Here is a 144,179-nt window from a genome sequence, read left to right as displayed (position 1 = left end):
GAAAAGGCCCCTTTAACATATTAGATTGTAAATATCAGTAAATTGATTGGTATTCCAAAGAAAAGTCGGACTTATATGTATAGATGAGTTTGTGTGAAACAACTAATTAAGGAGACCGTGGAAACGACTGATCTTTATAATGGGTGGCTCGATGTGGTAACAAACGGACGAGTTGTCTTTAATAAGGCGTTTGATCAATTTCCAATACATTTGTTTGTTTTATTGACGATACGATACGGCATTTAGATCAAATAAGATCGTGTTAAAACATCGCTCAGTTGTATACTCTTTTATGTTAAAAACTATGTTTTTGAGTTGTTTATATGTATTCCAATCAGATATTTACAGAGTGCAATTGCTGTATGAATATTTAAATCTTTTTCTTTTTAGTAAAATTATCGATGTTAATGAACAGTTTCTGTAAATAAACACTTAATCCGTAAATTGTATTCGTTCGTTAAACATTAAAAGTGAGCAGTCCTGTATTATATATTGAACGGGAGGGAGGGAGGGAAAATATCTGGATATTAATGATTAATTAAAGAACACTTCCATGAAACAAAATTATCTGATTTCGTTGCTTTTAGCGAACACATAACATTATGATCTAGGCCGTTTCTAATTTAAAACCCGTATGTTCCAAATGTCAAATAGCAATATATGTGTGCGTCTCTAGGATTATGTGCTAAACCCGTCGAATGCGATGGATCTTATTAAGTCATTCTCATATTGCGAGCGTAACTAGTGAGCAAATGAAAAACAAATGGGCCGTGCATTGTGAAAAGGCGGTTTAATGCATGTGCGTAAAGTGTCTTCCCAGATTAGCCTATGTAATCCGCACGGCCCAAATGTTTTCATATCTATGGAAACAATTGCATAACATAAATATTTATACATTTTACGTATACAATAAATGTTACATCACATGTTTGCCTGTGATTATTTAGAAATTAGCACAAGCCTTAAAATATATCTGGACCGTGCTCTGTGAAAAGAGAGTTTAGTGCATGTGCGCAAAGTGTCGTCGCAGAATAGCCTGCGCAATCCGCACAGGCTAATAATGATCGACATTTTCCGTTTTTATGGTATTTTTCGTTTACAGAAAGTCTCTTGTTTGCAAAAATCTAGTTCAGGCAGAAAGTGTCGTGCCAGATCTTTGCGGACTGCATACAATTTAGGCTTATCTGGACGACACTTTCCGTATATGCATTTAAACCCCTTTCACAGAGCACGGCTCATTTATAATATACACATTTACATGTCTGCTAACGTGGATGTAGCATAAGTGTACGTAAGGATAAACTTATATATGTATCATCAGTATATATGCCAGCTTGAAACAGCGTATTTAATAAATAATTTATTAATTACAGGAATACTATGTCCAACAATTAAACAAGAAATAAGTGGCATGCAAACATTGTTGTGTTAGTTTCATTTTACCGGAACCTTTAAATAGACGTAATCTGTAGCTCGAGTTTATATAAAAACTTTGAGTAAAAATACAATTAAATCGAAGTTATTTCCTTTAATGTCTGATTTAAGTTGAAGTGCGATTGTGCGAGTTTGTGTTTATTAACTCTTGTATCGTGTATTCGTAATTCTGGTATAAGTGTTTAAAGCTCACCGTTACTGTTTTAAACTGTTGCTATGGTGTGATCTCAGCGTTTATAAATGAGTCGCGTTCTGAGAAAACTGAGTTTCATGCATGTGCGTAAAGTGTCGTCCCAGATTAGCCTGTGCAGTCCGCACAGGCTAATCAGGGACGACACTTTCCGCCTTAACTGGATTTTCGTGTAGAAGAGACTTCCTTTAAACGAAAAATACCATAAAAGTGGTAAACATCGTCCCTGATAAGCCTGTGTGGACTGCACAGGCTAATCTGGGACGACAACTTACGCATATGCATTGTGCAGAGTTTTCTCCGAACGCGACTCAAATTATTATTTTATTATTGTTTTGTATGCGTTGTTCTGTATTGTATCGGCTATCGATCACTTTCCTTAATATTAGACTGCCAAAAGTTAGCAATAATTTATGACATGCTAATGTTTCTGGACTTTCATTCTGTCTATAAGTATCTTCTTTTAGAATGCAGTTTATTAATATTAGTAAATGTTTGTTACATAGATGTATTGACAAACAGTCAACGAGATTGTGGGTATTGTCGCATCGATGATCCCAACCTAATACAACTTAAAACTTTAATACATCGTTTAAGTTTACGCTTTTGATTTGAATTATGCTGTATTGCCTCTCATATGACTTTTGGTTAATTTGGCATTTGACCCGTTTTAAATGAGTCGCGTTCTGGAGAAAACTGGGCTCTACTCTGGATATTGTGTGTGCACCAGGATAAGTCGCATTTTTTAGGCTCTGGTTATAATTAAGATTTAAGTTAGTAAACGGTGAAATTATCGCAAGATACTTGTATGTGCGTGTGCGTCAGAACATGGACTATGCCCCTGTGATACGGGTTACGTAGAAACGTGAGTTATTTTGATGAAATTTGTGGATTTTAGTTCAAATTTCTACAGGTTTATTATGAACACTTATGATTGCATACACCTCAAACAAGTCAAGGTAACTATAAGCGAATTAGCAGTCACGATCTTCACGTTATTCACGATACTCAACATAGAACAGTGTATGTGTTCACAATTGGACAATTATCCCCCAGGATAAAAGGATTGACCGTTATCTGCTCAGTATACATAAACATCGTTTAAAAGTTAAAATCGGTAAGAACATAGTAAAATAACATTGTCATAGTGAACAATAGTGAACAATGGGAATCGACATCGTAACGTACAGAGTGCGCATTGGGTCGTTTGCGAACAAGGGGCATCGGCACATTTTCCACGGGACTGATATCGATTACCGCCCATGTGTCAATTCTTCGGATATAGCATATCGTGCACTTGCAGTGAGTCTGTTTGTCATGATGTATATGTGTTACCACCACTGTCTTGTTACTGCATCTCATAGTGCTGTGTCGCTACCTATGCCCAACAAGGACAACTGCGGCTTTCAACAAACGGCAATGCTACAGCATCGTATATGCCTACTTCAGGGCACGTCTATATATCAAGAGACGGAGTTCGTATCTTCACCGTGTGCGATCTCCGGTTTAGTGGCAAACTATGTTGCTAATATAGCACAGCGACTGTTGTTGCTCTCCTCTGACGTTGAACTTAACCCAGGGCCAAACGATCTCGATGTGAAGCTTGATAACCTTCTACAAGCCGTAGCAGCATCAGAGCGTAGAATGTTTTCAGAGATGAAACTGTCTGAAAATCGCCTAATGGACGAGTTCAACGCTATCCGCATTAACATAGCGTCCATACTAAGTGACGTCGATTTGTTAAAACACGAAAATTTGAAGATTGGCCAAGATCTCCATTCGCTTCATTCTAAACAGGCGGCCACAACAGACATTGTCGTCAGTAACGAATGTCGAGTAACAGATATTGAATCTACTTTAGAAGTCATGCAACTCGACATAGACGCCCTGCATGACGAGATCGGTAGTAAAGACGACACTATAGCAGCTCTCTCAAATGAAATAGAGGAACTCAAACGAAATCACATATCGAACAATATGCGGGTATTTGGCCTTAAGGTTGACGCGACAAATTATCAAGATCAGTTAAAATCCATTTTTATTAACAAAGTGTTGAAAGTTGCGAATCCCGGTATAAACTGGTCCGAAGATGATATTAAATACGTGAAAGTAATTTCATCAAACGATGCTACCAAGGAAAGCCTTTTGATAGTGACCTTTCGTTTTGATGACGACAAATTCCGGGTTTACGAGGGTCGTGCACTACTAAGGACCAGCTCGATCAGGGTTGGCGATGATCTGACCTTCAAACAACGTGAAACCTTGAGATCAATACATAAATTGGGTAAAACAGGCTACTTTTTCAAGGGAAAACTCCAAGTAAAAGACAAGCCTATAGAGCCCAACGATAGCCGAACCTTTAAAAGCCACACACAGCCCGCCGTCACCGATGTTCTACCTGGAACTGAACATGCCAATACCCCGATGGAAGCGCAGCAATAGGGATTAGGCCAACGCCTGTCTGGCACTAGAAACGCTCATATTTGCTGTTGGAACATTGACGGTGCTAAAACTAAACTAGAATTTAGTGACGTGGTGCAATATTTAGAATAATTTCAAATCTTTTGCTTATTAGAAACATGGGAGATTGACGATAGCCTTATGGTTAGCATTTTCCCAAACTATACATCATTCCATGTTAATGCTTTTCAATATGAAGTCAACGGTAGACCATTGGCTGGAGTCTCGGTGTTCGTCCATAACTCGTTGAAGGATTACATAAAACAAATAGCTTCCTCGTGCAAATTTTGTGTTTACCTATCTATCGATAAACGGGTGTTTGCAACACCTAGACCTATTTTAGCATGTTTTGCGTATCTTCCACCCTTAGGATCACCGAGTTATAGGGACGAGAACCTCCAGGGTATTAAATTGCTTGAACAATCATTATGTAGTCTAGATGTCGACTTTGGTAACTATCATTTACTTGTCATGGGTGACCTTAATGCACGGTCTGCGAACAAAAACGATTTTATAGATAACGATGAGATTGACAGTGTCCCTTTTTTGAGAGACCAGTCGGTCATTCTTTCCAGTTTCGGCGATAAACGGACATCATGTGACACAGTCTGCAATTCACAGGGTCGTTGCTTACTTACGTTTTGCAAAGAGTTCTCATTACTTATTGTTAACGGTAGATTAGGGGAGGACAAATGTATAGGCGACTATACGTACTTGGGTAGTAACGGCAAAAGTGTAATAGATTATTTGTTGTTATGCGAAGAGCTGTTTACATATATTAAGCATTTTTCAATCGGCGAACGAACCGAATATTGTCACCTGCCTCTTGAGTTTGGTTTTAATATTGCTATCGATTGTCAACAAGGTAAAACTCACAATCCAAAAACCTACACCAAATATGTTTTTAACAATTTTACATTGCCAAAACTGAAGGAGAATATTACAGCTGTATTTTAGTGCTGCGACTGTAAACAATGCTATATGTAAAATAAGGAATATGTCGGTTGATGTCAACGAGATGGTATGCTCGATTGCGAGTGCTATCAAACTCTGTTTACAATGCTGTGTTCATGAACGCAAGTCTGATGCTTCCCTTCACCGTGCCCCGTGGTTTAATCAGGTTTGTCGTAGCCTTAAGTCGGATAAGCTTAAAGCTCTTAGAAACTTTCGCATTACTGGATCAGATGTCGATTTCAACTTGTACATACAGTCCACTCTCGTTATCTCGACATCGGATATCTCGATATTCTCGATATGTCGAAGTAAGCGCAATGTCCCAACTTTTTTCCTTCTTTATCTAAATTAATAAACATCGCATATCTCGATTTTCGTTATGTCGAATAATTCGATATGTCGATATAAAATTTTGTCCCGAGTCCCGATTTTACATGTATTTACTGTGGTTTATCTCGAAGTGCGAATAACTGTCCCAATGTCGGCAAAAGGTGAGAAAATTTTTCTTTCATACTTCACCGTCCCGCTTCGCCTGGCTGCTTACGATACTGTGCGGGCGGTAGGAAATTGATCCGTTGATTGCATCAATGATCACACGTGTGTAATGTCGTTAGCCATTAACACTTGAGTAAGGCCTGTCACTTTAACTGTCACTTTAGCATCAATTAACTGCAATTATTACACAGCCTGCCGAAAGGCCAACATACAATTGTTTTTACAAACTAGATTCCAAAATGCATTGAGTTATATTTGTTGCGTATATAAAGCCCTCGTCTTGATTGGACGTCAATTGCATCATAACATTAAATAGCAACATTACCGGATGTTTACTCGACAGTTTAGAAAAATTATAACCGCATGTGTTCATGCAATTCTGTAATACTTAAAACGTCATTTTAAGAATTTAAATAGAAAAAATATTCGTGCCTCGTAAAAATGCGTTTATATCAGGTAGAGAGTATTATGCCACACGGTGACGGCTTTAGTTAGACCACTTAGAAGGTATTTAGATGTTAAAACAAGGTAAATTTTCGTCTCATTTTTCTTTAAACGTCTAATCGGATATCTCGAACTCTCGTTATCTCGATATTTTTTCTTGTTCCCGCCGACTTCGAGATAACGAGAGTGGACTGTAGATTCAAAACGTCGCTTTTAAGATGTTTGTGATCAAACTAAATATCAATTTTATAACAAAAAACTCGTTGACCTGGTATAAAGTGTTAATTGTCCGAGATCATTTTGGAAAAAAATGAAATCCTTAACCGGAAGACAAAACGCCATGGACACCGCGAATATTTCCGAAAGTGATTGGTACGAACACTTTGAATCCTTGTTTAGCGCGAACTTAGATAGCGTGGATATTCTTGTTAATCTTCCCAATGACGAGCTAAGCGAAGTCGAAGACGCTATATTCAATGATGAAATAACGGAAGAAGAAATATTAAATAGCGTAAAAAGCCTAAATGCGTCAAAAAGCGCCGGGCCAGATGGAATACCCCCTCAGTTTTTCATCCAGGCGCACGAAACCATTATGCCAGTAATGTTAGCGCTTTTTTTATCGAATATTTTCCACATGCGTATTCCCAGAGTGCTGGTGCTCCGCCATTATAATCCCAATCTACAAAAAAGGTGATATCAATTCGCCTTCTAATTATAGCGGAATTTCACTACTAGATATATTTGGCAAAATATTTACTAACATAGTAAATAGACTTTTGACTTTTTTTCGCAAATGTTTACTTAAAAATAGACGAGTCGCAAGCGGGCTTTTAGGGAGGGTTATTCAACTACCGACAACGCCTTTGTGCTTCAGACTTTGATTTATAAAACCTTATCGCAGAAGCGCCGGAAACTCTATGTAGCTTTTATTGACTTTAAAGCCGCGTTTGATTCTGTGGTGAGAGACAAGTTATGGGAAGTCTTGATTCAATCTAATGTCAACGGTAACTTACTAAAAGTGCTAAAAGGGATGTATAAATCCGTGAAAGCGCGCGTTCGCACCAGCACTGGATTAACGGAGCAATTTGAGAGTAACATCGGCTTAAAACAGAGTTGTTTGGCTTCGCCGAAATTGTTTACATTTTTCATAAACGAACTAATAACGTACCTAAAAAATAAAGGCACACATGGGATTCAGCTTAAACCGTGTGATATTGAAATTTTCAGCCTTATGTTCGCTGACGACGTCGCACTTCTGGCCGACACAGTAGTTGGCCTACAAAGACAACTGAACCTACTTTATGATTTTTGTACCGATTTTTATTTAGCTGTAAATATCAGTAAAACTAAAGTTGTAGTTTTTAAGAACGGCGGTCGCCTAGCAACAAATGAGAAATGGTACTATAACGGTAATTTGTTGCCCGTGGAACAGACATTCACTTATGTCAGTGTATCGTTTTCTTCGTCCTTGTCGCTCACTCATATGGCTGAAGCAAATTGTATTAAAGGTAAACGGGCAATAAACAGTATTCTATCATCTATGTCCAATTATGGCCAACTGCCAAATTCAATTTTCTTTAAACTATTTGACTCAAAAGTTGTGCCAATTTTACTATATGGGTGTGAATTGTGGGGTTTCAAAACCAGAGATTGTATAGAACAAGTACAACGTTATGCTTGTAAAAGATATGCATGCTTAAATGAAAAAACACCAAATTCTGTCACACTTGGCGATTGTGGTCGTTACCCGTTATTTATTAACGCGCAGATAAGGTGTTTAAAATTCTGGCTTAAAATACTAAAAATGCCTTACTCCAGATATGTACGAAAATGTTACGATTATTTGGTTGATACTAAGGTCCATCTAGCTTTGAATTGGGCAACAGAAATTAAACGTTTATTGCATGAAAATGGATTTGGATACGTTTAGAACAACGGTCATGTACCACACTTAAGCAATTTATTAAACGAATTTACGATACGGCTCAGAGACCAATACATCCAATCATGGAGAGAAACTATTAACCATTCACCAAAACTGAGTGTGTATAAACATATAAAGTCATCGTACAGTCATGAAAGGTACCTTGACATTCTATGTATAAGAGAATACAGGCATTGTTATTCACATTTTAGATCAGGTTACCATGAACTTGAAATAGAAAAGGGCCGGTATTCTAATATTCCAATACATGAAAGAATTTGTAAAGTTTGTAACTCAAAACAAGTTGAAACGGAATATCATTTTGTTTTTATCTGTCCAATGTTTAAGGATCTAAGGGCATGATTTTTTCATCGAAAATTTCTTTTAAATCCGAATGTAATGAAATTGCATATATTAATGTCAAGTCGAAATGAAACTTATATTAAGGATCTAGCATCGTATATTTACCTTGCATTTGTAAGACGTAAGGAGTTACTTACGTTGTAGGGTAGCTACTTATCCTTTACAACCTTTTTCAATATGTTAAACCTATACCATTTCATGGTTGATGATGTTATGTGCACACATGCTTTTGTATATATATTTATATATAATTATGTTCTATAACTGTGTCAGGGGCCGGCGGCCTGCATATCACAATAAACCTTTGTTGTTGTTGTTTGTTGTTGCATGTGCGTAAAGTGTCGTCCCAGATTAGCCCGTGAAGTCCGAACAGGCTAGCCAGGGACGACACTTTCCGCTTTAATTGGCCTTTGCTAAGAAGAGACTTCATTTAAGCGAAAAATGTCATAAAACCGGAAAGTGTCGTCCATGATTAGCCTGTGCGGATTGCACAGGCTAATCTTGGACGACATTTTACGCATATGCATTATGCCCAGTTTTCTTAGAACACGACTCAAATATATTCGGTTGATTAAAAAATGATCATACTAATAATGCGTCTGAAGTTTCATAATTGATATATTAAGTGCTGGGTGCCAACTTATCGACTGTTGGCAGGACATCTGTATCGGATGGAATGATTCGTTCTTGTCTTTGCCAGTGTACGTGAATACCTGTGGTCATCCGGAGGACTTTGTGGATAAAGACGGAATCATCACTCCAGAGGTCCATGCGGAGTCGATCGTTCACTCCAAGCTTCTGATGTCTTCTAAGTCGCACGAGTGTAGACGTTAAACACCCTGTCGATTCTTAGTCTACATCAATATGATGAGGATATTTGAAAACATCTTACCGATCATTGAATCAACTATTATAAAATTGACTCTATATACTAAGTACATTACAATGAAAAATTATTTTTAACAGAAATTTACTTAAAATTGACTAATTGATAGATGTAAAATCAAATTAATGTTTCTATGTTCCATATGGTTTTAAAATTTAGTTCTCTGGTATAAAGATAATACAGTAATATTTAGTTCTCTGACATTGAGATCAAACAGTAAAATATCAAAGAAAAACAGGCCAAAGTCTTATATTTTCTTATCTTATTAATTGTCTACATAATTGTGCTTTAAATCTTACCGCAGGCGTTATAGGATTTAAAAAAATTCCGGGGGACTGGGGGAAGGACCTCCCTTTTTATGTATCATATATATCCGGGCCTACAGCTAAAAAAATGCTAGCTACGCCCCTGCTATTTGTTTTATTTAATTACTGTTCATTCAGCGGGCTTGATGGATATTAATGGGACTAATAAAACTGAAATAAAGATAGAATGACATTATATTATTGGCATGTCCTTTTTACCGGATTGCAGCGATATACTTTTCTGTCATAATGTCTTTCTCAATTGGAGTAAATATATTAATCACGACATAATCTATTGCCATGGAAACGAATTCCAAAATTACAGTGTCGTCTTCAAATCCAGGAGTTTTTTCTACAAGCTAGTTACTATATTCGAGTATTTTTGGCTTCATGTAATAAATGGTAATTACTAAATAATTCTAATTGTCAACGAATCTACTTATACATTATTATTTTTTCAATTCGATGCAAGTCTACCAACAAGCTATTAACAACAACTACCGCTCTATCACATTCGTATATACAAAAAACTCAAAGCATGGTTAATTGACGATTATCAACGAAAGATCGGAAATGATTTACAAAAATAGTGATTGCCCTGCAATATTTTTCCTTTACAAATAATTGCGTGCTTGTCAGTCATATTACATTTTAACATCATCGAATATCTCGCTCAAGTTTTTAGATAGATTCGTTGCATTCTCAATAAAATATACAAATAAAATTCACCGTATTCATTACATGACATTATATTAAGCTTGATGAAATCGAATCAAACTTGCATCAAATCATGCACTGTATTAGTTTGATACAATAAATTGCAACAGTTTTATCACTTCAGTCAATCTTATTGCTGAAACACATGCAAAAGAGTAATCAAATAATCAAAGCGCTGAAGGCTTTGCATATGTTGGATATAGTGTAAAAAAGGGTACCTCAGTAACGAAATTGGTGTAAACCAAACTTTAGAGTTCAAACCAAAAGTGCGTTCGCCTTTTGGTCAACAACACAGTGCTTTAAAGTGGTGTTTAAATATTTTAAAGCAAAACGAACTTTTGTTTTGATTATTAGATCTGCATTTCGATTATCACACCATCACAAGTATCTTCATCGTCATCATAATCATCGTATATGTCATCATTCGACATTATTATCATCATCAAAATTCCCATCATCATTATTTCTCTCAACATCAGATTAATCCACCATTGTCATTTCCTGTCATAACCATCATCATCTTCACCGTAAGAAGTAACATCAACATAAAAACATGATGGTGATTACGCTAATTAGGACGATTAAATATTGTTTGCGAATCGTAGCACATAATAGCGGCGTTGGTTGTAGACAGTGGTACTTTTTTCGATGATGTATTTGATTTTCTTGCTACCAAATACTTTAAATTTAAAACTGAATATTGTCAAATTGTCAATATTATATTTACCTAGGTTCAAGCCATATAGCTCTATAGGGAAACTAACTAAATTGTATTTATTTCTTTAATTGTTTTTTAAGAAACCTTCAATTGGAATTTTTTGGCAGCAATTTGGAAATTTGTAGCTTTTTTTCCAATTGGGAACGTGCCTTTTTCCGGAACTTTATAAAGAAGGAAAACAATCGCTGAGCCGAAGTTGAGATGATGAAGATGTTAGCAGGTGATCATGAGTTACAAAACCATAATATAAGCGATAGTCTGAATAACACATATTACTTATTAAAGAAGCAAACGTAGTTGATAATATTAGTAAACAAGTGTTATATTCTTGTAAATCTCATACTACCAGGATACATGTAGTTTCAGACAAGTAATATTGACAAATATTCATCTCGTTTGATTCCATTTGTGGTCCGCTTTATCAATATATTATCAATATATTATTTAATCTTCTTTGATCAGACCGAACGTTTTGTCAGTCACACAATCATAAGCAAATTAGAGTTAATCAACAAAGCTGTAATGAGTCATATTTATTATGAACCAACATGAACTGGAAAAGGAATCTTAAACAAACGTCTCGGCATTCATTTGCAATTGAACATTCTGAGCGATAAAGGATTTGTTACGCTTAGATTGTAAACTGACCATATAATAAGCTTGGTTTGTATAAGTATTCCTTAAAATACACACCTATGTTGCAACATATGTACTTCCGAACAGTAAGAAGAATTTTACGAGATTCTTGTTTGTTACATACTTTACGTGATCTGATTAACTCTTTCACCAAATACATGCTATTAAGTGTCGCAAATACGCCACTAGCACTGTGCAACGTTTGCTTTGATGAACCTTCATATGGCCGTGCTCGGTCAAAAGGGGGTTTAATGCATGAGCGTAAAGTGGGTCCCCGCACAGGCTAATCGGGGACGCATTTTCCACTTTAATGGTATTTTTTGTTTACAGAAAGTCTTTTCTCAACAAAACTCTAGTTTAGGCGCAAAGTGTCGTCCGTGATTGGCATGTGCGGACTGGGATGACACTTTAAGCTTATTAATTAAACCCCCTTTTTATAGAGCACGGCTCATATGTAGCCACATATCAACCGAATATGAGCTGCTTCATGCGAAAGTTAGCATCTTGCCATATGTGGTCATCGCAGCTCTAAATCAGCCTGTGCAGGCGTACAGTTTGGGCCGGACCCTGTTCGCTATAGTCACGCAAGGGTTTGTGGTCTCTTGTCTGGTCCGGGGGAACTTACGAAAACTAGAGGTTAAATAAAAAGACGAAATGAAATGCAACCTTTGAGTATATGCTCATGTTATTTCTTTTACTTTGGATGGCTCTGAAATTAAGTGTGACGCGGGAAGTCAAACTATTGGGTGTCACCATAGACTTAAAAACAGGCTTAATTTAGATACTCATATTTCCAATATTTGTAGAAAAGCATCAAGACAAGTAAATGTGTTAAGAAGACTAGTGAACAAACTATGTAAATTAGAGAAGATAAACATATATTATTCTTTTATTTTATCAAATTTTAATTATTGTCCGTCAACATGGCATTTCTGTGGCAAAGTCAACACTCAAAAAATTAAGAAAATACAAGAGCGTGCACTTTGTTTCATCTACTCAGATTATACTTTAACCTATTGTGAACTATTATCCAAATCTAAATTACCATCTTTGAATGTACGTCGTTCAAGATCTATAGCTTTAGAATCTTTCAAAATAATAAATAAAGACACACCTTCATGCTTATATGACTTGTTAATTATTAAACAGACTTAATATTCTTTCAGATACTCCAATACTGCTGTTATACCTAAGGTAAGGACAACAAGATACGGCATCAGCTCTTTCCGCTTTAGCGCGGCCATGCTTTGGAATTCTCTACCGCAAAACTTCAGAGACCAATCTAACTACAATTGCTTCCAAAGTTTGGTCAGCGCATGGAGTGGAGAGAGTTGCGCTTATTCCTGCTGTTCCGCAGCTACACATCCTTATTTATTTAGTTGTAGTTGTGTGCATGTAGTTTTATTTGTACTGCTCTTCATTTATATTTGCTTGCATTCTCTTGTGTTCGTCTGCTTGCTTTGTTTTTATGTGTAGTTATCATCCCTTTTCCCTTCTCTATTACCCTAAGAGCGTGAGTCCCTTTTGCTTTTGCTTTAATTATGTTTTCCATAATGTGTGTGCATGTAATTGCTGCTTTTCATGTTTAAACTTTGAAATATATTCCAATTATGTCTTACACTTGCGAGTAGGTTGCTAATCAGTTCTTTCCAAATCTGATTTAGGGGATATGTGTTTTAAGCCATTTATTACTTGTCGCACTTTTGTGCTTATTTTCCTTTTTAAATTTCTTATGTATTCCATTTAATTGCAATTTTTAGAGAAAGGTCAAGATCAGACACTTCCACATATATTTTAATTTAACTTAGTATTTCTTCCAATTTTATTTGTGATGTTTGTAGTCTGCCAGTTCTTTTAATTTTTCCCTTGTATGCTTATATTTGTTTTTAAATACCTCAGGTCTTAACAGTCTATAGGATTGATTATGTATCATTTAATGCTGATGTTTGTTTTATATATGCATTTCATTTCTTGTTATAATTGTAAATGTCGGTTAATAGTTATTCATTGCTGATGTTTCTTTGTTACACATATACAGAAAATTTTATTTTATTTTATTTGATTTAAACTTAAATGTTAACACATGTTTGAAATGTAATTACTGTACCCATATTATCCAACTTAGCCATAAACGAATGTATATTTTTTGTTCTTGCGTTCGTGAAGGCTATGAGAACGCTTCGTCATCGTTGTCCCTAATTATGAGCAAAACTCGATACTCTTGCTTTATTTGCCTTATTAGGCCAAGCAAAGCGCCATAATATTGGGATGTGATAACATCGATAAGCAGAATAGGAACATCCAATACTGAACTAACAGCCAACGCTATTTTGGGATGACCCACGGTCGATCACATGGCCACGAGCGTAACTGTACTCAATCAGTTTGTACTGGATAGTTTGTACTGGAAATCATTAGTGCATGGTAAAGGAGCTAATAACAAGTTCGGAAAAGTTTCATCATTTATTTAGTTTTACATTTAAGTATGCCAGTATCGTATTTGGTGCTTTTTATTGATCCTTTATACACACTAATGATTCAGTAATGTTTAGATGTACGCAGCTTTAAACTATTATTTTAAATTATACAGTGGCAGCTTGGACGGAGCTAAATTATCGGGAAAAGGCTTTTGTCGCATTGTCATATTGTCAAGCGCACTGTTGATGGAGTTAATTCAACCCAGATTTAATAAATCTAGTGTAAACATACAATGTGCGTCATTGTTCCAAATACAATAATCGAGATATAAAACCAATCGTGATATAATTTCTCTAACATTGTTAACAATCGGTGGATATTTCTGTCAAATGAGTGCTTTCGCGTCCTCTATGTGTTTTGAATACTTAATTAATCCTAAACGTAGAATAAACACAGACTTCGATGAAATTTTCCTTGTCTTTAACACAGGAATATTGAGATTTGCGTGCGCATGTGATGCATGAAAACTCATAACGCAAGTGATTCAACACTAGTGCGTGTAAGTAAACGTTAACTTTTCTTTGATCATGATACATGTGTTCTTTGCGAGTAATTAGCGTCCGCCTTTTGTGGTTTGTCATTCTGACTGTTGTCACGTAATCAAATAGACATGGAAACGTATTTACAGGGCCCAAATATATCATAAAACACAAACGTTGAAATTTCTTGACCGTGTTGATGAATGATAATTTATAACAAGTAATTTAGTACGGACTTTGTTGACCTTGATACAAATATTGAATTTTTAATCAAGCAATACAAATAAATGAAAAATGTTCACATGTAAATGCGCTTTTTAAGTTCGTAGATGGCAATCGACACACGAAAATAATAATAGATGTTGTAGATGTGTCAAACTAGTTGAAGCAAGAAAACACTATTGCAAAACCGTTTCAAAAATAGATTGTCTATCTGTTCTAAGGGCAGACGAAACGAGTGTGCAGATATAAGCTTTGAATTATTAATGGCGCAATGAGAATCTCGCATATGCCTCACGGAACACATGCTTGTCTCGCGTGCCAACACTGGAAATGACAAACGGGACATTTCCAAAGCGGTCTACCAGAATGTGCTGTTCTGCATTAACTGTGATATACTGTAATGGTTGTCCTTAAATATAAAGCACAAATTATTACAAACAATTTTGATCAATTTGGAATGTTGTTTCTTGCTATATAATTTGAAATCATATAATTTGAACTATAGTTCGGTACCTTTCTTCAAGTCAAAAAGTGTTTGGACAACTCATGTACAATGGATAAATCCTCATCAAAACCGTCGTTCTTCTCATTCTCGCCGCTCAAGTCCAACTTGAAGAGTTCGTCGGCAAAGGCAAAGTCTCTCTGTTGGCAGAAATCCGTCAAGGAGGAGAATGCCAACTGGACGACAGTTGATCGCTCTGAGCTCACCCCCACACCGGAAGAGGCTCGGAGGTCCCGGATGTCGCGGCGGCGATGCTCGGTTCCCTGTGCCATGCCCCTGGCCGTGGATATGCAGTCCCGAAAGCCGTCATTGAAGTCAATACAAATTATGAAACTCGGCAGCAATGAGGTACCGTCGGTAAGTCATTTAAGACTCATCATCATTTGGGCCTCAAGCGCTAAACTTATTTAACATAAATGTCGTCCGAGTTAATTCACGCCTATGGCTATTTAATAAAATTAAACAAATGAGCGAGACAAAGTCGCGTGGGCTAATGGGAAAACGAGGACGTTTAATTTAAGTATAATAAGTTGAATTGCGGAAAATTTTAATTGGTGGCGTTTTACATTCGTTATAAAACTAACAACATCCACTGCGCCATAATTAATGTGTTTTCTGATCACTTATTGCGGATGTAAAAAGGGGTTTAATGCATGTGCGTAAACTGTTTTCCCAGATTAGACTGTGCCGTCCGCACAGGAACGACACTTTCCACCTAAACTTGACTATTTGCTAAGAAGAGACTTTCGTGAAACGAAAAATATCATGAAACCGGGAAGCGTCGTCCCTGATGGATAATCTTGGACGACTCTTTACGCACATGCATTAAACCCCCGTTTCACAGCTAACATGTTTTCTGATCATTTATTGCGGAGAAAATATATGTTGATTTGGGTCAAACAAATATATGACATTTGTTCATGACAGTGTAAGATCATTTGTTATTTCAAGAGTGATCATGGAAAAAAAAATTACAGTGGCGCAGCCACGAGTGAAAATATTATTTTTCTATGATCACGAGCTTACACTGACATGAACAAATTGCCTGTTTCTTTTATACCCCTTTTTCAAGAAAAGAATTAACAGCTGTTTCCCTTTCTCTGAAAAGTTACCATTTCTGCAGTGGTGTGCCTTAATACATTTCAATACACAAAATGACGTCATCGTACCAGCGAAATTCAGCGAAATTCTCCCGTTAACTCTTTTACAATGTAATTACACGGTGAAAAAAGCATTAAATAAAAAGAAAATGTGTTGGATTCGATAAAATATCGTTTATACTTCACTCATGATTATTAAAAGTATATATAAATCTTGAAGTTAATCTTGATATGATAATCTAAAAATAGAAAAAGTAGTTCCGAAAATTTGATTATTTTCACTGCTGTTATTTCACTGCAAAAAAGTCATATTTTATCATTAGATATGAAAGAAATACTATTCTATACGTCAATATACACAATACCTTAGCTTTAATATTGTTGAAATTAACTTTGGTTAGACAAAACAAATATAAGCGTTTCATTAAATGCCATTGCCTTTGCATTTATTTAAAATTAATTGAATCGATGATTGCATACTTATATCAAAATTATCTATGAGCTTTCCCGGTAACGCCACGCGAAATAGTCCTTACAATTTAATGCAAAGGAAAAGTTACAAAAAAAAATGAAACGTCTTAATTTAAATTTAAATAGCATTCCAAATGTTAAACGCGTGCGTACAACACATAAGGTTTTTTTCAAACTAAAATTATTATTATACCAAAGCAAAAGACCAAAATCAAAGATTCAATACAGCCATTTTTAACTTACAAAATGTGTACCCCATACGTAAAACATGATGCAGCATTCATCCTCGCCGATTGTGTGAATCGTAACCATTTTTCAACTGTTCTTTTGACACACGTTTTTTAATAACTGACATATAAAAGTCAAACATCCCCTGGCTTATGCCCTACTCGCCAACTGTTTTGTATGGATTGAAATAACTTTGTTTCATCTAGTTTTGTTTCGTTCAACGAATGAAAATCTATACGCGGCATACACGTTACATACGGTCATCGCCATCCTCAATTCGCCATTCCATTTTATAAGAGTCGACGATAGCAGGCAATTTAAAACTCTTGTATGACACTGTTTTAATCTGAACATTGTTCAACCAATATAAATATAATATAAATAAAGTCCTTTTAATACATTTGATGTATTAATATCCCCAATTCTCAATAATTCTGTAACAACCAATCTTGTAGGATTACACGGAGAACTAGGTAGAATCCCGATGCATAAACACAGACAGATTATTACGTTCCGATATTCGGTAAAACAATAATTTTAAATAAAAGCAGTATTCTAAAACAGGTTTATCTCCTACTGAAAAACGACGCCGACAACGGAATCAATTATATTAAAAATAATTGGTCGTCACAAATAACAAAAATGTTAGAACAATTATGGTTAGCAAAAATATGGATTAATCAAGAACGCATTACTATATCATTAGAAAGCAAAATTAAGTAGCATTAATCAATCTGGCTGACTTAGCACATGTTGTATGTTTAAAACCAGATTTGAATTTGAACCATAATTGCACATAATCAGACAAAATAAATATAGAATAGCACTTAGAAAATTCAGGCTATCATCGCATAATCTGGAAATTGAACAAGGACGTTACTATAATAAAAGAGAACAGAAAGAAAATGCAAAACATGTTGTACCAATTTAATAGACAACGAATATCATTTCATGCTAACATGCCTTTTATGATAACATCTAAGAAGAAAACACTCAAATCATATTATTGCAGATAACCGACATTAACCAAATTTAAAGCGCTCATGTCAACTAAAAATAAATATGAAATACTTCAAATTGCAAAATATACTTACGATGCAAGTGAACTAAGAGAAAAATCATAAGCATTTAACTTACGCACAAATATAATTATTATTGCTTCAAACGTCACGGAAAAGTGAATTACTAACTGACTAATTGTCTGTATATATGCCCATTATTCAACTTTTCTCATCGATAACATACACCATTTTATTTGTTAGTTGTGTATGTGAAATACTAGTTTTCTACTATGTAACTATGTTGATATGTATATGTACATATTTCGACTTTTTTATCGATAACATGCACCATTTTATTTATTGGTTGTGTATGTGAAATATTGGTTTTACTATGTTAATAGTAAAAATAGTTTTCTCATTATGAGCATGCGCTATTGCAATTTTGTAATATTTATATATTCTATATAGTTTTCTCATTATGCCAAAAAGCGATTTCGTTATATTATGTTCATGTATGCGAATATGTAAAGACCATCAAGCACTAACATTACATTCACAATCTTTGACCTGTTATACTAATATCTTTCTTCCTCCTTATTCAACTATCAATCACAGCAATCTTTACCTGAAGAATTACCATTCACTTTATCAAATTGTACGCTAGAAGCTTATTTGTAGCTCAATTGCCGAAATAAATGTTGTTGTTGTTTATTGTTGTATATTAAATTCTTGAACTGAATGAATGATGCAATCCAGCGACTGAATGTCAGCTGGCAAGCACGTGCATTCTGACGATTGGCTTTGCATGCAGTTAAAAGAATAAAAGCGCAGTCTTGGATTAATTACTAAAGTTTAATATTCATATACGGTAAATATATTTTAATGCAGTCATGTAATACACGTGTTGATTGAAAATTAATAACAGATGAATGCGAAGTTTATACAGTAAAACAATTTTAATAGTCTTAAATTCTTGACTTCATTTGACTTTTATTCGTTAATGAAAGGCAAAAAGTCCGCTATGTACATGAAGTATCAATCTAAATGCTGGTATGCATGTAAAGCATAAGTTTACACGACACCCAGAGTTTATTTTTATACAATCTTTAAGGTTGAGAATAAAATAAAATAAAACCAAAATGTAGTATTAATGATTATAGCTGAAACAATATTAATTTTCTGGAGCGGTCACTTGCGTGAGGATTATGCCTGACGCAAGTCGAAAACTGCAATCGATAAAATTGAATGCAAAAAGAATAAATACCCAACATAATGGAAAAGTTAGTAAATTTAATATTTTTATAATAGTGACATGCAAATTTCTGGTAATACATTTTATAAAAAAGCATTTAGGATATCTTAATAACGAAAACCACTGGTTTACGTCGGCTAGTGCTTATAACTGTCTATGCTACATGTATCGCATCATTCAATACATGGTTTATGTTATATTTAAGTTATTAGTTTACACACTAGAAGGGTGACTAAGAAAGGTTCTTATACAACCGTTACCGGCTATATTCGTTTTCATGTGAAATGTATTTATTGACAAGCCGATTATGCTGTGCGATTCAGAAGGCAAGATCCACATAATTGTTTAATTGTCTGCAAAAGTCTTTTTCACACAAAATAATTATTTACATAAAATTGTATTCAGGTTCGTGTTTATTTATCCGTTGTATTGCTTGTATCCATTTAAAGCAGGCACTCTGTTCGGTTAATATCCATCTAATGTTATGTGTTTTTCTTATTTCTGACGGTCTACTAGTTGGGACTTCCTTTTGGTGCATAAGTTTTGGTATAAGCATATTGTAAATTGCCTTTCAATCAGTAATTTATTTTAAACCGAAAATATGGTTATAAAAAATCTAGGTTAAAAAAAGACAAATATTGCACTAAATATTAGGCCTTATCCATCAGTATTCCGTGTTACAATTGATAACGATCTTATATCATATTGATTTCTTTTCATCAAAAATAATATATATGCGAACGAACGAGTGTCTTATCTTATTTATGAATTGATATCCATCAATTGTTTGGCTGCAAAACCAATTTGGTAAACAACACCTTTTAAATATATCTAGCAAGGTTAAAACAAGATTTCAAATTTTAAAAAACACAGCCGTTGCTTCTTGGGGAAAACTTTCAAAAAGAATTCCATTTTATTGCTGAATGTCGCATTTAACTATTGTTTGATATAAATGCCCTAAGGCGTTATGTAAAATACAAATATGTTTTCAGCAGAAAATATTAACGAACAGATTTACTTTTAAATAATGAATTAATTTGAGTGCACAAACGTCAAAAACTCATTCTCATGGTGCAGGATCACGTGACTTTTTGGGGTTCTTCTTTTTAACTTTAATAGATTTAACACGACGGTAAGCGGTGCTTTATTTCATATAACTTTTTTTAAAAAGTTTTCTTAGAATTTCAACTAGTGCGCAAAAGGCAGATTTTTATGCTGCTTATGGCAATGTGAAATACATCATAATTTCTTTTTTAATAAGCATGTGTTCTTGTAAAAAAAAATCATTTTACTGCATACATTGTATACGGTTAATGGCCGGTAAAGTTTCCCGCAACGTAAAACTTCGGCACCGATTTCAGACGTATTCAATGATTTATTCTTATACCTTAAGATATCGGCATAAACTGCAAGAAAAACTGTCTTTTATGCACTATATGTTTCTTCAAATATATTTCAATAACTTGAGCTATGTGCAAAAATAAAGTTCCTAACGGTGCGATTACATTCTGTCTAGCCCGTGTGTAAATCCCTGTAAACCCCGTTGATTTTGCACCCTGATTCATATACGGACGGATGTAGGAATAATAAGACACGAACATTTATATTAAATGTACACAAAACACACATACGCATGACGCTATCGTTCTTAACAATAAGCTCTTAATAATAAGCGCTTAGACAAAACTTAATAGAACATATATACGAATTATTCTTCTGTAAGTAATGCCGTCACGTTCTGGGCGGTTGTCATTCGTCAATGACGTCACTTTCCCCGGCCTTTACTATAGATCATTGTTATTATTAAACCTGTCATTTCGTTAACCCAGATGCGATTTACAGGACTAATCATATTCCACGTATCTGTTTTCATACGGAACACCCCGTCTCTCTCCTGTTAAATATTGGTATATCAGAGGTATAACACCTAGCATACCATCGCAAACACACAGCATACAATCACATACACACACCATACTATGCAAGCACACAGGTTTCTATTATAAGCACATCTCGTTTGATTTAAACGCACATCATTTCAATGAACCTCACAACATACCATTTCAAAAACAGCGTACCATCACGAACACCTAGCATACCATGACAAACACAAAGCATACAATGGCAAACACACAGCATATCATCACAAACACACAGCACAACATCACAAACACACATCCACCCATTACAAGCAAATATCATATGATTTAAACCCACATCATTTCAATGAAACCTCCGATATATCAATAGTCAACAGGAGACAGACGAGGTGTTCCATATTTTTATCTAATCCAGCTTAAGTTTGATTTCATTGTCTGGCACAGACAAGACATGTTGGTAACACGATTGCATGTTCATTTTAACACGATTTATCCGGAGTGAATGGATCGTTCGCATTAGAGAGTTTTAGTATAAGCCATTAACTTCCTTCTCAATTATGTCAAGCTTCATACAATGTCATAGTAATTGATTCATAATCATCGCAGCTTTTTACTCAGTTTGTAATTTTGATTTATATTGATTTATATCACGTGGTCTAATTAATCATATCTATGTTTGTTTTATGATGCATGTTTATTTGATAAAATACATATTGCTAAACTAAGCTTCGCGATTCATTATTCCAATTACCAATACAATACAGGGCCGAACGCAGGATTTTTTTTAACTAGGTGGGGGGTGGCCAACCAGTTAGTGTGCGTGAGGGGTCACCCACCCTCTTTTTTAACATTTGACAATTTTAAAGCTGAACTTTAATTCATAAAAAAACTTATTTTTAATCTAAATTTATGGAATATTACAAGTAAGTCAGCATCTATCTGAAGTCAATCTATCTGAAGTCTAAGCTTTACACATTGGCATGAAGTTCACACCACTGTTTAAATTTTTGATTTCAGAAATGTATTATATTTAATGTAGAAGGAAGGCGATAAGAAAACATTAAAACAGAAAACATAGCGCTAAAGTATAATACATTTATGTACATGCAGTTGTGTAGTGAAAATAACTATTGCAATATTTTCACTCGCAGTTTTTTTATGTTTTCGAGCCGACAATGACCAATCGAGCATTTTCAAGGCAGAATTTCATTTGTGTTTGTCTTTAGTAAAAGTAAATTCGAATAATATTCTTTAATTATTTTACAGATTATTGATCATGTTGCATTTGTTTAAAGCCTTCAAACTCGATATCTTCAACAGAAGAAAATGAACTGACAGAGGAACAGAGAAAAGGTAATTGAAACACTGAGCAAAGGTAACTAAAACTCATAAAATGTAACTGCAATTTGGAGAGAAGGGATCCAAAGATCAGAGAAATGATACCCTACAACACAGAAAAAAAGTAAAAGAAAATGAAACACTGTAACTATTATAATAAATCGTTAATGTCTATACTTTTTAACTTGTAAGACGATTTTGTTAAATATTAATACGAACACAAAACTGTTACATTTAAAATAAACACTGGAACTAGTTTTTACAAAGTATACAGCACCAGGTCAATTTGGCATGAAGCGATAGTTTTAAAAGCTAATGCTGGAAATTAATGCTTTTACTTTGTTCCGGATCATTTTATTGATAACTCATCACGTCTGTATTCAACACAATCTTATAGCAAGCCAAATGAAATACGGTATGATATCCCCACATTTAAACGGTTGATATCTTAAGACCAACTCAGCACAGCATATACGTATTTAAATACGATATTTTCACAAACAGAACACTATTGAGTTAGTGGTAAAGAAACTTATTTTTTAATGGAAATAAATATATTCTCGACCTATTTATCAGATATACACACATCTTAAATATTGAATTAATGTTATTTCTGTAGTGGTAACACACATGTTTAATAGCGTCCCTAAGGTCCTTAAATCATGTTGTTATTTACTCGTTTCATTTTTACATGCTTCAAGTGCCATATTGAATCTCGAACGATGCGATTGTTCTGCATTATCCATGAATTAGCTTTCACTCTGATCCTTAAAGTAGAATCCAGGAGTGAACACTAATTATTTTTAAAGGTTTAAAGGCTCTCCCCAGAGATACATTATTGTGTTTTTGAAAATTATTTCTCTCTTTTTCTTAAGCAACGTTTTTTCACCCTTTCTTGAGAGAACCATTCTGGCGAATAATAAACATAAATTTACAAAAAAAACATGAGTTTTTGTTTACGATGGCTAAATACCATGAAAGACGAACACACGTCCGACGAGGACAAAAACAATTTAAGGAATATTTAAAAACGAAATATTACATTTACTTACACAAAAAAACAATTAAGGTGTTTTTAATCTAAATTTGTTGTCTGGGGCTAACCTATTCATTTTAGTATTATGTTTTAAAAACGCGTATTTTACAGGCAGCTTTTCAGGTTGAAGATATTTTATTAAAGTATTTTTGTATACAATTATTCGGTCAAACTGTAAATCATTTTGAAAAAGTACAAAAACTTCTTTGTAGAAGATAAATGGTAAAATTAAATTACTTTAGCATACACCACATACCAAACCTGTAAATGAATGTAGTTAAGCCACATCACACTTGTGCTTACAGAACTCAGAAAGGCATTTGTGATGTTCGAAAAAGGAGGAAAAAATAAAATGGCTGCCAGAGACCTCGGGGCCTTGCTTCGGTGTCTGGGATGGAACCCTTCAGAGCGTGAACTTGAGGAGGCAAAACACGAGCTCGTCGTCAGCTGTAAGTTTTATCTTTTACAATCAATATAAAACAAAGACACCGATTACTCTGCCCACTGTTCACGTAAGATGGTGACTCGACAGCCGTTTAAAGCCAACCAAAATTGTAAGCACATATGCGCATTAGGAGCAATTAAATCATGCATCAATTGTGATAATAGCAGGTCTTTATCAGCATATGTGTTCTCTCTAAATATATACTATTTGGATCAATTTTAATAGAATGGTGATAGTATCGCTCTTACAATCGCACTTTAAACCAACGCATTGTTAAATGGTAGCTCGTGCGGCGTTCTTCTGATTCTAGCCCTCAAGTAGCATGTATGTTCATTAACTTTACAAATGCAATTAGATTACCAGTCTATTTTGCGTGAGTATTCATGTTCGCCATGCAAACAACAAATTATGGTCGAGTATCAGAATACTGTCTCACGCTTAAACTACAATAGGATTATCTTAACAAAAAAGGGTTGCATATTGTCAAACGGAAAAAAGCCATTTCAGCCGTCATCATTCAATGCCCATGGTCTCTACTAGGGTGTGGGTTAATTTGTGAATGCGTTTTCTCTACTAGGTTGTGGGTTTATTTGTGAATGCGTTGTCTCTACTAGGGTGTAGATTTATGTGTGAATGCGTTGTCTCTACTTGGTTGTGGGTTTATGTGTGAATGCTTCGTCTCTACTAGGGTGTGGGTTTATGTGTGAATGCGTTGTCTCTACTTGGGTGTGGGTTTATGTGTGAATGAGTTGTCTCTACTAGGGTGTGGGTTTATGTGTGAATGCGTTGTCTCTACTTGGGTCTGGGTTTTTGTATGAATGCGTTGTCTCTACTTGGGTGTGGGTTTATGTGTGAATGCGTTGTCTCTACTAGGGTGCGGGTTAATGTGTGAATGCGTTGTCTCTACTAGGGTGTGGGTTTATGTGTGAATGCGTTGTCTCTACTTGGGTGTGGGTTTATGTGTGAATGCGTTGTCTCTACTAGGGTGGGGGTTATGTGTGAATGCGTTGTCTCTACTAGGGTGTGGGTTTATCCGGAATGCGTTGTCTCTACTAGGTTGTGGGTTTATGTGTGAATGCGCGCTCTACTAGGGTGTGGGTCTTTGTGTGAATGCGTTGTCGGAGATATGTCTCTTGGCTACGGACTTGATTGCTTCCAGTTTTAGCATAAAATGAAACACAACACAACTAAACGTTAGTTTGATGCTACATCATTTCCGTTTTGTTGAATACTGGAATCATTCTGGCAATGCTTTTTCTTTTGTTTGCCTGCGACAACGAAATGATACACTGGCGATTTGAATTAACCAACAGACCGTCTGCATAATTCATACCAATTGTTTATTATTTCTCACAGAGGCCAGGGAATCGCCTTTATTACATTTTCGTTGTTCTTAATGTAATCTTTCAATAAAAACTTGATGAAAAAATCGACGAAATACTTCTAAAGATCATTAAGAACGGATTTGAGTTTGCCAGACAGAATTGGTTTATCTCTCTTTTGTTGAACTAAGTCCTCGGTTTTACAGGCGAACGGAATCTGATTTATTCGACAGGAAACAAACTTAACATGGTTCTACGAATTAAGATTAGGTAGGTAATAAAATATTTATTGTAAAGCAAATTGCTTTTGGCCGTTTTGGTGGAAATCTTGTCGCAATCCTGGACATATCTCACCTTGTGGAGACCTTATTCGGTTATTTCTATCTCAAGAACGCTGTACTTGTTCAATGAAAGGGCAACATAGTAGTTCACCAAGTTCTTTTCAACAGCTATTTCATGTCCTGAAATGACAACGAAAACATGTAGATTGGCAAAGTTCACATAATTTATGTTGTATATTCCAGGAATAGTTTTACTTTGAGAATACGTCAAACGACCAACAAGCACGGTATTTAAGGCAAACACATATTAGCCGTGCTGTGTAAAAAAATGTTTAATGCATGTACAGTCCGCACAGGCTAATCGGGCGACACTTCCCGCTTTTATGATTTTTTCTGTAAAAAGAAAGTTTTCAATTAATAATAATCCAGTTTAGGTTGGAAAGTGTCGTCTCTGATTAGCCTGTGCGGACTACACAGGCTTTTACAGAGCACGGCTCATATAATTGTTAAAATCGTGATTCAGGAGCATGTTGGCTCCATACATACAATATCAGGATTCTTGAAATGTTATATTTAATGTAGATCTAAATTAATATGGATATCACGTTAGTGATTTGACAGTAATAATATATATAAATGAAGTATAGTATATGTTTTTATGCGTATTATTTATTTGCATAATTTCAACAACAGAACAAAAAAAAATAAAATCAAGAAGGGTCGATCGGCCGGTATAATTGAAAGCATGCAATGTCAAAAGGGTTTGGAGCGAATTAGGCTCACAATTCTTACAAATGATTATATAAAAATGCACAGTGGAGAAATGCAAAAATACGTTTTCCTCCAGTCATCTCATAATTACAATTTTTTTGCCCTTGAGCATATCTCACAAGCTCTTTATTAGTCGTGCAATATATGATTTCAGCGCGTGGTTCTGTGACGTTCGCGGAGATTGAGCGCTACATGGCGCGGCGGGGAGGCATACTGTACGGCTGCCAGGATAAAGAGGATATCCAAGAGGCTTTCCAGGTAATCACGACCGGCTCGCATCGTGAGTTTAGACAGAATATTTGGAAAACATTCCCCCCCCCCCCAAAAAAAAAAAACACACGAAAATACTCATTACGAAGCCACACTCAGTCACGCTCATCCAAACGAAACTTGCTCATGGTTTGCTATTGGACGATAGTAATGTACGTCGTCTGCCCGCGTGTGTGTGTGTGCGTGACGTGCATCCTTCGGTCAATAGTTCTTCAAAGGACATCTTATTATCTTTCAACCTTTGGTCAGAATGTTCTTTGTTAAGTCATGTATGAATATTGTTTAAACGATTTCGGTTCGTGGAATAATAAGGTAAAAACGGGACTTTTACATTAAACTAAAACTTAGAAAATCTTCTGCTTTAAAATCACAGCTCCTAGAGGAGCTTTTTATATAAGAAGGGGTCTTAAGTATAACACAACTTAGCGACACTTTTTCAGGTGGGCGTTTTAGAATCACCAGGGTCCTTTATGTTGATATAATTAACTACCTGACAAACACGCACATGTGGCTTCTTGCTAGGGTTTTTCAACGATGTTTCCTCAGCCATGACAAGTGACAATCGATATGGTTATGACGTTGCTATCATTTACCACCAAAATGTATATCCGAAATTGCTTATGTCAATAACATATGACAATTTCTCATTTTCAACTGAGCTTTCACTCTTCTCTTATTAGTCGAACATAAACCACTGCCTAGGGGCCTCATTATAAGGTCTCCTGTTAACTACGCAACTGCAAACGCACTCAAGAAAAGCTGTCATGACTTAACATGCTTGCAGGTTCTGGACGGAGATGGGGACGGGAAGATCTCCATACGGGACTTCCGGTACTTTATGACCACCATGGGTGAAAAGATGACAGACGAGGAGGTAGAGGACATGCTTCAGTCCGTCTACAAGCGGAAACACACAAACTTCGACAGCATCGAGTTCCATGGTGAGAACTTCCGTTTCCATTTCATGCGCAATAACTTTGAATTCACAGATAGTAATGTGCTTAAAGGGACCTTTTCACAGATGTTGACAGATATCGAAGTTTGTTAATAAAATGCTATATTGATAAATGTAAACACTGGATCTTAAAAGCTCCAGTAAAATCAAGAACCACTGAATCCTAGGGTAAAAGTCTATCGCTTAGGCCACTCGGCCATCCGTGCTTATGCAATGAGTGATGAACTTTATACTTTATTTAAGCAATCCTCGTTGTATCACAAAATATAACGACAACATCAAAACTCTTCAAAATATTCAATCGTTTCGCGCTGCAACGCATTATAATTTTCAGTTTTTAAGTTCGTAAAAAGATATATATAATTGATATTTTAGAGCATGGTAAATGTTCAGTATTCCTGTTTCCTCACAAATATCATAACTGCAATGAAAATTTGCGAATGTGAAACACTTTTTTTTAAATTTTGTCAATTAACAAAAACGTGAAAAGGTCCCTTTAAAATCTGATAGCACCGCCCATATCACAGTTAATTGTAGATAGTGAGTGTAGTTGTAACCTATGTTGTAAGCACATCTTAAGATAATCTCAACTTAGACTTTATTTCACGTATGATACCGAATATGATCGGATAGGTTATTTTTCCTGAACTATGTCCATGTTTCAACTTACCATGTTCATGTTTCAACTTACCATGTCCATGTTTCAACTTACCATGTTCATGTTTCATTTACAGATATTATTGAAGGCCTGAACGAAACCACGTTAGAAGATCCTCAAAACGAAAAATTATTAAAAGAGAACGCGTCGAAATAACGATGATAGTTTTCGATAATATCACACTTTCCACAGAGCACCTTTGTTATAAAAAGCACAACCGAACAAATTGTGTGAGTTAAAAATATAGTTATATATTTTTCATCGAATCCGCTGTTTTCGTTTGTTCCCAATTATTCGTGCCATAAACGAAATATTTTATAACAACAACGAATGGTCATAATTCCATCTAGAATGTATTTTAATTTGTGATAAGACGGTTGAAATATTTGACGATTAATTTCGATCTCATGCGATAAACATGCGACTCCTATTTAAGATTCCATACATGCTACATGAATAGTGTCAGTAAGAAGGAGTGGGTCAATCGCACAACAAACGATAGCAAGAAGAACACATTATATGACGAACGTACTCAATCAGATGAAGCAGTGATCACGTGTATGCATCACTAAGGAATATTTAAGACCAATATACGTATCGATAACGATGACTCAAACTATAACAATGTCCGGTATTAAAAGGAAGATGCTTACATCGAATACTTTTTTCATCAACTGCAGTAAGCGAGTAACATTTGATACCTTAAAGTCCGTGCATATTGGGACATAGTGACAAATGGTAGAGGAATAGAAAAATATCTCGAAGAGAATACTGTGATCATGAAAATTTCTATGACCGAGAAAAGAATGGAATTCGTGAAACATATTTAGCAGACTATTTGCAGCGAAGCAAACGCAGTAAAATGAAATCGCTTTGTTCATTGTTGTGCTGTTGTTTCTTTGAATATCTGGAAGTGTTTGTTTCGATGTATTCGTTTCGATTAAGAAATAAGTTGCAAGGCCACCCTGATTGATGTGATTGGAATTGGAGGAAAAATTTGCAAGGAACGTCGTTACATGGCAACAAATAAATTGGAAAATGATAAGCACATGTTTTCGCATGCATGTATGTATCTTTAATATAGCATACACGATAAGTGTACACGATATGGCGTTCAGAAACGTGCACTTTGCTCAACAACTTCAACCAATAACTATCACTTACAGATTTAGTACCATCATTAGCAGTTACACCGTTAACCCATTGTTGACTCGCGTCGAGAAAAAAGGCCTTGCCAAACAGCGAAGACCCAGATGAGACGCCGCATGCAGGGTCAACGCTGTTTGCTTAAAGGAATTTCTGTAAGAAATATTCTAAAATATGAATAAATATAGTAGACATCCCTAATTTTGAAAATAAATTGCTTCAATTTAGAAGGATGGGAGAGTCCACTAGGCATGAATGGGTTAATGTCTTCCCTAGCTTTTGCAGCATTATTGACATCGAAGTCTTCATCTGTATCATTCGCATCTTCACCCTCACTGAGAGCAGTGGTCTAATGGTAGGACGCTGGCTGAGGGATCGAGAGGTCCCGGGTTCGAATCCCGCCCTTACCACTGGAATTTCCTTGAGCAAGAAATGTATACCACATCTGCTCCTCTCCACCCAGGCGTATAAATGGGTACCTGTGAGGAAAATAAGCCAATGTGCCGTGCGTCAAGATGTTAACGGACGACTTATGACCCAGTGATCAGGGGAAAATGTAAAGCGCCTTTGAAGGCACATCTCGAGTATGAAAAGGGCGCTATATAAATGTGGTATAAAAAATAAATAAACACTGCACACATCGTAAAATGTACATGCAATATTAGCATGACCAGTATTGTCATATTCACACATTCGTTTGCAAAAATGTCATTTCAGAATGTCATTATGACGGTAATCATCATTGTCAGCATAACAATCAGTGATAGGTTCAATATGACAACTCAGTAACTGGATTAGAAATTAATCTGAAAATGTAAAAAAATATTTTTGGGAAAGTGGAATCATTGTTTTTAAATAGTAAGTAAGATTCTTCACATATTGTTTAAATCATGATTGTTATCATTGGGGGTTGACGAATTTAGTGATCGTAAAACGATTCATATATAATGTCAAGGATTTGATTATTGTTGTTTTTTACAAAATGAAACTCCTTAAACTGAAAAAAAGCATGCAATGCTTGCCAAATATAACTACAATGTTTCTACAAAGGGGGAACTGTCTTAAATGAGAAATAAAATACATTAATGCATGCCAAGATGTTACTAGACATTACGATGAATTGTATCTACATTGAACTCGTTGTCAGGATATATTTTTGTTTTTTGTTAATTGGTTTGAACATTATTTATGATGAAACGTCAAGCACTTAAGTGTGCAAACTCTAACATTCCATTTACCCATATATATATGAGGATTTACAGAAAAGATGTTTGTCACCAGTCACGTATAATTTCTTGCGTTGTTGGGGGGACGTTTTATTCAAAGTTTGTATCAGATATCTTTATAAATTATTTACTAACATCGTTTATTGATTACTTTTATTTTTTGTTAAGTTTAAATTACGATAAAATATTTATTTTAATCAAAATAGTTGTAGTCATATTGCTTATTTACGATCCACTACAATTGAGTGTTCTTTCAATAAAAACACATACATAAATCTATTACTTTTATTCACAATAGGGTTTGTATCGCCATGGATAAAAATGTGCACTTGTGATTTTCATCCATACGTTTAATCTGTACAGTTTCATGTTATCCTTCTTTTGATGCTTTATTGCATTGCAGTAATGAGTCTCATACGGTAATATTTAGCGTACACATTTTTATTTCATTTTTATACCGACATTGACGGTATAACACGTTGTGGAATATACTTGCTTGTCTCCCACCTTGTTGAATATACCTACCGCGTGCACGGACTACTTTTTACTTTACCACTGAAAGATTTTTCATAAGAAATCTCTAGAGTCGAGAAAACTTTAGCTTCAAAATTATACGACCTTCAACTTTTAAATCTAGTCAAGGGACAGCTGATAGATGGCGTTATAAAATGACATACTTATTGCGTCATTTTCCAAAAATATGTGATGTCATCTTCCGGTGTACACCAAACTGGTATGCGATGTCTGGGAATAAAACATTGAAGACGCGATTTTATTCCGTGTACATTTATCCTATATGTAATTATAGTATGAAGTGCATATTCTATGGACTACTTACCTCGGATGGAACCGGTGAGACGAAGGATTAAGATCTACATATAGATCTAGCTTATTTGTGTTATTTATGTTCAGAATGTGCGAGCACATTTGGATGTGAAATTGTGTGTGTAGAACATATTGATGGGTGTGTATTTTGGTTCAGTAGTGTATTCGAATTGTTTTGCTTTTGGATTTAAGTAAACATAAGGGTATTTTCTTTGATGAATAAACTTTGTCTTTGTTATTTTATCAAAGAAAGTCTATTCAGTAAGAATAAACCGTTTGCAACGAGTGTTTCAAAAATTTATAGAATTATGACGGATTATGTTGTGTTGGGTCGCAAACTCCATGATGTGAAGGCTATATCTAGACGCCATCAAAATCTGCAGCGTCCATTAAACAATAAGGCGAGTATAGTTCTTTTGATTTTTGTGTTACGATTCGCATGCTGCGTAAAATTGAATCGAGGCATATGGTGATATTTTCTCTCGTTTTACAGTTTGTGTGTGAATTGTTTTAAGACGTTTTTGCGTACCAGAACGAATGCATTTATATCACTACGCATGGTTACATTCGTTAGATTTTTAGCGCTTTTAAGAATGAATTAAAAATATTGTTAAGGTTATTAGATATATTTATGTTAAATGGCACGTTGAAAAAAATCAAATGGGATAAATAGAATACTAGGATTAGCGTTGAATACAGAGAAGCTCGCGCTCCCGGCGTTCTTAGCCTCGCAACATAAACTTCTATGTATTCAAAGCTAACCTAGTATTCTCTATGTATCAGTTAATCCGTATTGTATCAGCATTGTGTTTAAGCAAAATAAGTACGCTTCAAGAAATCTATCGCACATAAAAAGGTGCCAAACAGTAGTAACTATAGCGACCGGCCTTATTAGTGTGCGCCGACCCTATTATTTGTTTGGTATTAAGAGGTTGAGATTTTTTTTTTGCTTAATTCGATCATATTGGCTTTGGCTAAATTAACAATTGATTGTTCGGTATCTTATGCTGCAGTCGATGATATTTGATGAATACACATTAAATTAACTTAAATGAACATAAGAAATATGTTAAGTATTGATTGCGTTTGGCAAATTAACCAAACAGGTTAAGCAAACCTTCCTTTCCTATTTTTTTTTGGGGGGGGGGATATTAATGGAACGTTTCTTGCGCAATATATATTAACAGAAGTACATATTTGAAGTTATAAACCAAGCTTTAAAAAAAAATGTTATTTTATGTAAACATTTTGATTATGTCATTGTTTATGATTTTGTTTTTGATAATGTGTAAATAGACTATTCAGATGTTATTTCACTTACTTTTTACATATTAAGTAGTTTTCAAATAAAATCATAAGCACATATGTATTGTTTTGCTTATACATACAACACACACCGTGCAGCATTCAGTAATGAGCGGCACGTGCTGTGTCAATGCAAATCTCTCATTTCGTAAATATATATCTTAAAAAAGACAATATAACACGAGCTATAGTTTGTATGATATTAAGTAAATACTCGCTTTTCTTTAAAGGTTAATTGAACATGATATATTTGAGAAAATAATTTCCGCAAAGATATGATACAGAGTATCAATTAGTTCGCTCAAATGTAGCTTCTTTTAATATTGTCCAAATTATTTAAAAAAAGTACTTTCATTTAAACATATTGCGATTGTAAACATTAACTGTAGATGTAATCAAGAAAAAGGACTTTTGCTTCGTCCTACAGGAAACAATTGTTGTCCTTTCAACGTTATTAATGATTTAATTAAACGTTAATGTTTTATTTTTTAATTTCACAACTCGTGAGTCCATTTTTATAGAAGATGAAAGTCTTTCAACACCACAACCCGGAGAACAAATATAAAGTTATATCGTTACTACGTAATTGATCAATACTTAATTGCACTGACTGTATACAATACATTCGATTTAATAAGTAAGTAAGTAAGTAAGTTGTTTATTATCGTGACATGTGCAATATAACAAAACATCATATAAATATATATACAAATATGCTTTGCAACCGACCCGATGGGACTATAAATCACCAAAACAGAATAGTAAGTAAGAATATTTCAAATTATGTACAATAGCACCACATACACTGGTGCATATGAATAATATATAACGAATATGAATATGAAAGAAAAATTGTGGACAGGATATATATATTGAATATTTAAATTATTGACAGGTTGGCCTTGATCGATGACTTTTTCTGAGATTGTTTTTTTTTATCACAAACTCGATGATGACATTGTTTTAAAAATACAATTAAGGCAGTCCCTTATTTTGTTTAAAAAAATACAATTAAGGCATTCTCTTATATCGTAGGATGTGACTATTATATACAGATCTTGACGTTTGTATATACTGTGTATTGGTATTGTCGATTTGACTAGCAATTACTTTCTCTTACTTTGGTTAAGGATAGATTCATCGATCATAATTTAGGCGCAAAGAAAAAAATATACACAAATTTGTGTAATGAAATTCTGCTCAAACTGTGGTAAACATCGGCTTACAGATCTAATAAGAAATTCAAGGCAATTCGGATCAATAATTGAACACGGGTAAATTTAAAATAAAATTTCCTGTACTTATATGCTTTCATACATTTTTATAAACCCAAATCGATATCAAACGTTATGTATTTTTTACTTGGCCTATGCGCCAACAAACTAAGCATTATTGTTTTAAATACTACAAATTCATTTTTATCTAGAAGATGACACTATTTATTTTACGTGGCTTAAAAATCTTATACTTTGAGATGTTGGATATATGTCTTATTGTGTTGTGTTACTATGTACATTGTTATGTCTAACGTTTGATTTAAATCTGTGAAATCAGTGTTTATTAACATTAATTTTCGCGTTTATTGTTCTGCACATTCATTTATCGATGTTTGTGTTCATGACGTTGTGCACACGTCAAACGTGAAATAAATTGTCTAGCTTAAGTGATAATTCGTGGATTATTTTATCCAAATATGCTTTTGAAAGGGAGAAATGCACTCAATCATAGTAATGAGAGACATTTGTTCCAAATGCAACACGTGAAATCGTTAATGTTAGTGATATGCAACACAACTTTGCTTTAGAAAATACATACAAAGTACATTGAGTGAATATTATAGTTACCAAATATAAACAATTCAATACACACCCAGTGAAACTTCGCCTGCATCAGCAGGAGAGAAATTATTTATTATATTCGAATTAAAATAGTTTAATTAATAGCAGCAAGGAAGCAATTGCCAAACAGTGAGAAAAATATACTAGGCGAGACATCCAGATGCACAACAAACACACGAACATGAATAAAACTGGCGGGACCGCGTTGGAACGGTCACTACAAAGTATAAGGGGTTTAAACCGGTTTTATAAGTTCCAAGCCACACGCTTAAGACCTCGCCTCAAATTAACATTCAACAGCAATTAAATAAAACACCTCAATTCAATGACAATTTAACTACTCAATAGTTGGGTAGCAAACTGAGCTACTGAGGACGATGAAATGAAACAAACATGAGTATCAACTTCATCTAGGCTTTGATGACAACAAGATTTAGAGACATAACATCATAACATAAACGTCCTTAGAGGCCAAGCAATGAAGTTTGGTATTATGTTTTAATCTTAAGCTACATAAAATGGTACACTTTAAAACGATAATCATGTTGTTTAAAGCAGTTAAACAGACGTGCATGAACACCTACATGCGTAAACAAAAGCCATATACATACAAATATTTCTTTCTGATGACTATAAGAATATATTGCCAACGTTTGTCACCGAATACAACTTAACTCTATGGGCATCCAATAAGATTAACCTGAATTTACCATTAACATTTTTCTCTGAAAACCCTGCATTAAAACAAGTTATATTTGTGTACAATTACATTCGTTTATCACCATAGTTTTGTCTTCAATCGGAGTCGTACAATTTCAACAATATCGTTCATTGGGTATAAGTCATTGATACCCGGGACAACTTCGAGTGAAGCTACACTACAACGACATCTCGAACGAGCACTCCTATAACATTGATATGAACGTACGCCTCTGTATTAAACATGTTCTTAAATAATTGGTGTTCTTAGTTTGTTTCCTGTGTTTCCATAAATAACTATGTCTCTTTATATTTTGTTAAACCAACGTCGTTTAAAACTTAAAAATATTCATATATTTCACGAACACAATAATTGAGAATACATTTACGTTCAGGTGTCGAACAGCTATTACTTATTTTGATGGTCCTGCGTATATGGGTATTTATTTTGTAGTTTTTGATATGCATACAATTTAACCGGTACACGTGCACAAAAACCGACCTCCATTGTCGTGAATATTTGGGAGCCGGCCCACGATATAAGCTTTTATCTGCCAAAAGGTGTGGATTGAAATACGTGTGCATGTATTTGTTGTCGTTGATGTTTGTAAATTATAAAACATGATTATAAAGAAGACGTGAACCTTGAAGCATCCAATGCTGAAGATGCTTTAAGTACCAATATAACTCTAACCAAAATGAAGAAGTATTTAAATGTGTATTTACTGTGCACTGCGACGAGCCGAGGTTGCCTATTTGTTTTACCAGTCGAACTTGCAGTTCTGTGCACTGCGACGAGCCGAGGTTGCCTATTTGTTATACCAGCCGAACTTGCAGTACTGTGCACTGCGACGAGCCGAGGTTGCCTATTTGTTATACCAGCCGAACATGCAGTACTGTGCACTGCGACGAGCCGAGGTTGCCTATTTGTTATACAAGCCGAACTTGCAGTACTGTGCACTGCGACGAGCCGAGGTTGCCTATTTGTTATACCAGCCGAACTTGCAGTACTGTGCACTGCGACGAGCCAAGGTTGCCTACTTGTTATTCCAGCCGAACTTGCAGTACTGTGCACTGCGACGAGCCGAGCTTGCCTATTTGTTATACCAGCCGAACTTGCAGTACTGTGCACTGTGACGAGCCGAGGTTGCCTATTTGTTATACCAGCCGAACTTGCAGTACTGTGCACTGCGACGAGCCGAGGTTGCCTATTTGTTATACCAGCCGAACTTGCAGTACTGTGCTATGCGACGAGCCGAGGTTGCCTATTTGTTATACCAGCCGAACTTGCAGTACTGTGCACTGCGACGAGCCGAGGTTGCCTATTTGTTATACCAGCCGAACTTGCAGTTATTCACACGATTAATCCAATAAACAAAATTAACTGTAGTCATATTGTTATTTTGTGTCCCGACATTATCAATGCTTGAATATTAAAATTAGATGACTCATGTTCATATTTAAATTCAAATGTCGCATAGCATTAGAAAAAATAAGGCGATCCATGACAAACATTTAACGATTTATTTTTCTAAATGAAAAGTATTGTGGTTTCACTGGTTTGTATTCAATTTTGTGAACGTAAATGGGATGTCGCTTTGTTATTGTCCATCAGGAAAACTTTCGTGTGTGTTTTCCATGTTCGCATGAACGCATATACAATTGCACTCAGTTCTAAAAACTCCTAACAGTAGTTTTAACAACGTATTCAGTGGCCACGTTTCGTTCTTTCGAAAGTCGTCAAAGGGACACACGGTGCAAAGCTCATTAGCGACGTTGGAGGTTTCTTCAAAGTGATATGCTTCTTTTCATTTACTGTAACGGCAATTTGATAACTTGGCTTGCATAAGAGATTACGGTAAAGTTTTACACCTGATTCACCTTTCCAATATTTAACAACTCACATTTTCGCCATTAATTGTTTATGGATAGTTTGTACAAAATAAGATATGATATGAAATACGCTATTAAGGTGATTTTTGTTTGAAGTAACCATGTTCAAACAGAGTGTAAGAAAATATTACTTATTGCGCGATGATCAAGTGATTGGTGTGAGCTCAAGCTATTTGCCGATTAAAGAACAGACATTTCATAGATTCGATTTCATTATCAGATTGACATTCCGTCTTTGTTAAATCAGCATTCGGTATTTACGTGTGTTTTGCACAAATATTGGATAAGAAAAGGTATAAACAACACTAGATTAAATGATAAAAAAATATTTTATCTGCGGTCAACGCTTTGGAATGGTAAGCTCAAAGCGTTTCACATTTAAACCAATTGACGGCTTGCATATCCTCACACTTAATGAAGAATTAATAACATAACACATATATGTAAATTAACATAACATCATCCTCTAAAAGCTACCATCCGCTTTAATTTTTATCCTTAAATGTCCCCCTGGAGTAGTCAGTAACGCAGAGATATAAGACAATAAGCTTAGCAACATTGTTAAAGCCACACACCATGCCTCTGACTTTGAAATGAAATACATGTTAATCAATACATATAGATGCAATTTGGAAGTGTGCAAAATTGCCATTAAATCTATAACCTAGTTAGCAAGTAATTTATTATTTTTCAAAGGGTACCGCTTTTAACACCGAAAGTAGGATTTCTAGACGTATACGTCCATTTCGACAAACGCGATTATTTTTAAGTTTTAAAGCGCAAAAAATACGGATTTCTACCTTGTAACCACCAGATATATTCTAAATGGCATAAATAAAATATGTTTCTTATTTATACTTAAATTTACTATGCCAAATAAGGTGTGTGGCTTTAACTGAAGGCAATATTTTTCTTTCGTAAAATTTTGTATAGAAAAAGTCAAAAGCAAATTATCGTCAATCAGTTGGCGTTTTTGCACAGTTGATAATAAAACAGACATAACCTTGCTATTAGCTAGCCGACATTTTGATTACTGTGTCAGCGTCGAACATAACCCTAATGTTCTGGTCACAAGTAAAAAAATTTTATATCGGCCACCATTGCTGATGTTGACCCGTTAAGTTCAAAGGCTTAGCTTTACTACATTACAAGACATAGCTTACCTGCAACAGATGACTAAGCTTAACTTCAAAACAATGCTAAAGTCTACTTCAATACAAGGCTTAGCTTTACTTCAACACAAGGCTAAGCTTAATCCAAGACTAGGCTTAGCTTAACCCCAACCCAACGCTTAATCTAACCTCAACAGTAGGCTTAGTTTAACCCTTACACTGGGCTTAGCTTATCCCTTAGCCAAGGTTTAGCTTTACCCCAACACTAGGCTTAGCTTAAGCTCAACACTTTGCTTAGCTTAACCTCAACACCGGGTTAAGCTTAACTTCAAGACAAGTCTTAGATTAGCTTCAACACAAGGCTTAGATTAGCTTCAACAAAAGGCTTAGCTTCACTTCAACACTAGGCTAAGCTATACGTAAAAACTAAACCAAGACTTAACTTCAACACTAAGATTAGGTTAATATCAACACTAGGCTTATATTAATTTCAACAATAGGCTTATCCTAACCTCAACACTAGGCTAAGCTTAATTTCAACAGAAAGCTTTGCTCAACTTCAAAACAAGGCGTATCTTAAGTTTAACACTAGGCTTAGCTTAACTTGAACATTAGGCTTACTAAAGTTTTAAATTTAGCTTAGATTGACTTCAACACTCGGCTAAAATTAACTTCATAACACAGCCGAATGTGTTCATTTGACACGGATCCGGTTTGCAGTCAATCGCAGATACCGAGTAATCATATCTGCCATTTTTAAGACATAATTGTCTTGGCATGAATTTCCGTATATGTCCATCATTTCATAAGACAGAGATTACTGATACAGGATAATATCGGGCTTGCATATGTCCATCTAGAAGATTGAGTAATCCTTTGTTATTTTATTTTTCCCATAGATTTGAAGCGACAAAGTTTCAAACGCAAGTCTGACATTTACACAGTTATTCAAACGCATTCGTGGTTATATCATTGATATAATCATAGACAATGTTATTCACATGCTTATCAATGTTAAGCATGTGAATAAATCATGTTCATTTCACATATCAGTCATTGTAATTTTTAATTTGAGCCGTGCTCTGTGACACGGGGGTTTAATGCATGTGTGCAAAGTGTCGTACCAGATATGCATAAGCAGTCGGAAGGTCCCTGGTTCAAATTCCGCTCAGGGCACTGGATTTTTCTGAGCAAAAAATTAATCCCACGCTTGCTCCTCTCCACCCAGGTGTATAAATGGGTACCTGTGAGGGAAATAAGCCAATGTGGCTGCCTTGTGCGCCATATGTGAACGGACGACTTTCAATCCCAGTGATCGGGGGTTAATGTCGAAGTCGGCTGAAGATGCATATCGAAGCACCTTTTTTAAGTATTAAAAATGATTTCGCGTTAACTGAGAATAAAAAACACATATAAAGATGTGGTTTTTTATCGTGTTTTTTTTATCACACTCCTTTTAGGTATTTGTGTAAGTATATTATCTTTGGTGTTTTCAAGTAAAGTTTAATTTCACAGACACGATAAATCGTTTGTAGTATACATTTTAAGAGTTATTTTCAATGATCTATAAACAACAAGTTCAATGATCGTGTACCCTTTACAACGTTAACATAAGTCCCTAACACATCTTTTTGAGTTTCTGTATCTGTTTGCATCTAGAACTAATTAACTTCCATCCTTTTAAGAGTGAGTTGAATAAACAATCGTTCAGAAGCAATTTAACATTGTTATATTTCGAACTAACCTATTGGCATCTAAAATGACAATAATTGTCAATGTGCATACAAGAAGATGATAACAGTAATAAATGTGATTGTTGAAAGGTAGAACAAGTTAATATTTTGTTGTTTCTGATCAAAAGTAAATTAGCAACTTTCTTAAATATCTCATTTAAACTCTTGCTACCCGTATACTACATTATGTTTGTGAAAAAAAACGCTTTGCAATTAATTGCTTTTCGGAATATTGTCTCTGTGTTTGACTATGTGCACGGCAATGACTACTCATTGACTTATGAGCCAAATCAATAGTAACCGCGGATCGTGACATTTTATATATATATTTATTGTGAAGAAAATAAGCGAGAACGCTTGACATTTCAAGACGCCTTCGTGAGGTTCGAGGCAGAAGCTTCACACACATCTGCTGTCTGTAGGACGAATGAAGTATGGCCTTATTAAGAAACAGAGTTAGCCCATTGTCATTGACGTACGTTGTGTCAATGACAGATATGGTCACCCATTTATGTCCGAGTGTAGTAAATTAATGGCATCACATACCACGAGGAAAAAAACCACTAAATACGTTTTACCATATTAGTAAATGACCCTCTACGGTGATGAAATGGTGATAAAATACTCGTGTCGTATTGCTTAATTTATTAGAAGTCGGGTCTTTAAAACCGCTTATATATTTTGAAATGTATATTTAAATAACCTACTAAATTCCAATTTACCAAGTATGCACTGAGTCTTAAATATGAAAATGTATGAGCCATGCTCTGTGAAAAGGGGGTATAATGCATGTGCGTAAAGTTTCGTCCCAGATTAGCCTGTGCATTCCGCAGTGGCTAATTTTGGAGAACAATTGCCGCCGAAGCTTGTTTTTTGCTAACAAGAGATTTTCTTGAAACGTAAAAAATATCATAAAAGCAGAAAGTGTTATCCCTGATTAGCCTGTGTGGACTACACAGGCTAATCTGGGACGACATTTCACGAACATACATTAAACCCCTTTTTCACAGAGCGCGGCTCATATAAGATATTATATTGTAATTGCAGTTGTATGAGATAAAAAAAAACGATCAAATTGATTATTTTTATGAACAGTAAATACTATGTTAATGCGCCTTAAACGTTTGCTTCCTTCTAATTTATTTCTTTGATAAAAATGTGGTGACTTCATTGTCATTTGTTCTCGATGTCGATTAATAAAGTACAAAGTAATTCCAGATGATAGAACGAATAACTACACATCTAACAAATAGAGAGTCGTAGCAAATATTTTTTCAATATCTAATTCAAGTTTGTATTACATGTTTTCAATGCTGTTTTACGGTTGTTGTTTTTTTGTTTTCTTCAGAAACGAACACTCATGGTTATACTTTAGACTTTAATAAAGCTTCATAAAATTGATTCGTTCTCTTTCATAATATACATCCACAAAGGTCATTGTGTTCAATTATATTAATACATTAATATTATTTCAGAGCTATGCAATACCTCTGTATTAGCGTAATGCCATGTGTTCCTTATGTTCTAAAATAGAATGCAGATATGAACAACAATTTTCTTATACGTGCTATTTGATGTTCCTTTCAACTTCTAATTCAACTAGAAGCTTTGGGGGCAATACATTGATTTGGATCGGTCATATTTGATATTTTTAACAAAATGAAAACACGCACTGAATTTTCATTAGCAAGTTAGTTGTCTGATCATGTATGGCCAATATGTACCATAGCCTATCATTAAATTGTTACCGAAACGAATCTAAATTAATGTTTTGTAATGTAATCCACTATATCTTTCTTACAGATAGTTGTAAAAAAACAAACTTCCTGAAAATAAAACTTGTTTGAGTTATCACAGCCTTTGCCCGGGTATGTATGCAATAATTTTTGAAGTAAAAATGAAATGTAAACGTTTTTTAAACACCAATATCATGTATCAAAAGTTTTTAATACCTTAACACACAGTCGTTCGTTAGGGGGTAAACTTAATTAGTTAAGTGAACATCTCTCTTACGAAAATAATCTGTATGTCTCTGCACATATAGACGCAGTGCCAGAATCAAGTATTGTACTTAATTAAGTATTCTAGAGAAAGATTAAAACATTAGGGACAATTGAATAACACAACATATGATTTAACCGTTAAAATAAAAATTGATATGTGCCTTTAAAAACATTCCCACGATAACGTTTAGTCAATTTATAATTTTACTTTTATTGACCGTAATAAACCGATTTTTTTGCTTAAAGGTCAATTAGTTCCAAAAAACATTAACCACTTATTAATATCAACAGAAATATCGATATCCTATATGTGTAACATATACGATGGAATTATAATCAAAGCTCTAAACTTGAAAACATAATGACCAGGTTTTTCTTATATCTTAAGTGCACGTTGTTTAAAACACATGTATAATCAGAATGTCAAAGCAGTTAACTGTGTGACCTTTGATTGCCTTGCATAATTCCTCTTTGTATTTGAGGTAAAATCGACGTAATTACCGCAATGTCATGTTTTAAGTTGCTGCATTTATTTGGTTCCGATAATTGTGCCAAACAATTCGGTTTTTTTTCGTACATACACATATCGATAAATTTTGGCATATTAATATAATCTCTTTTTTATAATGCTCATGCGTTAATGTCTCCCAACCCGTCATTTAAACATATTGTTTTCATATATTGCCTCCTATGAATGCCATAATGAATCCATGAACGATGTTATAGTTCTGCAATTATCTTTGAATTAGATTTCACTTCAATTCTCAAAATAGAATCTAGATGTGAATAATAATTATTTTAGATATGTTGACAGTACTCCCTAAGGGAACAAAGGTGTGCTTTTGGCAATTCTTTACTCTGGTTTTCTTAAGAAATGTTTCTTTCACCCTTTCTATGGAGAAACATGGACACTGAGCAGTTTGGATAGAATTCATGCAGATGTACACGCGCATCATAGAAATAAAATGTACAAAAACACACGTTTTTTACAGTGACTGCATACCATAGCTGACGAACAACGTCTGACGAGGACACAAAGCACACGTTACATAGATATTTTTAAAACTGAAAATTACTTTCGCCTAGCAAAACCACAATTAAGATGTGGTTTAAATATGAATGTGTTGTATGAAGTTAACTAACTCATTATAGTATTATGATTGCAATACAGATTAAGGTTAAATCTAAAAATAAGTTGTTGTTTTTTAACCCCGGTTAGTTACATCCTTCAGGACGATAATTTGACAGTTTACGTGTTAGGGGCACAAATTGAAATAAATAGCTGTTCTTACAATAATGCTTTCGACGCTCCAAACCAGTGAATGATCTGGAACACAAACCTACTAATAAGTTTGAAAAATGAACGTTGAAATAAAAACAGATAATAACACCAACATGAAAAGTGATGCAGTGACGCTACTTCATGCTATATCTTGATAACCTCCTGAAGGCCTTTGTGATGTTCGAAAAAGTAGGCAAGAATAAAATGGGGCCTTGATTCGTTGCTTCGATGTCTGCGTTAGAACCATCCGAGCTCGAACACGAGGAGCGAAACACGTGCTCGCCGTTAGCTGTTTTTGTTAACGATCAATAGCAGGAAATCATCAGCATATATGTTCACTCTCAATAGACACAAATGTGGCAACCTTTATTGTGAGTAGTTGTTTGTTCGAAATGCTTTGGATTGTAAACCTCAAGTAGGATAGGTTTTTTTTAACAAACCGTAAGGCAGCCATAAAATCATTGATTTTCTACAAACGCATACAACAACGGTCAAACTCTATTCCCCGTACGTCCTCATGTGCACCATGCTAACAACTCAGTGAACAGTGCTCTGAGAAAAACGGGCTAAAGGCATGTGTCGTCTCAAATAATCCTTTTACGCTTTTAAGGGAATTATACGTTTAAAGGTAGTATTTTCTTTACATTGAATATTCTTTTCTAAACGAATAATGCGTGCGTTGTATCAAACTTAAAAGGCCACTTTAATAAAAAAAGTTGTTGCTACCTTTCCATCTGAAAAAAATCTTCCAATATATGGATACATGTTTGAGTACATTATAAAGGATAAGTTTGCTGCTATAGCATGTTCGTTGAATTATTTAATCGATATGGCAATGCTCATTCTAATATTTGCCTCCAAAACGCGTTGTTACACTGGAAATAAGATTACTACGGAAAGTCTGCAAAAATCCATACAAATTGTTTATTATGGCTCACAAAGGTCACGGAATCGGCTTTATTACATTTCCGTTGTTTATAATGCACTCTTCCAATAGAAACCTGATGAAAACAATCGACAAGATACTTGTGAAGATTGAGTACGGATTGGAGTTTGCCAGGCGGAATTGGTCAATCCCTTCTTTGTTGAACTTAATCCTTGATTATAGCGCTACCGAAATTCGATATACTCGACAGGAAACAAAGCTAACATGTTTCTACCAAATTACGGTTTATTAGGTGATACAATATTAATGGTAAACACAATGCTTTATGCGACATTGTTTTTTCCCAGCTGGTGGAAATGTTATTACAATCGTGGACACATTTCATATTGTGGCGAGCCTTTGCTGGTTATTTATACCTCAAGTACTTCGTCAATGAATATGGTAGATATGGCAGTGCATCAATTGCTTTTCAGCAAACATTTCGTTCGGGTGTGCTTAATAACTACAAACATTGTAAAGGGGCATAGTTCTCATAAAACAATGTATTCTAAGCATTCTCACAGTTTGAGGATAAGCCAAACGACCAAGCAGCATGGTTCTTGCCGCAAATATAAAACATAGATTGTTGTTATAGTCATAACGAGCAGGGGACATGTTTGTTGCATATCGTTATTTACCGATGTTGTCAAAAGAAAATAGAACAGGGTCTTTAGTATTATACAACTTAGCTACAATTTATCAGGTGCGAGTTCAAGGATCACCAGGGTTCTTTTGGTTGATATAATTAATCTGAAACACATTTATAGTGTCTTGTCTCTCAACGATAAAAAGTGAAAATCGATGGGACAACCGCACTCATGAACGTGACTTGAAATGCACTTATTGTCAGTTGTTGATCTTTACAAGGAATTAATATGCTTTGCTAAAATATCTGGCACGTAATGAGATCGAATCTATGAAATGTCTGTTCTTTAATCAGCAAATAGTTTAATCCCACATCAATCACTTGATCAGCGCGCAATAAATCATATTTTCCAACACTCTGTTCCAACATGGTTTCTTCAAACAAAACACCTCAATAGCGTATAGTTTAAACCTATTTATTTGAGGTCGATTGCATAGAAAGCCTTCGGCTTATTTGAAAAGCTCTCGAGTTTGTTTCCTGTGACTAAAACCAGTACTTGTTGTCTATGGGGGAAATCTTAAGAACGCTTGCACGGTGGGGATCGAACCCGTTACATCCCTCCCGGTCGTTAGGCGGACACCACACCCATTATCCCACGGCGTATTTCATATCATCATACTTTGAACAATCTTTCCATTAACAAATTATGGCGAGACTATGTGTTGTTGAGTACGTGAATCTTCAGAGACATGAGCAGTTTAAAAAGTATGTCGGTTATCTCTTATGCAAGCCAAGTTATCAAATGACCTTTACAGTAAATGATAATATATACAACACTAGATTAAACACAATTATTTAATCTGCGGTCAACGCTTTGGAATGGTAATTGCAAAGCAATTCGTATTACAACCAATTTTTTTTATGGCTTGCATATCCTCACACTAAATGAAGATTTAATCACAAAACACGGAAGTGTAAAACAAATAACCTCATCAATCAAAAACTACCTTTTGAAATGAGTGTTATCCTGAAATGTCCCTCAGTAGTCATTAACGATGGTTATAAGACAATAAACTTAACATCAATTTTAACTTAAGGAACCTTTTATGTGAAACGTTTCACAGAGAGTCCACCATCAATGATCGGCAATCAGTTTGCGTTTTAGCCCAGTTTCTAATAAAACAGACATTAAATTGCCATTAGCTAACCGACATTTTGATTACTGTGTCAGCGTCGAACACTACCCTAGTGCTTTAGAAACATGTAGGGCAAATATATATCGGCCTCCATTGCTAATGTTGACCCGTTCAGCTCAAAGGCAAATTCTTAAGACATATCATTTTAATTTCGACAATAAATACATGAGATTTTATGATTTACCTCATACACGACTAAACATTACGTTAAGCCTGGTTGATAAAATGTTTTGTTTAATATAACTTTAGACAATAGTCCAACTTTATCCCGAATCTCTTTTGTGAACGCAATATTTGAAGGCCTAGCTTTACATCAACATTACGCTCAGCTTAACCTCAACATTAGCCTTAGTTTACCCTCTACATAAGGCTAAGCTTAACCTCAACAATAGGCTTATCCTGATTGTACCAATAGACTTATCTTAACTTCAACACAAAGCTTATCTTAACTTCAACACTAGGCAAAGTTTAACCTCAACACAAGGCTTAGCTTAATCTGAACAAAAAGTTTAGCAACAATAGGCTTTTCTTTACTTCAACAATAGACTTAGCTTAACCTGAACAATAGACTCAGCTTAAACTCAACAATAAGCTTAGCTTAACTTCAACAATAGACTTAGTCTAACCTCAACAAAGACTTAGCCTTACCTCAATAATAGGCTTAGCTTAACTTCAACATTATACTTAGCTTAACCTCAACACTCGCGTTAGCTTAACCTAACCAATAGCCGTAGCTTTACCTCAACAATAGGCTTAGCGTAACCTCAACAATAGGATTTTCTTAACTTCAATAATAGACTTAGCTTAACCTCAGAAATAGGCTTAGCTTGACCTCAACAATAGGCTCGGCTTAACTTCAACACTATTCTTAGCTTAACGTCAAAACTAAGTTACGCTTAACATCAACACAATGTTTAGCTTTACCTTGACTTAGCTTAACTTTAACAATAACCTTTCCTAAAATGTAACACTAAGCTTAGCTTTACTTCAACAGTAAGCTGAGCTTTACTTCAACAATAGTTTATTCTTAACCGCAACATAAGGCTAAACTTAACTTCAACCATAGTCTTAGCTTAACTTCAACACTAGGACAACTAACACTTTATTACAGATCTTAATATATGTGGCGGGCATTTTATTTAACAAACAGAGCAGCTGTCGCAGCAAATCATGAGATACATGTATGTAAATTCTTTCCAGTTGATTTTTAGGCCATTCATAAATACACAGCGCTGTCAGCACAAAATACATATATACATAATAAAAAAATATCAAGCTATTGAAAAGTCCAAACAATTGATATCACACATGTGAATGGGAAAGAATTAATCGGCTGTGTAGCATTATGAATTGATAAATTATTTATTAAAGTATGAACAATAATTTCGAGTTAACTGAAAGAAACGTCAATAACTTCTCATTAACGAATGAGCTGAAGCAATAATAACTGGTGAAGAAAATACGCTAGAACGTTTGACATTTCAAGACGCCTTCGGGAGGTTCCTGGCAGAAGCTTTACACACATCTGCTCTCTGTAGGACGAATGAAGAATTGCCTTATTTAGAAAAAAACTTTGCCATGACGTACGTTGTGTCAATGACTGTATGTGATCACCAATTTATGCCTGCGTATAGTAAATTAATGGCATCGCATATGACGAGGAAAACATGTGAACACTTTGGCAAAATATAAGTTAATGCACGTTTACACATCTATGGTAATGAAAGACCCATTACGTATTGCTTAATGTAGAAGTCGGTTCTTTTAACACCGCTTATATAAGGTAAAGTATGTATTTAAAAAACGTACATAATTCCAATGTACCAAGTGTGCAATACGTCTTAAATACGTACATATATAAGTTATAATTATTTCATCGCAGTTGAATAAGGTCATGCATTAACCGATTTCTTACGTAAAGGTCAATTAGTTCCAAAAAGCATTAACCACCAAGTAATATCAACAGAAACATCGATATCCTATATGTGTACCATATGCAATGGAATTATAATGAACGTTCTAAAATTGAAAACATAATAACCACTTTTTTATCGCTTAAGTGCACGTTTAGAACACATGTATTATCTGAATGTCAAAGCAGTCAACTTTGTGACCTTTGATTGCTTGCATAATTGCGCTTAGTGTTTGATGTAGAATCGACGTAAAAACCGTAATATCACGTATTAAGTTTTTTAATTTATTTGGTTCCCAATAATTGTGCCAAACAATTAATTACTACCAAACTTAAGTTTGTTGAAACAAAACTAAAACTGTAAACGTTGTATTTTTCAAGCCAGTGGTGTTCATTTATTAGAAATCAATTAAACATGTATATAATACGATAGCTGTCACCAAAAGACCGTGTATTTGGTTACTTGTCAAGACATTGATTTTGTTACAGAAAAGGTTTTATTATAACACTTAATTATATTTACAATAGTATCAAACATCACACAAGTGTATCTTTTCGACTTAGTTCGGTTATTTCTCATACATACACATATCGATAAATTTTGGCATATTAATATAATTTCTTTTTTATATTGCTCATGCGTTAATGTCCCCCAACCCGTCATTAAAACATATTGTTTTTATTGATTACCTGCTATGGATGCCATAATAAATCACTGAACGATGTGATAGTTCTGCAATTATCTTTAAATTAGCTTTCACACCGATTCTCAAAATAGAATCCAGATGTGAACACTAATTATTTAAGATATGTTCCCTAAGGGAACATAATTGTGCTTTTGACAAAAAATTCTTTTATTCTGGTTTTCTTGAGAAATGTTTCTTTCTCCCTCTCTATGGAGAAACATGGAAATTGAAAAGTTTAGATAGAAATCATGCAGATGTACTCGCGCATCATAGAGATAAAATGTACAAAAACACACACGTTTTTTACGGTGACTGCATCCCATAGCTGACGAACAAGCGTCTGACGAAGACAAAAAACACAAGTTACAAAGATATTTTTAGGACTGACAGTTACATTCGCCACAATCAAAACCACAAATAAGATGTGGTTTGAATATGATTGTGCTGTATGAAGTAAACTGACTCATTATAGTATTATGATTGCAATACAGGTTAAGGTTACGTTAAATCTAATAATCAGTTGTTGATATTTATCCCCGCTTTGTTACATCCTTCAGGACGATAATTTGACAGTTTACGTGTAAGGGACACGCATTTAAATAAAGAGCTGCTCCTTTAATTATGCTTTCGACGCTTTAACTTGTAAACCACTGAATGATCTGGAAAACAAACCTACAACTAAGTCTGAAAAATCAACGCTGAAAAAAAGATAATCACACGTTATCTCCCCAACATGTAAAGTGATGCAGTGACGCTACTTCACGCTATATATTGCTAAACTCCGGATGGCCTTTGTGATGTTCGAAAAGGTAGGCGAAAATTAAATAGGGCATTGATGCGTTGCTTCGGTGTCTGCGTTGGAACCATCCGAGCGTGAACATGAGGAGGCAAAACAAGATCGTGGCGTAATGGATAAGGTGTCCGCCTAGTAATCGGGAGGTCCTGTGTTCGATCCCCATTCGGGGAGCGTTCTCTAGATCTTCACCAAAGACACCAAGTACTGGTTATATGCACAGGACACGGACTCGAGAGCATTTCTATAAGCATGAGGCTTTCGATGAAATCGACCTAAAATAAATAGGTTTAAACAAACACAAGATCGAGCTCGTCGTCAGCTGATTTTGTTAACAATCAATAGCAAGTCAATCATCTGCATGCATTTTCATTCTCAATAGACCCAAATTTGGTAACTTTTATTAAAAGGATCGATAGTATCACCCTCACGATGTCACTTTATACCTGCGCATTATTGCGTAGTTGCTAGTGCGAATTGCTTTGGATTGTATACCTCAAGTAGGATGTATTTTCACAATCTGTACGGTAGTTATGAAAATCATTGATTGTGTACAAACACAAACAACAACGGTCCAAATCTATTCCCCGTTCGTTTGCATGTGCACCATGCAAACAACTATTTGTACCATGCTCTGAGAAAAACGGGCTAAATGCATGTTTAGTCTCATATAAGTCTTTAACGCTTTTATGGGAATATTACCTTTAAAGGTAGTATTTTCTTTTAAAAAAATCATTTTATACGGAAAGTGTCGTCCAACATTAGCCTTTGCGGACTGCAGATAATAATCTGGTAAAAAAAAATTACGCACATGCATTAAGTTCGGTTTTACGAGAGCGTGTCAATATTTGATTAGAATGGTCGATTATCATATTCGTATATCATACTCAAACTACAAAGTGTAAAATATTCTTTTCTTAACGAACACTGCTTGGATGGTATCAAACTTAAAATGCCACTTTAATCAACAAAGTTGTTGCTACCTTTCCATTTTAATAGGTTGTTCCAAGGTATGGACTTATGTTTGAGTAGATTGTAAAGGATGCGTTCGCTGCTATAGAATGTCCGTTGAACTATTGAATCGCTATGGCAATGCTCATTCTAATATTTCACGGTGATAGGGCGATTACCACAAATTTTCCGCTCACCGTCAAAATTGTATACTTGTGACTAAAGCTCCGTATCCTTCTGTCAAAAACATTCCGCAAACTTTTTGGCGAGTCCAGAAATCAATGAAAAAAAACGAGAAAAAAAGGTAAGTTAGTGATAAAATGATATTCCATCGAACAAAGTATATATCTTTCATCTAATTGCCGTTTTCCGCATCAAAATTGAGTCGCTATTAACTTCAAAATAGTAAAAACAGTTTGAGCATGTCGTGAAAGAAGTGACTTTCATGACGTGAAAAAATCGCATTTTTGCAGATTTTAAACCCTTTAAATGAAAGATTGTTTTTGTTAAACGGTATTTTATGGTAGAAGAACAACTTACAACACATTATGGCATGCTTTATTGAATATAACTGTGATTTTTACATTTACACGTGTAAGCAAGTATGCTCCGCTCAACACTGACATTATAGAAATATGAACACCGCTCAACAATGTCCGTAAAAGCACCGCATCTTTATGATATTTTTGCATCGCTTTACTCTGATATTTTTTCTTTCAGAAGGAAGGGACGTTCAAATGTATGTTTGAACAAGCCCAAAAACAAGAAAAGGAGAATTTTTCCTCCCGGTGCTGATTATGATACCAGCACATCTCCAGACGACCGTCAACCAGCATGTACCAGTTCGACGTCTGTCATAGAAACACCAAATGATCAGTGCCGCCCAGCCTTTTATGACAATCTTGTAAATGCTCCACCGAAACGAAAAAACAAAACAAAAAGCAAGGTCATCAAGAAAGAAATTATTTAAAAATAGAAGTTTAGAAAACATAACTGAAAAAGTTACACAGATATTACCAGTTTTTTTTCCAAAATTACACTCGGAAAATTTATGCTACGACTTTTGTAACTTTATCCATTTGATATGTAACAACATGTTTCCGCTGACAAATATTGCTCTGCTATTGTTTCTGGATGCTGGACATGTAACTTTGATAAATGGAAGATTATCGTAAATAAATTCAGCTCACGATGGCTCGTTCTAGCACATCATTTAAAACAATGATGAGAAGTTAGCGGTGCCGCGAATTTCAGTGACACGGAATATAAATACGGTGTTTATTGTGTTGCGCGGTGCATCGATATTTATGTAAGTGAAGTATGTTTTCACCACAAAATTAGGCCTTTAAATGATATTGAAACAAACAGGTTTGTATGACATGTTCTTTATATATATACAATGATTTAAGTCTTTCAAATCAGGTCTGACACATCGGCAATCATCTGAATCTTACATTTTTCTCACAAGTACGAATGGTGTCGAGCGCGACACGACTTTTTGTTAACACTATTTCAAAGTCATGCTAAATATTTCACGACAGGTAAACTTTTAAATAGACGACATAATGGTTCAGAAATTCGATGGAGTGCTCCGCAAGTGGAAATCATTTTGCAGTGTTTTATAATAAAATATTTTGTCACCCGGTTACCTGATATTGATTCTCCCGCCATGTTTATTTTCGTCAGAAGGATACGGAGCTTTAGTCACAAGTATACAATTTCGACGGTGAGCTGAATAGTTGTGGTAATCGCCCTATCATCGTGTTTTTGCATTCAAACGCGCTGTTACAATGGAAATAAGATTACTACGGACAGTCTCCAAAATCCATACAAATTATTTATTATTTCTCACAAAGGTCAGGGAATCGGCTTTATTACATTTCCGTTGTTTTTAATACAATCTTCCAATAGAAACCTGATGAAAACAATTGACAAGATACTTGTGAAGATCATTGAGTACGGATTGGAGCTTGCCAGGCAGAATTGGTCAATCTTTTCTTTGTTGAACTTAGTTCTCGGTTATACCGCTGGCGAAATTGGATATATTCGACAGGAAACAAAGCTAACATGTTTCTACGAAATTACGGCTTATTAGGCGGCACAATATTAATTGTAAACACAATGCTATCTGCCAATTGGTTTTTGCCCTGCTGGTGGAAATTTTATTAAAATCGTGGACACATTTCATATTAGGGCAAACCTTTGCTGGTTATTTATACTTTGTCAATGAATATGGTTGATATGGCAGTGCATCAATTGCTTTTCGACAGCCATTTCGTCCTGGTGTGCTTGATAACCACAAAAAACGTAAAAGGGCATAGTTCCCAGATACAAAATGTGTTCTAGGCATTGTCACAGTTTGATGATAAGTCAAACGATCAAGCAACGTGGTTCTGGTCGCAAATATTATGCATACTATTGTTAAAGTCATGGCTGTATATCGCTTGTATATCATTTATTGACCGATCTTGTAAAAATAAACTAGGATTAGTACTATACAACTTAATTTATCAGGTGAGCGTAAAAGAATAACCAGGGTCCTTTTTGTTGATATAATTAACTACTTGACACACACATATATAGCTTCTTGTAAGTGTTTTCCCAATGATGTTTACTCAACGATGAGAAGTGATATTGGACTCGGCTATTACTTTGCTTACATTTACCACAGACATGTAGATACGAAACTGGATATGTAAATCGCATTTTTAAAAATGCTTATTGTCAACTGAGCTATCATACTACTACTATTGTTCGAACATAAACCATTTCCTAAGGGATCCGTTACAAGATCTCCTGTTAACTACGCAACTGCAACCGCACTCATGCACGTGACTTAAAATGCCCCTATAGTCAGTTGTTGATCTAAATCAGGCAAAATACATTTTGCTCAAATATCTTGAAGGTTCTGGACGGAGATGGGGACGGGAAGATCTCCATACGGGACTTCCGCAGGGGAGTAGCTACTATTAGGCACAGCAGACCCTGGACTACAATTGTTTTTAAACATGAAAAAATAAAAATGCTTCAACTTCGAAAAAACGCATTAAAATGTTGACCCTGAGGGGTGAGGTTTAGAAATCTGCATTTCATATTGACATAATCGTCAGACAATGGATTCTGGTCGTGTTCAAAGGACATATCTTCCAATTATCAACTCTACTTCTTTCTATGTGCATGGATTCTAGCTCGCTTCTTTTCACGTGACTTGCTGTTACAAGTTTATATAGATCTACATGTAAATCTACTTGTCTCCATTTCAACACTACAGTAAGTTGTAATCGATTATCGTTGGATTCTTAAGAAACATTCCGAATGATGTTTATGACCGCGGAAAATTAAAATGGAGCACTTGCCCCCTTATACCGATCCATTGACTGAATCCGGGTCGGTTCTGTCCCTTGATGCCGAACAAAAACGTGCCGTTATAGAAATGCAGACAGTATTATTGGAAAGAATTCCCATGGCTTGACTTGTAAATAAGTGGAGTGTTACACTTTTAAATGTTTCTCTGTTCCATATTGTTTTAAAATTTAGTTCTCTGGTATAAAGATAATACAGTAAAATTGAGTTCTCTGACATTGACATAAAACAGTAAAATATCATTACAAAAACAGACCAAAGTCTAATATTTTCTTATCTTATTATTTGTCTAGATATGCTTTAAATCTCACCACAGGCGTTATAGGATTTAAAAAATTTGAGGGAGAGAGCCCCGAAACCCCCGTTTTTATGTATCATATCCGGGACTACAGCTCAAAAAATGCTAGCTACGCACCTTTTTCGGTACCACCATGGGGGAAAAGATGACAAGCGATGAGGAAGATGACATACTACAGTCAGTAGTGTGCGTTAGTAGCGCAATTTCTGTGAATCGACTGATATGTATGAGCTTTAAATGACATAACATCCTCATAATGACAGTATATGCTAGAGAGTGAGAGAACTGTGAAGTGAAAGTAAATGGCAGATTCGCATTAATATATAAAACAACAACAACAACACGCAATGGATTCGAAGATGAGCGGAAAGTGTTGAATACTTTACCGGCCTCTTGATTATTCGACCATAGGTCGATGTAGGGTACCCTGTCTTTCCAGTAATTTCCCTTGTTTACTGGAAAATGGGCGGGGCCGGGGTCAGCTGCGTTTCCATCCTGATGTCTATATACCATATAGGGGTCTATTTTTAGCCATTCGATTAGCTTTATGGATAGAATTTCAAACTCCTGTGGTTCCTGCATCATTCATGTCTTAATATTTAAATTTTGGTAAATTGACAAATTAAAACAAAAATGTTGTTGGCGTCGCTCTGGAGAGCGGCGACTAGTATGTAATGCATTTTTTTCGCTTATGGGAGGAGAAGTTATTTTACGGATCAATGTTTATATTTTTGTTTTAAGAATATCTTGCATTGTGGTGATTTTTGTGTAAATTAGTGTAAATAAGTACTGCATTTATGCCTATTACATTAATTACAACATTTATTGCCAATAATGCAAAGCTAATTGTTTTAATTAATAACTGATCCAAAACTGATCACAGGGGAAAGATCACAGGGACTGGGCAACTACGCAAAATTTTCTGGTTTTGTATAAAAACAAATCATAATCAAAATATATTTATTTTGTAGTTTTTCTAATTTGCTTATTTAGTGGAGAATCAATGTAGTACGATATTTGACGTCCTATCGCGCAAGCAAGTTTATTGGAAGGCGTAGTGGTACGAAAACGTACAATGTATTAGTTTATTAATAGACATATAATAACGATCGCTATACACAACTTCACCAAATAGCAGTACATAAATGATGTCAGTCGGAATAGCTCAGTTGGGAGAGCGTTAGACTGAAATTGTTTTCGCAACAATCATCTAAAGGCTTCCGGTTCAATCCCGGGTTCCGGCACGAACGGAACAGTTCGGCGGCTGACATTTTTTTTTCAGTCAGGTTAATAAATATAATAAAGCTTTATTTTATGTAGACATTTTAAACTCCAGTTTACTACAATTGGACATTTTTATTAAAATTAATGAATGCCGCGTGGTGACGTTAATTAAAATTTCTTACATCACTCAAATATCTTATAAAAAATAAACGTGTTTTTATATTAACAAATAAATGCAAACAGCACATCTATTATCCATGTATTTTTATGGTTGTCTATCATAGGCCCTAGGTACTATCCCTACCACATATAGAGCGCGAAGCGCGACACGTATTATTGGTTGTAACAATGAGTTGCGATAAAGGAAGCAGCCGCTTATCAAGGAGGAGCTGTGTCCCAGCAACCCGTTTCCCTAGAGTCAAGCACTCCTCGGAGTTTTTTAAGAACCACATATCGAGCGCGAAGCGCGACACGTATTACTATCCAGGTGGAATAGGCCCTTTAACATTATTCGACCATTACGTCCATAGTTATCTTCCTTAGAATTTGAGAAATTTAGAAATCGTCGCTCGAAGTCCAAAATTTGCATCCGTTTGTTCCCAAACGTGCACTGGTTTTTTATCAATGAGGACCCAACCCAAACTCTATATGAGCAATATCGGGCCATAAGTCCAGAATTATGTCATTTTGAATTTAAAAATAAAAGTGAAAAACTTTTTGGTTAGGTGATTATGTCAACATTTTTCATCAGATTCTTTCCAAACTTATAGTGTCTTCATATCAATGAGCATTTTTACCTCATTTAAAATGAGAAAAATCGGGACAATAAGTCCAGAATTTTTTTCTATTAAATTTGACAAAATAAACAATTTCCACTTGTTTAAAATATTTCACAACTTTCGTCTGAATCTTTCCAAACTTGTAAATTGTTTTTATATCAGTATAACTCGAATCCTATTAAAAATGATGAATATCGGAGCAAAAAATATATTATGATCTTTTACTGAATTTCAAAGCATTGTGAAATGCAGCTTCTTTATGCAATTTACAGTTTTCTTTTTTTTCAAACTTTTACAGTGTTTTCATATCAATGAGTACTCAACCCCTTTCGTAAATGAGCAACGTAAGCAGAGGGGGTAATCACGTGATAGTCAACATGGCGACGTCTATACCGAGACAGTTATTTTTCGCCGTTTTATACCCTTTATTACTTCTGTTTAAATTTTGAATGGCGCTCTCTTTCCAGCCATATCAGTAAAAAGGTGATCTGCGATTGTTTTGTATATAAATTCGCTTTATATCTCGACTTTACTCGCTGCAAATTTTCTAAGTGGAGCACTAATTAGGTCATCCCGCTAAGAAAGTTAGCACCGAGTAAAGTCGAGATATAGAGCGAATATTACTTAGAAATAAAAGTCAAGAACTTTCTTTCTTATATGGCTGGAAAGTGGGCGGAATAAAACATAGTAATACAAGTAATAAAGGGTATAAAACGACGTAAAATACCTGCCTCGGCATGGACGTCGCCATCTTGTTTGTCACGTGATTACCCCATCTGGTAAGAATAAGTTCAGAATCATCTCCCCTTGAAGTTGAGAAAAATATGAAATTACGCTTACAAGATGAAGCAGATTTTTTAAAACCTACACAGTTCTGTTCCATTTATGAAAACTGCACACGGATGCCAGTAAAAAAAGGAAACCAATGTAAATAAAATGAACTATGAAATATTTGGGGGTTACAACACAAAATCCTAGATAATGGTTATTTTGGGTTATAACACAACATCATATATAATGGTTATTTGGAGGTTATTACACAAAATGATTCTATTTTGCTTAAAATAATCGGCCAATATATTAATATTTACAGTAGAAAAAATCGTTCCATGAAACTTCATTGAGTGCCTTTTACACTGAAATTCCCGACGCCCTTTGATGCTTTGCACCAATACTTATCTTGTTTCAGATTATTATACATTACTTTTTGCATGTGCATGGATGGCCGAGTGGTCCAAGCGTTAGACTTTTACTCCAGGGTTCAGTGGTTCGAGTCAAGCTGAGGGATACTTTTTGTTCTTTTTTAATTTTAATCTTGTTTCTTACTGAAGCTTTTTAGATTCAATGTTTACATTTATCAATATAAAGCATTTAATGACAAACTTCAATACATGCCAAAATCTGTGAAAAGGTCTCTTTTAATGTGGCGAAAATAAGACGAAACATGACATGCATTAATGATTTAAAAATTAAATTATTTTGTCTGGCTAATTTTGTGATGTTCGGTAATACGGGACGGTCCTTTGTTGTTGTCCATAAGAAAAAAAATACCGTACGTGTTAGCTTTATTAAAGGGATTCCTTTTACGGTTTGGTAAATTGACAAAATTGAAAAAAAGTTGTTTCAGATTCGCAAATTTTCGGTTTAGTTTTGATATTTGTGAGGAAACAGTATAACTGAACATTTGCCATGGTCTAACATTATATGCATCTTTTGACGATTCAAAACCTAAAACTTATAAAGAGTTGCAACGCGAAACGATTGAATAATTTGGATGGTTCTGTTGTTGTCGTTCAAATTTGTGAAACTACGAAGATTGCTTATATAACGTATAAAATACGCATCTCATATATGCTTGGCAGGATAGCTCAGTTGGCTAATGCGTTTTTACTTCAGGATTCCGGGGGTCAGTGGTTCGAGCCCTGCTGCGGGCTACTTTTTTTCCTTTTTTAAATTTTATTTTTGATTTTTTACTGGAGCTTTTAAAATTTAATGTTTACATTTATCAATATAAAGCATTTAATGACAAACTTTAAAATATGCCAAAATCTGGGAAAAGGCCCCTTTAAACTGGCAATACCCTTTATGTTTCACCAAAACAATAAACAAGTTTGTTGTTGACCCATATAAAATCATGTAACTATAAGGATTGAAAACTTTTCGGTAGCTACAGCATCAACAAAATTAATAGAGCCTTTTAAACTTCTATCAGTAGTTTAAACTGAAATATCTACATTGTTTTATATCTGAAAAATATCCTATCCTTAGCGCTGTAACAACATTGTATAAGTCGCCTAGTTTCGTGCATTTGAGAATTATTGTAAAGACGTAAATTGGACAGCTCATACGTGACGTTTGAGGTTTGTTCAAGGGGATATGCCTTTTTTGTCTGATAGTTTTGCAAACATCAAGTTCTTATTTTTAGAACAACAAATTCTGATTTAAACAAATTGTTATGTTAATCTGAGAATGAAATCTGATCTTTGTAATGCCTGCCATTTGATTAGGAAATGACTTTGCTTAAGAGATCACTTGATCAGTGCAATAAGTCCCATTGTTCACACAAACACACATCAAAACAACAGATTTGATACCGGTTTTATTTTGCACAAACTATCCAAAATACAATTAATGGCGTGAATATTCTTTCATGCTTAATATAGAAAAATTGAAACGTCAGAGACATAATCAGAAAATAAATTCTTCCGGTTATCTGTTTTGTATGCCAAGAGACCCATTGCCTATACAATACATGTTAATATAATTGACACTGCATTAATACAAAATATTTACGCATTAATCCAAAATATTTACAATTATTCAATCTGCGGTCAAAGCTTCGGATCGAACATTTCTACGCGTTTAGAAGTTGAACCAATTTGATTGATGCTAACCTATCCTCACACGTTGCTGTAAATCACAAAACACAAACGTGTACATAAATAAAACATCATCAAACAAAAGCTACCTTTCACAGTTAGTTTTATCCTAAGATTTCCCTCAGTTATCATTAACGCAATTTCGACCAGGGCATTACATAATTAGTTTGACAACATCATAAATTAGAGGCAGCATCTTTCCTACGTGAAACTTACTAAAGAAAACGTAAAACATTATTGAACGGCAATGAGTTGGCGTTTTAGCCCACTTTTTCTAGACCAACAGACAATAAATTGTCATTAGCTAACCGACATGTTCATTACAGTGTCAGCATCGAACATAACTTGAATGTTCTGGCAACATATTGAGTTCACTGTAGGTCATATTTATGTCAGCCACCATTGCAGATGTTGACTCGTTCAGCTCAAAGGAGCGGAATCTCAAGCTCAGTGAACTTATTTTAAGACATAATATTTTACAATAGACACGATATACACGGGTCTTCATATTTATATTCATAGACGACACAAAATTACGTTGAGAATGGTTGATAAGTCGCTTTGTTTCTCATTTACCAATAAATTTATTTAATCCAGGCCTTATTTTTCGATGGCCTTCTTTGCACATGGTCTATAGAACTCTAGCACAATACTAAACTTCAGCACTTATCTGACCTTCACTTTTACACAAGGCATCGCTAAACATTCATACTAGGTTTTGCTAAACTTTTTTACACAAGGGAAAGCTAAACTTCAACACTCGGTTAAGATAATCTCTTAAACTAGGTTCAATTTAACGTTTACACTAGGCTGAGCTAAACTTCAACATAAGGTTTAGCTAAACTGTTACATCAGGCATAGCTCACTTTCAACACTAGCTTTATCAAAACTTTTATTATACGGTAGCCAAAGTTAATGTTCGACACCATACATAGCTCACCTTCAACACAAAACATAGTTTAATTTCAACCATTAGCTTAGCTAAACTTATTCAAAAGTCTTGGCTAAACTTCATCATTTAGCTGAGCTAAGCTTTCACACAGGGCATGACTAAACTTCAACAATAAGCTTAGCTAAACTTACAAACAGGGCATAGCTTAAATTCAAAACTCAGATTAGCTACACTTACACACAGGGCATAGCTAAACTTTAACACTAAGCTTAGCTTAACTCAAAGACAGGGGATAGCTTCACTTTAACGATAGGCTTTACTTAACTTCAACTGGGCTACATTTGTTGAGCGAACGCGTTCCTTTGTCCAGCCCAACGTAAATCATAACTGCTATGTTTAAAACATAATGGTTTGTTAATATAGATCCGTATATGGTCCTCATTTCATAAAATGTTGATTATTTAGTATAATCGACTTATACAGAGTAATTGAATTATACAGGACTATTGACTTATACAGGATAATTAACTTATACTGGATAATTGACTTATACAGCATAATTGACTTATACATGATAATTGACTTATACAGGATAATTGAACCAACATGATAATTGACTTACACAGGATAATTGACTTTTATAGGATAATTGACTTATACAGGATAATTGATTTGTACAGGATAATTGAATTATACAGTATAATTGACTTATATAGCAAAATTGACTTATATAGGATAACATCGATTCACAGTTGTTCATAGGCTATTGATTGATCCTATGTAATTTCATTTCGCCCTCGAGAAGCCTTGTTGCAAACACGATTTTGTGTTATGGCATTTGCAAAGGAAGGTTCGTGGTAATATCATTAATATAATAATCATCTTAATAATAAGCATGAGCTAGTATTGTATATCAATATTAAGCTTGTATAGTTATCATGGGTACGTTTTATGTTGCATTGTATAGTAATAATTAGTATATTTTATAAACACAGCACTTAATCAACCAAAAGCAAAAATATTGAATATGGCCTAATGATACCAATCGTCGTGTCGCAGATCTAAAATATGTAACGCGTATAATTTTTTTAATAAAAAACAATATTGGTCGCAGCAAAATGAGTATTACTCGTATATACATTCGTTGAATATTTATATTCTTGTCATCTTTCAATGCACACAACGTCAATACATATTAATTAATTAATTAGATATTAATACAACTTAAAACAAATTGAGATATTGTTCGTGGCATAAAAACTGATAAAATACCCATGTCGTGTTGTTTTACAGAAAGTCACTTCTTGGAGTCAATAAATTAACCAACAGTATTAAACTACGTATTGGTAAATAATTTACAAAAAATACACAATACTTTCGTGGTAACTAAAAGCAGTAGACACATGATACGGCAAGTATGCCTTTTTTCTTTTGTTCGCAATCCAAGTTTGTGTGAACATATTACTCTTTGTGTTTTCATGTTCATCGCAATTTTAAAACACCTTTTATAGTGTAATTAAAAAACAGAATTAATGTAAATTATTTCAAAACATACTATACTGGTTAGAAAAATAATTCACATGACCTTTACAAATGCACATCTGTTCAGAAATAATTAACTTTCATTGCCTTAAAAGTGACCCAATCAAATCTCGGTCAGAAAAAAAAAGAATTGTTATATTTCAAATAAACATATCATCGACGACTAAAGTGTCAAGAATGTCAATCTGCATAAAATCATATGATCAACTAAATACTTGTGATGGCTTAACTTTAAGGTACAGTGGCTATTTTGTTTCTGATCGAAACTTTCTTACATATTTCGTACAATATTCTTATTCATACACTACAACATTTGAATTTTAAAACGACGACAAAGAAACACACAAAATCGCTTTGTGATATATTGCTTTTCGGCATAATGTCTCTGTGTTTGGCCATTGCACGTCAATAACTACTCATTAGCGAATGAGCTTAAGTAATTATAACTGAGCAACGAGACATTTTCGTACTTTATATTTATGGTGTAGAAACAACGCGAGAACGTTTGACATTTCAAGACGGTTCGAGGAAGAAGCTTTACACACATCTGCTGTCTGGAGGACGAATGAAGTATGACCTTATGTAGAAACAGAGTTAGCCGAATGACGTACGTTGTGTCAATGACAGATGTGGTCCGCGTATAGTTAATTAATGGAATAAAAATATGACTAGACAAAAATGTGCGTGTACCTGTACACTGCGATGGTGATGAAAAAACAAACGTGTACGCTTTGTGTGTATATATATATGACATTATTACATGATAAACACGATATACATTTATATATATATAATATACACTGACGTATATATTTAAATCAAAACACATGACATTTCAATTAGAAAATTGTGCACTGAGTCTTAATAACGAACATATGTAAGTTTTTATACTTTATGTGCACTTGTATGACATAGGCAAACGTTCAAACACATTTTTATGACAGTACACAATATATAAAAAACGCCTTAGACAATACAATTTTGGTGAATTAATTGTCGTTTGAAATGGTTGCTAATTCATGAATAAATACATTAAAAAAACGTAGTAATAGTCTACCGTAGCACGTATGTGTCTCTTCTTATTTTATAGATAAGGAATTAAACTAACTCTTCGCGAAAAATACGGTTCCGTCGATTTTGTAAGTGTTTCCTTTTGATAATACATAAATAAAAATTCAAAGCGAAACAAAAATGTTGTATTGGAATTGAGTAACTTTTTCCAATGGATCTTAAAATACTTCCTTTGTGAGTTCACTTTGCTAATTGGAATCGATTGTTATCTTTTGGTTTCACTGTTAATCAAAAATTTATTTCAAATGGGAACGTATGATAGGTGGATAAAATCTTTGACATAAATGTCAAATATACCGAACGCACGTCTTTGTATTGTAGAAATGATGATTTCGAGTGTCCATGTAAAGATGAAAAAGTTGATTATCATGCCTTACTGTTTATTGTCTATGAGTAAATTGAAATGAAACAACGTTGTCTTCTAAATGTCATAATGCATATTCTTATAACAATGGTGCAGATTTTTGAATGCTTTTAAACGATCGTACATCATACTAGCCCTGTCTACGAAATTAATAATAAATGTGACATTATACGATAATAATTTCTTGTGCAGGGCGATTTTAACCTTCCCGTCTCAGTCACATTAAGAACATTCAAAAGTGTGAATGTCAGTGACTGAACGTAGCTTAATGATCACATTCGATTACCACAATCATCATTAAAAAAAGACTTAATAAATTTTCTGGAACACAGCATATGTTTTCTTACCTTGTATGTCTGTCTTCAACGGGATCGTGATCACTATGTAGCGTACAGGGTGACGCTAAAGTATGTTCAACCTAACACGGTGCTCAATATGTTCGCATTTATTTTAATATATCTGGCAGCAAAATTTAAACACTTCTAACGCGTGCGACACAATAATCCAACAAACAAATCGAAGGACATACGGACTGAAAAGGACAAATAAATATGCCGCATCCACACCCGATCTGAGGTAACGCCGAAAAAAGCATATATAGATATGTAATGTATAAATGTTGCATTAACAACTCTATGAATAAAACAGCTCTAGCTTTATGCGTTACCGGTACTTATTAAATGAATAATGTAACTCACTGCAATAAATACTAAGCTATTAACACATGGTTGTTCTTGAATTCTTAACAAAATTGTGACATATGTGCATGTTAATTACTGCAAAATGCAATTTAATTACCATTCATTTGCAAGGCACTTGTGTAGGTCTATAAAAAAACTACCACTATTATTGCCAATTTGAAATTAACGAGAGAATGATGCATTATTATTGTAATCATAAAGAATAAGTAAGTTAGTTAATAGTTTATTATAGTGACTTGTGCATTTCATATAATACAAACAATAATATATTCATATAAAATAAGCACCTGGCCCATTGGACCTTTAAGTCACCTCAGCTGTTAAGCTCATTCTACGCGTAAAACATATATACCATTCTATGTCATAACAAGTGATGTATGAATGGAACTGAGAGAAAGATATCATATATACAGCAAATATATACATCTTCAAATGGTCACGATTATTTTGTCAATGTTAAAATATTATAGTATTTTACAAACGGTTATTCATAGCAAAGCAGCATAAACCACTTGGGTATACTGTAATGTCAAACAAAAAGTACTTTTATCAATAAAAGTGACAGCACTGATACAGATTCAATTTACAGTAAATACATTACGGACTGCCAGTGCAAATATGCTTTAACAATTAGTTAGTTAGTTAGTTAGTTTTATTTGTGTATACATGTCAAGCATTTTACAGTTCAATATAATCAATGCATTACAATATCGTAACATGTTATGTACAAATACAAATACTACGATACAGCTAACATTGTAACTTCAAGTGTAAATGGTGCCTTTTTTCAAAGATCTAACTAATATAACGACATGATGTATACACAGGATAACCCGTAAAGCCTAGACATGTAAACATGAATAAGCTTATTTCCAACGGGGTCCCTGGATTTTGTTAAACAGGTCTTATAAGTGACTATAAATATATAGTTTGTTTCAGTTCTTAAGATAAAAACGACATGATCTTTAAATTATTTCTTTTACATATAAAAAAGTGAGACTTTCAAACGTTGACATTATAGTACATAGACTCATACAAATTAGCATAAAAATAAGCAATTTCATAAAATAAAACAAATCTAAAAGTAAAAATACATTGAATTCTCGTCTTCCTTCATTTCATTTAATAGATGTTTCTTAACAAATTTCTTAAAAGTAAATTTTGATTTGATGGACTTTATATTATCAGATAATGAATTCCAATCCTTAATACCATTGTAGTAAAATGAAGAACTAGTAAAGCCATCAATTTTAGGTACATAAAAATTTAATCTTGATCTATTCCCATATTGATGGACATCTGTACATTTGACAAAATTGTCTTTCATATAGCTCGGGCATTATTGTAGAAAATCTTATGGATATGGTTAAGTCGAAGTTGCTTTTATCTTTGCTCAATGTTCAATAAACCAAGATTTTCAAAATTCGATACACCAAGTGATGTTCTACTATGGGAATTGTTAATAAAACGAACCATTTTATTTTGGACTATGTGTAGCTTGTGCTTGGGCTGTTTCGTGAGCCCACAATACCATGAAGAGGATGCATAATCTAAATGGCATTGTATTATTGAATTACATAAACTTCTTCTAAGACTTTTATTTAAGAAAGCACTTTGTCTACATAAAACTTTAAGTCTAGAGTTAACCTTCTTGACGATATTATTTACAATAGAAGTACAAGACAAATCGGCTTCCAAAATCGAACCAAGATATTTTACATGCGTCTGAGATTTTATAACATGATCATTACATTGTATAGTAAAATTGTCCAACTTAGTGAGTTTACGTTTCGAACCAAAAAGAATACACTCTGTTTTGCCTAGATGGAGGGATAGCTTATTGTCTATTAACCACTTACTACAGGACTCGAGCTCTTTGACTAAAACTTGACTAATGGTACTAGGATCTTTATGTGAATACAAAATTGCACTATCATCAGCATAGAGTATTAGTTTAGTTGTTTTCTTCAAATTGATCACACATATATTCTGCCTTTGCTTTCTTCACAGACCTTTGGGCCTTATTTCTATATGAACAAAACAATTAAAAAAATCCTTATTATTAGTTTTCTTAAATTTGTACATAAAATAGTCCCTATTTTTAATTAATTCTAAAATATTCGAATCCATCCATGGCTCTGTTCTCTGCTTTAAACGAACTTCTTTGGTTGGAGCTATATTATTCAAAACTGTCAAAAATGTGTCTTTGAAAAATAACCAAGATTCTTGTACATCGTCAGCAGTAAACATACAATTCCAATCACAATTGTTAAGTTTGTTAATAAAATCTTCTACAGTATAATTTTTCATACACCGAACATGAACTGTGTTATGCTTACTTATTTTTTCTTTGGTAGTTTTTCTTGTACAATATATAGGAAAATGGTCACTGAGATTTATGGGTAAAGTACCAGATTGAGAAACTTTATTACTTTGATTGCACAAGATATGATCTAAAATCGATGAAGTTGTTCCAGTTATTCTAGTAGGATGACCAATCAGTTGTTTCAGGTTAAACATTTCTAATAAAAGTTCATATTTTTTAAACAGTGAACACATTTTGTTTTTAAAACAAATATTTAAATCACCTAAAATAAACCATTCAAAATCAGATCGTAAATTCGATAAAATGTTTACTAAATGTTCCGTAAAATCATTTTGATAAGGAGGCCGGTAGCAAGAACAAATCAGAATAGGTTTAGTTTTTACAAGATGTATCTCAGCCCAAACGGCCTAAATAGTGTCACCGTGTAAATCAGTTCTTACAGAAAACGCAATATTTTCATTTATAAATAAGCACACTCCTCCTCCATTACGATTTCTGTCTCTCCGGATGACATTAAAACCTGGTATAAAAATTTCATTGGTTGTGATGGTATCGTCCAACCAAGTCTCAGTGATTGCAATCACATGTACTTTACATAAACTGGCAAATAGTCTAATTTCTGACATTTTTGGTAATAAAGATCTACAATTAAAATGGACAAAATGCAACCCTTTTTGTTTAAAAACATCAAACGAATTAAAATCACTTGTAAATTTTGTTGAGTTAAAATCACTGGAAGAGTTTGATGACGATGAATGATGATTACAACTATCACAGTCTGGTGGATCACAGGTTCCTGGATGTTCCTCCGTTGATTCCCTGGGTGATGTTTCTCCAGGAAAAAGATTAAAAGTACACTTGTTACAAGTAAAGTTAAAATATATGTTTTCACTGGATGCTTTGATAAAGTCTGCATCTGTGATGAAGCCTGTGCATCTTATATGTGTTTTTGCTTTACACTGAAAGCAACTAACTGCTTTGCTCGAAGCAATTACACCTCCTGAGCAAACAGTACAAGGGAACTTTGGTTGTCTTTTTCTTTGAGAGGATGCTGTTCTTGTTGAGAATCCGGGGTTTGGCTGTATATCGCCACATTGTAACAGACACAAGATCAATAGGCTTTTGGGAGTTGGTCTAAATTGTGTAGACAAAGTTATGGAACGTTATGTGGATTGTAACAACAAAACAATGAACTTTGCAGTCTTCCCGGGGTATAAATTCAATATAGGACAAAACATTTGTTCTGGGTTAAGATGAATAAAGTCATGTTTTAATAAGATATCACCAAACACGTTAGTCCTGATATTGTTATAAATCACATACAAGTAGAAAATGTTTCTCATCCTCTACGGACTATTCTTAGTTGCAATATTCCCGTTCTAAACTGACATAGTGATTAGCGTTCATGTTTTTTATAGGTTAATTGTCACATAGTCTTCACAGTTATTTTCCGTTTTGAATGTTGCGTATGTTACATTAGATAGTTATGTTACCGAAGAGATTTCAATTTGTAATTGTATTGCTCTGATGTTTCTTAACAATTGAGTAATTTAGTTGTTATTAAATCGAATTACTTTTCTGCTACTGCTTCTTAATTTTAATTATGAAGGTATGTGGTAAATGTAAGTTTAACATTAAAAAAATAGTTTATTCGTAATTAATTCTGGGATTAGTGTGAAGTAAGGCTAGCAATTAAAAGGTTTAAGCCCCCGATGTGTTTTACCGTTGACCGTTCCAAGGCGGTTACTCCAGAATTTATCAGTTGTGGGTAAGTGTTTGTATGTTGTGTAAACGTTCCCTTTGAGGACATTAATACTGGCTTAAGTGCCAGGTTAGGCTGACTTTAATTTGGTTTAAACTCAAAATGCTTTGTATTGACCTTTGCGGCGAACAAAGTTGAATTATTTCTTTATGTTATATGTCAACTGTTTGCATTGTCCTTCATTGCAGAGACACTTTGTAATAAGCTGTTGATAAAAAAAACGAGCTGAAAATAATGTTTTACATGTTGAAACTCCGTTTAATGTTTTAGGGGTTTCATTTTTCCTGAATATTAGATTGGATTTAACTACGGACATATCTTTTTTCTTATGCTCCCAAGTTCCAAACTTCTATTTGTATTGCACTGCGAGCTTCATTTTTCACGATCGACGTATACATTTTAGGGTAGATATTTCCGAAAGATGCCAAAGAACAAAAACAAGTAATGATCCACTATGTTATTATTTTCTTTCCGCCATAAATATCCCGTTTTGGTTAAATGCTCGACAATCACCAATCATTTATTGAAGATCTAAAGAAATTATAATCGATGTTTCAGACATATATAACTTTAGATTTATGTTCTTAAATCTGTTCGAGAACGTTAGATCTCTCATGATGCCTTCGGGAGCACGGATGGACTTGATTTACGCAGCGATATAGTTTGGAAGAAAATTTAGACTCCCCATTATTTGAAAAGCGTTGCCCCGTAAATCACTCACGCAACTTACGTACGTTGTTTCAAGGACTAAATGAAGTCAACTTTAAGTGTCAGCTTTTGCTACAGTTATAACGTCGATTACGACAAAAGTTAACACAGGTAACGTTAATCGAAGTGGGCCTATTAGTTTAGATATAATATAGACTTACTGATTTATGAATATAACCAAATATGCCGCTGGTCGCAGAGGTATTTTAGGTTAAACCAAATTAGTATGGATTGCCTTTCTTGTATCGTTTTAAAACTTGTACGACAACGCCTAATATTTCTTTTATTAAGCAATGACGGGTTTCATGCAACATTTAACAGTTGTTGTTTGTAGTTGATAATAACGTCACCTTTTAAATTACCTAGACCTACAATACCTTAAAATTTTGAAAATATCTTTCCTAATTGCCGACAACAGTTTTCCAAGAGTTTGCAAGTTTTAGAAATCATTTCCATGGTATCCATGAAACGCAAACGATAACCGTTATCCAGATATATCTAGAAAAAAGATTTAAAATCAGGCGAAATATATTGAACACACAAAAACAAAAACATATAAACTAAACATATTTCACCTGATTTAAAATTCGAGCACCTCAGAACGACATCTTTATGAACATAAAGGACATCTTTTTTTAGAACATCTTTATGCTTATAAGCATAGTAATTTTGATTTCAATTCCAACTGTTAAGGATAAAATTACGATACACTACTGATATATTTATATTTATTAAAATATAAAACTGTTCGTGCCCAAATAAGAAAACAAATCATTGTTGCTCATGTGATATTAATTCACTTCCATATTTAAAGCAATTGCAATAATTTAAAGTCGAAATATGAGCATAACAGATTAGCTAAGTGTGTCGTGTCGGCCTAGCGACCGTGAGGTCACGGGTTTGATCCCCATTGTGAGAGCGTTCTTAAGGTGTGCTTCAAGGATACCAAGTACTGGTTCTAACCAGGAAGCAAACTCGAGAACGTTTGAATTAATCAGAAGCTTTCGATACAATCAAGTTTAAATATAAAGGTTTAAACTAAATTCGGTGGGGTAAATTCACGTAAAAATAGTGTACTTGGATTCCGTTAGCAATGTAAGTTATATGTTTCACACTTAACATATACGAAGCTGTGACTATTACATTACATTCCGTTGCTCAAGATGCAAAAAGCAATATACGCCATTCGATGAATTTGCTTCTGGTAGTCACATCTTTGTGGTTGGTTTGAATAAGACACACAACCGCTAATTAACTGAAAGGTCTTACGCAATAATTAGTTGCTTTATCTGTCGGATGAAGATTTATCGTCTTAAATCAACGCAACTACATTTGACATTTCAAGACGCCTACTCGAGAACGGACGGTGTGAATGTGCACGGTGATGATGCCTGAATAAGGTGTTGCCAAATAGAGAAAAAGCGTTAGCCGAGTGACGCACGGCATGTTAAGATGTGGTTATACAGCAATGTCGTATGCATCATTTTTCACGGCCGTTAATCACTGGCACCATCTGTATCTGCAGATACACTTATGAACTGACTAATTATCCTACCAAGAAAGCGCTAAGGACTGAACGTATTTTTAAAATGATTGAGAAATCAAGAGGGTGAGTATAATTTATATGTTTTTGTTTTGTCTGTGCAATATATTTCGCATGATTTTAAAATTTGAGCACCGTAGAACGATTCCGCGAATATAAAAATTTTATTCATAAAAAAACGAAAAGGAAACATGCAATCACCACTCATTTGGGAAGGACCTTTTTAAGCTTTGACGTGGTGGAGTTTTAAAAATGCCAATTGATGTTTTTCATGACTGACGAGCGAATTTCAATCCAAATATTGCGTTGATGCCATTAAACGACTGCTTTCAAAATAAGCATAATAATTACATTAAAAAAAACATTGGCTTCTAGTTGATCGACTATCATTAGCGATTAAATTTCTGGAACGTTGCTCGTTACACAAGCAAATCAATCCATTTGCATAAAAAAAAAAAACTATACTACTCACAATTTATAAAGGTCCTTGCGTTTCCACATCTGTTGTGATATTATGTTTCCGTTCGATGGTGGAAAAAAAATCTTCACTCAATAATACATTATCGCCTTATGTTGAAAATCAGGCGAAATATTTTTAAACAAAAACAAAGAATGTGAGCGTAGATCTGACAGAATGATCCAAAATATGTGAAACGAGATGCCAAAACATTCAAAAACTATTAACATGTCCCTATAAATATTACGTACCAAGCGGAAATCGTCGCGAGAAATGACATTAAGACACGCAATTTGTACTTAAAAAGGAAATGGTTACACACTCGTGATTGGCTTTCAAAAACTCAAAAACGGCATGTGTGCTGTCACCAGTAAACAGTTTACATAAAATGATCTTAGCAATAAATAATGACCGTTTCCATAAGTGTATTCTTTTTTTCATTTAAAGTTGTGATGTTTTTCAAAACTCGTAATAACAGTTTAACAACATATAACTTACGACTGGAGTTTGGTAAGAAACAAAAAGACCTTATAACATGAATCTGCATACATAATCATCATCGTAGAAAACTTTATGCAATGCATGTACATAATATGTTAACTCAAACTTTGATACTTATAGAATTAAATTGGTGTTAATTAACATATTTTGGATCACACACAAAAAACGCGTTATATCAACATCGTAAATTTCGCACTATTTTTTGTATTGAACTTTTTTGCAATCCTTATTCAAGCATGACTTTTATTTATTACATTATTGATCGCGTTTGCATGTTTTGCTTCTTACCAGTAAAATATCCGTCCAAAATCTTTCCTGTATTAATACACACTTGCAATGTTTTCTAGAAATAGTATACATAAAACATTACACGTTGATGGTAACTGTCATATTAAATCAAAGTTTCCATTTTGTATTGTATTGAACTTTTATCTGGCTGTACCGATCATTAAGTAATACACTTGGTGTGAATACTTTAGTGATTTCCACTATATATTTAAAGGTAACGATATTTTATTTTAACCACACATTGACAAGCCATTGCTCTACTTGTGTAGTAAATGCGGCAAGAAAATTGACATAAACTTAAAACCGTGTTCAGGTATTTAAACTGCGAAGCGTCGTGAGTACTTTGTTAATCAAAAGGAAAGTGTATTCAGAAAATACTTAATAACATTACAGAACAAGAGATGTGTTTGTCAGAAACACAATGTCCCCTATTGTGCCGCTTTGTAGCCATAAACTTGACCTTTGACCTTGAAGGATGACCTTGACCTTTCAACACTCAAAATTTGCAGCTCCATGAGATACACATGCATGCCAAATATCAAGTTGCTATCTTCAATATTGCAAAAGTTATGAAGAAAGTTAAAGTTTTGGTTAAAGTTTTTGAATTTGTTTTTTTGACCTTTGACATTGAAGGATGACCTTGACCTTTCACCACTCAAAAAGGTGCAGCTCCATGAGATACACATGCATGCCAAATATCAAGTTGCTATCTTGAATTGAAAGGTTATGACCAAGGTTAAAGTTTTGGTTAAAGTTTTGGAACACACACACACATACAATGACAGACAGGCCAGAAACAATATACCCCCGATCTTTCGATCCGGGGGCATAAAAAAACACTCAGAATAGTTAAAATTTATACTTGAGCATGTTAAGCACATCGTCATTAACATAGTATATGATACATATACAATAACGTTATCCTCGGCATCATTATCATCATCGTCATCATTATCGTCATCATCATCATCATCATCATCATCATCATCATCATCATCATCATCATCATCATCATCATCATCATCATCATCATCATCATCATCATCATCATCATCATCATCATCATCATTTATTTTTCTGTGTTTACTTAAGTTTGATAAGGGCGGAAAATTACACATAATTTTCTTCGTGTGTTGACTGTTAGTAAGCGTGTCAAAGTTATCATCACCACAGGAGCAATATTAAGCAGCAAAAAATAGTTATTTATGACAACCAAGCAATTACCGTAATGGCACCAACCCACCCAAAAAGTGCATCACAAACACAATAAATTCATAAATACTGTCAATAAACAGTAATTGGCGGAGGATTTAATATATGGATTTAATAGATATACGGAGTTATTTTTGTTAACCAGTGCCCACTGGACTAATTTATTATATGTTATCCGATCATCAAAAATATATTATGCTTTCATTTTCGACGTATAGATATTCCAATGTGGCCCAGCTATTACCATAGAAAACTGTTCACTTTTCGACAGTAATATGTCATAGAAAACTGTCTATAATTCGATCGTTTTATGTATTTTTTAAAAGAGAAGTTTCAAGTGTTGCCATTTTTGTTTTGAGTATGAGGCGTATCCAGAAAATTTTCCGAGGGGGGGGGGCTCATGCGATTTCCTGCTATCTAATCAGCATTTTGCATGATAAAAGTGCATGTAAAACAATAAGAACTTAAGTTCACACATCAAGTGTGACAGACACACGGACAGACAGACACACAGGGGTAAATCAAATGTCTCTCAAACCACTAAAGTGGTGGGAGACATTAACTTTATCCATAACTTTTTTAACAGAGTTAGATGGGTGGATGTCCTATTTAACCTTGTTGGATATCCTACTAGGTCAACTTATGTGCAACATTAAAATGTTTATGTCCATGTCCCTATGAATGGAAAGCAGGCACTCCGCGGACAACCTGTCCTGACCCATTGATGATCTTAGTTTTGTCTTAACAAGTCCTTGGCACTGATACTCCTTTCACACTCGCATGATGTAACAGGGAACACACATGATATGGACAAAACAGTGTAAATGATGGGGTACAGCTGGGAATCACAATGTTCAACAGAGCCCTGAAGGGTAGTAGGTGGGTTGGGTAAACCTTTCCACCTAGCCTGCCATATAAAGTGCAACTCAGCAGGGAGGGACTGAGTGGAAGGGAGATCATCAATGAACCATTCAAGGTCACTAGCACTGACAGGAGAGGCGCACATTTGTTCAGGCATAAACTTCAATCCCATGGCTGCCTTAGTCTGCAAATCACTGAATCGGGTGTCCATTTCGTTCACAAAAGTGTGAACAAAGGGAGTCGTTAGGTTTGTGTGTAGTTTAATTCGGGTGTTGCTGCCTCGATGTTGTCACGCTTTAAGAAAATGATTTAGTTTCATATAGCAAAGTAATTCTTCATTTTTGAGTCTTTTTTAATTTTAAAAAGTATGGATGAACATCAAAGCAGTTAGCCCGGTTTGTAAAAAAATAAAAATAAAAATTGCCATTCATTAAGTGTGCAGTTGAATTTCACTGGCAATAACTTGTTACTCAAAAGGATTATCACTCTAAAGAGCTAATACCAATTAAATTCATCAAAGAAATTACCGAAAAAAAATATTATGATTGTCCATTGCGTTCGTCTAAACTCTTTAATTGCTACAAATTGAAATATTGTTTTTCACAAGTCTCATGCGGCAGCCATTTGTAAACATTTATCTATAGCTAAATGTATGGATGAATTTCATTAGTTGAATGTATCTTCTTCAGCCAATCAAATAGCGCAGTTTATTACTTACAGTCAATGAAGCGTGCACTTTAGCTGACGAAAGTGAGATCGTCTGTACACATGCCTGGGGGCTAATCACACAAATCGACAGCTGTTTATGGCTTAATTAGGGACATATGACAGGAAATAAACAAGTGGATTGAAACTGTAAGGGGCTCATTTTTATTAAAAATCGTGTCTAGCCAGCCAGCTAGCCCCAAACCTAAATACGCCTCTGTATACAATATTAAAATAGTATGGTATTCATTTGTGAGCTTTTGTAGAAACCTAGCCATATGTATAGTTGCGTGTATTATTTTTTGTTGATATTTTAGAGGACAGAGGTTCACGTGCATTGCAACAACTAAAATCATTTCGTATTAGAAGATACATACAAATGAATTGCATTTTTAATTTCCAAAATAAGTCTCAAAACAATTTAGATTTTTAAGTTTTTACACAAATATTCAATGTATAATTAGTTTCTGCATAGCGCGTTGCATAAGTGCATGTAATTTATTTCTTATGCGGTGACAATAAAAACACACAGACGCGAATAGCGAATACTTCTCATATAATCATATCTTCACATTTTAGGTTTAGAACTTATTAATGCCAATCTGAGATTGTCCAGCAAACAGAGGTAAAACACGCAAATACAAAAGCTGAATTAATAAACTTCATTTATGATCACATACATTAGTCATTGGATTGCTTATTACTAATATCGAGGTCGCCGTGGCGTAGTGGATATGGTGTCCGCATTGCAATCGTGAGGTCACGGGTTTGATCCCCACTGTGGGAGCGTTCTTTCGATCTCCCCCATAGACACCAAGGAAACGAACTCGATAGCGTTTCATATAAGCTTGTTATGCAATCGAGCTTAAATAAATAGGTTTAAAAAATATTGATGCAATTAAACTTCTGAATTATATGTCACGACTTATCGGTGATTATGAGCTTATTGCTAGGTTGACTAAGTGAACACCAATTAAGAAAAGTTGATATAATAGTTTTGTTTGTGGTTGTAATAACAGGGACGGCGACACAAATATATTTCTGTCAACTGGAGAGTGTGCATTTTAATATTAGCAGCTGTATTCTATTAGGACGTAGATGACCAATACTGGCTATTTAAGTTCGGATTTTCCTGACACACGAATAACTCGCCTACGAGTTTGTAGTATCAGAGAAATTTCATTTTCACTTCTGTATTGTAACCGGCAACCCATTTGGCAGAAACGAGTGTAAGCGCTGAGAATTACTTGGTGTAGACAGCATTATGAATTTGATTGGATTATTTGTAATGTTTTTACTCTTGGCATCAACATGTTGAAAAAAACTTTTCCCCATGGTGGCATATATTTTTTATGTTTGCATCGATTTATAACAGATTAAGAGATGATTTAGATACTAGTATTATTGCAAAACCTTAAATACAACTGGATCGTGTTTCGTTTCCTATAACAGTACCTGTATTACAAATATTTACTGATATTCTGAAACAGTTTAATTTTCACTGTGCACACGTTTCGCTTTTATGATATTTTCGTGTCAAGAAAGTATCTTCTTAAAGCAAAAAAGTGTCGTCCTTGATTATCCTGGGACGACACCTAACGCACATGCATCCAACCCCCTTTTCACTTAGCACGGTCCATATATATATTTTTTTTTGTTTAATTCGTTCGGCGTTGTATGGTATTCTAAGAACTTTAGAAATAGTATTATGCTAATGTTAAATATTGTTCATCGATGTTCAGTACATTTATATTTCGGTTGTCGCTATTCAATTTCAAAATTCCTATTTCAGACATTCTGACATATTTATTTGTTCGTTTTCAAAACGCCTAACACACTTACATTCAAATATAGAATCCAGAAGTGGGAACTAATTATTGGAAATATTTGACTGCAAACCCCAGAGACGATGCTCCTACTATCCCCCAATATAATATTACTAGCCCATTAAATAAGTGTTTGCTTCAACATTTTATACAACATTACGACTGTGCTTTGAGCTGTGTCGATCAAATAAATAACGGTCTAAAAATGTACTCATTTATGACAGAAACACAATACCAAACAACGAGGTTTATTGTTGACGATGATTGAATTTGACCAATGTTGCGTCTACCCATGACAGAAAATTGATAATGGTATTTCTCTATTGTGAGCAAATTTCTGGGAGGAACACATTCAATCTACTTTCTTCATTCAAAATTCATGCGGACAATATAGATATAGCATCATCGAATACTTGCTAAATGCATCAGTCTGCCTGAAAAAGACTGAATGGCCTGAAACAAAATGAGCCGCGCAAGCGAAAATTGATATTATGTCATGTGCGACCAGCGAAGCTCAGGACCAATCTGCGTATTCGCGCAGTCTGGTAACTAGCTAACCTGTCCACTGTAAAGTGATGAAAGGTGTCGCGATATTCTCAGCGGACAGTATGACTCCTCGTAAAAGTACACGGATGCAGAGATATATATGGACCTACAGTTCATGTCCTAAGGCCCACGACGCGACTCGAATACCCCCGGGCATCGTAAACATTTCCTACTCCGTGTTTTCTAGAATCAATGTATCATCGTGTTCTTTAATCGACTAATCTAAGATTGACAATTGCAGTTTAATGTGATAGAAAAAAAAACACACACTGAAATGTCCAGTGTTATATTCTTCCTACCATAAAGCTGGTGATAGAACGCCCACAATATATTCTAATTTAACAACGTCTGTATACCGCAATCACAAGTTATAAGGCTGCAATAAGTTGCTGATATAAAGGAATACTGAATCGGCAAGTAACTTGGATAATGCGACGACAAAATTGTAATTTCCGTCCAGTATATTTTATAGTACTAGTAACTTGTTTTCATAAATTTGAGACAATATTGTTCGTGTGTGTCTTTGATTTGACTGTTCACCAATCACCATAATGGAGCCGCATTCTGGGAAGTTCGAGCTTCATGCGTGTAAGTAAAGTTTCGTCCCACATTTTCCACATTTACAAGCTCATCAGGAACGACACTTTCTGCCTTTACAGGAGTATTGTTTAAAAGATACTTCCATGAAACGAAAAATTCTTTGAAAGCGTGACGTTTTGTCCCAGATAGGCCTGCTATTAGGATCAAAACCGAACAATTATACGTCAAATGAAATACATGCTTATTCCTTTAGAAACAATCCTGGTAACAAATTATTTACTTCTAAATATGGTAAATATTCATTATTAGAAAATACAGTGAATGCTGGTAATACACTGTAGCATGAAACGAAATAAATAACAACCGGGTTCACGTGTTATCTTATTGGATAAGATGCTTCGGTACCGTGGAAAAATACTAAAGCTAAGATAGTTTCTCAAAATAAAGAAGAGCTGAATAAATAAATATAAATAATGTTCAATCCATACTTTAGTTTTATACATAATATCGGACGAAAAGTAGGTATTCTTCCGTTATCCGCAACATTATTTTGCTTTTTTTTCTAGCACGCCTTAACGGACATGCAGGTATTGAACATGTCAAATACTGACGAGATTTGTGAAGTCTGAAAGTTTAATTGTTAATATGCATGGATAATAAAATAAACATTCACAAGTAATAATGCAATATCCGCTAATATTCTCATAAACACACAATAAATAGTGATTATAGTAGAACTTACTAAAGCTGGCATCGCTATTTTGAACCAATCGTCATCGACAGTGGTGCGTTGAAATTGGTTTACTGCGGTCTTATTCCAACTAGTAACTTTAAGGAATAAATACTGAACTGCATTGATGCAAACATTGATTTACTATGGGGCACATAAATTGGAAACTTTCGTTATTTTTAGATTGCTCGTCGATCGAATTTCGACGGTTACGGGATATCGGCATCAGTGTCCATGGTAATCTAATTTTTCGTAAATAATGTATTAACTAATCCAAACAAGACATGTGAAGTAATACATCATACAGATTTCCGCTGTGTCTGGCTGTTAATGACAAAATCTCATTCCATTTTTAGTTTCCTCCATTAATATCAATAACGCTTTTCTCAGTAGTCCCGTGAGTGAGACGCGTAATTAGATCTAAACACAATAACTGGGCCTCGCTTTGTGAAAAGGGGATATAATGAATGTGCGTAAAGTGTCGCCACTGATAAGACTGTGCAGTCCGCACAGGCTAATCTACGAAACTTTCCGGCTTAACTAGATATTTGCTAAGAATATAATTTATTGAAACGAAAAATATAGTAAAAGGGGAACGTACGTTTCGTCCCTGATTAGCCCTTGCGGACTGCACAGGCTAATTTGGAACGCATTACATGCATTAAACCCCCTTTCCTCAGAGCGCGGCTCAAATCAAGATGTTGAAATAACCAATGTATTAAGGGCAAAAGAAAAATCAGTGCAATGATTTGCCGTGGAGAAGAAAAATGAATGTATTCACATAAAGGAATCTGGCAGCATATTCGAATAACTATCGATATTGATATCTTGTACTAATAGATTTGTCAGTTCGTTTAAGGCAGGTCCCATAGTAACAACTTTTTTTATTATTCCATCTTTGTATTTCCTTCGTGAACATAATGTATTTGCTGAAATGTCCCCTACCTATCTAAATCATGATAACTGCATAAACGGGAAATAATTTAATAACACTACACAAGTACATGAATGTTTGGGTAAAGAGGCACCAACAACATGCACGGAGTGTGGGGTACATGTATCTTTATGAAGGTGTACTTTTTGCGAAAAAATGCGTTCAACGTGTTTGTGGTCGCGATTATTTCGTCGTGGTGAATTATATAATTTGAAAAATAGGCAAATGTATCGAATTATAGTGGTATTTTGGTCCCGTTTTCATGTACAGATAAACACTAGGATTTGATAACGTGTGCATTGTTGGTATCTTATTTTTTGTTTGATTGACGATTGTTTTTACCCGTTTCCTATTTGTTAAAAATCTAAATAAACGTTTTAAATGTTCATCAAAAACGTGCTCATATAACGACATTTCCTAAATATATAATCTTATACATGTGCCATCATATCTTAAAATAAATCTTATCTTAATTTTTGGGGACTTTAGTCACACACAAAAACTCAAATTACTACCTATTAAAAAATAGAAATTGAATATTAATATACAAAACTTAAATGTCATTAAGCGACAACGAAGAACATTCCAAATCACTATTATCCCACTACAGTGAGGTCACATGACTTCAAAATACACGACTGGTTAGGACGCTGATGTACAAAAGCATACAAGAGACACAAATTTGGTAAATATCAGTGAAATATTGGAATGGCATAATCATTTCATTTGCGGGTATAAAATATTAATTTACCCGCCACTCGTGATAATAAGCTTTGTAAGATCATTTATTAAAGTAACATAAAAACTCAAAATCAACAAAAAGTTCGTAGAATATTTCGAAAGAATTAAGTTAACACATAGAAATCAATGTTCCTTACAGCAATAGCCAACATTTCAACGCTAGATGTTTTATGGTAACATTGTTTTAACGAGATACAAAATGCTTGTTTTTATATATGTTTGTGGCGAAATATATATTATTCAATTTTAATTTCCCGCAACGATATCCATTCATACGACACACGAACACTTACTTGGTAGATGAACATGTGTTGAATATATTTTCCCGCCAAAAAAGGACAAAGGGCATTTTGTATCTTGTTAAATCTATGTGACAAGACCACATCCAGCGTTGAAATTATGGCATTCAGATAATTTTATTATAACTATTTAAAGTTGCATCAAAACACACAAGATACGGTCAAGCTCAACACGAATTTCGGATCTCGAGTGTTGTTGTACCTCACTGTTGTATTTTACTGACATGTTTTAACATGAGAAAAATGATTCCAAGCAATACATGCAATTACTTGGATATCTAACAATAGTAGGTGTGATGTCAGTATTCTGAGAGACAACAAAATCAGATACTTTCAGTATATTTTATTCATTTATATTTGTAATGAGATAATATCTAATGTCATTCCATTCTGTCAAGAGAGCAGCCCAAAGGTTTAAACTGTGTCATTATTGGAAACACTCATGTTTAGACACTTGCTTCTTGAGTGTTCATTATCATGTAGTAATAATGATATATCTATGAAGTGGGTTTCCATAGTGACACTTTGTGTAAGTCTGAATCCAGTTTTAATAACTTTTTATTCTCTTCAAAGAGAACAATTGCAACAATTATATGCATGCATATATCACATAACATATAGCATAAGTACTGTAATCATTTACATAAAGGACAAACATTGACAAAGTATAATGCCTTGGTTGGCAAGTAGTTTTATACCCACACATAAGCACTTTAATTAAATGCTTGTTAACTAACAACAATTTTCGATACTGTTGTTGCTTTTGATAACAAGAGGGGAAAAGTCTATAAGGCGCTCAGCTGAGACTCGAATGTACAGGTAATGTTAACAAATGGTCTAACAATAGACTTTAAAGGAAAACTGCCCCAACATGGCATCAATGTTACAGAACCAACCATACTTATTTTAATCACAGCCCAGATTTAACAACACAATTTTTCAATGTTCTGATCAAGTTTCATTAGGAGTGGGTCAAATATATGACTTATAGAGTTGTAAATTGGTTTTAATATTACCACATTAAGAAAACTGCCTGACCTCTTGTGGTTCAGAGTATTATGTTGTTAAAGGCACCAGAACCATATCTCAAATGGCTGTGAAATCATTTGAGGAATAATGTGTTCAAGTGTCCTTAGCGAATTTCATGAAAATGTTCAAGTGTCCTTAGCGAATTTCATGAAAATAGCACCAAAAAATTATGAGTTTAAAAGTGTTCATAAGCTTTTTCTTCAATATAACCAAACCACAAGACTCAGTATGAGATACATTAATAGAATAAATGCTACAACCCACTTTACTGAAGATTGAAAAATCAACGCAACTTAAGTGCTCACAATCTTTTTCTTCAATCTGATGTGGTGTAGTCCTTGTCCCAGTTTTGAGATACCATTTGGACAAATCCCATGACCAAGTTTCATTAAGAATGTGACTCTACAGTGTTCACAAGCTTTTCTTTATTAAAACTAGAATACTACATTTTAACACTATGTGACCCATTTTTGAACCCAGCTAATAATGTTCTTACCAATGCTCATCCCAATCAGACAATAAATGTGGCATTCTGCCTGTTCACAAGATTTTGATTGAATTTCATCTTATGATCTAATGATTGATCGGAGTGCACCTGTTTCAAACTTGGCTTAGATATCATTGGCACAAATGTTCAGACCAAGTTTTATGAAGATTGTGCGATAAATGTAGCCTCTAGAGTTTCAAAGCTTTTTATCTCATTTTACGTAGTTACATACTTTTTGAGTCTCACATGACCCAGTTTCAGACTTGGCCATAATATTAGAAAATGTTCAGTTCTGACCAAGTTTCATGAAAATTGGCCAATACATGTGGACTCTCAAGTGTGTTCACAAGCTTTTTCTTTAATTTAAAGTTACCTATTTTTTATCCTACATGACCCAGTTCCAAACTCAGTCAAGATATCATAAGAATAAGTAATTGTATGATTAAATGTGATTACAAAAGCTCACCATAAGCACATTGTGCTAAGGTTAGCTTAATATAATTATTTAAATAGATTGGTTCAAAAGTAAGTTACCTGATCTCTACAGAATTTTCACACATAAAAAATCATCAACTTAAAAAAGAAACGCTGTCACTACTTTTTTTATCTTACGTGTACATCGTCTTGTACATCTGCACTGACGTACACTGCACTCAACTCAAATGCAATTCGTTCAACAATGTATCTTAAGCGGAGTTCCACACTTGCTCCACATTTTTGCACAACTTATGTTGGGATCGCCAAACTCTCGGCAACAAGGGGCAGTATTTCGTCAGTTTTTAACCGCCAGTTTTCAATGTTTTTGGAGACAGCACACCAGTTTTCCCCGTGCCGCGGCTCAGAACCCAAACAGCGCTTGCAGACTTGACTCTGGGATTCCTATAAAATACAAATAGATTGGGATAAATAAGCTGTCTAATGTAGTAAGATTATATTATTATTAGTTAACATTTAGTTGACCTGCAGAAGATTAAGATAATCATTAAACATCAAGTTGACTTTAAAGCTATTTATAACATGTCACTGGTATAAAAATATAACATTAAAACATATAAGCTTTCAGCAAATCCAAACGGTTTAGGTAATTGAAAGATCTTCAGGAATAAGTTAAGAATCATTTAAGGCAATTGGGCATTTCGGAATGTCAGGACTTCACTGACAACTATTTTGTTACTAGGAGCTTGGTAATAGACCACAATCTTTGTCAGTTGGTAAAAGATGATTCATACTAAGCACACATCGATGTACATGCACTCCTCTTACTGTCTTACATGACATTTTCATTATATGATTTCTTCAAAGATTCGTTTTCATTCATGGACCAGGGACTGTATATAGCAATGTTACTCAATTTAATCCTCTTACTGTCTTACATAACATTTTCATTAGAAGATTTCTCCAAAGATTCGTTTTCATTAATGGACCAGGGATTGTATATACCTGTAAGGCAATATTATTCTAAATATTAAATTTTGTATGAAGTGTCTATATGAAATGTTTTTAAAATAAACATCCTGATTTAATAAAGATGATTAATGTTCTTAAGATACTTTATGAACTCTACTAAAGTACATTTTTGCCCAAATACAGACCTCATCTCCATGCATCATCTCAAACTTATAGAAGTTTGCCCAAGCATCTCCATTATCTGGATCTATCTTCACTGTACGGTTAAACCACTCACGAGCCTTCACAATCTTCCGTTCCGCCCAGAACATCCTATGGGTAAAGACAAAAGCCGTTGTGAATCAACAAGAGTAACTGTTGTTCAGGGCCTGGTTAAGCAAGATAAGCTAACAGCTGTTAATTTTTTGATCAAGTTATTGATGTGACTTCTTTTTACCTTTTTCTTAACACTTAAATATATGCATTAATTATAAACAAATGTGTTTGTTTCAATAACTTAAACAAGAGATTGCCAAACAATATGGTCCCCTACCAGTAAAACTCCACCATTGTCAGTAAAAAAAAAAAAAAAAAAATTGTTGTTGCCATAGCAACCAGAATTGTTGACGTAGGAACAAAATGAAATGACATGCATAATCTCCATATTGCCATCTATCCATGTTTAAAGTTTCATGAAAAAATATGAAGAACTTTTAAAGTAATCGCAGGATCCAGAAAAGTGTGACGGACTGACAGACAGACTGACAGACAGACAGACGGAGTGCAAACCATAAGTCCCCTCCGGTTTCACAGGTAGGGGACAAAAAAAATATTATAAACATTGCTTTTAGAATTAATTTTATTTGGGTTTGAGGTTAACAGACTTTTATCTTAAATGGCTGTTAAAGTTCTGAGCAACTGGGACGAGAACATTACAGAACAGTAACAGTTACTTAAGACTTCACAAAACAGTAACTGTTAATTAAAAACATTACAGAACAGTAACTGTTGCTTAAGACTTCACAAAACAGTAACTGTTCATTAAAAACATTACAGAACAGTAACTGCTGCTTAAGACTTCACAAAGCAGTAACTGTTCATTAAAAACATTACAGAACAGTAACAGTTGCTTAAAACTTCACAAAACAGTAACCGTTGCTTCAAAACCTTAAAACAGCTGCTTAAAACTTTACAGAACAGTAACGGTTGCTTAAAACTTAACTGAACAGAAATGGTTAATTACAACTTAACAGAACAGTAACGGTTTCATTAAATCTTAACAAGACAGCAACAGTTATTAAAAACTTTACAGAACAGAGTGGTTGCTAAAAAATTTACAGAACAGTAACAGTTGCTTTAAACTTTACAGGACTGTAAAGGGTGCTTACAGCTTTACATTACAGTAACGGTTGCTGTAAGCTTTACAGAATAGTAACGGTTGCTTAAAACTTTACAAAACAGGAACAGATACTCAAACTTTACAGAACAGTCATGGTTGCTTAAAACTTTACAGAACAGTAACAGTTGCTCAAAAGAATAATGACCATTATTGCTAGTTCATTACCAAAATGTGAGTCTGAATTGAGTACAGTCTGTAATATATTAACGCATCCACAATTAAGATTTCAGCACCAATAAGTTTTTAATAATTTAGCAAACAAAAACAAGGGATTATGGAGAAATCATGCAATCATCTAAATTCCAAAAAAGTTAATACTATTTAAATTTGAATATATAACATGTATGTCAGCAGACAGGCCCTTGTATAGCATGGCTATACATACATCTTCATCAAACCTAGATTTTCTTTAATGAGTGAGCCTCTTTCTGGGGAAATGGAGTTGCCGCCTAAACTTGATTTTTGTTTAGAAAAGAGTTCCTTTAAACAAAAAAACAATAAAAGCAGAAAGTGTCGTCCAAGAGTGAGGTTCAAATTCATGCATCTGTAAACCCTGGCAGACTTTTTTTACCACTACATACTTGGATGCAGCCAGGAGCACATTGGCATCATGTTCACACCTCCTGAGGGCGTCCACTGACTTGGTCTTTCTCTGGGGGCGGGGCTCCATGAAGATTGCCTCCGCCCACAGTGTACCGGAGGAGGGGCATTCCTGAAGAGCTGAAACAAGGGAGGTATTGTTGAAAAACATTGGTTTCAAAACAAGGGAGGTATTGTTGAATAATATTGGCTTCAAAAACAAGGGACTTAATGTTAAACAAGATTGGATTCAAAAACAAGGGAGGTGGAATAAAAAAAATTATAATATGTCTCATGTTCAAAAGAATGTGCACATGGCCATAGGTTGCAGAATAACATAGCTGTGGTTTTAAATGGCTATGTTTATAAAGAGATTCTGTTCCTGTATTGTATTTAACAGTATTTCAGCTAATACTGGAGATTTATTTATACATATTCTATGCCAGTTGATCACAGTGGTGAATAAGTAGTAGTTAAACTCTAAATTGAAATAACAGACACAAAACCCCACATAGATACAAGATAGGGAGAGAAGGGTCATAAAAATATCACTAAAGACAACATAACAGCTAATACTTTAGTAAGAATTTTTATAAATAAAGTTTTGCTATGCGCTTTCATTACTGGTAGCATTAGGTTCAAAAATTGTCATACTGAGTGCACAATAGGTCTACCTTAAGCATTAGCTCTACCTTAAGCTTTTTGCTTTAGCTTTAAGCGGCCCATCCACACACAATATCATTGTCAATTTTATTGTCAATAATGAAGATTGACAATAAAATTGATAGTGAATGGATGATATTGAAGACACCGTCAATGTATTGATAAAAATCAGAGATCTCAAATATTTATTGACGCATTGTCAATTTTCTTTCTTGTTTGAATGATGACCGAAGTACAAATGAACATAATATTGATAATATTTGTGTACACTTGAGGGCAAAAAATGTTCTGTCAATATTATTGAGTCAATAAAATTGACAATCATATTGTGTGTGGATTGGCCGCTTTAGGCCTTACTTTTGCATTAAATCTAACTTAAGCTTCAGGCATACCTTAAGATTTAAACCTACCTTGTTCTTAGGGCCTACTTTAAGCTTCAGGCCTTTCTTTAAAGTTTGGCCTACCTTTGACGTTAAGCCAACCTTTAGTTTTATACCTATTTAGCTTCACGGCTACCTTTTTCTTTAGGCTTACCTTAAGCTTTAGGCCTACTTTTAGCTTTAGCACGACTTTCAGCTTTAGGCATACTTTTAGCCATAGTATTCTGTGCAATTTTCCTGTTTTAAACAAGCATATATTTCAGGTGAGTACCAAAAGTAAGTTCCTTCATTCGTACCTTTAGCCATGAGATTCTGTGCAATGTTCCTCATCCCAGCCCGATTCTCCAGCCGTACAGCCTCCAGCCAGAGTTCCGCGGTCTGGGGGTTCTTGAGTCTGGCCTTCTCCAGGATGGACCGCGCCTTGATCAGCTGACCTATCCTCTCCTCCAGGCGGGAGAGCAGCAGCCACAGGGGCACCGAATGGGGGCACTTCTTCAGCTGGGAAATAGATATGAACCCACTCTGAAAAAACAGGGCTTAATGCACATGGATGAAGTGTAGTCCCATGTTTGTCATGTGCAGTCTACACAGGCTAATCAGTGACGACCCTTTCCACTTATATGGTGTTTTTTCGTCACAAACTCTTTTCTGCACAAAAATCCAGACTATATTGTGCGGACTGCACAGGCTAATCTGGGACGACACTTTACGCACATGCATTATGCCCTGTTTTCTCAGAACGGGACTCATATACTTATGCCAGTATCAACATTATATCAGTCAGAGCAAGGCGGTCAGTGTGCAAACTCGCACTTTCCTGGGTTAACTGGTTGAATACCACTAAGTCGCATACTTATGCCAGTAACTGACAACTGCCCTACTTGAATCAAAGGTAAGAAGGAATGTACATAGAATTCCATTACTTATCCCCGCACTAATTAGGTAGTACGGCCAATGATCAAACCTGATAATGTTGGATTTGTAAAATAGCCAGTGACGTTAAGAATTTATTAAACTACTGAAATTCATTTTCTTGATTTCTGAACAGGTCTTGTTATTTCTTTCAAACATTTTGACAGCAAAAAATGAAATCAGTATGTGTGTGTGTAGGGGCGGGGGGGGGGGGGGGGGGGGGGGGGGGGGGGGGGGGGGGGAATTAATCATGTTCTGGGAAAGCGGGCTAAAATTCATGTGCATAAAGTGTCATCCCCGATTAGCCTGTGCAGTCCACATCACAGGCTAATCAGGGAAAACAATTTTCTCTTAAAGGGAGTTTTTGTTTAAAAGAAATCTCTTATAAACGAAAGTACAATCTATGGCAACAGCTAGGGCTAATTTGGAATGACACTTAATGCACGTGCATTAAGCCCAGTTTTCTCACAACAAGGCTCAATAACAAGTTTAAGTGTATAAACTCCTGCCACATGACCTACCCCTTGATTACAAGTGTATAAACTCCTGTCACACGACCTACCCCTTGATTGTAGGCCTCCCTGGCATCACTGGTCCTGCCGGCCTGATCCTCTATCTGACCCCTCATCATCCACAGCTGAAGTCAGAATAACACAGGACCAAATCTCATTTAGAATCATGTAGGATGACAACAGATCATTAAGAATAAACACATATACTGAGTTTTACATTAGTGAGGAGAGGTCTGGGTATAGTTATCATACCTTAGGGAAATCAGGGTAGTGTTTGGTGGCATCCTCTAGCAGAGTCTTGGCATTGTCAATCTCTCCCATGCACCACTCCAGCTTAACTGACTTCATAAACACCTGCAAACACAGCAACACTGTAGGGGTTACACTGCACTAACCTTATAGATAAATTGATAGGCCGATATAACTTCCTACCTCACTAACTACAGTATCAACTGAAAGGCATTTTGTGTAAGACTTATAACAGAGTGCAATACAATTAATTGGACTGGCATCTTGTAAAACAAGATTTTAATGAACACATGCAGAATAGTAATGCAACAGTAACTTTAAACTTAAATAAACTTCGATTGTTATACATTGCGCCAAAACCCCATCAATTAATCAATCATTAAATATGGCGTCATTATTAAGCATATTAAACAGGCAAAGTTATGAATAATTTTAATTTAAACTACTTATTCAGATTTCTTAGCGCTAACCTAAAAATACACACATATTTACTTATTAAACATTTAAAATAAAAACCATCCATGAACAAGAGGGCCTGAAAGGCCAAAAGTCGCTCACCTGAGATAACAAGATATTATTGGGACAAATCTTCTGACCAAGTTTCATTAAAATTGGACAATAAATGTGGCCTCAAGAGTGTTAACAAGGTTTTACTATAGCAATATAAGGAAAAATGCCTCGCCCCCTGGCAGACATATTTTTCAACCAACCGGCATCATTTTTAAACTCGTCCAAGATATAATAGGGATGAATCTTCTGACCAAGTTTCATGAAGATCGGACAGTAAGTGCGGCCTTTAGAGTGTTTACAAGATTTTACTATAGCAATATAAGGAAAAATGCCCCGCCCCTTGGATGCCATGTTTTTCAAGCAAACAATTATTTTCGAACTCATCCAAGATATCATTGGGACCAATCTTCTAACCAAATTTCATGAAGATTGGACAATAAATGTGGCCTCTAGAGTGTTAACAAGGTTTTACTATAGCCATATATAGCCATATACCAGTAAGGAAATATGCCCTGCCCCTGGTAGCAATGTTTTTAAAGCAACCAAAGCAATTTTCGACCTCATCCAAGATATCATTGGGACAAATCTTCTGACCAAGTTTCATGATGATCGGAAAATAAATGTGACCTCTAGAGTTTTAACAAGGTTTTACTATAGCCATATGAAGAAAAATGCCCCGCCCCCGTGGTGGCCATGTTTTTCAACCAACCAGCATCATTTTGGAACTCGTCCAAGATATTATTGGGATGAATCTTCTGACCAAGTTTCATGAAGATCAGACAATAAATGTGGCCTCTAGAGTGTTCACAAGATTTTACTATTGCCATATATAGCCATTTAAGGAAAAATGCCCCGCCCCTGGCAGCCATGTTTTTTAAGCAAACGTAACCACTTTCGAACTCATCCAAGATATCATTGAGACCAATCTTCTGACCAAATTACATGAAGATTGGACAACAAATGTGGCCTCTAGAGAGTTAACAAGGCAAATGTTGACGCCGCACAACGGACAACGGGCGACGTACGACGCACGAGGGACAAAAGGCGATAAAAAAAGCTCACCATGAGCACGTTGTGCTCAGGTGAGCTAAAAATAATTAAACAAGAGCTGTGTTTGTGAAACACAATGCCCCCTACTGCGCCGCTTTGAAGCCGTATATTTGACCTTTGACCTTGAAGGATGACCTTGACCTTTCACCACTCAAAATGTGCAGCTCCATGAGATACACATGCATGCATATTGCAAAAGTTATGACCAATGTTAAAGTTTTGGGACAGACACACACATACAATGACAGACAGACACTTACAATGACAGACAGACACATACAATGACAGACAGACAGGCCAAAAACAATATACGCCGATCATTCGATCCAGGGACTTAAAAATAGCATAAAAGATAAAAAGAATATCAAGTCTATGACTGGTAAATATCCAACTTTACCCTAGCTGTGGGGGCACTGTTTCTAGCACGCTGCAGCAGTCTCCTGGCACGCTCAAACTCGTTGTTCTCTGACTCCAGTTTCACTGCAGCAAGCCAGATCTCCTCACTGTTAGGGTTGGACTGGAAGGCCAAGGCGAGGATACTTCTAGCTGCCGGGACGTCACCCTGAATAACATACATATGAAGCATCAATATCAGGACGTCACCCTGAACTTCATACGCATGGCACATCAATATCGGGACATCACCCTGAATGACTTATATTTACAACAACAATAAAGAGGCATCGCCCCAAATAACATATATATGGAGCATCAATATTGGAACATCACCCTGAATAACTTATATATACAGGAACAATATAGAGGCAACGCCCTGAACAAGATATATATGGAGCATCAATATTGGGATATTGCCCAGACCAACATACATATGAAGCATCAGTATCAGGATATTGCATTGAATAACATACATAGAGATCAACAATATAGAGGCATCGTCCTGAATAACATACTTATGAATCATCGGGTTCAATTGTTACATCATTATACATGAGTGATAGCTAGTTGAGTCTTGCTCAGTGAAAACAGTAAACAAATATTTGTACAAGACATCTATGGCAAATAATTAAGTCCAGGCTCAATGAGGCTTTTAACATTGTCTATCAAAGAACTTACATCAGATGATTGTTATATAAAAAATTATCAGGTAGCTTTGGTATTTACTAGCACACTGAAAATCCAATATAATATATTGTTATTACGCAGAATCCAATATAACTCGGGTGGGTCTTGTGTCCTTTTTTCTCCAACTTTCCATTTCAATCTTTAGCATTTTCTTTAAATTCAAATATGGCCGCCCCGTTTTGCTGATTGCATAATTGCTCAATTATATCGATCAGAGACTAAGTATTCCTGGAGCATTTGACAGTTTAAGTGTGACTATATATTGTTTGATGCAAATACAGTGTGAAAAACAGCATGTGTTTATCCATGTTTCACGCTCTAAGGCTGTAACTATGAATGTGCAATCAATCTTTTGAATCATTGACAGCTTTGAAAAGTTGTAAGAGACATGTTTTATTTCTTTGTTAATTGTAGACAATATGACTTTAAAATTGTCTAATAAAATGCAATAAAAAAGTTACATGCAAATAGAAATTAAATAAGTAATCAAGGCAATTAGCTACATCCAAATGCAGGGTGATTGTTTACAGAAATTCACTTTCATTTTCGCATAGCTCTCAGAATGTCCCCAGGCAGCATGTTTTTTACATGACTGCATATGATGCAATGCAAACTGCTTTGTATTGCATTGCATTCAGTCTAAATTTAAACTCTCTCTTACATTGGTTGTTACAATTAAATCTGAACAGTGCCCCAGCAAACCGCTGTCCCATAATGCACAGTACATTTACATTTCAGAAAAAAATGGCGCTTTTTGTGACATTCTTAATCACATTTATCGTCATAAACGGCCAGAATTGTTTTAAATGTATGTAATTATATTGGATTAGCAGATATAAATTAGAAATGCAGTATGTATACAGTTATTGATAGAGTAGGGTATGCATGTATTGGCGATTGACAACACAACATAGCAATTATTTATTAATAAATGAGCTCAGAACTTGTAGTGTGCAACACATTCTCTAAATGCCAGCAGTTCAGTAAATTTATACTATAAAACTTCATAGGAAACCAACACTGAACTTAGTGGTGCCAATGCAAGCATCGGTAAAATAACAAAGGATACCAACAACACATCATGGAAAACAATCTTTCATCAGTGTCATACATGCCAGACGTCCCGATCTCGGCGGGACAGTCCTGCTTTTGGACCCTTTGTCCCGGCATCCAGATATGAGACAATTTGTCCCGAAATTCATTAAACACAATGCAAGGTCTATAAGTTCCCAATTAAATTCGCTACTCAAGCTCATTCTGGCAAAAACTTACTATCGCTAATCCCTTTATTGCCCGAATTAACAACCCACTTCTACTACTCAAGTGAAACAGTGTTATTTTTGGCACGTTATCAGCGATTTATCGGCAACTTATTGATTTAATCAGCAGTCACACCATGGTGTTTTTATGACAGGGGTCGCTAATTGCTATAGAAAGATGTATGGTACAGAAATAAACGCCACCTGCGATTGTATTTCATAGCCCAATCAATTCCAACGATTCTATTATCCTGTGTATTATACAACCTAAGGTTATAAAACCTGTCAAAACACCTATTTTGTACATCAAACAAATTCAATGCTGACCAATATACATTGATGTTTCTCACAAATTACATTTTTTTTCCGACTGATTTTCAGAAAATAGTTTGTACATATTTAATCAATCTAAATTAAGAGTTAATTGATGATTGGTTGAATAAGAAAAGTGCTTGATGCGCATTGTATCACACAATTTACATATGTTCAAAGGGATATCCATGTACCGATTGGATGTCAAATCGAGGCATAAGGGGACACCCCACATTTCAGTTTATGGAGTGTGTTTACTTCCGGAATAAGGAAAACGTCTGTGTTCACGAAATTCTGAACACAAATTTATCATCAATATTGGGGAGAAATTTAGAGCTTTTGTAAGTTATATGATGACTACTGACTAAAGAAAAGGTTGAATGATTGATCGTTTTAGGTGTCCCGCTTTTTGGTCAAATTTCCCCACAATTTTTTATGGAAAGTCCTGATTTGGACTTGAAAAATTCTGGCATGTATGTCAGTGTGCGTACTTCTAAATTCTTTCATAATGTATACAACCAAGAACACCAACAAAATAGTATGAGGAAGCCAACCCTTTACACTGTGCATACCAGTTCACTAGTTTATCCATTCTACATGACCATATTAATGAAGTTATACCTAATTAGATAAACTAACGTGTATTTTAACCTTGTTGAAAACAGTGACATTATTTTGTTTATGTCCATGACATTATTTCAAGCTTTTCTTGTTATTTTCAGCCATTTTATTTTGTAAGATTTTGCATAGAAGGAAAAATATAAAAATTAAACATGAGATGTGTTTGTCAGAAACACAATGCCCCCTATTGCACCGCTTTTTTTTGCCCTTTGACCTTGAAGGATGACCTTGACCATTTACCACTAAAAATGTGCAGCTCCATGAGATACACATGCATGCCAAATATCAAGTTGCTATCTTCAATATTGCATAAGTTATGACCAAGGTTTAAGTTTTGGGACACACACATACAATGACTGACTGGCTGACACAGTGACAGACAGACAGGCCAAAAACAATATACCCAAAATCTTTCGATCGGGGGCATAAAAAAGGATAAATTTAGTACAGGTACCAGCTAAGTATTGATACCTGAAACATAGCGAATAATAGGTTGGTGACGTGGATGGAGAATGGTTATCTGGCAAGTTGGAGGAAGTTAGCGGGTGAGCCTTCGGCTCACCCGGTAAGATCCTCCAACGAGCCAGATAACCATTCTCCATCCACGTCACCAACCTATTATTCTATTTATCCTGTCACATTTACAACATTCGTTGAAATGTTTCTAAAATATATAGTTTTCCAGTATTTTGTGTTTAATATTTAATATGGGAAAAAACACGCCGCAGCAAAAACATTGTGACGTCACGTCATGCAAAACGCTTAGGCTAGCTTCTGTCTTGTTAAACAACACAGAAATCGAGTCAATAGTTATTAATTCAATACAAAAAAGACGAAATTATGCTGTTAAAATAATAAATTTTAAACAAACAGTACTTTACACGTATGTTGTAATTTTTTTAATTGAAAACAAGTATATTTTATAAATAGAAAATAGTACAGGCGTGCGCATGCGCGGACAGCAACTGACGGATATTCCAGGTCACATGGTCATCTAGCCTAATATCTTTTGGGATATTAGGTTACCTGGTTATCGGACTGATTTAAAGGCATGTGACAGGATAAAGGTATTTACATGGCAAGAAAACCTGTACCACTCACCAAAGCTCATGCTTCAGGTTTTTGTAAGCCTTGCAGACTGCACAGGCTAGTCAGGGAAGACACCTTTTGAGGATGTCTCTTCTAATTGAAAATCACAGGCTAATCAGGGAAGACACCTTTTGAGGATGTCTCTTCTAAATGAAAATCACAGGCTAATCAGGGAAGACACCTTTTGAGGATGTCTCTTCTAAATGAAAATCACAGGCTAATCAGGGAAGACACCTTTTGAGGATGTCTCTTCTAAATGAAAATCACAGGCTAATCAGGGAAGACACCTTTTGAGGATGTCTCTTCTAATTGAAAATCACAGGCTAATCAGGGAAGACACCTTTTGAGGATGTCTCTTCTAAATGAAAATCACAGGCTAATCAGGGAAGACACCTTTTGAGGATGTCTCTTCTAAATGAAAATCACAGGCTAATCAGGGAAGACACCTTTTGAGGATGTCTCTTCTAAATGAAAATCACAGGCTAATCAGGGAAGACACCTTTTGAGGATGTCTCTTCTAAATGAAAATCACAGGCTAATCAGGGAAGACACCTTTTGAGGATGTCTCTTCTAAATGAAAATCACAGGCTAATCAGGGAAGACACCTTTTGAGGATGTCTCTTCTAAATGAAAATCACAGGCTAATCAGGGAAGACACCTTTTGAGGATGTCTCTTCTAATTGAAAATCACAGGCTAATCAGGGAAGACACCTTTTGAGGATGTCTCTTCTAAATGAAAATCACAGGCTAATCAGGGAAGACATCTTTTGAGGATGTTTCTTCTTAATGAAAATCCAGTCTAGGCAAAAAGTGTCACCCCTGATTAGCCTAAGCTGACCATGTTTATGCACATACATTGAGCCCAGTTTTGCCAGAACGAGACTCAATGCTTCACACTACTCACAGCCAGCCACTTGGACTTTGCCCCCATCAACCAGAGAACCTCCGCCTTAGGACAATGGGCCACTGCCCTCTGTAGGAGAGCCTCAAGGGAGTCCCTGCAACATTAGCCAACTAGATTATAATATACTGTGAAACAATTTATTTTCGTGAGCACGAAAGTTCGGCATTTTTCATAAAATGACTATTTCGTCAGCAAATAAATTCGCCAATTTCTGATTTTGAAAAAAAAACGTCAGTCAATATCCGATTTGTTTTAATATATGTCCGCGATAAATGGTGGTGGAAAAAGGGAGGATACTGTGGAGTCCAGTTTGCCACATGCCAATTAAATAGTCTTTTTTTATCAGGTGATAGTAATAGGCCCTTGTTGTTGTATGCCATTGACAAGTTCATTGTTATGATTAGCGGATTAGTAGGACTCAATAACCGTTAACAATCAGTCAACCCCCTTGAAAAACACAATACACACAACAGTAAGTGCTTATCCGCGTCTTACAGCAATGCAAAGTGTCAGTTGATTACACTGTATAATGTGTACCCCTTTGAATCCAAACCCGATTTATCTTTACCAAGAAACAGACTAAGTATGTATGCGTGGATTATATTGGATTTTAATGTCTCATGCCTACTGTAATTAAGTCTTAATTTTGTTTAAACATTGGACTTAATTACATGTATTTGTTAGGATCTTATATTCATCACTCTTTCCACTGACGAAATAGACACAAATTAATGCCTGACGAATAAAATAATGGTTTCACAGCAAGCCATTTTTGGAAAAAAACTGGACTTCATGCATGTGCATAAATTCTTGTCCCAGATTAGCCTGTGCAGTTTGCACAGGCTTATCTGGGATGACACTTTACTGATGCATTAAACCCAGTTTTCTCATATAGACCCTCATATCATTGTAAAATTGGATGAGAGCTTCAACGGAGTCCGTAAAACAATACATTTGTATTATTCTATTATAGAATTATACTCCTATTATAGCAAACTACCTTATGATCTTAACATAAAATTGTAGGAGGGTTTACCCAAAAAACTGAGAGCATTTCAATAAGTGTTAGGCTTTAGATGCACTTGAGCTTGAATAAATAGGTTGATACTTATTTATCTGTGAAATTGTAGGAGGGTTAACTCAGGAAACTGACTTGAGAGCATTTCAATAAACCTTAGATGCAATTGAGCTTCAATAAATAGGTTTACACTTTTTTATCTTTGAACTACAACTTGGATGAATCTACCATCAAGATTTGTAAACTTTACTGTTTTGTTTCATTTCTCTTAAACCAAATTGTTTTAATTCTGCAATAAAAAAATCATTATTCTAGATACCCACTACAATCTCAGGATACAACTTTAACCATTTAGTATTAAAGTTCTGAAATATAAAAAAACTCCAATTCTCACCTAGTACCATAGTTTTTCTCAAAGTATGCAGCCCGTAGCCAAATGCTCTTCTTACTTGGGAAGATAGACAAAGCGTAGGCGTAGATTGCCCGTGCACACTCGTTAGCCCCGTGAACTGCACACTGCAATAGATAAAACATAATTGAGTCTCAACCCGTGAACTGCACACTGCAATAGATAACACATAATTGAATCTCAATCGGAGAAAATTGAGGCTGAATGCATGTGCGCTAAGGGTCATCCCAGATAAGCCTGTGCAGTCTGCACAGGCTTATCAGGGACAACACTTCTGCCTTGAAAACATTTTCTCTTCTAAAGAGACTTCTTTTGAACTAAAAATACCAAAAAAATCAAGTTTGGCCTTGTATTAACAGACATTGATGCATATTGAAAACGCCTTAATAATTCGGTGAATATTGCTCAAGACATTTAATTTACCTTTTCATTAGTAACAGTTGATAAATTGATATATATAAAAACCAGATATGGATATCTTTACAAGAGGTGCTATTTAATAAATATATAAATAAATAGATCAAAATATGTGGGTGTTTTTGTATTTGTATTCAGAACACTGATTATGTATTCATTTATGTGTAAACAGGTAATGTATACAACCTTGTGATTTTTTCAAAAAGCTTTCATTTTATTTATTTGTATATTTGATAATAAAATGGTCATTTTTAAATGATATTTTAAGTCCATATAAAAATTATTTTAACTGACAGCAAGTTAATGTAATTGTTGATAAAAGACAGGTCAGGTTGAAGCCCTATTTTTTGTGATGTGCCTATTATAAAGGACAGGTCACGTTGCAGCCCTATGTTTGTGATGTGCCACTTACAAAGGACAGGTCAAGGTGCAGCCCTATGCTTGTGATGTGCCACTTATAAAGGACAGGTCAAGGTGCAGCCCTATGCCTGTGATGTGCCACTTATAAAGGACAGGTCAAGTTGCAGCCCTATGTTTGTGATGTGCCACTTATAAAGGGCAGGTCAAGTTGCAGTCCCATGTTTGAAATGTGCCACTTATAAAGGAGGTGGATCAAGTTGCAGTCCTATGTCTGTGATGTGCCACTTTAACAGGACAGGTCAAGATGCAGCCCTATGTTTGTGATGTGCCTCTTATAAAGGACAGGTCAAGTAGCAGCCCTATGTTTGAAATGTGCCACTTAAAAAGGACAGGTCAAGTTGCAGCCCTATGTTTGTGATGTGCCACTTATAAAGGACAGGTCAAGTTGCAGCCCTATGTTTGTGATGTGCCACTTATAAAGGACAGGTCAAGTAGCAGCCCTATGTTTGTGATGTGCTACTTATAAAGGACAGGTCAAGTTGCAGCCCTATGTTTGTGATGTGCCACTTATAAAGGACAGGTCAAGTTGCAGTCCTATGTTTGTGATGTGCCACTTATAAAGGAGACAGATCAAGTTGCAGCCCTTTGTTTGTGATGTGCCACTTATAAAGGAGACAGATCAAGTTGCAGCCCTATGTTTGTGATGTGCCACTAATAAAGGAGACAGATCAAGTTGCAGCCCTATGTTTGTGATGTGCCACTTATAAAGGAGACACATCAAGTTACAGCCCAAAGTTTGTGATGTGCCACTTATAAAGAAGTCAGGTCAAGTTGCAGCTCTATGTTTTTGATGTGCCACTTATAAAGGACAGGTCAAGTTGCAGCCCTATGTTTGTGATGTGCCACTTAGAAAGAAGACAGATCAAGTTGCAGCCCTATGTTTGTGATGTGCAACTTATAAAGGAGACAGATCAAGTTGCAGCCCAAAGTTTGTGATGTGCCACTTATAAAGAAGACAGATCAAGTTGCAGCCCTATGTTTGTGATGTGCAACTTATAAAGGAGACAGATCAAGTTGCAGCCCAAAGTTTGTGATGTGCCACTTATAAAGGAGACAGATCAAGTTGCAGCCCTATGTTTGTGATGTGCCACTTATAAAGGAGACTGATCAAGTTGCAGCCCTATGTTTGTGATGTGCCACTTATAAAGGAGACAGATCAAGTTGCAGCCCTATGTTTGTGATGTGCCACTTATAAAGGAGATAGATCAAGTTGCAGCCCTATGTTTGTGATGTGCCACTTATAAAGGAGACAGGTCAAGTTGCAGCCCTATGTTTGTGATGTGCCACTTATAAAGGACAGGTCAAGTTGAAGCCCTATGTTTGTGATGTGCCACTTATTAAGGAGACAGATCAAGGTGCAGCCCTATGTTTGTGATGTGCCACTTAAATTGGAGACAGGTCAAGTTGCAGCCCTATGTTTGTGATGTGCCACTTATAAAGGACAGGTCAAGTTGCAGCCCTATGTTTGTAGTGTGCCACTTATAAAGGACAGGTCAAGTTGCAGCCCTATGTTTGTGATGTGCCACTTATAAAGGACATGTCAAGTTGCAGCCCTATGCTTGTGATGTGCCACTTATAAAGGACAAGTCAAGTTGCAGCCCTATGTTTGTGATGTGCCACTTATAAAGGAGACAGATCAAGTTGCAGCCCTTTGTTTGTGATGTGCCACTTATAAAGGAGACAGGTCAAGTTGCAGCCCTATGTTTGTGATGTGCCACTTATAAAGGACAGGTCAAGTTGCAGCCCTATGTTTGTGATGTGCCACTTATAAAGGACAGGTCAAGTTGCAACCCTATATTTGTGATGTGCCACTTATAAAGGACATGTCAAGTAGCAGCCCTATGCTTTTGATGTGTCACTTATAAAGGACAGGTCAAGTTGCAGCCCTATGTTTGTGATGTGCCACTTATAAAGGACAGGTCAAGTTGCAGCCCTATGTTTGTGATGTGCCACTTATAAAGGACAGGTCAAGTTGCAGCCCTATGTCTGTGATGTGCCACTTATAAAGGACAGGTCAAGTTGCAGCCCTATATTTGTGATGTGCCACTTATAAAGGACAGGTCAAGTCGCAGCCCTATGTTTGTGATGTGCCACTTATAAAGGACAGGTCAAGTTGCAGCCCTATGTTTGTGATGTGCCACTTATAAAGGACAGGTCAAGTTGCAGCCCTATGTTTGTGATGTGCCACTTACAGCCTCTGCGTCTTCCATCCAGGTGTGCTTTTTGTCTTCCTCCTCCACCCCAACACCTATCACTGCCCTCCTGTAACCATGGTAATAACAATGTCAGAATTCTCGATCAATTAGATCAGAGGAATAAGATTCACATCTACAACATCTTGTCCGAAACTAAGTATGCATAGATGTAAATTAGATTCCTTGTCTATAACATCTTGCCTAAAGCATGTATGCATAGACTTTTGAAAAATACCTGTCTAACACAACAATAATAAACCTAGCTCAAACCCTAAAGAGACATTTACATTTACCAACATCAACTGCAGGATCTCAAATCTGTTTCAATAGTGACAAGCAATATCCCCTCAACCTTATATGTAGCATGATGTTATTGAATGTCCTAGTTAAAAAGGGGCATAATTTGTGTAATGAATGTCAACATGAACCCTTTACCACTTAGATATGTATGTTCACACATTTGCAGTCCCTTAAACATTTATATTTAATTAAAGACCTTTCTTAATAGATTAAAGTTTTTAAGACTTCATCTGCAAACCTTAGATACTGATGAGCAGCATACAGCAAAAAACCTGAACAGACTTCAAGTTACTTGCAAGCTCTTCAGGTTTTATGCTGTTTGCACATAGCCATTTTCAATTTGCTTCTAAGTGGGAAAGGGTTAAGCCCGTACTCACACTATGGCTTGACAGGTGAACACACTGCCTGCCTTCTCGCAGTCCTCTGCGTCCTTGAGCCACTGTTCCCTGTTCACCTCCACCATGTTTGCACGCAGAGAGTTCAGCGCTGATGATACATGAAATAAAAATTAGTCTTTTTCTGGAATAACTGGGTTTAATGCATGTGCATAAAGTGTTTTCCCAGGTTAGCCTGTGCAGTTTGCCTTAACAGGATTTTTGCTAAGAAAAGACGTCCTTTAAACAAACAATACGAATAGCGAAAAGTGTTGTCCCTGATTTGCATTAAACCAAGTTGTCCCAGAACAAGGCTTTATTTATATCAATAATTTATAGGAGTGTCGACACAGTTTTTAAATAAATGCGACCTAGCACAAAGCAAATTACATTGGGGTGCATTTATTTAAACGACAATAAATAATAAAATACTTGCCAATAAAAAGAGGTGTTAATTGCGAAAATTTAATCGCGCAATTGCAAATATTCACTATAGTTGCCATGTTTGTTTTTCCATAATACTACATCTTATTATTTAGGCTTATAAAGGTTCTTGTTGACATACTGAATAGTAGTAAATGGAAGGTTAGAACAAGGTAAAAGCAGTTACAATATCAATTAAAATGAGTGAATAAATTAATGAACAAGAGCTGTCTCCATAGGATGACATAAGCCCCCGATAAACGCTTTGATAGAAGTTATGAGCATTTGTCGAAACCTAAACACATTTTTTGAAACCTAAATGTGGACCTTAGTTCAAGGTCAAGGTCAAAGAGGTCAAAATGTGTGTGCGTATGGAAAGGCCTTGTCCATATACACATGCATACCAAATATCAATGTTACATTTGAAGTGACATAGAAGTTATGAGCATTTTTCTAAACCTAAACGCAAAGTGAGACGGACAGACAAACAGACGGACTGACAGACGGACAGTGCGATCACTATATGCCCTCCTTCGTGGCATAAAAATGACTTTGTTTACGTTTTTGCACTTTGTATTCGAAATCATGGGCTGAGTCATATAAGACGCAAACTGAAAGTTAGACACTAATTGGCAAGTGAAAATATGTAATAACACTGAATGGCGTGCATACATATTCTGAACGGTCAATATTGTTATTTCACAACATAACTGCACTGCAATCAAAGTGTATGATGTAAATCCCAGTAAGAGGAAGTCAGCTGAAGGAAGACAAGAGATGTGTTTGTCAGAAACACAATGCCCCCTATTGCGCCGCTTTGAAATAAAATTTCATATGGCAGGTTTAGAAATTATCTCCCTTTTAAAGCTTATTACTTCCCTTGGATTGTATTTTTTTACTTTTGATCTTGAAGGATGACCTTGACCTTTCACCACTCCAAATGTGCCGCTTTATGAGATACACATGCATGCCAAATATCAAGTTGCTATCTTCAATATTCAAAAAGTTATGACCAAACTTGAACGAAGGGTTTAGTTTTAGGAAAAAAAAATACAATTTGACCGTTGACCTTGACCTTGACTTTTCACCACTCAAAATGTACAGCTCCATGAGATACACGCATGCCAAATATGAAGTTGCTATCTTAAATATTGCAAAAGTTATTAAACTTTAACCATGGTATAAGTTTTGGGACAGAATGACAGGCCAAAAACAATATACCCCCTCTACTTCAAAGAAGGGGACATACAAAATTGGCTGAAAGGAGGAGAAATAAATTGAAAGGAGTGAAAATCAGCTGAAAGGAGAGGAAATAAATTCAGATCAAAGGGGGAGGGGATAAGCTTAAAGGAGAGAAAATCAGCTGAAAGAAGGGGAATCGGCTGAAAATGAGGGAAATCAGATAAGAAGAAGGGAACCAAATCAGCTTAAACGAGAGAAAGATCAGAGTGTAATCAGCTGAAATGTGTAAAATTCCCACCCCTGACAGGCCTAACCTCTCTCAAGGATTTTCTCTCGACTCTCTCAATGATTTTCTCTCACCTCTCTCAATGATTTTCCCTCACCTCTCTCAATGATTTTCTCTCGCCTCTCTCAATGATTTTCTCTTGCCTTTCTCAATGATTTTCTCTCGCCTCTCTCAATGATTTTTTCTCACCTCTTTCAATGATTTTCTCTCACCTCTCTCAATGATTTCCTCTAAACTCTCAATTATTTTCTTGACCATGGGTATGCATGCTCTCACCTCTCTCAATGATTTTCTATAACCTTTCTCAATGATTTTCTCCTGCCTCTCTCAATGATTTTCTCTCACCTCTCTCAATGATTTTCTCTCGCCTCTCTCAATGATTTTCTCTCACCTCTCTCAATGATTTTCTCTCACATCTCTCAATGATTTTCTCTTACCTCTCTAAATGATTTTCTCTCGCCTCTCTCAATGATTTTATCTCACCTCTCAATGATATTCTCTCACCTCTCTCAATGATTTTCTGTCACCTCTATCAATGATTTTCTCTCACCTCTCTTAATGATTTTCTACACCATGGGTATGCATGCTCTAACCTCTCTCAATGATTTTCTCTCACCTCTCTCAATGATTTTCTCTCACCTCTCTCAATGATTTTCCCTCACCTCTCTCAATGAGTTTCTCTCACCTCTCTCAATGATTTTCTCCCACCTGTCTCAATGATTTTCTCCCACCTGTATCAATGATTTTATCTCACCTCTCTCAATGATTTTCTCTCACCTCTCAATGATTTCCTCTAACCTCTCTCAATTATTTTCTTGACCATGGGTATGCATGCTCTCACCTCTCTCAATGATTTTCTATAACCTCTCTCAATGATTTTCTCCTGCCTCTCTCAATGATTTTCTCTCACCTCTCTCAATGATTTTCTCTCGCCTCTCTCAATGATTTTCTCTCACCTCTCTCAATGATTTTCTCTCACATCTCTCAATGATTTTCTCTTACCTCTCTAAATGATTTTCTCTCACCTCTCTCAATGATTTTATCTCACCTCTCAATGATATTCTCTCACCTCTCTCAATGATTTTCTCTCACCTCTATCAATGATTTTCTCTCACCTCTCTTAATGATTTTCTACACCATGGGTATGCATGCTCTAACCTCTCTCAATGATTTTCTCTCACCTCTCTCAATGATTTTCTCTCACCTCTCTCAATGATTTTCCCTCACCTCTCTCAATGATTTTCTCTCACCTCTCTCAATGATTTTCTCCCACCTGTCTCAATGATTTTCTCCCACCTGTATCAATGATTTTATCTCACCTCTCTCAATGATTTTCTCTCACCTCTCTCAATGATTATCTCAATCATGGGTATGCATGCTCTCACTTCTTTCAATGATTTTCTCCCACCCCTCTCAATCAATTTCTCTCACCTCTCTCTATGATTTTCTCTCACCTCTCTCTATGATTTTCTCCACCATGGGTATGTTGTTGTTAGCCTCCTCAAGTTTGGCAGCACTGATCCAGATGAGTCGGTCTGTGGGGATGTTCTCACGGGCCTTGTTGAGCACCTTACGGGCATTAGAGTAGTTCTCAAGGCGGGCTAGGGCCAGCCAGAGCTGCAAGAAGAGGGTGCACCTATTTACTTAACCCCTTCAGCGCTGGAACCAAATTTTAAAGGCCTTTGCACAAAAATTTGGATCCAGATGAGACACCACAGAATGTGGCATCTCATCAGGATCTAAACTGTTTGCTATTCTGATAGTATTCTTTGGAAAAAAATCTTAAAAAATGCTAATTTAGAAATTTAGCAGAAAACATTTTAGCAGACGACAAATTTCCCAGCATGCAAAGGGTTTAGATAGATTGAATAAAAAACCTAAGGCTTATTTAAATGCTCTAAAATCCATTTCCTAAAAAGAACCAGTACTTGGTGTCTTTTGGAGAGATTTAAAGAACACTCCCATCATTGGGCAAGAACCCTTAACCGCCTGGTCGATAGGCAGACACCATATCCACTACATCACGAAGACCTGGCATTACTTTTGTGTATTTACTGTGGCAATCTCTTGAAAAATGTGTGGATTATATAACTACAAATATTAAATATTAAAAAAGGTTAAAAACTAAAACTTTTTAATTTCATAAAAGGCCATAACATGCTTTAAGGGCTTCTTTCAAAAAGGTAAAAAGAGTAATTTTTCTCTAAAAAAATTATTAATTTTAATGTTAAATGACATCATTAACATATTGTCCAGTTAAACCAAATTTCTGGTTTAACAAGATGTGTTTGTGAAACACTATGTCCACCCCATATATTTGACCTTTGACCTTGTAGGATGACCTTGTCCTTTCACCACTAAAAATGTGCAGCTCCATGAGATACACATGCATGCCAAATATCAAGTTGCTATCTTCAATATTGCAAAAGTTATGGCAAATGTTAAATTTTGACGCAAAAACAAACCAACAAACAGACAGGGCAAAAACAATATGTCCCCAGTATAGACTGGGGGACATAAAAATTAAGTTACTATTTAAGGAAAACTGTATTTTGTAACAGGTCTTTGACCCCTCTTTAGTCAATTATTTATGTTGCTGCCAAAACACCCCAACCAGTCTCTAACAAAGACAGTTGGCCATTGGGAACAGTGTGTTTTTTTCTACAATTTAAGTCCCCACTCATAGCTATATTTATGAATCATAAAAAAATGTGTTTTTTACAATTAAGGGAATTGCCTCAAGGCCCTTTGGATTTGGAAATATCACGTCCTTGTCATAATTGGGTAATTAAGTTGTTTTTGTTGTTGTTTTTTATTGCTTTCAAATGCAAAACAAGTGTTTGCAACATTATAGTTAATGAGGTTGAACTAGATATAGTTGGATAGAAAGAAGGTTGTACTGAATCCTTCAATCATAAATAAAAATATATTTTGGTGAAAACCTTTAATTGGGGATTTTAGGCAGTCCATTGGGAAATATTTATACTGTTTGTGATTGGGACTGTGGAGGAACTAAGACCCCTAATTGGACCAAAAAAAAACACACGCTAAAGGCAGTAAAACTGCCAGTTCAGGAATTTTCTTTTTAATATCAAGTAGTGATTTATAGTTTATAGGCAAGTAAATTCGGGTCAATAATCCTTTGAATTTAACAGACCTGGTCAGTAATGTTTTTTTGACTGTCACAGAGACTGCGTGAACTAATTAATAGCTAACCTCTACACTGGTGGGACAGCACTTGACAGCGAGACTTAACATAATCCTGGCATACTATGAACTATTAGCTAACCACTACACTGGTGGGACAGCACTCAACAGCGAGACTTAACATAATCCTGGCATACAATGAACTAATAGCTAACCTCTACACTGGTGGGACAGCACTCGACAGCGAGACTTAACATAATCCTGGCATACTATGAACAAATAGCTAATCTCTACACTGGTGGGACAGCACTCGACAGCGCAACTCAACATAATCCTGGCATACTATGAACTAATAGCTAACCTCTACACTGGTGGGACAGCACTCGACAGCGAGACTTAACATAATCATGGCATACTATGAACTAATAGCTAACCACTACACTGGTGGGACAGCACTCGACAGCGAGACTTAACATAATCCTAGCATACTATGAACTAATAGCTAACCTCTACACTGGTGGGACAGCACTCGACAGCGAGACTCAACATAATCCTGGCATACTATGAACTAATAGCTAACCTCTAATCTGGTGGGACAGCACTCGACAGCGAGACTTAACATAATCCTGGCATACTATGAACTAATAGCTTACCTCTACACTGGTGGGACAGCACTCGACAGCGAGACTCAACATAATCCTAGCATACTATGAACTAATAGCTAACCTCTACACTGGTGGGACAGCACTCGACAGCGAGACTTAACATAATACTGGCATACTATGAACTAATAGCTAACCTCTACACTGGTGGGACAGCACTCGACAGCGAGACTTAACATAATCCTGGCATACTTTGAACTTATAGCTAACCTCTACACTTGTGGGACAGCACTCGACAGCGAGACTTAACATAATCCTGGCATACTATGAACTAATAGCTAACCTCTACACTGGTGGGACAGCACTCGACAGCCCGACTCAACATAATCCTGGCATATTATGAACTAATAGCTAACCTCTACACTGGTGGGACAGCACTCGACAGCCCGACTCAACATAATCCTGGCATACTATGAACTAATAGCTAACCTCTACACTGGTGAGACAGCACTCGACAGCGAGACTTAACATAATCCTGGCATACTATGAACTAATAGCTAACCTCTACACTGGTAGGACAGCACTCGACAGCGAGACTTAACATAATCCTGGCATACTATGAACTAATAGCTAACCTCTATACTGGTGGGACAGCACTCGACAGCTCGACTCAACATAATTCTGGCATACTATGAACTAATAGCTAACCTCTACACTGGTGGGACAGCACTCGACAGCCCGACTCAACATAATCCTGGCATACTATGAACAAATAGCTAACCTCTACACTGGTGGGACAGCACTCGACAGCTCGACTCAACATAATCCTGGCATACTATGAACAAATAGCTAACCTCTACACTGGTGGGACAGCACTCGACAGCCCGACTCAACATAATCCTGGCGTACTATGAACTTATAGCTAACCTCTACACTGGTGGGACAGCACTCGACAGCCCGACTTTACATAATCCTGGCATACTATGAACTAATAGCTAACCTCTACACTGGTGGGACAGCACTCGACAGCGCGACTCAACATAATCCTGGCATACTATGAACTAATAGCTAACCTCTACACTGGTGGGACAGCACTCGACAGCGCGACTCAACATAATCCTGGCATACTATGAACTAATAGCTAACCTATACACTGGTGGGACAGCACTCGACAGCGCGACTCAACATAATCCTGGCATACTATGAACTAATAGCTAACCTCTACACTGGTGGGACAGCACTCGACAGCGCGACTTAACATAATCCTGGCATCCTCCTCCTCCTCAAGCTCCACTGCCAGCTTCCACAGCTTCACTGAGTTTGGAATGTTCTCCAGGGCTGTTATAAAATAAAGTCATCTTTTACAAAGGAGGTGTACAAGTCACAAAAGGATGAGTGGAAAATAACTGGACTTTATACTGCAAGGTAACTGACTCCAAGTACAATTTTCATGCCCTGAACTTTATCTCATTTTATGTATTAAGTTTCATCCCAATAATTCAATTTGTTCTATATATGAGTGGAATTCTGAGAAAACTGGGCATAATGCATGTGCATAAAGTGTTGTCCCAGATAAGCTTGTGCAGTCTGCACAGGCTAATCAGGATCACACTTTCCGCTTTTATGACATTTTTCGTTCAAATGAAGTCTCTTCTTAGCAACAATCCAATTTAGGCAGAAAGTGTCATCCCTGATTAGCCTGTGCGAACTGCACAGGCTAATCTTGGACAACACTTTACGAAAATGCATTATGCCCAGTTTTACCAGAAAGAGGCTCATATATACATGTATAGCAATGTTGACCTTGACTTGAAACACTCATACTTCATAAACTAAAGAGGTTAACAAAAATTGCATTTATGAGGCTTTATCTAAATAGCCCAGAACAATAAACCAATAAAGCAAGCAGTATTGCTCTTGGAAAATGGGGTTTAATGCATGTATGAAAAGTGTTGTCCCAAATAAGCCTGTGCAGTCTGCGCACAATTATCAGGGACAACACTTTTAGCCTTAAATACATTTTTGCTTAACAGAGACTTCATAAAAATAAAAAAAATACAAGAGGGCCAAGATGGCCCTAGTTCGCTCACCTGAGAGGAGTCGGTTCATTCAATATTTACCAAATGTCAAACTTGACCTAGATATTGTTAAGACAAACATCCTGGTCAAGTTTCATCATTATTTCATCTGCGAGTTATGATCACTGTACCTATAAAGTTTCATGATCCTAGGCGTAAGCATTCTTGAGTTATCATCCGGAAACCATTTTTCTAATTTGAGTCACCGTGACCTTGACAGCCATTGTGTGAATACGTTTTTTGGCACTGTGACATTGACCTTTGACCTAGTGAACTGATAATCAATAGGGGTCATCTGCGTGTCATGATCAATATACCTATGAAGTTTCATGAACCTAGGCATAAGCGTTCTTGAGTTATCATCCAGAAACCATTTTACTATTTCAGGTCACCAAGACCTTGACCTTTGACCTAGTGACCTGAAAATCAATAGGGTTCATCTGCGAGTCATGATCATTGTACCTATGAAGTTTCATGATCCTAGGCATAAGCGTTCTTGAGTTACCATCCAGAAACCATTTTACTATTTCAGGTCACCGTGACCTTGACCTTTGACCTAGTGACCTGAAAATCAATAGGGGTCATCTTTGAGTCATGATCAATGTACCTATGAAGTTTCATGATCCTAGGCATAAGCATTCTTGAGTTATCATCTGGAAACCATTTTACTAATTCTGGTCACCGTGACCTTAACCTTTAGTGACCTGAAAATCAATAGGGGTCATCTACGAGTCATGATCAATGTACCTATGAAGTTTCATGATCATAGGCCTAAGCGTTCTTGAGTTATCATCCGGAAACCATTTTACTATTTCGGGTCATCGTGACCTTGACCTTTGACCTAGTGACCTGAAAATCAATAGGGGTCATCTATGAGTTATGATCAATGTACCTATGAAGTTTCATGATCCTAGGCCTAAGCGTTCTTGAGTTATTATCCGGAAACCATTTTACTATTTCGGGTCATCGTGACCTTGACCTTTGACCTAGTGTCCTGAAAATCAATAGGTGTTATCTGCGAGTCATGATCAATGTATCTATGAAGTTTCATGATCCTAGGCATAAGCGTTCTTGAGTTATCATCCGGAAACGATTTTACTGCTTTGGGTCACCGTGACCTTGACCTTTGGCCTAGTGACCTGAAAATCAATAGGGGTCATCTGGGAGTCATGATGAATGTATCTATGAAGTTTCATGATCCTAGGCATAAGTGTTCTTGAGTTATCATCCGGAAACCATTTTACTATTTCCGGTCATCGTGACCTTGACCTTTGACCTAGTGACCTGAAAATCAATAGGGGTCATCTGCGAGCCATGATCAATGTATCTATGAAGTTTCATGATCCTTGGCATTAGCGCTCTTGAGTTATCATCCCGAAACCATCTGGTGGACGGACGAACCGACATGAGCAAAACAATATACCCCCTCTTCTTTGAAAGGGGGGGGGGGGCATAATGAGAAAACTGCCCCCCTTCCAGCAGCCCTGTTATTTAACTGATCGGAACCATTTTTTAACTCAACTCTCGTATCAAGGAAACAAATGTTATGAGCAAATTTCATGAAAATTGGGCCAAAAAATGTGGCATCCACTGTGTTCACATGTTTTTACTATATACATATAGAGAAAAATGCCCCACCCACTGGCAGCCATGTTTTTACACCTAACCCGACTATTTTCAAACTTGTATGAGATATCAATAAGACCAATGTTTTGACCAACTTTCATGATGATTGGGCAAAAATTGTGACTTCTAGAGTGTTTACAAGGTTTCTCTATAGCCATATAGGGAAAACTGCCACTACATACATATAGAGAAAAATGCCCCGCCCACTGGCAGCCATGTTTTTTCACCGATCTCGACCATTTTCAAACTCGTCCGAGACATCAATTGAACCAATGTTTTGACCAACTTTCATGATGATTGGGCAAAAATTGTTACTTCTAGAGTGTTTACAAGGTTTCTCTATAGCCAAATTAGGAAAAGTGCCCCGCCCACTAGTGGCCATGTTTTTCAACGGATCGGAACCACTTTTGAACTCAACCAAGATATCATTAAGACAAACATTTTGACAAAGTTACATGAAGATTGAGCATGAAATGTGACTTCTACAGTGTTTACAAGGTTTTTCTTTTTTTTGACCTAGTGACCTAGTTTTTGACCCGGCACAACCCAGTTTCGAACTCGGCCGAGATTTCATTGGGACAAAGCTTCTGACCAAGTTTCATGAAGATGGGACAAGAAATGTGGCCTCTAGAGTGTTTACGAGCAAATGTTAACGGACGGACATACGACGGACAAAGACCGGTCACAAAAGCTCACCTGAGCAATCAGGTGAGCTAAAAAGCTGAAAGTGTCATCCCTGATAAGACTGCTCAGGGTGATGTGGGTTGACACTTAAGGCATAGGCAATAAATAACATTTTCCCAGAGCTAGGCTAAAATATATGATATAATTGTATTATAGTTGTGGGAACTATTTCAAACCTTTACCACTTAGATACATATTTTGACACATTTGTAGTCACTTAGAAAGTTACATAAAATTAAAGACCTTTCGTACTAGATCCAAGTTGTTAAGGCTTCATTTCCAAGCCCTAGATACTGGTGAGCAGCAAACAGCATAAAACCTGAACACACTGCGAGTTACTCGCAGGTTGTTCTGGTTTCATGCTATTTGCATATAGCCATTTTAAATTTTCTTCTGAGTGGGAAATATGTCACACAGACCTTTCCTGTAGACTTTCTTCTTTGCCTTGAGCTCAGTCTCCAGTTCAGAAGCCTTGCTCCAGATCCTCACAGACTGAGGCAGCTGTCTAACGGCCTGGGCCACCACAGCTTTGGCCTGGTCGCCCGGCTGGAAACATGGCAAACATACAAGATTAGGTATAATGTCTTAGAAAATAATTTATTTATTTTTTATCTTAAAACAAAGGCAGTTGAGACACCTGTCAAATGAATATTTATTCACAGTAGTTGATCATTAGCAAAATCACTGTCCTGTACTCAATGTTTTAAAATCCAAGAAAAAAAACTTTGCTGGAAATTGTTCTTCCTTAGAAAAAAACATCAAGGCTTGGCAAGGAAGGCTATAACTCACCATGAGCCAGGCTCCGTCGAGCGACACATCCTCAGACTTGGCCAGTAAGGCTATAACTCACCATGAGCCAGGCTCCCTCGAGCCACACATCCTCAGACTTGGCCAGTAAGGCTTTAACTCACCATGAGCCTGGCTCCCTTGAGCCATACATCCTCAGACATGGCCAGTAAGGCTATAACTCACCATGAGCCTGGCTCCCTTGAGCCATACATCCTCAGACTTGACCAGTAAGGCTATAACTCACCATGAGCCAGGCTCCCTTGAGCCACACATCCTCAGACTTGGCCAGTAAGGCTATAACTCACCATGAGCCTGGCTCCCTCCAACCACATCCTCAGACTTGGCCAGTAAGGCTATAACTCACCATGAGCCTGGCTCGCTTGAGTCACACATCCTCAGACTTGGCCAGTAAGGCTATAACTCACCATGAGCCTGGCTCCCTTGAGCCACACATCCTCAGACTTGGCCAGTAAGGCTAAAACTCACCATGAGCCAGGCACCCTTGAGCCACACATCCTCAGACTTGGCCAGTAAGGATATAACTCACCATGAGCCTGGCTCCCTTGAGCCACACATCCTCAAACTTGGCCAGTAAGGCTATAACTCACCATGAGCCTGGCTCCCTTGAGCCACACATCCTCAGACTTGGCCAGTAAAGCTATAACTCACCATGAGCCTGGCTCCCTTGAGCCACACATCCTCAGACTTGGCCAGTAAGGCTATAACTCACCATGAGCCTGGCTCCATTGAGCGACTAGTAAGGCTATAACTCACCATGAGCCTGGCTCTCTTGAGCCATACATCCTCAGACTTGACCAGTAAGGCTATAACTCACCATGAGCCTGGCTCCCTTGAGCCATACATCCTCAGACTTGGCCAGTAAGGCTATAACTCACCATGAGCCTGGCTCCCTTGAGCCACATATTCTCAGACTTGGCCAGTAAGGCTATAACTCACCATGAGCCAGGCTCCCTTGAGCCACACATCCTCAGACTTGGCCAGTAAGGCTATAACTCACCATGAGCCTGGCTCCCTTGAGCCACACATTCTCAGACTTGGCCAGTAAGGCTATAACTTACCATGAGCCTGGCTCCCTTGAGCCATACATTCTCAGGCTTGGCCAGTAAGGCTATAACTCACCATGAGCCTGGCTCCCTTGAGCCACACATCCTCAGCCTTGGTAAGTAAGGATTTAACTCACCATGAGCCTGGCTCCCTTGAGCCACACATCCTCAGACTTGGCCAGTAAGGCTATAACTCACCATGAGCCTGGCTCCCTTGAGCCACACATCCTCAGACTTGGCCAGTAAGGCTATAACTCACCATGAGCCTGGCTCCCTTGAGCCACACATCCTCAGACTTGGCCAGTAAGGCTATAACTCACCATGAGCCTGGCTCCCTTGAGCCACACATCCTCAGACTTGGCCAGTAAGGCTATAACTCACCATGAGCCTGGCTCCCTCGAGCAACTAGTAAGGCTACAACTCACCATGAGCCTGGCTCCCTTGAGCCACCAGTAAGGCTACAACTCACCATGAGCCTGGCTCCCTAGAGCCACCAGTAAGTCTACAACTCACCATCAGCCTGGCTCCCTTGAGCCACCAGTAAGTCTACAACTCACCATCAGCCTGGCTCCCTTGAGCCACCAGTAAGTCTACAACTCTCCATCCGCCTGGCTCCCTTGAGCCACCAGTAAGGCTACAACTCACCATCAGCCTGGCTCCCTAGAGCCACTAGTAAGACTATAACTCACCATGAGCCTGGCTCCCTAGAGCCACCAGTAAGGCTATAACTCACCATGAGCCTGGCTCCCTAGAGCCACTTGTAAGGCTATAACTCACCATCAGCCTGGCTCCCTAGAGCCACTAGTAAGGCTATAACTCACCATGAGCCTGGCTCCCTAGAGCCACTAGTAAGGCTATAACTCACCATGAGCCTGGCTCCCTAGAGCCACTAGTAAGGCTATAACTCACCATGAGCCTGGCTCCCTAGAGCCACTAGTAAGGCTATAACTCACCATGAGCCTGGCTCCCTAGAGCCACCAGTAAGGCTATAACTCACCATGAGCCTGGCTCCCTAGAGCCACTAGTAAGGCTATAACTCACCATCAGCCTGGCTCCCTAGAGCCACTAGTAAGGCTATAACTCACCATGAGCCTGGCTCCCTAGAGCCACTAGTAAGGCTATAACTCACCATGAGCCTGGCTCCCTCGAGCCATACGTCCTCAGACTTGGGGCACTCCTCACAGCCCTTCATGATGAGGTTGCGCGCAGCCTGGATCTTGCCTGTGACCTCTTCCAGGCGAGCAGAGGCAATCCACGCTGGCGGGTGTTTCGGATTGGTCTCGCGCACCGACTTCAGCAAAAGGCGGGCCTTCTTCACATCACTGGGAAAGGTTATAGAAAATTACAAATAATTAACTTTTTTTTCTTTGGCTGATTTTTATTTTGTGGCCTTTAATGGGTAAAATTCAGTATCCAGAATCATGCAAGCCTTTGTAGTGATTTAAGGTCACTTCCAATAGCCTTGCTGTGGGCTAACTCTTTTGTGACGCGGTTAAAGTGTCTGACTACCACCCTGGAGGTCGTGGGTTCAATACCCCGCTTGAGCTCCGTATTTTCACAATACACTGTAACTCCAATATAGTGTGGTCCGTTATAACGCTGTGTCCAATATAACGCGGGGGGTCCTTGGATCCCGTTTTTTCTCCAACCTTCCATTTCTGATTCAAATCCATGTTATGCAACTACATGTATTTTCATAAATTCAAAGAAGCCAGCGATCACAGCTTGATTGCTTTATCCGTCCGTTTAACTGATTTTAATCGATTCGAGGTTAAACGACACTCGACAGCTAATTGGTGTTAATCTGTTGTGTAATGTCAATAAAGGTGTGAAAACTCGCGAGTCAGTGTTTATTACATGTATTCCCTATTAGAGCGGTTCGGTGCGCTAATTTCAATAAGGCAAGTGCAAGCGGTATAATTATCAAATTAAAGTTATTTGAAACGATTACCTGTTTATGTTTTGTATTTATCGTGTATTGTATTTCATTGTATAAACTATGGCTGTGTAAGTGTGTTATCGTTTATTATATGCTACACATGCTTGATAAATACAAATATCTTTGTGTGTGTTTAATGTTTCAGTACGTATACGAAAAATAAATTTAAAAATCCTGACGATTTATTTACATGCTAACGCAGTGTAATAGTTAACAGAGATGCACTTAAATTTTTGCCCGTTATCAGAAAGTCCACGGAAAGCACGTTTTTTACATGCTGCATATGACGCAATAAAACATTTCTTTGTACATGTATCGTGTTGCATTCAATCTAAATTTAAATGCGCTCGTCCAATGAAAGCTGTGTCCCATAATGCACTGTACCAATTTTTCTGACAAATGGCGTAGGCATATGAATTTGTTTACAAAGTTCGTAAACATATTTCTTGTCATAAATGTTAAACTTTTTTTTTTCGTAAGTGATGTAATTATATTGGATTATCGGATAAATGTGCACATTAGAAAAGCGGTATGTATACTGTTATCGTTCGATTCGGTTTATATGCATGTATTTGCGGATGACAACACAGCATGACGATACACAGGACCTATATTATAGGCTATACTTTACCTGTTTTTATAGCCCCTTAAATAAATAAGCTCAAAACTTATAACGCTGTCCGTTTATAACGCTGTTGCGTGGCTTGGACCCCGTCATCCGCGTTATATTGGAGTTACAGTGTACCGTCTTCACATCAATGAACAAGAGATGTGTTTGTCAGAAACACAATGCCCCCTACTGTGCCATATATTTGACCTTTGACCTTGAAGCATGACCTTGACCTTTCACCACTGAAATGTGCTGCTCCATGATATACACATGTATGCCAAATATCAAGTTGCTTTCTTTAATATTGCAACAGTTATTGCAAAAGTTTAACCAAGGTTAAAGTTTGTGACAGACACATACAATGAGACAGACAGAAAAATACAATGACAGACAGGCCAAAAACAATATACCCCCGATCATTCGATCCAGGAACATAAAAAGCTTTTTTTAAATGAGTCTTGTTTCAAGAAATCTGAGATAAAGGCATGTACATAAAGTGTTGTCCCAGATTAGCCTGTGCAGTGTTGTTGAAAATATATACATTACAAATTGATTTCCATTTATATAGACCTTTTAAATCACTGCAATTTAAATAATGATATTATATCAGGGTAGTCCCTAATCTTTCCAAATGCAATTTTCTGCTGTTGTAATTTGGGTAATTTTTGGACTTACTCGAAAAGTACAAGCGTATTCATTGAATTGATATACCCTTGAAAGAAAATTTTGTTTATTGATGGGTGCAGAACTATAAGCAAATTTTACTGAACGGTTTTGCCTTCTCTCTATCATTTGCAGTTACATCATTCACAAAGAACAAACGGCAATAAATATTGTTTAAGTAAATTTTCTTCCAGAAAGTTTTGGGTTATGGTTCTTGTACATGTACATGGAACTTCTGCTTATTGATATCTATACATCAATGAAGTTTTATGTTGAAATTTTGTATAGAATCTGATATATAGCCTTGAAAAGTTCCATCACACAAAATTATCAAAGCATATTAACTCTTATTTAAGAAAGTGTAGGGTTATTGTTCATGAGCATGGTACTTCTAGTCATAGATATAAATACAACCATGAATTTTTATAAATGTTGAAATCTTGAATTGTATCTGAGATAAAGCCCTGATATAAAATATTAATTTTTATCACATGCCATACCCTGTTCCCCATATAATATAACCATTACGAATATTTTTATCTTACACATGTGTAATATACTTTTAAAGCCTTTTCATTGGCTTATTTTTGTTTGATTGACCAATCGCATTTTGTTATTTTGCTGAAATGACGTTGCAGCGTCAAATGACATCACAAAATGCAGATTTTTCGGAGAAAAATGGGGATATTTTGGTGATGTGCGTCTGTCCGTCCATCTGTCCGTCCGTCCTTGCCACCTGCTCCTCCTACACTATTAGCACTAGAACCTTGCAACTTACATACATTGTAGCTATGAGCATATGTGCAACGGTGACAGTGACAGAATTTTGATCTGACCCCTGGGTCAAAAGTTATGGGGGTTGGGGCGGGGCCAGGTCAGAGATTTTCACTCATTTTTTTATGTTATTTTACATTCACTTCTTTATTTCTCCACCGATTTACTTCAAATTGATACTGAGCCTCTCTTGTGACAATAAGGTCAATCTCAACTATGCATGGCCCCATTACCAACCCTGGGGCGCCCCGGTCACATAGGCCACGCCAACCCAAAATTGCCTTTTACTATAATTTCTTTATTTCTACACCGATTCGTTTCAAATTGATACTGAACCTCTCTTATGACAATACAGTCAATCTCAGCTATGCATGGCCCCTATAACCAACCCTTGGGCGCCCCGCCCACATAGGCCATGCCCACCCAAATTTGCCTTTTACTATAATTTCTTCATTTCTACACCGATTCACTTCAAATTGATACTGAACCTCTCTTATGACAATACGGTCAATCTCAGCTATGCATGGCCCCATGACCAACCCTGGGGCGCCCCGCCCACATAGGCCACGCCCACCCAAAATTGCCTTTAACTATAATTTCTTCATTTCCACACCGATTCGCTTCAAATTGATACTGAACCTCTCTTATGACAATACAGTTAATCTCAACTATGCATGGCCCCATTAACAACCCTCGGGTGCCCCGCCCACATAGGCCAGCTCACCCAAAATTGCCTTTTACTATAATTTCTTCATTTCTTCACCGATTCACTTCAAATTGATACTGAACATCTCTTATGACAATACGGTCAATCTCAACTATGTATTGCCCCATTACCAACCCTGGGGCGCCCTGCTCATAATAGGCCACACCCACCCAAAACTGTCTTTTACTATAATTTCTTCATTTCTACACCGACTCACTTCTTATTGATACTGAACTTCTCTTATGACAATACGGTCAATCTCAACTATGCATGGCCCCATTACCAACACTGGGGCGGCCCTGGGTCAAACATGCGATATGGGGATACGCATCGGCCTCTGCCGCACCATTTCTAGTTATATTTGTTTAAATATTGATTTAATTTGCTCATTTAAAAGCATGTGATAAAAAAGATCTGACACTCGTTGTCATTTCATACCATATTTTATTAAACTCGTCCAGGAAATTCGTTAGAAAAGTTCCTGAACTCGTTTAATAAAAAATGGTATGATATGACAACTCATGCCAGATCCTATATATATATTACATGTCTTAACTAAGGGCATGTATTCACAAACCCATTCTAAGACTTGAGAATAAGCTTACACCGAGACCCAAGAAAAATGCTTCAGGCTGTGCATATATGCAGGCTGCTTCTGGTGATTATATCATTAACAACATGTTATGGGATTGTTTGTTTTTAAATATATGGGTCTGCACAGGCTAATCAGGGACGACGCTTTCCATTTTTAAGATATTTTTTTGTTTAAAGAAAGTCTCTTCTTAGCAAATATCCAGTTTGGGCAGAAAAAGTTGTACCTGATTAGCCTGTGCAGACTGCACAGGCTAATCTGGGATGATACTTTCCACATATGCAATAAACCCCCCTTTTCACAGAGCACAGCCTTTAAATATGTATATTTAATTTAAAGGTAGTGACCTACTTGATGTCACCTCCATGTGATGGCAGCATGGACTGCAGGTCTGTCAGGTAACCTTTAGGGTCCACCACTGTCTGGCCACTCACTGAGTCGGATACCTAACATGTAAACATATAGAAATGAGCCCACCGCTGTCTGGCCACTCATTGAGTCGGATACCTAACATGTAAACATATGGAAATGAGCCCACCACTGTCTGGCCACTCAATGGGTCGGATACCTAACATGTAAACATATGGAAATGAGCCCACCACTGTCTGGCCACTCATTGAGTCGGATACCTAACATGTATACATATGGAAATGAGCCCACCACTGTCTGGCCACTCATTGAGTCAGATACCTAACATGTAAACATATGGAAATGAGCCCACCACTGTCTGGCCACTCATTGAGTCGGATACCTAAATGTAAACATATGGAAATGAGCCCACCACTGTCTGGCCACTCATTGAGTCGGATACCTAACATGTAAACATATGGAAATGAGCCCACTACTGTCTGGCCACTCATTGAGTCGGATACCTAACATGTAAACATATGGAAATGAGCCCACCACTGTCTGGCCACTCATTGAGTCGGATACCTAACATGTAAACATATGGAAATGAGCCCACCACTGTCTGGCCACTCATTGAGTCGGATACCTAACATGTAAACATATGGAAATGAGCCCACCACTGTCTGGCCACTCATTGAGTCAGATACCTAACATGTAAACATGGAAATGAGCCCACCACTGTCTGGCCACTCATTGAGTCAGATACCTAACATGTAAACATATGGAAATGAGCCCACCACTGTCTGGCCACTCATTTAGTCGGATACCTAACATGTATACATATGGAAATGAGCCCACCACTGTCTGGCCACTCATTGAGTCGGATACCAAACATGTAAACATATGGAAATGATCCCACCACTGTCTGGCCACTCATTGAGTCGGATACCTTACATGTAAACATATGGAAATGAGCCCACCACTGTCTGACCACTCACTGAGTTGGATACCTAACATGTAAACATATGGAAATGAGCCCATCAATGTCTGGCCACTCATTGAGTCGGATACCTAACATGTAAACATATTTAAATGAGCCCACCACTGTCTGGCCACTCATTGAGTCGGATACCTAACATGTAAACATATGGAAATGAGCCCACCACTGTCTGGCCACTCATTGAGTTGGATACCTAACATGTAAACATATGGAAATGAGCCCACCACTGTCTGGCCACTCATTGAGTCGGATACCTAACATGTGAACATATGGAAATGAGCCCACCACTGTCTGGCCACTCATTGAGTCAGATACTTAACATGTAAACATATGGACATGAGCCCACCACTGTCTGGCCACTCATAGAGTCGGATACCTAACATGTATACATATGGAAATGAGCCCACCACTGTCTGGCCACTCATAGAGTCGGATACCTAACATGTATACATATGAAAATGAGCCCACCACTGTCTGGCCACTCATTGAGTCGGATACCTAACATGTATACATATGGAAATGAGCCCACCACTGTCTGGCCACTCATAGAGTCGGATACCTAACATGTGAACATATGGAAATGAGCCCCCCAATGTCTGGCCACTCATTGAGTCAGATACCTAACATGTATACATATGGAAATGAGCCCACCACTGTCTGGCCACTCATCGAGTCGGAAACCTAACATGTAAACATATGGAAATGAGTTCACCACTGTCTGGCCACTCATTGAGTCGGATACCTAACATCTTTACATATGGCAATGAGCCCACCACTGTGTGGCCACTCATTGAGTCGGATACCTAACATGTATACATATGGAAATGAGCCCACCACTGTCTGGCCACTCATTGAGTCGGATACCTAACATGTATACATATGGAAATGAGCCTACCGCTGTCTGGTAATGGTAATAAAAAGGTTTGAATGTGTGTTTAAAGTCTATAGTAAATGGTAATTAAAATTGCTGTAATAATCTGAAGATGTTCCTAAGTGACTTCCTTACCTGGGTCAGTTTGATGTCCATGAGTTTTGTCCCTTACCTTGGTCAGTTTGATGTCCATGAGTTACATCCCTTACCTGGGTCAGTTTGATGTCAATGAGTTACATCCCTTACCTGGGTCAGTTTGATGTCCATGAGTTACATCCCTTACCTGGGTCAGTTTGATGTTCATGCCTTACATCCCTTGCCTGGGTCAGTTTGATGTCCATGAGTTACATCCCTTACTTGGGTCAGTTTGATCCCCATGAGTTACATCCCTTACCTGGGTCAGCTTGATGTCCATCAGAGTGTTTCTGGCCTGACCAATCTTCTTCATGTCAATGTCTCCTGGGGTTGCCCCCCCTGGTGTGCTGAGGCCTGGGGTGATGGTCCCATATGGGGTGGTGAGACCACCGTACTTCTACAATGGTACAAAAATTGCATAATATTCACTATAATTTTTCCAAAGTTCTTGTGGTTTCTGATAGAAATGTGAATGTATGTTGTTATTGATGTCTTTCTTTGCAAGTGTTGTTGATTGTGTTACCAAAGACGCTACACAACATATTAAATAACAGTCACACTTGTCTTTTTGCTTTAATATGTATAACCATTAACAGGATTGGGCTACCGTTCACTTTCGCTTATAAGCTTCGGACTTTATAATGGGTGGATTAAAGAAAATTTTGTCGCTTTTATTGGCCAAAAAACAGCACAAGGTTGAAGAAAATCATCAATTTTTCTTCAAGAATTATATATTTTATAAAGGATAAATATTGCAAGTAATTTCTAAATTAGAAACAAGAGCACCGCCTTGCGGGTGCAGACCGCTCATCTATTTTCTTTTTAAAGGTGAAGGGACTCTCATTTTCAATCACAAAGGAGGGAGGAGTGGAGTGAAGAGGGGTGTATAGTGTGGGGTTGTGGACATTTATTACATTATCTTCCAAAAAAGCGAAAAAAAAAAAAATAAAAAAAATCGGGGGGGGGGGGGGTTGGGGGGGCGATGGGGGGGGGAGTTTGGGTGCGATGGTTGGACGGTATTTCAAACATAACAGTTTTAAAAAAAAAATGGGAGGGGGGGGGGTATAGTGTGAGGGTGTGGTGGTAATTTGTGAGATGATCTTAAAAAAAAAAAAAAAAAAAAATTGGGGGGGGGTGGGGTGGGGGGGGTGGGGGGGTATAGTGTGAGGGTGTGGTGGTCATTTGTGAGATGATCTTAAAAAAAAAAAAAAAAAAAAAAAATTAGGGGGGGGGAGGGGGGAGGGGGAGGGGGGGGGAGGGCACGGGGGATGGTTTTGGGTGGAGTCTATTGTGGTATGTCAGGTAAGAGTAGTTTCATCAAAGTATCAATCAAATCTAATCATAAATAAAGAAGTTATGGCAATTTTAGCAAAATTTAATAATTTGACCTTGAGAGTCAAGGTCATTCAAAGGTCAAAGTAAAATTCAAGTTGCCAGGTACAGTAACCTCATGATAGCATGTAAGTATTTGAAGTTTGAAAGCAATAGCCTTGATACTTAAGAAGTAAAGTGGATCGAAACACAAAATTTAACCATATATTAAAAGTTACTAAGTCAAAAAAGGGCCATAATTCCGTAACAATGACAACCAGAGTTATGCAACTTGTCCTTTTACTGTACCCTTATGATAGTTTGTGAGTGTTCCAAGTATGAAAGCAATATCTATGATACTTTAGGGGTAAAGTGGACCAAAACATAAATCTTAACCAAATTTTCCATTTTCTAAGTATAAAGGGCCCATAATTCCGTCCAAATGCCAGTCAGAGTTACATAACTTTGCCTGCACGGTCCCCTTATGATAGTTCATAAATCTTGCAAGTATGAAAGCAATAGCTTTGATACTGTAGGAATAAAGTGGACCTAAACACAAAACTTAATCAAATTTTCAATTTTCTAAGTATAAAAAGGGCACATAATTCTGTCAAAATGCCAGTCAGAGTTACATTACTTTGCCTGCACAGTCCCCTTATGATAGTTAGTAAGTGTTGCAAGTATGAAAGCAATAGCTTTGATGCTTAAGGAATAAAATGGACCTAAACACAAAACTTAACCAAAATTGTCAATTTTCTAAGTATAAAAATGGCACATATTTCTGTCAAAATGCATGCCAGAGTTATCTAACTTTGCCTGCCCAGTCCCCTCATGATAGTAAGTAAGTGTACCAAGTTTGAATGCAATAGCATTGATACTTACTGAGAAAAGTGGAACTAAACGCAAAACTTAACCAAAATTTTCAATTTTTTAAGTATAAAAAGGGCACATAATTCTGTCAAAATGCACGCCAGAGTTATCTAACTTTGCCTGCCCAGTCCCCTCATGATAGTAAGTAAGTGTAAGTTTGAATGCAATAGCATTGATACTTTCTGAGAAAAGTGGACCTAAACGCAAAACTTAACCGGACGCCGACACCAACACCAACGCTGACGCCGACGCCAAGGTGATGACAATAGCTCATAATTTTTTTTTTTTAAATAGATGAGCTAAAAAATGAAAAAAAACGAATTTCGCAACGTTGTCAATTATAATGTACCGGTATGTATTTAAAATTAGAATTGTTTGGCTGAGTTTCCTTTACAAATGTATAAAATTTCTTCAGGAAACAAGCGATGTGTTTGTGAAACACTATGTCCCTAAATATATGACCTTTGACCTTGAAGGATGACCTTGACCTTAACCTTTCACCACTCAAAATGTGCAGGTCCATGAGATACACATGCATGCCAAATATCAAGTTGCTAGCTTCAATATTGCAAAAGTGTACATTAAATAAGCAATTTTGAGCCATATATTTGACCTTTGACCTTGAAGGATGACCTTGGCCTTTACCTTTCACCACTTAAAATGTGCAACTCCATGAGATACACATGCATGCCAAATATGAAGCTACTATCTTCAATATTGCAAAAGTTATGGCAAATGTTCAAGTTCGGGCAAACAAACAAACCAACAAACAAACCAACAAACAAACCAACAGACAGGGCAAAAACAATATGTCCCCCACTATAGTGGTTGGGGACATAGAAATGTGGTTTTCAATTACTTAATGGGCTGGGAAGAATAAGTAACACCTTAACAAAAAATCAAACTCGTGTAGGTAGGTAATGCCTACTATAATACAAGAGCACCGCCTTGCGGGTGAAGACCGCTCATCTATTTTTCTTTTTAAAGATGAAGGGAACTATCTCAATATTTCAATAAAAAAATATGGATGGGTGGGGTGGAGAGAAGTGTATAGTGTGGGTGTGTGGTCATTCATTACATTATCTTCCAAAAATAAGAAATAACAAGACAATTGTCAAGCAATAAAAGTCCCCTACTGGCTCCACCATTGTCAGAAATAAAAAATAAAAAAATTATTTGTTGCCATAGCAACCAGAATTTTTGATGTAGGAACAAAATTAAATGACGTGCATAATGTACTAATTGCCATCTATCCATGTTTCAAGTTTCATGAAAAAATATTAAGATTTATGCAACTTGTTCCGTACAGTCCCCTTATGATAGTTTGTAAGTGTTCCAAGTCTGAAAGCAATAGTTATGATGCTTTAGGAGTAAAGCAGCCCAAAACACAAAACTTAACGAAATTGTCAATTTTCTAAGTATAAAGGGGCCATAATTCTGTCAAAATGCCAGTCAGAGTTACATAACTTTGCCTGCACAGTCCCCTTATGATAGTAAGTAAGTGTCGCAAGTATGAAAGCAATAGATTTGATACTTTAGGAATAAAGTGGACCTAAACAATAAAAAAAAAATTTCAATTTTCTATGTATAAAAAGGGCACATAATTCTGTCAAAATGCAAGCCAGAGTTATCTAACTTTGCCTGCCCAGTCCCCTCATGATAGTAAGTAAGTGTACCAAGTTGTAATGCAATAGCTTTGATGCTTTATGAAAAAAGTGGACCTAAACACAAAACTTAACCAAATTTTCAATTTTCTAAGTATAAAAAAGGCACATAATTTTGTCAAAATGCATGCCAGAGTTATCTAACTTTGCCTGCCCTGTCCCCTCATGATAGGAAGTAAGTGTACAAAGTTTGAATGCAATAGCTTTGATACTTTATGAGAAAAGTGGACCTAAACACAAAACTTAACCGGACGCCGACGCAGACGCAGACGCCGACGACAGGTTGATGACAATAGCTCATAATTTTTTTCAAAAATAGATGAGCTAAAAATAAGCCATGATAGCGTGAAAGAGTGATGGACTCGGAAGCGCAGATCGTGATCACATGTCAAGAAGAAAGCCACCTGGTCGCCCTTTGATCCCGCCTTTGTTGGCCTCTAATAAGAATTAGGGGGTCATCTGAATACACGTGTTTATTTAACAATTGACAGTTGCAAACTGGAAACTAATTCTGCCGTTGTTTTCAGCATGTTTGGTGAGTCGCCGATTTCAGACGATACTCTAATTGCTAATTAAGTCTTGACAATTAATGACTTCGCACACAGACAATCAGGTGATACAAACTTTTCAAGTAGCACTAGTAATCGGCAGCGTGTTTATTTAACAATTGACAGTTTCAAACTGAAAACTGATTTTGTTGTTGTTTTTAGCAGGTTTGGCATTGTGTCACCACATTCACACGTTTACTCTAATAGCAAATTTAATTGACAATTAACAACGCCGCGCAGACAAGTATAATCACAGACAAGATAACGTCTTACGCACCAAAAATAACAAAATGCAAATTAGAAATAAAAGACAACAAAATCAATTACGATTCATTTTAATACAAGTATATCGGTAACTGAACATAGCGTTCCGGTACAGGGTAAGGGGCCTATACAGACTTTAGAGAAAATGCAAATGGCTGCCGCGATGATTCAAAACAACTGACAGCCCAGTAAACTCGATTGTTCGAGAAATTTCATTTATTTTCACCAGTATCTGGGTAATAAGACAAGACCCCCACTGTAACTGATTACTGACCCCCACTGTAACTGATTACTGACCCCCACTGTAACTGATTACTGACCCCCACTGTAACTGATTACTGACCCCCACTGTAACTGATTACTGACCCCCACTGTAACTGATTACTGACCCCCACTGTAACTGATTACTTTGAGTCTCAAAAATGCGTCTTATAAGCAAAAGTATACGGTAGTAAAAATGTATTGTATCAAATGCAAAATTAGTGTTTTTATGCCATGTTTATTTGATAAGTAGATCTATGGATAGTTTACAGATTTGTATTTTTATGACTGGATAAAACCTGGCAGGAGAATGCTGAAGAAAAATGGGCCATTAAATTACCGGAATAGGGTAAATAACCACGTATACCATTAAGAAACAGCGGTTTCGCCTCAGAAAGATAGTTGTGACAAATACTAAACACTCCAAAACGTAATGCACCCTTTTGCTAGTTATACAAACAATTGATGGTGTTAGAAGACACTGCTTTTATTTCATTAATTACAGGTTCTCACTAGTGTGTAGGTAAATAAAATGCTCCTCTTTGAACCAGATGGTCAAAGTTCAAAATTGGATTTACTCTCTGTACAAAAAAAGCATGTGAACATAGTTTTCATTAAGTGCAAACATATATAAAAGTTATTTATGCTATATGGTCTGGTATTTTAAAAGCACTTGACATTAATCATTGATACCATGGATGCTATACATACATGTATCACATATTTATAGAGCATCATCACACTTTTGGAATAATAAAAAAATTGTATCTAAATATTCTAACACTAAATAAATTAAAAATTAGAGAATTAAAATACAATAATTCTGCAATAACATGTTTCAGCCAAAATTCCATGTTTTAGCCAAGATTCCATGTTTTATGATCTGCACATTGCTGTCATCCAACAGTTGTGTTTGTTTACCTGTTCTCTCTCTGACAGGACACTGCTGGTGCTGGCCTGTGCAGCAGCTCGACCCAGCACACTGTCTGGTACGGGCGTAAACCTGGCAAGTACATGTGTGGGCTTTACTTCACATTTAACATCATAATGAATTCAGAATAAACCTGGGCAGTTTAGGTATTAAACCTTTCCCTCTCAGAAGCAAAGTGAAAATGGCTATGTGCAAACAGCATACAACCAGAACTGCCTGCAAGTAACTCGCAGTCTGTTCATGTTTTATGCTGTTTGCTGCTCATATGTAGTTAAGGGTTGGAGATGAGGCCTTAACACTTTAATGTAGTAAGAAAGGTCGTTATTTAAATTTTACTTTCAAAGTGACTACAAATGCATCAAAATACCTATCTAAGTGGTAAAGGGTTTAATATGCATCTTTGTGGTAAAGGGTTAAGTCAAAACTAGAGCTTTGTCGCATACCTCAAAACCAGTTTTGTTTTCAAGGGCAAATAACTCACTTATGTATGGATAACATAGGAGGAAAATGTCAAGACATCATGGTTATGACTAATTTAAAGTTTCCATTTACTGATTATTTCTTGAGAAATGTGGAATAATAACAATTTATGCCGACTGACTGACCAAGCAATACACAAACTGACCAACAGAGTAACTCCAATATACACTAACTCAAAACTATTGTGTTTGGGAATAATGAATAGAAAACAGGGTTGTATTTTAACAACATCACAATTAATATTACAGAAAATGCAAATTCTGCTTTTTATTATGTATTAAAATGGTTTATTTCTGGTACACAAAACTTACTGCTAGTGGACCATCATATCTAGTTTCCAGTAATTATCAACTCAAATTACCTACTTCAAATTAGGAAACAATGTAGTTGACAACAGCTGAATGAGTCTTAAAGTTCAGAAGTACAATGTGAATCATTCTCAACTATTTTGACCAATTAGCTGAATTATTGACAACAAGAGATGTGTTTGTCAGAAACACAATGCCCCCTATTGTGCCGCTTTGAAATAAAATTTCAATATATCATTTGGCAGGTTTAGTAATTATCTCCCTTTTAAAGCTTATTACTTCCCTGGATTGTATTTTTTTGCTTTTGACCTTCACGGATGACCTTGACCTTTAACCACTAAAAATGTGCAGCTTCATGAGATACACATGCATCCAAATATTAAGTTGCTATATTCAATATTGCAAAAGTTATGGCCAATGTTAAAGTTTTCGGATACACAAACAGACAGACAGAGAGACAAATGGACTAACAGTTCAACTCACTACTGCTATATGCCACCCTACCGGGGGCATAAAAAATCAGCAGGAATATTCAACTCTTTGCCACATACTTGTAGCTTACTAGAGCAGATAAATAAACAAGAAACCGTCGGAGACGGGTGATGCTCCCCAAAGTTTTTTTTTGTCACAATATTGCACTAGATATTCAGATAAAGGAAACGTCTTGAGGGCACAGTAGTTGGGGGGGACAAGAATTTTTTATGGAAAATTTCAAAGGGCCATAACTCTGTAAAAAATCATCCGACCAGAACCCGCTGATAATATGCACATCTCCTCTTAGTAGTGAAGCTTCCCATAAAGTTTCATTGAATTCCGGTCATTAGTTGCTGAGAAATAGCCCGGACAAAAATTGTGCACGGGCGGACCGACAGATAGACGCACACAAGGACACACGAAGCGGCGACTATATGCTCCATTTTGGGGGAGCATAATAAATAAATAAGTAATAAAATTTATTAATTTATTTATATATTTTCAGAACAACCATGTGCTTGCCACCTACTTTTCAGAGCGTGGATTCCTCTGCTTCCTGTTTCGTGCATCGCCGACCTCGGGAATGTTCAGCCACTCATCCATGCTTACATCAGCCAGGTCTCGCTGAAAATAGAAAAATATGGCTAGAGATTAGATCTTTTACTGATGCATGGGTTGAATTCAAAATAATGATGAGGGTTTTGCAATTAAATAGTCCTTGGGCTTTTTTATTACATTTGCAGCAACTTTGATTCAAAAGCCTACATCTAGAAATAAATATCTGACTAAAATCTGACCAAAAAAATCTTCAGCCCTGGTGTCATGGCATATGATCTTAAATTTATCACTTTTTTTATTTTATTTTTTGTATTTTCAACTGTTCACTATTCAGATTGGATGTTTGATGACATTATAATCAATTACTTTCAAATATTTTCATCAAATCTTGCAGCTGCAATTACTCATGCAAGACCTTTTACTGAGTACCAACTCTGCACAAGCTAATCAGGGACAACACTTTCTGCCAAGACTGGATTTTGGTTTTAAAAAGACCTCCTTCAAATGAAAAAAAAATCCATATATGTGGAAAGTGTAATCACTAATTAGCTTGTGCAGACTGCACATGCATTAAGCCCAGATTTGCCATAATGCGGCTCATTGAGTTCCTTCTCACATACCTTGAGATCTGAAAACTGTTGCTGAATCTTAGGTCTCTCTTGTCGGTACTTCTCAATCTGCTCCTGCAGCTTTTTCTCCCTGCGTTCTTTACGTTTCTCGTCCATGCGTTTGTCCACGGCCTCATACACCATGTCGGCCTCCTCGTCGTCCTTGTCATAAGGGTCTTTGCTACACAGACTGCCTCCATAGCCTGTGAACTGGAGCGTATATACAACATATAAGTGTCTTTGCTACACAGACTGCCTCCGTAGCCTGTGAACTGGAGCGTATATACAACATATAAGGGTCTTTGCTACACAGACTGCCTCCATAGCCTGTGAACTGGAGCGTATATACAACATAAAAGGGTCTTTTCTACACAGACTGCCTCCGTAGCCTGTGAACTGGAGCGTATATACAACATATAAGGGCCTTTGCTACACAGACTGCCTCCATAGCCTGTGAACTGGAGCGTATATACAACATATAAGGGTCTTTGCTACACAAACTGCCTCCATAGCCTGTGAACTGGAGCGTATATACAACATATAAGGGTCTTTGCTACACAGACTGCCTCCATAGCCTGTGAACTGGAGTATATATACAACATGTTAACCCGTTACCATAGGGTCTTTGCTACACAGACTGCCTCCATAGCCTGTGAACTGGAGCGTATATACAGCATATAAGTGTCTTTGCTACACAGACTGCCTCCGTAGCCTGTGAACTGGAACGTATATACAACATGTTAACCCGTTACCATAGGGTCTTTGCTACACAGACTGCCTCCATAGCCTGTGAACTGGAGCGTATATACAACTGAACTGGAGCGTATATACAACATATAAGTGTCTTTTCTACACAGACTGCCTCCGTAGCCTGTGAACTGGAGCGTATATACAACATATAAGGGTCTTTGCTACACAGACTGCCTCCATAGCCTGTGAACTGGAGCGTATATACAACATATAAGGGTCTTTGCTACACAGACTGCCTCCATAGCCTGTGAACTGGAGCGTATATACAACATATAAGGGTCTTTGCTACACAGACTGCCTCCGTAGCCTATGAACTGGAATGTATATACAACATATAAGGGTCTTTGCTACACAGACTGCCTCCATAGCCTGTGAACTGGAGCGTATATACAACATATAAGGGTCTTTGCTACACAGACTGCCTCCGTAGCCTGTGAAATAGAGCGTATATACAACATATAAGGGTCTTTGCTACACAGACTGCCTCCGTAGCCTGTGAACTGGAGCGTATATACAACATATAAGGGTCTTTGCTACACAGACTGCCTCCGTAGCCTGTGAACTGGAACGTATATACAACATATAAGGGTCTTTGCTACACAGACTGCCTCCATAGCCTGTGAACTGGAGCGTATATACAACATATAAGTGTCTTTGCTACACAGACTGCCTCCATAGCCTGTGAACTGGAGCGTATATACAACATATAAGGGTCTTTGCTACACAGACTGCCTCCGTAGCCTGTGAACTGGAGCGTATATACAACATATAAGGGTCTTTGCTACACAGACTGCCTCCATAGCCTGTGAACTGGAGCGTATATACAACATATAAGGGTCTTTGCTACACAGACTGCCTCCGTAGCCTGTGAACTGGAACGTATATACAACATATAAGGGTCTTTGCTACACAGACTGCCTCTGTAGCCTGTGAACTGGAACGTATATACAACATATAAGGGTCTTTGCTACACAGACTGCCTCCATAGCCTGTGAACTGGAGCGTATATACAACATATAAGGGTCTTTGCTACACAGACTGCCTCCGTAGCCTGTGAACTGGAGCGTATATACATGTACAACATATAAGGGTCTTTGCTACACAGACTGCCTCCATAGCCTGTGAACTGGAGCGTATATACAACATATAAGGGTCTTTTCTACACAGACTGCCTCCGTAGCCTGTGAACTGGAGCGTATATACAACATATAAGGGTCTTTGCTACACAGACTGCCTCCATAGCCTGTGAACTGGAGCGTATATACAACATATAAGGGTCTTTGCTACACAGACTGCCTCCATAGCCTGTGAACTGGAGCGTATATACAACATATAAGGGTCTTTGCTACACAGACTGCCTCCATAGCCTGTGAACTGGAGCGTATATACAACATATAAGGGTCTTTGCTACACAGACTGCCTCCATAGCCTGTGAACTGGAGCGTATATACAACATATAAGGGTCTTTGCTACACAGACTGCCTCCATAGCCTGTGAACTGGAGCGTATATACAACATATAAGGGTCTTTGCTACACAGACTGCCTCCGTAGCCTGTGAACTGGAACGTATATACAACATATAAGGGTCTTTGCTACACAGACTGCCTCCATAGCCTGTGAACTGGAGCGTATATACAACATATAAGTGTCTTTGCTACACAGACTGCCTCCGTAGCCTGTGAACTGGAGCGTATATACAACATATAAGGGTCTTTGCTACACAGACTGCCTCCGTAGCCTGTGAACTGAAACGTATATACAACATATAAGGGTCTTTGCTACACAGACTGCCTCCATAGCCTGTGAACTGGAGCGTATATACAACATATAAGGGTCTTTGCTACACAGACTGCCTCCGTAGCCTGTGAACTGGAACGTATATACAACATACAAGGGTCTTTGCTACACAGACTGCCTCCGTAGCCTGTGAACTGGAACGTATATACAACATATAAGGGTCTTTGCTACACAGACTGCCTCCATAGCCTGTGAACTGGAGCGTATATACAACATATAAGGGTCTTTGCTACACAGACTGCCTCCGTAGCCTGTGAACTGGAGCGTATATACATGTACAACATATAAGGGTCTTTGCTACACAGACTGCCTCCATAGCCTGTGAACTGGAGCGTATATACAACATATAAGGGTCTTTTCTACACAGACTGCCTCCGTAGCCTGTGAACTGGAGCGTATATACAACATATAAGGGTCTTTGCTACACAGACTGCCTCCATAGCCTGTGAACTGGAGCGTATATACAACATATAAGGGTCTTTGCTACACAGACTGCCTCCATAGCCTGTGAACTGGAGCGTATATACAACATATAAGGGTCTTTGCTACACAGACTGCCTCCATAGCCTGTGACCTGGAGCGTATATACAACATATAAGGGTCTTTGCTACACAGACTGCCTCCATAGCCTGTGAACTGGAGCGTATATACAACATATAAGGGTCTTTGCTACACAGACTGCCTCCATAGCCTGTGAACTGGAACGTATATACAACATATAAGGGTCTTTGCTACACAGACTGCCTCCATAGCCTGTGAACTGGAGCGTATATACAACATATAAGGGTCTTTTCTACACAGACTTCCTCCGTAGCCTGTGAACTGGAGCGTATATACAACATATAAGGGTCTTTGCTACACAGACTGCCTCCATAGCCTGTGAACTGGAGCGAATATACAACATATAAGGGTCTTTTCTACACAGACTGCCTCCGTAGCCTGTGAACTGGAGCGTATATACAACATATTAGGGTCTTTGCTACACAGACTGCCTCCATAGCCTGTGAACTGGAGCGTATATACAACATATAAGGGTCTTTGCTACACAGACTGCCTCCATAGCCTGTGAACGGGAGCGTATTTACAACATATAATGGGTCTTTGCTACACAGACTGCCTCCATAGCCTGTGAACTGGAGCGTATATACAATATATAAGGGTCTTTTCTACACAGACTGCCTCCATAGCCTGTCAACTGGAGCGTATATACAACATATAAGGGTCTTTGCTACACAGACTGCCTCCATAGCCTGTGAACTGGAGCGTATATACAACATATAAGGGTCTTGGCTACACAGACTGCCTCCATAGCCTGTGAACTGGAGCGTATATACAACATATAAGGGTCTTTGCTACACAGACTGCCTCCATAGCCTGTGAACTGGAGCGTATATACAACATATAAGGGTCTTTGCTACACAGACTGCCTCCCTAGCCTGTGAACTGGAGCATATATACAACATATAAGGGTCTTTGCTACACAGACTGCCTCCATAGCCTGTGAACTGGAGCGTATATACAACATATAAGGGTCTTTGCTACACAGACTGCCTCCATAGCCTGTGAACTGGAGCGTATATACAACATATAAGGGTCTTTGCTACACAGACTGCCTCCATAGCCTGTGAACTGGAGCGTATATACAACATGTTAACCCGTTACCATAGGGTCTTTGCTACACAGACTGCCTTCATAGCCTGTGAACTGGAGCGTATATACAACATATAAGGGTCTTTGCTACACAGACTGCCTCCATAGCCTGTGAACTGGAGCGTATATACAACATATAAGGGTCTTTGCTACACAGACTGCCTCCATAGCCTGTGAACTGGAGCGTATATACAACATATAAGGGTCTTTGCTACACAGACTGCCTCCGTAGCCTGTGAACTGGAATGTATATACAACATATAAGGGTCTTTGCTACACAGACTGCCTCCATAGCCTGTGAACTGGAGCGTATATACAACATATAAGGGTCTTTGCTACACAGACTGCCTCCATAGCCTGTGAAATAGAGCGTATATACAACATATAAGGGTCTTTGCTACACAGACTGCCTCCGTAGCCTGTGAACTGGAGCGTATATACAACATATAAGGGTCTTTGCTACACAGACTGCCTCCGTAGCCTGTGAACTGGAACGTATATACAACATATAAGGGTCTTTGCTACACAGACTGCCTCCATAGCCTGTGAACTGGAGCGTATATACAACATATAAGTGTCTTTGCTACACAGACTGCCTCCATAGCCTGTGAACTGGAGCGTATATACAACATATAAGGGTCTTTGCTACACAGACTGCCTCCGTAGCCTGTGAACTGGAGCGTATATACAACATATAAGGGTCTTTGCTACACAGACTGCCTCCATAGCCTGTGAACTGGAGCGTATATACAACATATAAGGGTCTTTGCTACACAGACTGCCTCCGTAGCCTGTGAACTGGAACGTATATACAACATATAAGGGTCTTTGCTACACAGACTGCCTCTGTAGCCTGTGAACTGGAACGTATATACAACATATAAGGGTCTTTGCTACACAGACTGCCTCCATAGCCTGTGAACTGGAGCGTATATACAACATATAAGGGTCTTTGCTACACAGACTGCCTCCGTAGCCTGTGAACTGGAGCGTATATACATGTACAACATATAAGGGTCTTTGCTACACAGACTGCCTCCATAGCCTGTGAACTGGAGCGTATATACAACATATAAGGGTCTTTTCTACACAGACTGCCTCCGTAGCCTGTGAACTGGAGCGTATATACAACATATAAGGGTCTTTGCTACACAGACTGCCTCCATAGCCTGTGAACTGGAGCGTATATACAACATATAAGGGTCTTTGCTACACAGACTGCCTCCATAGCCTGTGAACTGGAGCGTATATACAACATATAAGGGTCTTTGCTACACAGACTGCCTCCATAGCCTGTGAACTGGAGCGTATATACAACATATAAGGGTCTTTGCTACACAGACTGCCTCCATAGCCTGTGAACTGGAGCGTATATACAACATATAAGGGTCTTTGCTACACAGACTGCCTCCATAGCCTGTGAACTGGAGCGTATATACAACATATAAGGGTCTTTGCTACACAGACTGCCTCCATAGCCTGTGAACTGGAGCGTATATACAACATATAAGGGTCTTTGCTACACAGACTGCCTCCGTAGCCTGTGAACTGGAAGCGTATATACAACATATAAGGGTCTTTGCTACACAGACTGCCTCCATAGCCTGTGAACTGGAGCGTATATACAACATATAAGGGTCTTTGCTACACAGACTGCCTCCGTAGCCTGTGAACTGGAGCGTATATACAACATATAAGGGTCTTTGCTACACAGACTGCCTCCGTAGCCTGTGAACTGGAACGTATATACAACATATAAGGGTCTTTGCTACACAGACTGCCTCCGTAGCCTGTGAACTGGAAGCGTATATACAACATATAAGGGTCTTTGCTACACAGACTGCCTCCGTAGCCTGTGAACTGGAACGTATATACAACATACAAGGGTCTTTGCTACACAGACTGCCTCCGTAGCCTGTGAACTGGAACGTATATACAACATATAAGGGTCTTTGCTACACAGACTGCCTCCATAGCCTGTGAACTGGAGCGTATATACAACATATAAGGGTCTTTGCTACACAGACTGCCTCCGTAGCCTGTGAACTGGAGCGTATATACATGTACAACATATAAGGGTCTTTGCTACACAGACTGCCTCCATAGCCTGTGAACTGGAGCGTATATACAACATATAAGGGTCTTTTCTACACAGACTGCCTCCGTAGCCTGTGAACTGGAGCGTATATACAACATATAAGGGTCTTTGCTACACAGACTGCCTCCATAGCCTGTGAACTGGAGCGTATATACAACATATAAGGGTCTTTGCTACACAGACTGCCTCCATAGCCTGTGAACTGGAGCGTATATACAACATATAAGGGTCTTTGCTACACAGACTGCCTCCATAGCCTGTGAACTGGAGCGTATATACAACATATAAGGGTCTTTGCTACACAGACTGCCTCCATAGCCTGTGAACTGGAGCGTATATACAACATATAAGGGTCTTTGCTACACAGACTGCCTCCATAGCCTGTGAACTGGAGCGTATATACAACATATAAGGGTCTTTGCTACACAGACTGCCTCCATAGCCTGTGAACTGGAGCGTATATACAACATATAAGGGTCTTTGCTACACAGACTGCCTCCATAGCCTGTTAACTGGAGCGTATATACAACATGTTAACCTGTCACCACTCAGATACTCATTTTTACAATTGTGTAGTCTCTTTGAAAATGGCATATATGGAATCTTTTCAGAGATTCAAGTTTTAAAGGCTTTGTTTCTATTCCTAAGTTACTGATGAGCAGCAAACAGCTTTGTATAATACTTTGCCTCTGTTCTATGTAATATGTCTATTTCTAATCGCAGTAAAACCATAAGTATTTGTTGTCACAAGAGTGTGTGCTTTTCTTAAGACTTAGGAAAATTTCATGTGCACTAAAATGTGTGCATTCAGCGTTTTTCCTCTGTATAAAGTTGGTACCGTAAAACAGCACCATTCCCAATGAGACCATTTTTCCCAATTTCAAAATAAAAATTCCCAATTCACAAAAAAATCCAATCCACAGGAAAAAATTCGCTGAAGATTTGCAAACGCACATGTTAATCCCTTTTGTCAAAACATCCCAGTCTACACAATAGGTCAGTATACCGGCGAAGCGTGTTTTCACAACACCCAACACTTAATCCAGTTTTGTCCGGATTTTTTGTTTACTCAGTACTGTATACAGAGTACAATAACTGCTTCAATAATGATTCATCGAAAAGACCGTTACGATAAAGCTACAGCATGTTTAATAGAAATTAATTTTTTAATTTAGTTAAAATGAATAACACAATTTTAAACCAAAATTAAAAGATTTCAATTGTCTCTACACTACATAGTTTTTATACAAAAATCATTAGCCTACGCTTTCCATACGGTAACATGACGTTTTACATGAGTGGCTTAATTTTCGCTGGCTTTTGTTGAGACAAAGGAAATATGCATGTGTAATGTTTATGTGAAGTTAGATTTTGATAACGTCGCATTAACATGAAGATTGAAAAGTGTGTTTTGGATTACAAATTTAATTACAGCAATTTGAGAATGCAACCAAACATTTACAGTTTTAGTTAATTAATTAAATAATTATTTGTAAAACTGTTTACGTGTCGAAATAAATGTTTTGCCAATATTAAGCATGAAATGTACAATTTCCACGAGGAATGCATCAGCAGTCTTCTAAGTAACTGCCATGATTTTTTCGTGGAGGAGTACACCGTAATGACTGATTAGTGCGGTAGGTATAGCAACGCCAACAAACTGCCACAAAGCCACTGAAATTATCCATTGATATTGAAACTGTGTTATTCACGCACAACTGATTCACAATCGTTCGCATCTTCAGTGCGTTGGAGCCAAACTCTACTACTGCTCGTTAGGTAGTATGTAACCAATTTTGGTGTAATATGAAAACAGCCAAATAAATTACCGGTACTGATTATCACTTGCGCATTTATAAAATTCGGGCTTTAAAAATTGGGGAATATGTATTAAATATCGAGTCCAGTCCACAGTTGTCATATGTTGATAATAGCAGCATTTCATCGATGGTCAAGTCTACTGACGCAAACCTGGTTCAATCAGAGGCAGGTTATCCTACAGAACATGAGGCTACGAGTCCCGATTGAGACAGTTCATACTCTCAAGCTAGGTTTCAGTTAACTCACCACTTTGATGTCAATATGCAACTTATTATTGGTACATGTTTTAAAACATTTCCAGCATAATTAATAAATTTCCCAATTTGGATGAACATGCCACTAAATTTCCCAATTTGACCGGTACCGGTACCATTCCCAAAGTGGTGAGGAAAAACGCTGGCATTTCCAATAATAAAGATTTATCCCCTCAGGGACAGTAGCAAGGCAGACTAGGCTTAATCAAAATATTACGAAATACCTCCATCCAACAGACAAAATACCTCCATCCAACAGACATTACATATTTCAAAAATTTTGGCGTGTATGAAAGACCTTAAATTCCTGTGACTGAAGCATTTTAACTCCTTACAATTCTTAGCTATGAGTTACTTGACCTCTGATTATAAGTATATTATAAGGCATTTCAGAAGTCTATTGTCAATTATTTCATTAAAAACTATTGTCTTTATTTTAATGTCTAAGCCATTGATTGCAAAACAAACAAGAGGACCATGGGCGGTAAGGCTGTCACTGAATGAACTATTTAAGAAAACTGTTGTGACCTAAATATTATCTAATTCTGGCCTTCTATCATAACATTAACCAACTTCTGTATACTTTGAATAGGAAGATATTAATTAACCTTAGCAGCTAAATTTACTAGAATGGCATTCGATCTAAGATCAACATGTAGTCACAATAAGTATTACTGGTAATTTAGGATATTATGTAAATATTGTTTTTTTTAATTTGTAGTATTACCACAATCACTGTCACCAACATTGATGTAGTTCATGTTGTCTACAAGTTGGTTTCACTTTGTGTATATTATTGTGGTAAACATTCCCACAACCTTTAATTACGATTTCATGCCCATTGTATATTTTCCATACTTTTCATCACCATGTTGAATAGCATTTACAAGTCCCCTACCGGTTTCACAAGAGGGGACTTATGGTTTGTGTTCTGTGTGTCCGTCAGTCTGTCACACTTTTCTGGATCCTGTGATAACTTTAAAAGTTCTTAATATTTTTTTATGAAACTTGGAACATGGATAGATGGCAATATGGACATTATGCACGTCATTTCATTTTGTTCCTATGTCTATAATTCTGGTTGCTATGGAAACAAATAGACTAGAAATACTGCTGAAAATGGTGGTTTTCTGGATCCTGCGATAACTTTAAAAGTTTTAAATATTTTTTCATGACACTTGGAACATGGATAGATGGCAATATGGACATTATTCACGTCATTTCATTTTGTTCCTAGGTTAAAAATTCTGGTTGCTATGGCAACAAATAAAAACAAGATGTGTTTGTGAAACACAATGTCCCCCTATATGACGTTTGACCTTGAAGATTGACCTTGACCTTGACCCTTCACCACTCAAAATGTGCAGCTCCATGAGATACACATGCATGTCAAATATAAAATTGCTAGCTTCAATATTGCAGAAGTTACATTACATGAGCAATTTTGACCCATATATTTGACCTAGAAGGATGACCTTGACCTTGACCTTTCACCACTCAAAATGTGCAGCTCCATGAGATACAAATGCATACCAAATATCAATTTGCTATCTTCAATATTGCAAAAGTATTCATAAAATAAGCGATTTGGGCCACATATATTTGGCCTCTGACCTTGAAGGATGACCTTGACCTTTCACCACTCAAAATGTGCAGCTCCATAAGTTACACATGCATGCCAAATATCAAGTTGCTATCTTCAATATTGCAAAAGTATTCATAAAATAAGCGATTTGGGCCACATATATTTGACCTCTGACCTTGCAGGATGACCTTGACCTTGACTTTTCACCACTCAAAATGTGCAGCTCCATGAGATACACATGCATGCCAAATATCAAGTTGCTATCTTCAATATTGCAAAAGTATTCATAAAATGAGCTATTTTGGACACATATATTTGACCTCTGACCTTGAAGGATGACCTTGACCTTGACCTTTCACCACTCAAAATGTGCAGCTCCATGAGATACACATGCATGCCAAATATCAAGTTGCTATATTCAATATAGCAAAAGTTATTGCAAAATGTTAAAGTTGGCGCAAACCAACCAACAGACCAACCAACCAACAGACCAACCAACCAACCAACAGACAGGGCAAAAACAATATGCCCCCCACTACTATAGTGGGGGACATAAAAAAATTGACAATGGTGGAATTTCTGACAATGGTGGAGCCGGTAGGGGACTTTAATTGCTTGGCAATAGTCTTGTTTATACTGCCATTCAGGTCTATAGCATGTTGTTTGGCTATATACTAATGTATTTGCAAATAAAATTGACTTGACAGTGTTAACAAGATTTTACTATAGTCATATATGAAAACTGCCCTGACTTCTGCCACCATGTTTTTGAAAGGACTGCAACCATTTTCCAACTGAGCTGAGATATAATAAGAACAAATGTTCTGACCAAGTTTTATGAAGATTGGACTCAAATAAGACATCTAGAGTGTTAACAAGGTTTTACTACCGCCATATAAGGAAAACTGCTCCATCCCTTGGCCGCCATGTTTTTTAACAAACCAGAACCATTTTCTAACTCAGCTGAGATATTATTGGGACAAATTTTCTGAAAAGTTTCATGAAGATTGGACAATAAATGTGGCCTCTAGAGTGTAAACAAGATCAATGTTGACCATGGATAACGCATGATGGACAAAAGGTAATCACAAAAGCGATGCGTTCAGGTGTTATCATAAGCATATATGACTAGTAAACTCTGTTTGTTGAGGAGTGAGATGTCCTTGACCCTCACATACCTATGGACACAGAAAATATAATATATTAACCCATTTATGCCTAGTGGACTCTCCCATCCTTCTAAATTGGATCAATTTATTTCCAAAATTAGGGATGTCTAGTATATTTATTTCTATATTTAGAATATTTCTTACAGAAATTCCTTTAAGCAAACAGCGCAGACCCTGATGAGACGCCGCATCATGCAGCGTCTCATCCGGGTCTACGCTGTTTGCCAAGGCCTTTTTTCTAGATGCTAGGCATAAATGGGTTAATCAGGCAAAAAAACTTGTTTAGTATCTACTGAAATAGCAGCTATTAAAATAGCCTATAGGATTGTACCTCATCGTAGTTTGCGTCATTCAAGTCTTCCTCTTCGTCCTTCTCATCTTCCTTGGATTTTTTTATTGGCGGTCCATGGCGGTCATCACTATAAATATGTACAGAGTGCAAGAGAGACATGGCGGAAATTACAGCAGAGTGCAAATCACTATACTTAAGAATTACCGATTTGTGACTGGAAAATCAATGATTTGAACAAGACCAAAAGACTTCTCTTTACATGGATGTGGTTTATTTATATTTGTATTATTTGTTACTGCAGTTATTTTTATTACTCTCATCCATACTATTTTGTACGTATCTAAATTTTATCAGTTACTAGTTACAATTGTTTCTTTTATTTACAGCAGTATACAGCAAGAAAATGTGTTAAATTTACCATCTTAATAAACATACAACAGAAACACTTTTTTCTTGAAAATTAGCAGGTGCACCAGTAATGTTCCATGGAAATAATGGGCTACAATATATTCAATCTGGTAGCATAGTTGGTTACCTGATTTTTATATATATGTGGGACACTGATCAAAACTATTTAACTATTTCCACTATGTTAAGCAAAATTACCCAGTAAGCATTTCAAGATCTTATAATTTTTACTTACGATATGTCATCTGCATCTCTTGCTGGCCCAATATCAGATCGAGTTGTAAAGCCAGTGGCACTGAAATAAAAGATGACTACAAATGCAAAGATTGAAGGGGTTGTCCAAATTTCAATTGCTGCTGATCGCAAAAATTCTCATCATCTCAATTGGCCGTAAAGTATGTTGCTTGTTAACAAAATTTAAGTTTTAGAAAATTTATCAATTGGTATGTGCAACAGGTACGATATATGTTGTTGCACATTGAAACAAGAACATCGCATAACAGGTGCCAACGCTCGGCTGCGGGTGCAGTTTTGAATAAATGAAAGCTTGTCAGTTTGTTTTTGTTTTCGTTTTTTTAGAGGTCACAGTGACCTTGACCTTTGACCTAGTGCCCAAAAATGGGTGTGGCGTGTAGAACTCATGAAAGTGCATCTACATATGAAGTTTCAAAGTTGTAGGTGGAAGAACTTTGATTTTAGAGCAAAATGTCAAGGTTTTAGCACTACGCGGACGGTGGACGGAGGACAACACTACGAGCTGGCTATGAGAATACCTAGGGTTTTCTCCGAAAACAGCCGAGCTAAAAACTGATATACATATTGGCGCTTAATTAACTTTTATCAATATTGTTGTTATAGACAATCTAAATATTTGCTTTGAATTGTGAAATGATATTTCGCAGTGACCTAATTTCCATGGAGATCTTATACTGGTGATATTTATTTATATAAAGAACAAGAATCTTGTGATGATGACATGTCACATGCATGTTCTCCATCTATTTTGTTTAAATTACAATACTACAATTGAAAATACAAACAAAATTAACAAAAATGAGGAATAAACCTGTTTCACTGCATTTAAAATATTGCTTAAACTAAAACAATCCAAATTTATCCATATTCAAGTGAAGCAGACGATCAAACTAGTTTTAACACAACACCTTTATTGCCGATTGCAATAAAGCACTCTCCCTTTTGTGTATTGTCACCATAAATAGCTCAGCCATACAAATTGTTAACGCTATTATATTGTACATGGCAGTCATGCAGTAGCATCTATTACGTGTCTTAAAAGTATGCAGATAAAAAAATTGACATGGATTTAAAATCAGCATTTTTCCTCTAAATAAAGTTAGTACCCTAAAACGGAACCATTCCCAATAACAGGCAATGCAACCATTTTCCCCAGTTGCAAAATCAAAATTCCCAATTCACATATAAAATTCCCAATTCATAGACAAAACAATTAACAAACAAGAGATGTGTTTGTCAGAAACACAATGCCCACTACTGCGCCGCTTTGAAGCCATATATTTGACCTTTGGCCTTGCAGGATGACCTTGACCTTTCACCACTCAAAATAGCAGCTCCATGAGATACACATGTGTGCCAAATATCAAGTTGCTATCTTCAATATTGCAAAAGTTATGGCCCATGTTAAAGTTTTCGGACAGACGCACAGACTGACAGACAGACGGACTGATGGACAGTTCAACTGCTATATGCCACCCTACCGGGGGCATAAAAATTTTGATGTCAATCCTTTCATTTTGCCTCAACAATTAACTGAGGCTTAAATAGGTAAGCTTTGATGACGGCATTAATGGGTTCCCATTTTAAGATTACGTAGTTGTGTTCGAGACAGTGTACCCAATACAAATCTTATACTTTTTCACATATCAAGAATCATGATAGAAAGTCTCAATTCAAAGTATTACCGAATTGTGTGCACCTTATGACTAGTGACTAGTTTAATAGCACTGATACTCATCCATCGACTTCACATGTAGATAAAATTTAATGCCACTTATGTGTACCGTTGTCAGATGATGGGCCACCATCATGAAACATTTTCGGCATTATAATCGTTCAGTAGGGTTAAATACGAAACGAACAGTCATTGGCACTGCTGGGTTCACTGTGGTACATAGTCTTAAATATTGGCCGGTAGTAAACACGGGTTATGGAGGTTTCGGTAAATGACAAGTTCGGTAAATTGATTTATATAGTAAATGCGGTGGAGGTTTCGGTAAATTGGTATAAATAGGGATTATCGCACCTTTTGTCGATAAGCGTTTATATTCATTATGTTGGCAAACTACCCCATGTTTATCGTTGAGTGACCCGAATTGACGCTGCCCTAATTCGACGCATTTTTGTTTTGCCTCTGTCTGATACATAAGCGACATCCGTTGACGTCATACAATAGCACATAGTACACTTCACACAATTTACTATAGTTGTTGTTTGTTATGTGGAAAATAGCGGATTAAAAGGTAAGATATGGTTGATTGGTTTGCAATTGATGGATTTTTATGTATTTTACTTAATGCACATTTTTTGAACACTTTACACCCAATTGTCTTTGTAAATAAAACCGTGGGATAATGCATCGGTTTCGTCTGCAAAAGTACATTATTTCATTCATAAGTCATTTGACTGCCATTTGACAAAACATCGTATAAATATATTAATTTTCACTATGAAAAAGGTGCACGCGTAAACTTTGAGTTGAAGTCCGGATATGTTTTTTGGTTATGCTGTAATACAATTTTAACTACATGTAGCAAGTGTTTATGTTGGTAATTGCATATTATATTTAGTACTTATTTTCATTTACTTAATTATAATTGTAGGTTCCACAAAAGAACTTTAGGTTATATTCACCTTCTTCAATAAAAACAGCTTATTACAAGGGGTTGATGAGAAGGCCCCCTATTAGGCCACTGCCAGAAAGTATGGCATCCCAAAATTAAAAACCTTATTTGATTTAATAAATTTCAGTTCCATATTGCTTTTACAGTGATACAAATTAAGTACAACAATCAGGAGTTAATATTTTATGCATTCAGTCTCCACATGAGTTATATTTACATTGAAATCAGGTAACCAATCAGATGCGTCGTTTTAGGGCACTCTCAACAAATATGGCCGCCGTTACATAGACTTGGGTCATTTCGTTTTTAAACGAATTTTTGTTGATAACACAATCAATTGAATTTAAACTGTGTAAATAAAATGTAAATGTGTCATGAAATATCAAAATTAATTACAAAAATTCCTATATTGAGTAACAAAAGTTCAACAAACTGCTTGTATGTGTCGAAATTGGGCACTCGAGGATATATATTGAGAAATTGAGTGTTTATCGGTGGTCTAAAATACTATTGCGCTTTATATTTAAACTGAAATCATTTTTATTAAATTATATTTTACAAGACACTTTTTTAAATAGCATTAAACTTAATTGAAGATCTTACATTGATTCCGCCATAAATCATTATTTGTTATTACTATTATGTTATTTAAATAAATGCCCGATTATAAAAAACAACAGTATTGCGTTATTTAAATCGTAAATTTACCTACAATTTCCTAACAGAATTCGTTTTTCAGAGGTAGCTCATTCATTTCCCTTAATTCTTTACCGTAGGCATAGCATTAATTACTCAACTCAAAATTAATCCACAGTTTGCAAATAAATGCCCCTAATGTTATTGTAAGCCAATAATAGGTGTCATTAACACCTCGCTGTAGGTATACCACCTCTATAAAAACCAATTTACAGAACCCTCCACGGCATTTACAATATAAATCAATTTACCGAACTTGTCATTTACCGAAACCTCCAGCACCCGTAACACGGAGTCTTGTTTTTGTCGCGAAAATATATGTCGATCACAATAAATAGAAACAAACGAATATGTCTAAGAAAATAATTTAATCAGAACAAACGCATGAACATGTGTTTATACAAACCCTCGACCCAAGCCAGGTACATAGCCAAGTGGCGATGGTAATCCAATAAAACTTTTCTTCTTACGACTGACAAGCGACTGCACCGACATTTTGGGGTACGACTAAATACCGTATATGAATAATATCAACGCACTTGTCTGAAAAGACCGAATATGAAGAGTATTAGTTGTTTTGATAATGTTCTTATAATTTTTATATGAAAAAGCATTCTTTGAAAAAAATACACGTACTCTATGAAAACTGTTGAGATCGACTAAATATTTCAGTGTGTTTCTTGACATTTTATTTTATTGAAATACCTTTGAATACAGGAGATATGTAATAGTATTTTCCATAATAGTGGACGCGTGTGTGGGCTGTTGTATTTATTTCTCGTGAAAATATTATTATTTAATAAAACAATGTTTTAATGTTTAACAATAGTGTTCGCAAACAAGAGATACGTTTCCGCAAACGAGCACATATATAGGGTTCTCTTAGAAATAAGAATACATGTATTTCATTATTTCAATATTTTTGGGCTAATGTTGGACATACAATTGACCAAAATCCCCTGCTCGAATGACCTAAAAAAAAGATCCTCTGAATGAAAACTTCATTTTGAAAAAAAATCAACTAAACTGGACAAAATTGACAAAGTTAGTTTCTGCAAAAATAAAATATCATATTTTCTTCAAATCAAATTTTGAACATTATTTGTATAACTAAGCTTTCGTAGCATAAAATGCAATTAATTGTTTATTACAAAATAGACTATAAACATGTCGTTTATTCTCATAGGATCGGCCCTCCTTATTGTATCATGAAAAAAACACAAGGCATTTAATATTTTCCAATGATTAGACATTTTTATTTATTTACCGTCTATTATTGACAATTACGACAATCATTTTCATGATTTCCCGTTTTCATTGGAAAGCAGATCACGTTATTACTCTTCTTTCAATTAATTGCATGTGTCATCTGGAGCATCGACGCAATTTGACATTTCAAGGAGTCGTGCGCCTAGGTGGAACAAATTATCGGTGTCTTTGGGGCAGATCTAAAGAACGATCCCACAGTGCGGATTGAAACTGTGACCTCTCGATCGCTCAATGGACACCAGGGGGCCGTTTCATATACGGTCGCACGACAATTTTAACTTACGAGCGAATTTTGTAATCTTTATAAGTAGACGAACTAGCTCGCCATGCTCGTCCAATATATAATGAGATGCGAATGTAACTAATTAAGTACTGAAAATTTATAATCATATGATATTTACTTTAGCAATTATGTATCTTCGAAAATGTATCGTATCGCAAATGTGTAATACGATGTTTATTGAAACGGTCCATATCTTGTCAAAAACTTGCCGATTTAAATGCAGGTTTTTGTTGTTTTGTCCAAGAATACACATTTAACTATAGATTAATATATAAACTTTTTTTATATATATTTTCACTAAAATATTTAGATGTGTTCATTAAGAAGGCCGATACTTCGGATACACATCTACAAAAAAAATCCCCATTTGTCGTAAATCTCAAAGGCTACGCCAATTTTTGCCCATTATTTACTAAATACTTTTTTTAATACGTCTACGATCTTGAAACAAAAAAC

At 36.4% G+C, this 144,179-nt stretch overlaps 2 protein-coding genes and 2 long non-coding RNA genes across 4 annotated transcripts; 1 reads left to right on the top strand and 3 right to left on the bottom strand.

The window, feature by feature from the left end:
* The first annotated feature begins 15,258 nt into the window (after nt 1-15,258).
* Nucleotides 15,259-28,371, top strand: LOC127857355 (uncharacterized). Its single transcript, XM_052393755.1, has 6 exons — nt 15,259-15,564; nt 22,435-22,492; nt 23,819-23,962; nt 26,487-26,590; nt 27,387-27,543; nt 28,292-28,371. Exons 1-6 carry the CDS (start codon nt 15,259-15,261, stop codon nt 28,369-28,371), a joined length of 849 nt encoding a protein of 282 aa, XP_052249715.1.
* Nucleotides 28,372-79,746: 51,375 nt separating this feature from the next.
* On the bottom strand, nt 79,747-142,678 carry LOC127857774 (pre-mRNA-processing factor 6-like). The gene is made up of 23 exons (XM_052394431.1): nt 142,578-142,678; nt 138,832-138,891; nt 138,228-138,315; nt 126,784-126,981; nt 126,135-126,229; nt 124,334-124,415; nt 118,754-118,891; nt 116,492-116,586; nt 111,986-112,178; nt 109,423-109,549; nt 105,835-105,953; nt 102,321-102,483; nt 98,979-99,087; nt 98,299-98,368; nt 95,255-95,376; nt 93,843-93,936; nt 88,972-89,136; nt 87,018-87,119; nt 86,816-86,890; nt 85,638-85,839; nt 84,301-84,439; nt 82,527-82,653; nt 79,747-81,813 (listed from the first exon to the last, which is right to left on the bottom strand). The coding sequence occupies exons 1-23, from the start codon at nt 142,664-142,666 to the stop codon at nt 81,661-81,663; spliced, it is 2,805 nt and encodes a 934-aa protein (XP_052250391.1). The 5' UTR covers nt 142,667-142,678; the 3' UTR covers nt 79,747-81,660.
* LOC127857775 (uncharacterized) lies at nt 99,102-102,285 on the bottom strand. The gene is made up of 3 exons (XR_008038626.1): nt 101,644-102,285; nt 101,460-101,507; nt 99,102-101,032 (listed from the first exon to the last, which is right to left on the bottom strand). It is a non-coding gene; the product is annotated as an uncharacterized LOC127857775 (long non-coding RNA).
* LOC127857776 (uncharacterized) lies at nt 116,623-118,652 on the bottom strand. The gene is made up of 3 exons (XR_008038627.1): nt 118,606-118,652; nt 117,013-118,568; nt 116,623-116,769 (listed from the first exon to the last, which is right to left on the bottom strand). It is a non-coding gene; the product is annotated as an uncharacterized LOC127857776 (long non-coding RNA).
* Nucleotides 142,679-144,179: the final 1,501 nt, after the last annotated feature.

This window comes from Dreissena polymorpha, chromosome 14 (assembly GCF_020536995.1).
Source record: "Dreissena polymorpha isolate Duluth1 chromosome 14, UMN_Dpol_1.0, whole genome shotgun sequence".
NCBI classification, from domain to species: Eukaryota; Metazoa; Mollusca; class Bivalvia; order Myida; family Dreissenidae; genus Dreissena; species Dreissena polymorpha.
The sequence above is the reverse complement of the archived record's forward strand: the minus strand, read 5'-3'. Positions and strand labels throughout refer to the sequence as shown.

Coding starts and splice junctions, on each gene's coding strand:
- LOC127857355 (XM_052393755.1), top strand. CDS start 15,259: ATGGATAAATCCTCATCAAAACCGTCGTTCTTCTCATTCTCGCCGCTC. Junction 15,565..22,434: donor GCAGCAATGAGGTACCGTCG/GTAAGTCATTTA, acceptor ATTTGTTTAAAG/CCTTCAAACTCGATATCTTC. Junction 23,963..26,486: donor ACACGAGCTCGTCGTCAGCT/GTAAGTTTTATC, acceptor ATATGATTTCAG/CGCGTGGTTCTGTGACGTTC.
- LOC127857774 (XM_052394431.1), bottom strand. CDS start 142,666: ATGTCGGTGCAGTCGCTTGTCAGTCGTAAGAAGAAAAGTTTTATTGGA. Junction 138,892..142,577: donor GTACCTGGCTTGGGTCGAGG/GTTTGTATAAAC, acceptor CTTTTATTTCAG/TGCCACTGGCTTTACAACTC. Junction 126,230..126,783: donor AACAGTTTTCAGATCTCAAG/GTATGTGAGAAG, acceptor TTCTATTTTCAG/CGAGACCTGGCTGATGTAAG.